Source organism: Podarcis vaucheri (genome assembly GCF_965113315.1).
Source record: "Podarcis vaucheri genome assembly, chromosome: 2".
Taxonomy (NCBI): Eukaryota; Metazoa; Chordata; class Lepidosauria; order Squamata; family Lacertidae; genus Podarcis; species Podarcis vaucheri.
The window spans coordinates 60,018,110-60,162,288 of record NC_138760.1 but is presented as its reverse complement, the minus strand read 5'-3'; the positions used below and the strand labels follow the sequence as shown (position 1 = coordinate 60,162,288).

The following is a 144,179-nucleotide window of genomic DNA, read 5'->3' as shown; positions in this document are numbered from 1 at the left end:
AGACCAAATGCTCCTGTTGTCTTTCTCCAGGTACCATGGAATACTAGAAGGTTAGAAAAATTGGCCCTGCATCGTACATTTCTAGAAAGCATACTAGCTCTTTGCAGCTTGGCAAGTCCATCCTGCTGTTAAAAAATGAGAATATTTTCTTACAGCTTCCTTTTTATCCCATAACAATTAGCACACAGCCTACATTCCCCAGTCTTCCTGGGTCAAACATAACATAAAGGGAATCCCTTGCAAAACACTTTATGACATCTTCATTAGGCACCTGTGGAGACCATATTCTCTTTGACCATTCAAGGGTGAGAACCACAAGTCAAGTCCTTCCATGCCTTCAATTAATTGGTCATAATGTCAGCTGGGAGGAGAAAAAAAGAGTGCTCTCATTTGTTTGGTGCATTCCTGTGCACCATCACAGTTCTGTGATGATCCAGTAATTTTTCTTTATGTGTTAAGCCAACTTGAGGCAACCTGTAATGGTTGTCACACACTATTTCCTTACAAAATAGCATGCAAAAAAGACCTTTGTGTGAAAATCATCACTGAGTTGAGGGTCCTCTGCTTTCAGATGATGAGAAATGAGTCTACACAACCTTACAACCACCGGGAGCATTCAAGCATTTGTATAGAAAGTCCATTTTTGTGGCAACGACATAGGCATTCTGTGGTTGCTTGGACACAGCATGGAAGGCAGAAACCACATCAAATGCTCCCTCGAAAGGTGAGTGATGTACTTGCAAAGTGACTGGGCATATCTGGCCATGCAAAGTGACTGGGCATATTTGCCAACTAGGTTGTTATCATTAATGTGTTTCAGAAGTTTCTAAAACCTCTCAGGGACAGGTGCATGGAAGGTTTCGTGGTAACCACAAATGAAGAAAGTACCTACATCTGAGGACAGCAATGGGATGCACTTTTCAATGCCGAGAGACACTTGGAAACTAGAATTCCTATTGCGTTAGAATTAATTGATGTCCTTTGAATTGAATGGAATCCAGTATATTTGTATTCCTGCAATGGAGGAACAGCCTTAGCAGGGAATGGCTGGGTTCCTTAGTAAAAGGTGAGTTGTCACTGTGTCATCATTTCTCAAAAATCAAAACTGGTATGCAAATTTTACACTCAAGGAACACATCTGAAATGGCTCAAACTATGCTAGTATTTGGGCCAATCTAGCTAAAGTTAGTCATGACTAAATTTCATTGTAACCAAGGCATTGCATACGTTGGTAATCCTATCACTTTCTATGGAAGGGCATCGCAACCCAGCTATGAGGTTTCACTGCTAGCACAGAGATAATTGGTGTAATACAGTGTTACCTCGGGTTAAGAACTTAATTTGTTCTGGAGGTCTGTTCTTAACCTGAAACTGTTCTTAACCTGAAGCACCACTTTAGCTAATGGGGCCTCCTGCTGCTGCTACGCCACCAGAGCATGATTTCTGTGCTCATCCTGAAGCAAAGTTCTTAACCCAAGGTACTATATCTGGGTTAGCGGAGTCTGTAACCTGAAGCGTATGTAACCTGAAGTGTCTGTAACCCGAGGTACCACTGTATAGAGATAAGAACATAAGTCCTGCAGGATCAAACCAAAGGCCCATCTAGTCCACCATTCTACTCCAACAGTGGCAAAGGATGCTCATGAGAAGTCCACAAGCAGGTTATGTGCACAGATTCATTGCTCAATCAACATATAGCCATCATTGCTAGTAGCCATTGATGGCCTCATCCTCAATGAATTCATCTAATGTTCTTTTAAAACCACCCAAGTTGGTGCCTGTATCTATGCACAGTGTGCAAGAGCATCTTTTATCCATCCTGAAACCTCCAATATTCAATTGTGTTGGATGACCCTGAGTTCTAATATCATGGGGCGTGGGGGGGACGGGACTTTCCTGTGCATAATTTGATAGGCCCCTGTTTTATACACTGTGATGGGACAGTGTGGGTGTATGAAACAAGTGCACCTGTCCTTACCTTCCCCATTGCTGGTAGGGCATAATGCCTGAAGTACGTGTGTGTCCCCTTCCATTAGGCAAAGTTGGACAATGGTCTCAGGTAGATGCTGAGGTCCACTACTTTAGAGCCCCTTCCCTGTGCCCTTCTGTTGGAGGACAGAACTGGCTGTTTCACATGGGCTATCCTGCACCCCCATAACCAGTGTAAGGTTAACTGCTGTAAGGCTTAGGTACCTCCAGTGCTGCTCTGATGTGGATCAGCTGTCATATCTTTGTGGAACCACCACCAATCCTATCCTTGCCCAATGGACGTAAATTGAGGATAGGATTGTATTGTGAGTTATTCATTAACACTTTTTTTATAGAGAGATGGTTAAATGTCTTCCCTGACAGAGCACTATAGCATTGCTGAGTGCAAGCAATATAATTACTGTAAAAGCAGGGATGAATGATTACATCCCTGTCAAAACCAAAGATGAAAGAAAGAAAACCATGTTCTTTTTTGTGTGTGTCACATTGTGAGGAGATTTATTTACCCTTCTGAAATACTGATATGACAGTTAGATAAAGTTAGCTTGCTTGTTTTGTGTTTTGAGACTACAAACTTTATGAATTGGAAGCTAACAATTAGAATAATGATCTTATGGGCCTGTTTGTTTTGTCCTGCAATCTTGATCATCCCTGTGGTCTTGCACATTAGATATGTAGTATATGTGCTGCCGAAGCGAACACTGCACATTAGATATGTACCCGCCACAGCACACAGATGACTACATGCTCTATATCTAGCTGTTTGAACTGGCAGCGATATTTTCAAATAACACAAGGAGGAAATTTGTGAATGGGACCCGTAGAACATTCTTTTCTCATGTGGTTGCGCAACAGTTCTGCTTTCAAGTGGGAGGTTGGATTCGTGACAGCTTTCAATGGGGCGGGGAGGGGGGGAGAGAGAAAGATTGTGCAATGTTGTGCAAGCCTTTGTGAACTCAAATGTCCTACCAAAACAAATTTCAAAGGACTGCATTCATAACAAAAATGGCTTTAGATCTAACAGGTACATTCACACTGGCTCCTGCGCTCCAGTTTACTGCCTCTCATTTCAAAGATGGGCCAACTCTGTTAATAAATCATTCAAGAACTGCAGCCGTAAGAATGTAAAGCCTGGGATATTGTGCCACACCTTCCAATGTTACCAATCTTAACACCCAAGAGGGTATGTAGGGAAGGAGGAGGTTTTGTGGGTCTTGGGGGGCTGGAGCTACTTAACCATTAATGTGAGCACCTTGAATTGGGCCCAGAAATGAACTGGTGACTGGGAAAGCTGTTTTAACACAGGGATTATAAGCGATCTAAAAGGAACCCCAGGCAGTAACCTGTCTGTTATATTTTGGATCAATTGAAGTTTCTGAGTCGTCCTCAGCTGCCCTAAATAAAAGTTCAGCATGAACTTTGCCTAAGTGTAGTATGTGAAATGGCAAGCTGCACATATAGGTACGTAGCCTGCTTGAATCCCATGGAGGCCAGCCATGAGCAGAATTACACCCTTGGTGTAGTGCAGTCAGAAAGTATCCCACTCCCACTCCGACGTGCAGGGTTAAAGTAAATGAGATGCCATTGGCACAATTAGCAATTGCATGGGTGGTTTTCCAAAAGTAAATAGCAGACACGGCCCCACCAGTGTCCTGATCAGGATTTTGTGATCCTTCTTTGCCTCTCGCGGTGGACTTGATCCAGACTGGGGATCCACACCAGCTGCTACTTGCAGACGTTAAGTGCCTGTTTGTGCCATTGACAGTTTTTCTTTCAATAGCACCACCCCACAGCAGGGGATGGACGATTTAAGCCCCCTCCCTTCCTCCAGGATCCAGATTTTGATCACACACATACACCTGCTATTAACTTTTTAAAAGCCTTTTAATTCTATTTGCTTTAATTCTATTTATTATTTATTTTACTCTGAACGTTTCTGCGCCATCTATTTCTCCGAGGAGACCCAAGGCAGCTGACAGTAATAAAAGCAGAGCCTGTAACATAAGTTAACAATATCCAATCTGTTTAACAAATTCCAGCAGCACAAAAATAACACAGAACTGAGCCAGCAAAATTACATAATTTAATTTGTTTCAATTCAATTAAAAAATAAATCGCTTGTTGTGTGAAAGGCATCTCATGGCATTTGGTTTTGGGCTTTTTAGAAACCTGAAGGGAATGAGCTGAAACCTGAAGAAAGACAACTATAGCAACGAACAAAATAGTGGAAAGGCAGCCCCAAATTCTTCCCAGAAGGGAAAAAGACAACAAAGAAAAGAAACTTAGTTTAACAGGGGCATCTACTTAAAAAATGGGGGTGGTAACTAGGGACCATTGGTGTGAATGTGATGTCACTGCTAAAGAATTTCTCTTCAGAACTGGAAAAAGAAATTCCGCTTAGAGTTACGGATGTTCCCCCCTTCATTGTTTTTGTTCTCATTCTGTTGTCGTCGTTTTCCTCCAGCGCACACATGCCTGGATCCATCTGCGTTCATTTCCATGTGCCTCCTTTTTCCTGAGTACGGTCTGCTGAGGAAGAAGTATCTAAATAATTGCTCCCACGGAGCAGGAATGAGCAAGTAGTGCCCATTTTGGATTTATTTGGTTTTCAAAACTCGCTTGCTGTTGACTCATAGCTGAGATTCTGGCAAAGTAAGGTGACACGAAGCCCACACGGACATGTCATTCACAACTGGGTTTTGCTCGTCTTCTTGTTTTGGCAGCCCGCATTGTCCTTGCTTGTTGTGTAGCAGAGATATTTATCAGACAAGAACAATTCATTACCCAATCCCTATATCCAGCTGCCGGAGATCTAGAGGAAGGAGTGCTTTATGGCCACAAACTTCCTGAATTTACTATGAATTACCTCATGCATATTTGAAACAATAAGCATGTACAGCCAAGAATATTTGGCTGGGTGCATTAGGATGTTCCAGGAGAGGAAAATGAACTTCCTGCAAGATGCCTCCTTCCCTCTTTTTAAGATTTGTGTTCCTTTGTGTTTGAAGCAATTTGTGCCACTACCCAAAGGAGCGCTTGGCAATTCTAATGCCAGAATAAGGTATCTTCAGTAGTTGGTTTTATGCAGAAGGAGAACTGAAGCAGGGCCAAATGAAAACACCTGTGTGAGGCTGCCTGTGGCAGGGATGTCAAGAGGGTTTCCTGGGCATGGCACACTTTGTGTGGCTTGGGCCCCCTGTCTCCTCTCCTCAGGCAATTTATTGACAGGAACTGCTGCTCTTATGTACATATATTAACTTAACACAGCCTGCCTCACAGGTCGGTTTCAAATATAAAGGGGAGAAAATGTATACAAGCTTGAGTTCCTGGTTGGAAAATCAAGATACAGTGGTGCCTCAGGTTACATACGCTTCTGGTTACATACGCTTCAGGTTACAAACTCTGCTAACCCAGAAATATTACCTCAGGTTAAGAATTTTGCTTCAGGATGAGAACAGAAATTGTGCTCCGGCAGCGCGGCAGCAGCGGGAGGCCCCATTAGTTAAAGTGGTGCTTCAGGTTAAGAACAGTTTCAGGTTAAGAACGGACCTCCAGAACGAATTAAGTACTTAACCCGAGGTACCACTGTACAGATATATGCCACATACTGCATAGTTAAACTATGGAATAAACTCCCACACGAGGCAGTGAGAGAAACCAAGTTGGGTGGCTTTAAAAGAGAATTGGACAAGTTCATGGAGGACCAATCTATCAATGACTAACAACCATAATGGCTATGTTCTGCCTTCATTATTAGCAGTATGCCTCTTAATACCATTTCCTGGGGATCACAGCTGAAGAGAGAGCTGTTGCACTCACATCCTGTTTGCCAGCTTCCCAAAAGCATCACTGTGAGAACGGGATGCTGGTCTAAGTGGGCCTTTGGCCTGATTCAGCCAGTCTCTTAAGCTGAAGGGACTTTAAACAGCCATTTGCAATATAGTTGGAGCCTCCTCTTCATGAAAAGCATGATAATACTTCCTGTCAGTACTGTCAGCCACAAATTCTGAAACTGAACACCACTCTGGCACCCATAGCAACTGTTCAGGTGCACACCTAACGTGACTTGAAGCTGCATCCCACACAAACACCTTTCAAGCATTTTCCAAATACCAAATATTTCCAAATACCATATAAAATCATCATAGATTTTTGCAAGGCAGATTGCTGAGGTTCCTCTTTCAAAACCCTCCAAGTTGGTGCCCATCACTACATATTCTGGGAATGGGTTCCAGAGCTTGACTATGAACTGTGAAGAAGTACTTTCATTTGTCTGTTCTGAATCTTCCAATATTCTGTTTCATTGGATGGTTCCAGGTTCTAGGATTATGGGAGAGCAATCCACTTCTTCCATACCATGCAAAAAACATAAACATGCCCCCTTTCTCATGCCCCCTTTTTCACGTCCCATGCTTTATTTTCCTAAACAAAAAATATCAACATGTTGGAATATGTTATTATGGGAGTTGCTGCACCCCCTGAACCTTGTTCATTTTGGTTGCTCTTTGTGAAACCTTTTCCAAAAGCGCAATATCCTTTCTTTAGCTGAGGGAGCCAGAACAATACAGAGTCGCACCATAAATTATGCCATTGCAAGTTCTGTTTTCAACCCCTTTCCTAATTATCCCTAACATGGAATTTCACAGCTGATCTGGGCATTTGAATTTTTTTGCCTGTGCCTGATTTGTTGTCTTATCCCCCCCCCCCATGAAATAATGTAAGGCAGAGATTTTCAACCTTTTTGAGTCCATGGCTCCCTTGACCAACTACATTCTTTCTGCGGCACTCCTGTGGGGCTCAGGAGCCCAGTTATGTCACCCCTTGTCTGCAGAGCTGGCAGCCTCTCACCCTTTTTTGAACACCCTCCCTTGTGGAATGTTCCCTCAGCTCCTCTCCCCTCCCCTCTTCCTTGGGAGTTCTCTGGGCAGCCACAGCTGCCACCCCTGGTCTCTGAGCTGCCCCTCTGCCCCAAAGAGAGGTGCCTCCTCACACTGCCCCACAGGGACCTGGGAAACACAGCCCAAGAGGACCATTTTCCTGGGAAGCTTGTAGCCAGGGCTGCTGCAATAAACAGCTGTGCAAGCCTTTGGGAGGCAGAAAGGCAAGAGGGCTTAGCGGAGGGAGGGAAGGAAAGAGGGACAGAGGCCAGTGTTGCACCCCTGACCATCATTCAAGGTACCCCAGGGTGCCAGGGCACAGTGGTTGAAAACCACCAATGTAAGGATATATTTAAAATATTGCATTGTAACCATAGGAGAACACTGATCACCTTAATGCATTTGAAGCAAAACAAACCCCCAAACAGCAAACCACGTGTCACATAACAAGGAACCGAAGATTGGATTTTAAACCTGTAATGGTGGCATATCGGTTAAGGTAAGGTTACCAGACGTCCCTGTTTCCCGGGGACAGTCTCCAGATTTATACATCAGACCTCATACAAAATCCATTGAACTTGAAAAGTGTCCCCGGATTCATTGGAAAAAATCTGGTAACCTTAGGTTAAGGATGAAACAGCTTCGGAGAGTTCATCTAGAATGTTAAAACCTGAGTTCTTGGTGAAAGAAAGGACATTGCAAGATCGCCATAGGCTGTTCTTTCTTTATAATGTCCTGGAAAAAAATAGCTACCATATTACACATCATATGGCATGTGACCGACTACATTTACACATGGCAACATGCCAACCATTATCCTTCAGAATAATAACTTAGCAAATGTAGCATTTAGACAGCGTCTCAACAATATGACAGTTGAAATCTGTCCCAACAGAAAATTGCTGTTCCAGGTTTAAATTTAAAAACAGTCCAGCATGAGTCATTCTTGTGGTGGCCAGATTCACTCCTCATTCATCTAGGCATTATCTCTTTTACAGCAAACTGAACAAAAGAATAAAACCATAAAACAAATGCATATTCTCCTCCTAACCAACAGAATGTTCCTCAGCTATTTCTCTCTCTATATATATCGCTTAATGCCAAACTAGGTTTCTAAGTGGTTTACAAGTATAAAAACCAATTATATATGCCTTAAAATATGAACATCCACAAGTAAACTGCACACTAGAACAGTGGTTCTCAAACTTTCCCCCTCCCAACCCCCTGAAAATGAGGGCCTTCGTGGATCACGGTGATTTTTCTGCCTGCTATAGCGATGGTAATGTGCTATGTTAGATGCCATATGACTTTTACTTGTATTTTTATTTCTTCTTGTATTTCTTCTATATTGTATTTTATTGTACAGTAACTTGAATTCAATGAAATACAAATTGTAATATAGTTAAATGCAATATAAGAAATAAAAGAGGTAATAAGTAACAAGAGGTAACAAGGGGTAAAATAAAAGAGGTAACAAGTAAAAATCAATATCAACATTTAATGGGGTGGATGTGCCATCTCCCATCTTCAGCCACAAATCCACAAACACACTGTGGACCCCTGAATGGAGCTTGCAGGCCACTGGTGATCTACAGATCAGAGTTTGGGAACCCTTGCAACAGAACCATCTCATTAAAATATTGTTATGCATGTGCTGGAAACTGAGGGGTACAAATCTGTGTGTGAAACAAGCAAGCAGTAAAATAGAATCAGGTCACTGAGTCTGCAACATTTCTTACCTTTCGCCTGTGTGTGAAAGTGGATAGATAAAAGTATCCATGTATTTACATTGGGTTGGAGCCAGTGAAGCTGCCCTGTTAGCACAAGGACTTCCGCCTGCTCATTGGGTCTCCCTCTCCCTCTTCTGTCCTTGTGTGCCTCCTGCATCCCTCCAAATCTCCTCCAGAACAAATTGGGAGAGGGGTGCAAGGCGAGGGAAAGGAATTCCCATTGTGCAGGCAGAAGTCCTTGTGCTAATGAGAAGACTTCATTGCACACAACCCATTTTGTCTCTGTTGCTATCACTTGATGACTGTAAAATCAAGTGATGGTGATTTGCATGTTGGAAAGAGCCACCTTCTATCACAGACAGAATTTCCATGCACAATACTTTTTCAGCGGTGTTGGCTTGATTTAATATCGGTATGCCACTGCTCCTGTCTTGCTCCCAGAAGTCTAACATACAGTATGGCACTCATAGTGTTCAACATATCTTAGTGCTGATCCACTCAGTCCCAATTCTGTGCAAATTAAAACTACAGTATGTGAAGATCTGTAGCACCTTAGAGTGGCAGAGACTGGCTGGTTGGCCCAAACTGGTACTATGAGTCTACTCTGAACAATCTCCCAGATTGACTTTCTCAGGTATCTCATGTATCTCATGTATGCCAAAGTTCACACTGCTCCAAGAGTAGCCTTATTTTTCCCTTCCTTCTTGGAAACTCTCCAGAGTCCAAGTTGGCTATGACCAGGAAGTGCTGATAGGACTTTTGGCGTTCAGTGGCTGTGGATAACCTTTGAGGAACCTTGAACTGGAAAGCATATCAGTTTGGATTGATACCTACCACAATACCCTAGGCTCAACTTGTAAATATAGAAATAATGTGCCATTTCCCATTTCTCTACAGTGGTTTATGATGTCATAAACTGGGCTCCTCCAGGGAGGGCATTCCACAGCTGCAGCACAACATCCAAGAAAAGTTTGACTCCAATCCCCCTTCAGCAGACTTCCCTGGTACTTGGGGACCTGAAGCAGAGCTTCTGCAGATGATCTCATCCAACATGATGGGCCATGTGTTATGTTTTCCCCCGTGAGCAGGCAGCATAGGACCGAGTTGGCTTTATGGCACTCAGTCCTAAAACTGGAAGGTTGTCTGCATTTCCAGGTTACAGTACTGCTCCAAGCAAAAGAAAAATTGCATTTCCTTTCTGTTCTCTTGCCTAGAGCTATTACTCAGACCAGCACTTGGCTACAAGAAGCTCTACCTGTACATTGTAACTGCAATATACCCTGAGAGACAAAAGCATTTGCAGAAGCATTAGAGTTCTCTATTTCCCCCTTTCCTCTCCGCATGTGAATAATGGATACAAACTGCTGATCGTGGGGAACATGGAAACTGTAAGCAAATATGGAAGCCATTAAGCATTATTTAGCAACATAGACCGCATGCAGCTGTTATGGTGCATTTATGCAAGCTATCGCTGGAATTAAATTAGGATTCTTAAATGGGGGGGAAGCATTATTTCCGTCTTTCTTTCCATTTTGGCGTGAATAACCACCAGATGGGAAGAACAGCATGCGTCCAGAAGTGTTCACTAATTTTATAGCAATATTTTTCCTACACTAGTTTGACACAGAAATTCTCTCAACCTCAGGGCTGTTTTGTGTTTCTTGTGCATCACCGCCCTCCCCCCAAAAAATGATTGTCTGCATTTCTGCACACCGTTGCAGTTGGGTCTGGTGAATGAAATGTCACCCATCACAGAGAGCAAAGGCCTGATTCTGAAACTCCACATAGACCACAACCTCTCTGGCTGCCTTTGAGCAAGCAACCAGCCACCTGGCTTCAGGTCTGAATGAGCCACTGGCCAATTGCCCCCCAGTGAGGCCCTTCCTGCACTGGTGGGTCCACTGTGGTTCACCCGGCTGCAGTGCTCTGCTTAGAACCAGGCACTGTTCTAATATCCCAACATGTCTCTGATGGAGTCTCACTTTAGGGGATTGTGGGAAATGCATATGATGGGGTCCTAGGAACAGCCTGGGTCATGGACTGGCTGGATCCAGAGGAGTGGTAGGAGGCATCAGCTGGGGAACCCTCAAGGGAAGAAGGCTCATGCCAGGGGATTGGTAGTAGGATGATGACAAGTAGTCAGAGGGAGAAGAGGGAGCAGACTGGGAGGAGGAGGAGGGGTTGGAAGCTGAAAGGTAACAAAGTTTGGTGACAGAAGCAGAGGCAAAAGAGGAGGATGGAGAGAAGTGAGGTGGGCAAGAGGCAGAGATACATCAGACTAGGGAGAAAGCCTGGCTGTCTCCTGCTTCTGCTCCTACCAGCTACCCTTCCCCCTGGTCTCCCAGAACCCAAAGAGGTATGAAGAGGGAGGAGCTAAGACAGACAAGGAGCCTCAGATTGCTGGGGAAGGGACCAGGGGAGCTGTGGGAATGTGGGGACCTTCAGTCCTTGCAACGGTCTCATAGGGGCAGGTTCTACCAGGAAAAGTTGCCGTGTTCTCTAGGCCTGTCCTCCTGAGCTATCTTGTTTCTTTGACTAAAGAGTTAACTTCACTGAAGCCGTGTGAGTTATTGCTGACCTGCTCCTGGCACCTGCTTCTATCAATATGTGACTAAGAGACATCAGGGCTGGTCCAAGACATTATATTACCTAAGGTGAAGGAAAGATGGCTCTCTCACCCCTTCATCTGCAGAATCTTACTTCACAGCAGAACCTTACTTCAATACTAGCAATGGGGAGATGCCTCCTGTTGCATCTGAGGGCATTAGGCTAGTTATGAGGTGGGAGGGCGGCTTAGGACAGGCCATACAATGGTATGGGGAGAGGGCTCAGGTGGAATGACTAATGGGCGCCACCCTACCCCCACCCAAGCATATGAGCCTCACTCTGCCCAACAGCAGAGCCAATCCCTTATTTCTGAACTGTTAGAAGCAGGCATCTTTCTTGCCAGCTTCTGCGAGATTTCTGTGAAGCCTTGTCAACACAATCAAAACATCAGACTGTTTCACGTGGCTGGTTCATGCGAGGGTTGCTCATTGCTCAGTAAAGGCAGCATCATGTGCCATCTTGTGCCTTTGCAGCTGGAACTCTCCCATCACCCAGCAGTCCATTCAGACATGCTGCTTTTGTTACTTCATGCAATCGTCCCGTGGCGTCCCCAGGCATTTGTCTGAACCAGTCCTAGCCTTCCACTTCTTGGGAGGAAAGAAGCCCCCCCCAAAAAAAAACCACATATGGTGTTTGTTTTCACTTGTGTTGTTTCCGCTTGGCTTCATACGTTTGCTCATCTGCTGCGCTTACATCTTCGAAGCCTAAACTTAAAACAGAGGCCGGCCTGGATTTTGTGGGGGAACATAAGGGCAGATGGAAAATAAACAGCCCAAAGAATCCCTGGCTAATAGAACTGTGTATTGTTACCAAAAAACCAGGAGATCCAATACACTGGGGAGCCGTCAGCGGGACTGGGAAAGTTGCCGCGGGGGCCTTTTCTCATCTCAGAAGGAATTGTCAAAAGGAAGAGTATGTTCATTCTCCATGATAGTGGCCCATCACAGGAAGGGTCTTGGAATGTATGTTATGACTTGTAAAAAGATAAAAGATAAAACAGGTAGGAGATGGAGTGGGGAGAGAGAAGGAATAAGCAGGTCATCAAGCTAGTAGCAGGAAGTGAGAATCCAGGAAACCTTGTCTGTGGGCTTCTCCAGACATATGGTACATTCATGATGATTTGTGCTCCTGGTGGCATTGGGGTGGTTGTACGCTCTCCGACTTTCAATACCATTTGCATCTACAAAGGTTTCAGGGCAAGTATGCTGTTTCATTTCTAATCAGTGTGTGTCCCACAACTTACTGCTGAAATCCTATAACTTTTTATACCACAAATGTCCTGGTTTGTTTTTTTTAGCCTGCTTTAGTTGCACTAGAGCACAAGAGGGCTCCTCTGGATGGCAATAATGAGATGATGCTGGAGAACATAGCAGAACAACTAGTAAAGCAAAATGATGTGCAGTCTAGTATACATTCACATTGCAGAATACACCCGCAAAAAACACAATTCTGGAGGAGGCCTATGCCATTTCCCATAGTGGACAAAATTAGTGGAAAGAGTGCATTATGATCTCAATATAATCATGGTATCTAGTCATGGCATCATAATCACTGACAGTGGGGAACAGGTCACTGTCACAACACTCTGTTGGTGGAGAAAAATCTCAGTGAACTCAGACAAAGTGGAATAATCTCCAATACATTCATATGCAATGTTGAATCAGCACTAGCTAGTCAGAATCACGTGTCCCCTTTGGTTAGGGGGTGCAAAACCTCAGTTTGCTATGTATTTTTATTGATTTAGGGGGGCAGTTGCCCCTTCCTGCCCCCCCAGCTATGCCCATGACGTGTCCCATTTCCAACCTATGCATAATAGGTTCTGTGCATAATGTGCAGTTGGGCACCAATGTGTCTGATCTGCTCATCATAGATGGCTTTCCACCAGACCCCTGGACAACATGCCAAATGATTACAAGCTGAAAGCAAACATTGCATGGTTTAATGCTTCTTTAATAATTGTCAGTGGATTACATGATCCCTCATTCTTTGCCCAGGATGGATGTCCCAGTTTCCCCATCTGAGTGACACTACTCAAATGTAGGCCCAGTTTCAATAATGTGCTTGAGGAGAAATGTGTTTGTGTTCTTGGCCAAAGGAGGTCATAGCCAGGAAAGCAAATTATGTTGTGCAATCTTACCTAATGCAAGGGGCAGACTGACTACAAAATCAGTATCCCTCTAGAAGCATGAGATAAACCATGAAACTCTTAATTTCAGGGTCATGGGTTTGAGTCCCATGTAGGGCAAAAGATACCTGCATTGCAGGTGGTTGGACTAGATGACACTCATAGTCCCTTGCAATTTTATGATTCTGTGATCCTATACATCACTCGAGACTGAACTCAGACTTAAACAGGAATGTGCATGCTGAATAGTTCAGCAGGCATGCTGGGCAATCAATTCATATGCCATTTGCTTCATTTGGCTAATTATTAATACAGAAGGATGTAAATATTTGGATTAGATTTTACTCCCTTTACCTGTTTTCCACTTATGTATCAATCATGTCCTCAGAAGCAGCATCCTCCGATTTCACCCATGATCTCACTGAGGTAGTTGGCCATGCATAGCGATCATTTCAGTGAATGAGGAATGTTTTAGCATCTGTGCACAGCAGGAGATGACTGTTGCTTGAAAACACGTCCTCAAATCTTCCCAGGAGCTTTCTTTCTTAGCCTTACACCTGGAAAACAGGGGTGTAGGGCAGTGGTTGCCAACTTCTTACCAAAGAAGGTTTGGGCAGGTGTGCCTTCGCTCATCCCAGTGATCCCATCATTGTTAGGAGAAGTCCCACCTGCAAAATATTTCCTTACCATGGAAAAAATGAACAAGGCACCAGAGAAACAGACTATGAGACAAGGTGTTGACAACCTCCTAAAGGTGTGTCAGTAGCCTGTGCAGGCAAGCAGCAGTTGGTGCCCTTGATGAGAGAAGGGTACTAGTGGCCAAGGTGGAATGCTAATGTATGTGCACCTGAAACCAGAGGGAAGCATAGGATGCCTTGAGCCAAGTGAAACCGTTGGTCCATCCAGCTAAGTCCTGTCTCCTTTGACTGGCAGCAGTGGCTCTCCAGAGTGACAGATTGGTGTCTTTACTCCCTGGAGATGCTAGAGAGCAAACAGGAGACAATAGTCTGGCCATAGGCTTGCCACATTATATATCCTCCTCCAAAAACTAGGTGCATCTTGCGGTCTGGTGCGTCTTATAGAGCGAAAAATACGGTAAGTCTCTACTCTTGACACCAAGAAATTTAGGAGATGGTGATTGTCAGGGATAAGTACATAAGAACGCCTATTCAGTCCACCTTCCTGCTCACACAACTCTCAGCCAGATACACCTGGGAAATCCACAAGCTAGATGGGAGGACAACAGCCCTCTCCCACCATTGTTCCCCCAACATCTGGTATTCAGAGTCAAAAAGTCTCTAAACTTGGAGCTTGCATATAGCTGTCATACTGGTAGTCTTGTCCTCCATGAGACAAAAACATCACAGCTAGTGACCATTGCACTATCCTGTATTGATAAACTGCCTTCCGTAAATAAGTATTAATGTTTGTCTGTCTTGAATCGGCTGTCAGTCAGCTTCACTGGATTCTTGAGAGAGGGAGACAAATAGATCTCTATCCAACTTTATCCACATAACACATATTTCTATAAACCTCTGCCGTGTTCCCCCTTACTCACATTTTTGTCTTCTAAATTTGGTATCCCCAAACACTGCAACCTTTTCTCCTTGGAGAGTGGCTCCAGCCCTCGGATCACTTCGGATGCCCTTTCGAGCATCTTCCCTGGCTCTACAAAATGCAGATATGTGTGGAGCCAAAATGCTGAGATTAATGGCACAGGGAGAGGAGAAAAGTGGCAGCCCTAAGGAGCTGGTATAAATTTACAACTGCAGCTCAGGCCGCTTGTAAAATGCCATTAACCTTTCCTCTGTTCTTCTGTTTTGTTTAGGTTTTTTTTTTTGGTGGTGGGTAGGTTGAGGGTTTTCCCCATCCCTGCCCTGGGGAAATCAAGATCCTTTAGCTTAGTTGAAGAACGCCAGACCAAACAGTCCGTGAGGCTGAGACGACAGCAGAATATTCTGATAATATTTCTTTCCCCCCAAGATTAGAAATGGAAGTCATGCCAGAGTGTGGAAATTCCTTGGAGCATTGTGACTAGGTAAAGGAAGTGGTTTAAAGCTGAGCTACTGGCTTCTTCTGTGTTACAGAACAGAAGCCAATTTTTACTTCCTGTAACTAGCTCTCACTTTTTTGTGCTGCCTGAAGTTAGTTTGGTGGGGATGCTCTATAGACACTTTTATAAGGAATAACAATAATAAACTTTTTTTAAAAAAAACCACACACAACCTAATAATAAAACAAGTTTTCAAGGAGTGTGGTGGAGTCTCCTTCTTTGGAGGTCTTTAAGCAGAGGCTTGACAACCATATGTCAGGAGTGCTCTGATGGTGTTTCCTGCTTGGCAGGGGGTTGGACTCGATGGCCCTTGTGGTCTCTTCCAACTCTATGATTCTATGATTCTATGAAATGTGTCTCTGGTTATTTTCCTGCATTGCAGGGGTTTGGACTAGATGACCCTCTGTGTCCCTTCCAACTCTCCAAGTCTATGATTCTGGATAGATAAACATAGATAGGGAGATTCTGTTTGCATGAAAAACACGACCCTCTCCATTCCTTTCCAGCTGAAGGTTTGGGGAAAGTAGCCTGAATCCCAGTAAAACAAAGCAAACATTTTTCTCATTCTAAATAGAGTTTGGTTTTGGCTGCTGCTCTGCACAGTTGGAATTTTTATAAGGAGCACTGCTAGGCTGCCGTCAACCATCACCTCCTTACATGAAGGTTTATGCAGATAGTGACATGAGATGGACGGGGCTGCTTGCTTTTTCAACTCTTATTTTAAAGCTCCATTAGGACCAAGTACCTCTGAGCCTCTGCTTGGAATGATGGTAATGAGCAACACTGGGAAACATCCCTGTTACTGCTTTTTTCCCATGATTGTTACTTCTAATCATGTGGCTCTGAGCACACATTCCAGGCTCCTTCTTACATCTGGGGCAAGGAACGAAAGAAGATGCACAGTTCCCGAACCTTAACTGTGCTTTCGGTCATGTATGTTTCCATCTTGTTTCTCTCTCTCTCTCTCTCTCTCTCTCTCTCTCTCTCTCTCTCTCTCTCTCTCTCACTGTGTGTGTGTGTGTCTTACAGGACCTGTTGTTTTACTGTTTCTTGTTGCTGTTTTTACATGGTATGGGGAGTCTACACCTCTTTGGAAGGTGAAACAGTAAAACGAGATGGACTGAATTGGTTTTTGGGGGTCCCCCTCCCACTTCTGTGATTTTATAGCTGTCAGGTGGAATTCCACACCACAAGGTGACTGCTAAAATTGTTAATGGTACTAATTTGTTAATACTGTGAGCCTTCCACATTACTCCATGTTTGAGTTACTAGAACCATGTAGAACAAAAATGACATCAGTTTTATGTGACCTTCATTTCAAGGAAACCAACCCATGGAACTAGCGGAAGGGAACCACCCCTGAAATCTCTCAGAAGTTCAGGTATGTGTAACAATATTGATCTCGTCAGCCAATATTCTCTGCTGGAAAATCCACTCTTAAGTTTCATATTCTTCTTGACTTGGCTTTAAAGAGACCCCCATCCAATGTCACTGCAAAAGGGAACGTTGTCTGCATGGGGGAATGAATGTGGATGAAACTAAAGGGAGATAGGAAGACAGAACCAGCAGGGTGGGTCTATATATTTCCTTTCACCTTATGTTCAACTTCTGTAAACAGGTAATCAAGTCTGATCTCATGTGAGTTGCCCACCTGACCTACTTACATAATGCTACCGCACCAAATATGAGAGTATCCTTGTCCAGGCATGTGGTTGCTTTTTGCCATTCAAGAAGCCTTTGCCTCAACTTCTATGGCTCTTTGGAGACTTCCTCTCGCTCCTGGCTTTTATTTCCTGCATAGACGACTGGAGATTCTCTGTGGGCTGGAGAAGCCATGCAGTGCATCTAACCACAAAGGTCAGAGGATTGCTCTGCTCTCGTTTTGGATTAACTAGTCCTTTTTTTAGAATGTGTCTGCTTGGATTTTTTAAAACCTGGTAACGAGAGCTTGCACTCTGCCCCTTAAAAGCACCATTAAAAGAAATGCATATTTGTATTTTTTTTTAATGCCCATGCCTGAACTGATATACTTACGTATGATCCTATGGCTGTGGACAACACATACATTTCGTAGTTTGTAAAGCATGCTAGGAATTGTAACTTTTTGAGGGGTATACTACAGTCCCCAAGATCTTTTGGGAGAAGGATGCAAGGTATGTACACAGCCATAATGAATGCAGGGTGTGTACATAGCCACAATAAATTCTTCTTTTGCTCTGAACTGTTTCTTCTACCCATGCTCCCTTCTACTACCAGATCTTAGGCTAGGATCCTGGAGGTACCCAAGTTGTACCACAAGTGAAACATACTGACAGATAAGTCAGGAACAATCTCATGCTCTGGGAGTCACTATTCAGTGGCTCAGTTTAGTCATTGTTGCTGGGTAGCCCTGTGGAAAGGGCTAGTGATGAGCTACTCTTGACTGGTCCAAACATTTTGATTTTTTTGCCGCCTTCTCCTTGATTATCTCTTTTGCATTTTTTCAGTGTAATCATAGATATGTTTGTTCAAGAGTACCCCCCATGGACTTCAGCAGGACTTTAGGTTTTAGCCTGTTTTTCTGGGGTTTTTTAATAATTCCCACAGCAACACTGTGAGGTATGTTAGGCTGAGAGCTGGTGACTGGCCCAAGGTCACCCAGTGAGCTTCTCAGCTAAGTGGGGATTTGAACCCTGGTCTCCCAGGTCCCAGTCCAACACTCTAACCACCACGCCACACTGTCTCTCCCTGTTTTCAAAAACAAAACAAAATCCTCATATGCACACAGTGACCACCTACTTAAAAACACTATGACATGCCTTGAGGGTCACAAGTTCAAGTTTGATTACATTGGTAAAATGGTCTAATGCATGTGTAAAGTGGTTTCTCCTTTGCCATTGTGGTGACGGCGAGAGTAGGCGGTTCTGCTTTTCCTTGAATCCGTTGCTATAGAGCTCTTTGCCGGTTGGGCCCATAGTCTGTGCTGTTCTGACTGCTCTGAGTTTTCAGTCAGTTTTCCTTTCAGAAGGTTTACAAAGGGCTGAGAATGGAGCGCTTATGCGGAGAACAGTCGTAAGGAACTGTTCTCTGTGGTTATTGATTTGTTCCCTAAGATGTGCACCCTGTTCTTCAGTGGGCAATTGGCATTCCCAGGGCAAGCACATAGGAAGCTACCTTGCACTGAGCCCAGACGACTGGTTTGGCTAGCTCAGTATTGCCAACACGGACTGGCAGTGGCTCGCCAGCATTTCAGAGACGAGTTTTTCCTTGCCCCACCTAGGGATGCTGGGGTTTGAACCTGGGCTTAATGCAAGCAAAGCACGTACTGTGCAGATGAGCTTCGGCCCTTATAAATAAAATTAGTGAGTAATGTTAACATTCAGCAATGAACCTTCAAGAATGCATAAGTGGTTTAACGGCCTTGTTTGCACTTAATGCTGATCCAATAGTTTAACTATGGTTTATTTGAACCTTGGTTTGTTTTCTGCAAAAAACAAAACCCATGATGTGAGGCCATAGTTGGTTTGGATTATAAACCACAGCTTGTTTTAACTATGGTTTAGAGTTATATCTGACACAACAGTCTTGCTTAACCAGACACTTATCAAGCTACAAATGTGCAAGGCAAGAGCAGCTGGAAAACAGATGAAGTTTTGGAGGAGAAACCTACGACTTGTTTGCTCATCTGTGAAATGACTCATGGTTTGCTGAACAAACCATGACTTAGTGCTATGCGCCAATACAGCCAAATTGTTACTTGTGATTTTTCGACCCCTTTCTATGGCACTCAGGGCGTTCAAAAATAGCTTATTGGAGTTCATTGCACGTGCAACACATAGTTGCGGATGTGGTCACAGTATAGCCATTACACCTGAGGCTGGAATCTTATCTGTTTCATAGACTTAAGTGGGATTGCACTTGTCAGCATAGGCCAAGATGAAAGACCTTCCAGTTAAGCCTCAGATGCTTTAGGAAAGTAGCAGTCTAACTGAATAAGCAGAGGTTGGATTTGACGGTGCCATGCACTTGCCTTTAGGGCAATATGAATACATAGGAAGACTTTGAAACATTGGACTCAGCTAACTACTGCACTGTCTGCTACTTAAAAGCAGATTACACTTAATAAAACTCACATAACCAGGGAACTTGCATTATTTAGAATAGACTTAGCAGTGTTTTTAGTGATTTGGAATATTTAGGGCATTCAGATATTCATAACCCCAGTTGTCCCTGGGAATGCATTTGCATGGACAATGGAGCATGTGAGTTGAGTTTCCAGCTGCAGCTTCTCAGTGGCGTTTTTTGTGGAAATGCATTTCCAGCTGTCACTGTAATGGGAGTGATTTTGGGGTAGTGGTGGAAATTGTTTTTTGACAGAATTACAAGCCTGGTAGATGAAGGGAACGCAGTGGATGTAGCCTACCTTGATTTCAGCAAGGCATTTGACAAGGTGCCCCATGATATTCTTGTAAAGAAGCTGGTAAAATGCGGTCTTGACTATGCTACCACTCAGTGGATTTGTAACTGGCTGACTGACCGAACCCAAAGGGTGCTCATCAATGGTTCCTCTTCATCCTGGAGAAGAGTGACTAGTGGGGTGCCACAGGGTTCTGTCTTGGGCCCGGTCTTATTCAACATCTTTATCAACGACTTGGATGATGGACTCAAGGGCATCCTGATCAAATTTGCAGATGACACCAAACTGGGAGGGGTGGCTAACACCCCAGAGGACAGGATCACACTTCAAAACGACATTGACAGATTAGAGAACTGGGCCAAAACAAACAAGATGAACTTTAACAGGGAGAAATGTAAAGTATTGCACTTGGGCAAAAAAAATGAGAGGCACAAATACAAGATGGGGGACACCTGGCTTGAGAGCAGTACATGTGAAAAGGATCTAGGAGTCTTGGTTGACCACAAACTTGACATGAGCCAACAGTGTGACGTGGCAGCTAAAAAAGCCAATGCAATTCTGGGCTGCATCAATAGGAGTACAGCATCTAGATCAAGGGAAGTAATAGTGCCACTGTATTCTGCTCTGGTCAGACCTCAACTGGAGTACTATGTCCAGTTCTGGGCACCACAGTTCAAGAAGGACACTGACAAACTGGAACGTGTCCAGAGGAGGGCAACCAAAATGGTCAAAGGCCTGGAAACGATGCCTTATGAGGAACGGCTAAGGGAGCTGGGCATGTTTAGCCTGGAGAAGAGAAGGTTAAGGGGTGATATGATAGCCATGTTCAAATATATAAAAGGATGTCATATAGAGGAGGGAGAAAGGTTGTTTTCTGCTGCTCCAGAGAAGCGGACACGGAGCAATGGATCCAAACTACAAGAAAGAAGATTCCACCTAAACATTAGGAAGAACTTCCTGGCAGTAAGAGTTGTTCGACAGTGGAATTTGCTGGTGGAGTCTCCTACTTTGGAGGTCTTTAAGCAGAGGCTTGACAACCATATGTCAGGAGTGCTCTGATGGTGTTTCCTGCTTGGCAGGGGGTTGGACTCGATGGCCCTTGTGGTCTATTCCAACTCTATGATTCTATGATTCTATCCGCAAATGTCTTGCAACACACACACACACACACACACACACACACACACACACACGGCTTCTCTTGGGCACACTGTGTGGAAAAGATTGGCCCACAGTGTCAGGTTGCAATCCTGTAAGATTCTTACATGAGCAAAATGAGAAACTCAATGGGCCTTTCTTCTGAGTAGCCACTGCACAATTTGTGAAGGCATCATGTGTATATAGCTCTGCGGCCTCAAGGTGGAGAGCAGAATTTAATGTTATTCTGGTTCCTTTTCACCTGAGTATTGTGTTGGTTATCCCTGTCTGGCACACACCCCATTGGGAATTCCTTCTTTCCTAGCTAACTCAGTTCAAACTATAGGGAGCTGTGCCAGCGTACAATTATGGATTTGTGGAGCTCCCTTTCATTTTTACAGGGCTTCCACAGGAGACATCAGTGATGGAAGTTGCCTGTTTCTTATGTTTATTTATTATCACCTACTGGCAATTGCAGGGCCCAATCTTATTAGATGCCCTTCAAACTGAGTTTCTGGTCCTGGATCCCTCTGACAATTCCCATTTAAATCTTCCACGTTATTGAAATGGGTTTTGTTCAGGCAGTAAGACTTTCAACAAACACAACAGTGGGGGGAACTGCAGCAGTCGCCAAGTACACAGCTTGCAAAATGTAGTGCACGTCTTCTGAAATAATCCATACATTGATTTTGGTGGGTATGTTTAACTGTTGTGGTACTATAGCCGAGTATCTCATTCTCTGACTGATGCTTTCCAGACATCATTGTATCACAGCTCCCATCATCCCTGACCATTGGCTGACTGATGTGGCTGGAAGCTGTAGTACAAAATGTTTGGAGGACACAAGGTTGGAAATGGGAAGTAGTGACCAAACTGATGGCTTAGTCATCACTCTGTGTTTCTCAACTGAATGAGCTACTTAAATCACTCAGTGATAATTTGTTTACGTTAATCATATCTCCTAGACTGGGACAGATTTGTTTTCTGGTAATGCAGGTAGGATGATATATGGCAACTATGTCACTTAACAGCTACAGCTTCTGCCGGTTAGGTGAGCGGCTTCCTGTGACTCATTCTGCTCCACCTTGTTCAGGCACTCATACTGCGGAAACCCCCACAGCCCAACCCTAGTCAAAACCAGCCATATCACAACAGGGGTGTTTTACATCTACTTTGCATCTGGGCAAGCATGTCACTCAGGCTGCAGGAGGACAAAAGAATAAATAGACCAGGCCTAGTATTCATGTGCATCTTCAAGGTGTTGTTTCGTGTGACCAGTTCCTTCTGCTTCCCCTGCACTTGTGGTATCTAGTAGCGCAATCTTTCCTGCTCTTGGGTCCACTCAAATAATCATATTTAACAACAACTCTTTGTTGTTTCAATTCCTCATAAAGCCAGTTCTTTAGAATCTAAAGAATCCTTATGCTGCCAGATGCTTGCCCTGTGACTGGGTGAGATAAAGATCCGGCCCACCAGGCCAAAAAGGTTTCCCATATCTACTTCATATATATTCCCATATATTGCCCCCTTTCCACTCATCTGATAAACAGGGAGGAGGCAATTTGCATCTCCATCAGGGTTGGGCAGAGAGGTTTGCAGCAAGGCTAACAAAGCGTCTTGTGTGGCACCGTAAAGACTTAAATTCATTATGTATACATTTTTGTGGAGTCAAACCCACTTAATCAGAGACATAGGTGCCACTTCTTGCAGTGAGTAAGGGGGTTTGAGCCCATGAAACCTTGTGCCGTGATATATATATATTTACAAGATTCTGCTGTTTTATGTTTCTTCTTTTTGCCACTGGTTCCTAAAGTGGTGGGGTCTTGCGGGGGAGGCAAGGAAAAAAATGCTTTCGGAAGAGCATGTCAGGGGTTTGCCACCCCTGCCTGAGATACCCAAAAATATCAGGATGAGATCGGATCTGAAGAGCTTAGGGGAAGCCAGAAACTGATACCATTCAGCCAACCAAAATACTTAAGGATAAATAGCAGGCGGCCCCTAGTCTATCCAACAATAAGATTTACAGGCACATTGGCTTTCGACTCATGTACTAACCACTGAAGAATGAAGCAGACATTCCGTTGTGAGATAATGACATCCTCTTCATTTCAGATCTTAAGGAGAGTTTCCTGTGCTCAGACACAGGCTGTCCATGTAACTTGGGTGGGTGTGGTTCTTCATTGGCTGACAATAGCTTCCTGCCTGGGGCAATGCTGTCTGTGTACTCAGTGGTCAGGTTGGGCTTAGTTAACATTCTTTCTTGTGTTTGTCAACCACCTCCTTTCTGTTCTCTCCTGCACATTCCAGCTGGCCTTCTACTTAGCAGTAAATTATGTTGGCAGACATTTGGAAAACATCCTCTTGATATACCCAAACCACCTACTTCCCCTATAAATGGAAAGAAGAAGACATAAATACAAAATGCATAGCTATTAAGTGGAACAAGGGGAGCTGACTTATATGGGGTTAGACTGTTGGACCATGTTTTCTAAATCCAGGGTTTCAGGGAGGGGATCTTTCTCAGCCCTACCTGGAGATTCTGGGCATTGAACCTGGATTTTCTGCATTTAAAGCAGATGTTCTACCACTGAGCTATGGGCCCTCCTGAGCGTTCCCACAACTGAGTGGATCTTGGTGCCTTTGAACCCTTCCTGGTTTTATTATGCAAGAAATAAGCACTTACTGCAGGAAATCAGGAAATCTTCCCACTATCTATCTGCCACATCAGTTGCAGAAAAAGTGCACTTTTCCAGTACTGACGCAGCAAAGTACATAATGGTCCTAGCCTGTTCCGGACCCAGTTAAAAATGCTGGTTTTGACCTTGAAAACCCTTAAAGACCTGGGAGATCTCCACCTTCTGGATATACCTGCCCAAACCTTAAGGGTCCTCTTCAGAGGCTCTGCTCCAGATGTCCCTTCCAAGTGAAATGAAGTGGATGACTACCAGGGACAGAGACTTCTCAGTGGTGGCACCCTAGCTGTGGACTGCCTTCCTCAGAGAAGCTCACCTGGCACCTTCTTTGTGGTCATTTGGCACCAGGTGAAGACATTTTTATTCTCCTTGACCTTTCAAATTTGCGATCTTAAAATCTTGAGTGTTGATCCACTGCTTTTATTGTGCATATTTTTACTTATTCCATTGACTGGTTTTCTCTCTCTTTCTGCCAAACTCTTTTATGTGGCAATTGCTGTTAACACTGGAACAATGTTAAAAATACAGTCATAAAACAGCTTAGGTGACCTGTATTTAGTTTTTATTTTATGTGGTGACTTGCACAGAGAATTATGGTATTGGGCTTCATCCATTAAAAATGCTGGGGAAATGCCATTTTCCTTCTCTCGTCTTCCATCACTGTGTGTTTATTGAACAGCAAGACAGTGATACAAACAGGAGGATCACAAGGGCACATATTGGGGGTGCCCATCACATCACTGGGTGATGGGATAATGGAGCAATATCTAGGCCAAATTCTAGTTACTGCATGCTTTCCAATGCCTAGGCAGTTGCCAAAGTGTATTTAGAGTTTATGGCACGATTGTCCAAAAAGGTCTTTGGTAGAGCAGAAATGATTGCAATAATTGGCATTGACTCTTCCATTGACATTGATTACTCCGTATAGCCAGTTCTAAGAAGCATGTTTGCTGGACTTAACTACTGTGTGAAATTAAAAGGGCAGCTGGATCCAGCTGACCAGCACTGCTGGTTCTAGAGACGTTGCCAAACAATTGATCCTAATATGATATCAATCCCGAAATATTTTTGGACAGCTTTGAAAGATTGTTTTAAAATTAACCCTAAGATTTCCATGTGCTATGAAATGCTCATAAAATTACATTGTTAGCCATACATATGCACTGCTTAAGTAGGTCAGGAAATCCAATTACGGTACATCATTCCAACATCAACACTTGTACAAATCTAAAACGTGGACAGGCATGTCAATATCTTTGAAAAATAATAAGGGAAGAGGGCCAGAGCTTTTGTTCTTAGAACATGTATGTAGGGCTGAATTTGAGTTGATTTGGAATGTGTAGAAAAATATTTGTTGAAGCAATTAGTGAAATAACAGTAGGACAGCAAAATAACCTCTTTGTCCTCTCCCTCATACACAGACTCCCACCCCTTTCTAAGGATCTGATACTGCGTAGTTGGAGTGTGTGTGTGTGTGTGTGTGTGTGTGTGTGTGTGTGTGGTGAGGGGACAACCTGCATTAGACCTTTAACTGCTGGTTGAATCCCAGTCACTAACAAGGTCTCTGCCATTATCACAGCCTGTCATCTCTCATTTAACTGTGCGTTTAAAAGTGCTAGGCATTGCCTCTTGGCTTCATGGCTGCTTCAGGCCTAAAGAACAAGGGAGGTGTTATTGGTGCTGAAAGGAGCTGCTCAAGCATGGTTAGTGAAAACATGAAATTATATCACTTACGGTTGACATTTCAGGGGTTTCAACTCTTTTATTTCCTTCAAAATATGTAATATTCAGAAGTTGTTTGAGGGGACATTGTTGCCATCATATTATTTTGACTACCAGGACGTAACAGTGCGCAAAATTCTTTCTGTATGGACAGAGGGAAATATTTATTTACATTGTGTTTACTTAAGGGATTTATACCCAGTCCTTCAACAGCTTCCTTGGAGCAGCTTGCACAAAGTTGATTGTACGATCAAATGAACTTAAACAAAAACATTAAAGCAGAAATTTGAAAACAGCACAACATCAATGAGCAGTATAAAAGCAGCCAGCAGAAATAAAGATAGCAGAAGACCAATGTATAGCCCAATGGCATTTGGAGGGCCACAGATTCCCCATCCCTGATCCAATAGCTGCATACAGCTCTCATCTAGGTTTGCTTTTTCATAAAAAATGCCATGAAATCTTGGCAGTGGCAGCACTGCCAAGCAGTGGCACTGTTGGAAGTGTCAAGAGTCCACTTGAATTCATTTCCTCACTATCTTGAAATGAAATAAAGCACAAGAGTTGGGTGGTGGGACCTCACTGTAAAGGGTTAAGCATTTGTGCTTATCTTCAGTGATGTAATGGATGATGAAACTGTTTTTCCGCAATAAACAATGGTTGAATGCTAAGCTATGACAAAGGCTACATGTCCCAAGCTCTTTAATCTTTCCTCGCATTTCATGTCCTTCCTATTGTTCAGCCCTTTGCTGTTGGAAAACTGCGCTGGGATGGAAGAACACTGTGATCTTACCCATCTGGCTGGGGAAGTTGATGCTATTTATGTGCCATGCAGTCTTTTGGCCTCCTGACTTGGTTTCCCATTTAAGGAAAGGGGAGGGAGGAAAGAACCAAGATACGGTTATTTTTCCCTTCTCCTCCTCCTCCTCCTCCTCTGCAAAAGCACTCAAGTCCCATCCTTCAGGTTTCTATTACTTGGTATGTGCGGAAAATAGCACCTCGGTGGTTTAAGGAGAGGATGTACCACTGTGGATTCCCAGTTTATAAGATGAGGCAGGAAGATCTTGATGACTCATAAGCACTGGTCTCTCTTTGTTGTTTATTATCCTTAATGCCATGGTTTTCCTTCTTTTGAGCATGTTTGTGTACTTTAGACCATGTCTTCATTTTGTCAGGACAACGTTGTGTGTGGTTCCCACACATGGGAAATGTTGTTGACTGCGTCAAGGCTGTTCTCTATTCACTCACGATGAAAATAAAATAAAATAAAGCTCTCGGTGGAAACGAGGGAGGTTTCTAACTACACCACATCCTGACACACTGACTGTGGGTCACTTTTCCATCACATGCATGACAGCATCTAAATTACCCTGCTCCTCCAGAGCTGGGCCCATGGCTGGTGTAACGGAGCCTGGCTTTGCTAACAGGCTTTTTCTAAGGCTCTAAGTCTGTGGCCAGCTTTCTTTGGGGGAAGTACAGACTATTAAAGTGGTTTAAGAGTGGGTTTCAAGACCAGGATTCAGTTCTGCTGGAGGAAAGGCAGCCTGTGGAGAATTATTGTGAAGGTGAAAACACTGGGCAGGCAAAGAATTCAGAACCCCCTTTCATCCACTGCTTAACCCTCTCTCATGCCACCACTTTGTTGGTATTTAGGTGTGACCCAAATTCAGACATGGGTCTGCTGCCATCATATGCAGCTGTTCATGTGATTTACAACAACAGCTACCCTATGAACTGGCGAGAGATTTACTTGCTATGGGAGCATTATATCATATGACAGACTCCCCCTGTGCTTCCTAAATGGCACCTCTGACAATAAACACTCATCTGTTGCTCGCTTGATCTCTCCCCCCCCCCCGCCGCCAGTTCTTCTCTTGAGGGGACACTTCATTTTCTCAACCCTCAAAAAGCCACATTTCACAGGAAGGATCTGAAACCTGTGGGACCAGAGATTCTCAGAGGACTGGAGTCAATATTTGAACTATTTGAAAAGCAATTGTAATAAACAGATTACGCTAGTAGGACTACAAGAGGTTTTGCAAGGAGGATTATGCGAAATATTGCAGAGAAGATTATGAAGAGAGTTATTAGTTAAGGACAATTAAAAGTAATAGAGAAATTAAGAAATGTAGATTAAGTGATAAATGTGGTTGATGGAAGTTCAAAACATTGTATAAGATAAGAAAGTATGTTATATGACTTTTAGAAATTATTTGTAAAAATCAATTAAATTTTTTTTTAAAAAAACAAAACTAAAAGCAGCATTTCATCATGAGAAAATGCAGCTTCTGCACCCTTGCCTGCAGTTGGCCTGCCCTGCCTGCTTCTTATAGTGATTTTGGCTGGGTGAGTGTCAAGGTCACCTTGTCCTAGTGGAAAATGTCCTATACATGGCTAGTGATGAATAGCATAACTCCATCTCCACCCCTCACCCACATGCCTACATTATTCAGTTGTGACCTTTTGCAAATGTTAACCCTCCCATATGTATTTGTGATCACAGCAAACCCGAAATAGATACTAAATATATACAGTATACCATTTTCTTATTGGCCAGTGCCCTTGCATAGTCTATATCAGGGGTGGGAATCCTGTTGCCCTCCCTGTGTGGTCAGGTTTCTTCTAGACGGTTGCTATTTTGGAGGTTGGGACCCATTCATGCACTGGTAAATTCAGGCTGTGCAGTGAAAGTGGAAGTCCTTTTCTCCAGCATGGAAGATGGAATGCACACCTCCCCTTTAAGACAAGGCACGCCCAAAGAAAACCAGTGGGAGTGCTATCCTCCTCCCCCATCTCAGAATGTAAAAGCTGTATCACGACACTAGGATCGCACTGGGGTATGTAATAAAAGGAGCCAAGTATATTGACTCAGAGACAGAAGGACAGAAGTATGGCATTGTTTGTTTATTATATTTTTAAACCACCCTTCCTCCCATAGGAGCTCAGGGCAGTTTGCAGCAGGATCAAATAAAATACCACTAATAGTTAAAATGTTTAAAAGAAGGTGCCAACATTTTTAGGTCAAATGAAATGCAGCTTCTGCATTTCCAAAATCTATCCTTACACTACTGCTTCAGACATATCTCACCCAGTGGAAATTAATTAATTAATTTCCTAACATTTATACACTGCTTGATTGTAAAAACAAACAAACAAAAAAACCCAACCTCAAACTTGTTGAGCATTGAGCAGCTTCACACAGAGCTAAGTGGAGACAACCAGTATTAAGAAAGCAACTGCTAATTCTTGTTTCCGTGCGCTGCTCTGGTTCGCCAGAAGTGGCTTAGTCATGCTGGCCACACAACCCGGAAGCTGTACACCGGCTCCCTCAGCCAATAAAGTGAGATGAGCGTCGCAACCCCAGAGTCGGTCATGACTGGTCCTAATGGTCAGGGGTCCCTTTACCTTTACCTAAGAACAATCTCATTATGATGGTCTATGAAGGTGACTATACCTGTGATTCTTCTCTGACCATGTGATGATGTTAATGCATTACTCAAAGATCACAAGCTTTAAAAGACAGTTGCTTTGAAATTCTGTTCCCAGCAGGAGCCAAACCCTAGGGGCTGAGGTGCCTTTGCCCCCCCCAATAATAAAAACAATTGAGGGGGCTGCCCCCCAAGTTGATGGGCATTGCTATTCAAATGGTGTGTGCGCGCCACATAATGTGATCTATTATGCAGGGCGGAGCTTACCTGCGCCCCCAATATTTTATTCAAGTTATCCTCTGGCTGTTTGACCCTCTCATTTTCATGCTCAAGATGTCATTGCCATCTTCTCCATATTGTCAAAAACTTTGTAGTTTGTTCACTGGAAAGGAAGGAAGGAAGGAAGGAAGGAAGGAAGGAAGTATCATGTGGCATTAGGAAGAACTCCTGCTGCCATTTATATGAGGCTAATTTGCTGTGCAAATAAAGTCTGCTCCTTTTGTTATTTATAGGCCCCCCCATGCTGATGCTTTTGTTGTCATGTGCTGGCCTCATGTTGATGCACAGTAGTTCCTTGGAATCAGTACCATTGCTGCGGTTCTGGGTCAGAAGATCTGAACAACAGCTGGATTTGGTTGCATCCCCAGGCCTACATGTCTGCAAGAGGAGTGTTAAGTACGGTCCCCTAGTTCACAAGACTCCCCCTTCAGCTTCCTGCCACAACAGGGTGTGTGGTACACAACTTCCCTGAGGTACATACTGAAGAGGTTTGTATGTGTTCAAACATCTCACTGCTCACTTACATCATTAAGAAGCAATTTTATCCAATCTTTTTTTTATAAAAAAATACATATACATAAATAGCTTATTTCCTTTCCATTGCAGCTACGCTGTTATTTATTGCCCGCTTCCTCTCAGCCAGACGGGTTGGAAGAGTTAAAAGTTGCACTTCCCATGGAATGCACAGGATCTTGGTGCTGTCAGGTTCCTGCAATTGTTTCTGTCCATGGGTTTCCGTTGGCAGTTTATGACTCACAGCCAAAATCTGATCTGAAGTGGAAGTGGCCCAGGCTTTGTCAAAGTATACCTGCTGCTTTGGGGGAACCCAACTTTCATGTGCTAATGATGTGCAGCATGTCACAACAGAGGAGGGACAAAGTATGGTAGGAGGTGGACCTCTCTCCTGGCAGTAGCCCAACACCAACGATGCAAAAAAAAATCATTGCAAGGGCCCTAACACTTGCCACCATTGAAATATAATCGAAAACATGTACTAATTTATTTATTTTTTATAAAAGGATGCGAGTGAACTCTCAGACTGGTACTGCACAGTGACAAAACCTTTCCAGTATTCTACTAATTCTGAGCATATCTGTTTCTGAGTACCAGGCTTTATATGCTAATCCTGAGATATCAAAATACTGAGGAGCTAAATGGGTGGGTATGGCAAGGGTCAGAAGTTCAACAACAACAAAAGGAAAGCACCTCAAAGAACTGGCCTGTCTTAAAGATGTACACTGGGTGTGTTCAGAAATGTGTTCAGAAATAGGAGTGTTAGCAGGAGTATTCATTGGTAGTGTCCTTTTCTTCTAATACTATTGTGAAGTTTATAGTATCTACTGCAGTCTATCAAGGAAATAGTATTCTTTGGCAATCACTTGTAGCCGAGTAAGATTGTCTTCCATGAACACAGTCTAAACAGTGAGTCTGTAAGTGACTGTGGGGGCCAATTCTGGATCCACACATCCTTCCACAGTGGGGACATAGGTTTCTGGGCAGGAGTTGATCATGGTGAGGGTTTGCCAGGCATGCCTTCCTCTTAGCACATTTCTCCCTTTTGTCCTGAGTTTGAGCATTTTCAAAGTCCATGACATCTTTGGTAAAGGCTGTTCTCCAGTTGGAGAGCTTGCAGGCCAGTATTTCCCAATTGTCAGCATTTATGCTATATTTTTAAAGATTTGCGTTGAGAGAGTCTTTAAACCTCTTTTGTTGACCACCAGCATTACACTTTCCATCTTTCAGTTCGGAATAGAGTAGTTGCTTTGGAAGACGATCATCAGGCATCCACACAACATGACCAGTCCAATGAAGTTGATGTTGAAGAATCATTGCTTTGACACTGGTGATCTTTGATTCTTCCAGTACACTGATATTAGTTTGCCTGTCTTCCCAAGTGATGTGTAAAAATAGTATAGGATGACTTGATCAACGGAAGCCAGTGATTCTGCTTACATTAACCTGAATTTGCAAAGAAGCAACTGTAAACTAAACTTTTCAACTGGCATTCCTTTTTAGAACATTCTGCCTTGACCTTTAAAACACACACACACACACACACACACACACACACACACACACACACACCACTTATGATTTACTTGTTTTACAAGAAGAAACATTTGCTTTTTAATGCAGCAATTGGTGCTTGCCTTCAGCAGTAGCTGTTGCTCCAGATTATTTGACTGAAATCTGTAAAGTTTTATGGTCCCTTTGGGGCAGGAGAGGCTTGGCAGTTCCCTGTGTCATGCAGGAGGTTATTGTCATTAGGAAGTAAAGCAAAATGCAAGGGCAATTTATCTCTAGGCAAGCCATTTGGGTGATGCTCCTGGAAGGTTGGGTTCTTTTTCTGTGTGACATATATTGGCCCTCTTGCATTGTCTGAGGGGAGGCCATCATCAGCGCCCAGCATGAAGAATGACTCTCTTCCTTACCTTCTAGCATTAACTGTGTCCCCCTCCTTCCACTCCCTGCCAGGATTCTGGCATTTGCTCTTTCGGCTATAAATTATTTACAGAGGAAATGCTGAGTCAGGAAGCTGATGTTGTAGAAAAACGTTAGTGGAGCTATGAAACTCAATCCAAGCTAATTGAAAGCTTCCTGTGCTGCAGTTTTGCCCACTCTTTTCATTCATGGGTTTGGCTTGTCATTCAGAACCTGACACACTTGGGATGGGGGTACGAAAGTGAGCAAAAGTCATCACTCACAGCGACCTTATCCGGGGAAGCTTGTTCCAGGGCAAGGCAGGCGTTGAATGCCTCACCTAGTATAAAACACAAGAGTATGAAATGCTCCCAGTTGCAAAGGGAAGCTGATTTTATTTTGCTGCTGTTGTCATTATTAACATATTTGCATTTAACATTTGACATATTAAAAATAACCATACTACATAGCCTGTAGCTTAGCTTACTTCAACATTTGCCTCCCTTTAATAGATAATGCAAGTAGTAGTAGTAGTAGTAAGCAAGCTGTTATCGAAAATGCATCATTGCTCACCACTGATAAATCATCCATTGATCCTTTACGTTTCATAATTCTCCTACACTGTACAATGACATTATGCTTCTTTGCATTCATTTTGTATATATTTCCCCTAATAATGGGTACGGATTAATTGTGCCCTGTGCCTTGTTATTCCAATGTAATATAAGCAGGTTGCATTTCTCAGCATAGTTTTTCTCCTGTTGTTTTCCTTCTCTAACCCTAAAAATATTCATCAGCTTAACCATACAGATTCTTATTATTAACCATTCTTCTGTAGTGGGGGCGGGGTCTGGCCTCTCCCATTCTTGACAGATGGCTAGTCAGTTAATGGAGTAATAATTATTTCTAGTTCTTCTTGAGGTATCAGTCCTTTACAGTATGCAAATAATACAAGCCAAGGGTCTTTTGGTCATTGGCATCCAATAATGTTTGTTTGTTTTAATTTCTGTCAAGATCTCATCCTAGTACTTAACAATCTTTGAATGGGTCCAAAAAAACCTGTGTTGCTATGCCTGCTTTATATTTTTGTTACAAGGCAATGACAAGTCTTGCAGATTCAGTTACGGCATTGGCATATATTGATTGTTCATCCTGGAAGTTGCTAAATGAAAGGGCCGCTTTGATTAAAACTAACTTAAATTAGATGCAGATGTGACCAGATGTGGTAACTTTCTAAAGCTGAGAGCTAATAAAACTTTACTGAATAAAACTTTATGAGGCTAACCTTGAAAGAGATTTTCTGCTCCTATTGATACCAGTCACAACTTATGCCACAGTTCTTGGCATATTGCAGGGGTATTTCTAAAATGAGATTATGACCTACACCTACCTGCCCCCATAAAATTTATCTTCTGCTGTGAATATGGGCCACTGGTGCATGCGGCTGGTATTTTGTCATGAATGAATCTTACATTTTAAAAAAACATTCTGGTTCATTTTTGTAAGGGGAAATGTTTCCCTCTGTTTTTCAGGGAACAAACCTCTCCACCACCAGCTTTTAAAAATATGATTGAGGCTGAGGGGAGAGAGTATTAGCATGCACATTTATTTCTTCACTCTTTTACCATCACCCTACTTTTGTGGGAAAGCTGCCTGTTAGCTTTCTACAATGCACAGTTGCAGGTTTGTTTTTAAACAAACAAACGGTTTAAACTTGGTTGAGACATTATTAGCTTAATAGCTATCTCAGGAAAGCAGCAGCAAGATTCAACTGGCAGTAGTCCAATGGCAGAAAGAAGAAAGTTCACATATTTCAAAAGTTTCTGAAACTTTAACATGAGAAACCTTCCGTGGGATTCAGGTTTACATATTTTAGCTGGCAATGTTATTTTTATACTGTACAAGCAGGAGCTCTATTCACAGCTGTCGATGAATTTCGAAATCTGATTTTGATAAATATTTTTTTTTATTTCCTAAACTGATCATTCACAATGTAACTTCTGTTTGTTTGAAGTGAATGAGTGGTTGAGGCTGCTGTCCTGCACTTAACTGGGATTAAAATCCAGTGACACGCACTGATAGACATAGGCTGGATTGCAATGTCAGGCTGAAATCCTATACACACATACTGAGGAGTAATCCCCGCTGGATGCGATGGGACTTACATACACACACGATTGCGCTGTTCACTACATGCCATCTTCCAATTTAGTGTGCAAAGGATTGCAGCCTCACCCTAGGTTTTGTAACAGAACTGAGTCACTCTCCTAATATATAAATGGCATCTCAAGACTTTCAATGGATAGGCTGGAAATTGCTGGGATGGATTTGCACATGTCCACATGGAGCAAGGCAAGGAGAGAAGCTAGGGATGGGAAGGCAGATTTTCTTATTTTTATAAATGGAAGAATCGGAGGGAGGTTTATTTCAAGCCGGTAGCTGCTGAGTGCTAATAGAGGTGTCAGTGCAGGAAGCTTTTTTCTAATGACATGGAGAAATGAGGAGAATTTTTCATTCATCTCCTGCTTAGCACATACAGATGTATTCATAATTATCCCTTGCCTGAGGGCAGCAGGCACAGGTGGGTTCCAAAAGGGCCTGTACGCCTGCCAGGTAGCAGAGCCTGAAAGAATGATATGTAGACAATCGGAATGCCATTTAGTGAGCAAAGCACAATAAAACTCCGGAGCTCTCTTCCTGTCTCCGAAACCCATAAATTATGAAAATCGCACCTGCCTCGGGCCACGTAGATATTGTTTTATTAAAGTGGGAGAATAAGAAACTCCTGGGGGGGGGGGAGAGAAAGTGGGAAAGAGGGGGCAAAGCGGCCTAGGGCTTCTCCTACGGCCCCTGTCACAAAGTTGTTGGTTTATATTAATCCCATTTGTCATGACTGTACATTTCAAACTTCTTCTTTCTAGATGAGTTTGGTGTGAGGGCATGGCCTACGGTTTTTGATATGGTAACGTGGGGGTGGGGGTGTTAGAGAGAAAGTTGGGAAGCTGGGAAGGCTGCAGAGGGGGTGGGGGTGGGAATCACCTCAGAATATACCCAGACAGTCCAGATGTTTGAGATTTTTGGGTGCCCTGCTTGGTTCCTTCACTACAAGAGAGCATCAGTTGTTCCTGCAAATAAGCCTGAATTTAATGGATGCCTCTAGCGTGATTAACATTTCTCGTTTAAGATGGTCAGTTATAGCATAGCACTGGTGGTGTGGTGGTGGTGTGAAATGCTTTGGTTCCAAGCAGCATTCAGCTGTGAGGCTTTCTGCTTAACTGGCCTGACTGGGTTGCTTGCTGTGTGAGGCTAAAATGCAGTTCAGAGCTCTCTGAGAAACAGAAGGACACCTTTGCAACATATAAATAACAGTACGGTCCATTTGTGGAGGACAAAATGTGTGGATTTGCTCTCTCATGTTGACAAGAAATGGATTTCGTCTGTGATTCTTGTTTGTTATTTTGTTCTCTGCAACATTACATGCAGATATAGAGGAACAGCCATTGAGCGGCTTACTTTAAAAGAAGTGATTTTTAAAATACTGTATCATAACTGTAATGGATAGATTGTTGGACTGGGACCTGGGAGACCACTTGGCTATGAAGCTCACTGGGTGACCAAGGTCCAGTCACCATCTCTCAGCCAAACCTACCTCCGTGTTATTGTGAGGCTAAAATGGGAAGAGGGAGAAACATGTATACCACCCATGAGCTTCTTGGATGAATAGTGAAATATTAATGTAATAATAAAAAAGAAAAAGTAAAGCATCTTGTTCTTCCAGAGTTTGAGGTGTTTTTGTTTTCAAACAGTAAAGATAAACTCATAAGAGTGTTTTCAAAAAGGTATTTTTCCTGCTGGCTTCTGTAATGTTTCTAATGATTTGTCCTTATGACTCCTTTCCTCCTGTTCTTTAGCTTCTGGCATTTTCTGTCTTACTATTTTCTCCAGAAAGGATGATGAGAATTAGATTCGGGTCAAAGGGTACCTGTCCCATGTGCATACTAGTTATTTTCTCCTCCACCCAATTTGATGTAACCCTGTTGTGCTTGCTTGGAACGTTCTTTTTTAAAGGTGTTGGAACTCTTTCGTTCACTTCAGAGGGATGCAAATGGCTCCCAAGGTGATTTCCCAGAAGCTTCTCTTAACATCCAGTAAGGCAGAATAAACTTGGGCAGGTTTAAATGGAAGAGGACGTCCTGCTACTCAGTTGATTGGAGAGATGCTGAGACCCATTTTAAAAACCCGATTGGAAATGTTTTACTCACAAAACATCCTGACCACTATCTTCAGGGATCAGTGGATGCGGCGGCTGAGCAGTTACATCAGTCTCCGAGGAAGCCGTTCACAAATATTTAATGCTCTCAAACGGGAAGGTTGCACTAGATTCAGTTTAAATCTTCCATATTCTTTAGTATTTTGGTGGTGTGTGTGGTAGGGGCAGCATGCAAGAGTAATGTGTCTTGTCTATTAAAAAAAGGCCTCATGGGACTATTTACCAACTTTTGTTTACCAGGTGGAAATGGTGGTAGCCATTTTTAAAATAAAAAAGGTGGAATTTGGAAACTGGTGTCTCAACACAACCATAACAGAGAACACGGCCATTCATTTAACTGATTCAGTAAATGAGAGATATTGCAGAAGGGTTTCTCTTCCTCTCTCCCCACATTCTCAATTATTATTACCTTAATAAAAAAAATTCTGACCAATGCTAATAAACTAGTGAGGTGGCTGATTTTGTTGAAAAGCACTGGCCACAGTACTAAAATTGCAACAGTAGTACAACTACTTTTGCAAAGGAAACAAAGACCTTGCATGGGCCCAAGCAGTTTTTTGAAAAAAGCGTTCTAACCAAATGCATGATAGAGTTCAACTTACCAGTCATTTATCTACTGTAAGCAGCCTCTTCTGATGCAATCTATGTGCTTCCCTACTGCTTTTTGGATTATGGGCTGGATTCAACTCAGTTGTTCCACTAGCAGAAACCAGCACGATGAGTCCTTCTAGCCCAATGGGGCTTTCCCTGTTCTCCCCTTGCCCCCCCATATCTGCTTGGAAGTATCAGGGGGAAAACCCCAGAACAGCACAAGGGGTGGGGAGAAACAGTTCCATCCGTCAAGCAGATATGCTTGTGCTGATGTAACAATCTCTTTCGTATGATGCTGAATTCCAGCCATCATTTATCTATGTGAACATATACAGTAGTACCTTGGGTTACATATGCTTCATGTTACATACGCTTCAGGTTATAGGCTCTGCTAACCCAGAAATAGTACCTCGGGTTAAGAACTTTGCTTCAGGATGAGAACAGAAATCGTGCTCCGGTGGCGTGGCGGCAGCAGGAGGCCCCATTAGCTAAAGTGGTGCTTCAGGTTAGGAACAGTTTCAGGTTAAGAATGGACCTCCAGAATGAATTAAGTACTTAACCCAAGGTACCACTGTACAAAGATAGTATGGCTTGTCTGGTAGGGAATATTGAACTGAAATGTTCAAGACTACCATGTAGTTTAATGGGATATTAATAGGGGCCTTTCTTGACCTATGCCAGGGGTCAGCAACCTTTTTCATCCATGGGACACCGTCCCCCAGACCATGTGGTAGGCCGGACTATATTTTTAATAAAATAAATAAATGAATTCCTATGCCCCACAAATAACCCAGAGATGCATTTTAAATAAAAGGACACATTCTACTCATGTAAAAACATGCTGATTCCTGGACCGTCCGCAGGGCGGATTGAGAAGGGATTGGGCCTCATCTGTCCCCCGGGCCTTAGTTTGCCTACCCCTGACCTATGCCATACATCTGGCTCAAGACGAGCCACTATGAGTCTTTATTGAGTGTTGTGCTCTCCTCACCCCAAACCTCAGCCATTTAACTCAGGCAGTTCTCCTGTAAGATTTCTCTTCTTGCCCATTTCTTGTGCCATTTTATTGTTAGCCTCAGATAACCAGCTCCACAGTGGCTGTACTCCAACTGAGATTGCTCAGATAGGTGGGTGATGTCAGAGCACACCCTTTGGGCTATGCCTTGTTGGGAATTCAAATCGGCGAGTACCTTTCTGCAGAGGTGCTGCTTCTTAGTTTCAAAACCAAGGTAGTTTATAAACAAAGAAGTGTTCTATGACATTAGGAATTCTGGTCCTAAGTCTCCAGGGAATATCTCTTGCCACCCATGGCCCAGTATGTGCCATTTCACCACTGGGAGTCAAAAACTGTATTTCAAGAAAGAAGTCACAGGACCTTTGTATATTTAACAATATATATTTTATATATAATTTCTAGATCAGTACATTCAGTTTAACTTGTTTTTTCTTCACAAACAGAAGAACTCTTACAATAGTAGACTTCTAAAATAAATACTATTAAAATAGAGCTTCAAAATAAATATTCTATACAAAGGAAAACGTTTGTGGCAATATTTTTTTCAGTTGATGTAAGAAGTAAAGAAGAACCTTGACTGTTTTCTGCAAAACTGAGCAAAAATAAACCTAAACATGCACAGTGCTGCAAGACAGACATTTACTAGGGTCAGAAGAGGAAATAGATATTTTACTTTGCTAAAGCAATGAGAAAGAGTTTTCAGGAAGGCAAAACAACAACAAGATCAACAACGCTTGAGTGATGGGGTCATCCCCAGGATCCAGCCTGACCTGCTGGGACAATTAAAAAGAAAGATGGTTCATTTTCTGATAAGTTTTGACCCTTGGGTGTGTGTGTGTGTGTGTGTGTGTGTGCGCGCGCGCGCAGCCAGTGCAGCATTCACTCAGTTTCAAATGTATGCAGCCATATTATCCAACCTTTTGAATACTTAGTGTTTTGATCCTGGAGGCAATGTCAAATGGTGTGTGTGTATGTGTGTACCTTAAAAGTGGAAGATGGCCTTTAAAAAAAGGAAAAGGAAGAGTGTGTTGGCTTAAGAGGGAGGGATCCTTTGCTACCACAGCAGCCAAGTCCATCTAAAAGGAACAGTGTAATGTTGTCCAGGCTTTTGGGCTGGTCTAATCCGGAAACCTTTCAATGCTCAGTATGAAACTTGTCAACTTTGTTGCTAGGCCTCGAGGAAAGAGCCGGAGAAACATGCTGACTGACTGCTACACCAGAGGGGGGCCTGGACGATACAAGGAGCTTCATTCTGCTACATTTGTGTAGGCTTTCCTTTCACAGCCTTTTAGAGCACATTGATCCACTTACATCAGATTGGCCTTGACAGGTTTAAAATGGGGGGGGGGGTAGCCCATGTAGAAATGTCAGTGGTTTAGAGCTATGTACAGTAAAAATTAAAGGCCTGGTTTCATTTTTTAAAAAACAACAACAACACAACAACATTGTATAAGAAATATAGAAATTTTCCGGGTGGGTATGTACATATATAAATTGGCAAAGTGCTGATCCACCAGTTTGCTTACTTGCTATGGACAGCCAAGCCAGCTAGAATCTGTAGTTGCCTGATCAGGGCTGTCCCACATTAACAGGAGCATAAGATACAATAAAGCATATAATTAACCGAGAGTGTTGTGTATGAGGCTGGATGCCCAGCTTGCTTATACTCTGTGAGCCTGGTTTACCATCCCTTGAAAAGCTACGGCGATTTATACATTCAACAGTATTTTGGCTAAGTTTCTCTTTCTTTCCCCCCACTCCCCCATTGCATGGTTCCCTCAAGTTTGTGCAAGAATATATATGTACAACATACTGTGCGCAACCCAACAGGAACTTATGAAACGCTCTCCATTGAAATGGATGGGAGTGGCACCAAAGCCATTCTTGATGCCTCTCCCATTCACTTCTATGGGCAGATGCTCCCAGTGGATGTGCCCAGTGTGTTCTTGGCAAGGCGAAACTATACAAATCAGTATCTTGACAACGTATGTGTAGCATCCCTTTTTCTGTGAAACACTATATACATAGCCAGCATATTATAAATATAAAAAGAAAGATTAAAAATATTTCCCAATCAATAAATATATACAGTTCTCAAAAAATGAAGTTGACCCCCAATGAGTAAAAGCAAAATGGGGGGGGGATGACGATGGTTTGCTACGGTCAGTATAGTGTGTGTTTCATTTCAAATGAGAAATCTGATTTGCTTGGAGAATGACAGTGTGATTTTGCCTACTGCTTGCCTAATTAAAACAAGGCAGTTTTCACACAATCACTCCAGTACAGGAATTCCAAGTTGAAAAATAAAACCAGCAGAGACATAAGTTCAGCTTTTTGCATGCAACAAATACCCACTCAGTTTGATTTATTATATTGGTGAACTGTTTTCTGTTTAGCACCTTGTGGTTGTCGATAGAATGGGATCAATCCACTTTAAGGGAATGGAACATTGGTCTTGAATAGAGGTGCTTCTGTTCTCTTCCCAACAGGAATTTAACAGCCCCTCGTGCAATAACCCTAACCTTGAGTGTATAGATGAGGCGGAAAACTGTTGGCTACTGAAAATCATGGGCAGTTTGTAACAAATATTAATCTCTAAGCTTCCACATGCTCCTCTAAAAGTACTTAATGCTAGAACAGACTTATTCTTTTCCTTTTTAAAAGAAATTCCTCTGTATTTACTAAGATAATGTTATTTTACAGGAGACAAAAGTTGAGCAGCAGCAATAAAAGTGAGAATTTAAATACTGAGCAAATGTCAATTGGCCAAAACCAAATCCACCTTTCATGTGAGCTTGGGGTTGCACTGATATACTATGCAGTGGCGTAGCGTGGGGGGTGCAGGGGGGGTGGCCGCACCGGGCGCAACATCTGGGGGTTAGGGGGCGCAAATCCACGGGTTAGGGGGCGCAAATTACTTGCCTTGCCCCGGGTGCTGACAACCCACGCTACGCCACTGACACTATGTGTGTCTGTGTGTGTGAACCCATCCCACATATATGCAAATGCATTGTGCTCAGTTTGCACTGGCCCTGTGAGTGCAAGGTGGAAGGGTAATGTAGGGATAAGGTGATTTCTTAGCTTAGCTTTCACCAACCTGGTGCCCTCCACATGTTGTTGGACCACAACACCCATCAATCCCAGCCAACATCTGGAAGGCGCCCGCTTGCCAAAGGCTGGTTTAGGCTCATACGCTCTAAGTACTTATGTGTAGCTCAATTAAGCTGAACATAGTTTATTTCAAGGAGAGAAGGGCTGCCACAATTTGACATGGAAGGGTTTATGATATGGGTGCCTTCAAAGTTTTGTTTGTTTGTTTGTTTGCCTTAGCAAGATACCCTGAATGTGCTGTTTGATTGGGCAAAGTAATTTATTGGTGTTAAATGTGTGCTCAGAACCAAATGCATCTGAAACACGTGGCTGAAAAGGGGCCTCGTCTCTCAAGCACTCCTGTTCCTGGAAGCTTTGCTCAGAGAAAAAGCATTTTAGCTGCCCAGCGCACTTTAAGAATCAAAACCTCAAAGAGTAGCCTTACTGAAGGCAGTGGATTATCTCCATATCAGTGATTGCAGGTCAGAGATCTTCCTGTCACTGGCAAAATCGTTCGGGGGGGGGGGGGCCGCACACACACCAATAGCATCCAACTGATGTTAAATGAGGGACAGATCCATGTCCCTAGGCAAGATGCATTCTTTGTATACACTCAATGAAGCCAAAGAAAAAGAGAGAGAGAGAGCAACAAAAATAAAATGGCCTTAAGAGGAGGAAACTGGTGGGGTTGCCCACTTTTCCATCTGTGCCTCAACTGTAGCTTGATATGCATCAGTCAGCTAAATGCAACATCCTCTCCATGCTCTAAAAAAATAGCCCATGGAGGCTGACTGAAAAGGACTCATGGAATGGATAGAAGGATCTTTTTCAATAACTGCCTTAAGTGTGTGTGTGGGGAGGGGGGGAATATTGAGGGGTTTGGCAGGGTCCCTACTAAAGTGTTGAGAACATTAACTCTTGATTGCCAATGGTCTACAGGTAATAAATAAAAGGTTGGAGTAGTGTGGGGGAGGGGGCTGAAATGGATATCACCTTCTAGGAATAAGAACCCTGTTTCAGCTGTTGATGTACCTGCCAATCCCATGTGTTAATTATTCTTGTGGTATGTAGACTTAGCAAGCAGCCAAGACTAAGAAACGAACAGAAGCAGTCTTCAGATTGCCCTATCTAGTAGATTTCTGCCTTTGCTCTGCAAAAAAATATTCAGAAAGATCCTTCAGATCCCTACTGCATAATAAGTACAGATCACCACTTCCACAACCCCCTGAATAATCCCAAAGTGCTTCAGTTCCTGGAAAGAGACATTTCCCTTCGTTTGTTGAAAGCAAAAGGCTGACACGTTACACTCACAACACAGGTTATGAAACTCCCTTTCCTGTTGTTTTTCGGCACTTCCCACCCCCACCCGCCCCTCCTCCTCACTCCAGAGATCAAAATGGCTTCCCTGGCCTGCTGCCAACTTTCCCTTCAGGTGACGCTTTGCAAATCACACTGTTTGTGTTTTTGCAGCGGCATCCAGGCCGACTCACTTGGTCGTAGCATCGCTGCGACAGCTTCACGCAGCCGGTGGCCGGCAGGTAGCACAGCAAGCAGGGCAGGACCAGAGAGAGGGCGCTCATGAAAGACCAGCGAGCGCAGCAGTTCGAATGCGAGCAGGAGCAGGGGTGGTCTGCGCAAGAGCCCTCGTCGTCCTCGTTGGTACAGTGGTAGAAGACACCCTTCACTAGACACATGCAGGTGGAGTAGTTGACCAGGTTCTGAGCAGAGCACAGGCACTCCTGGTTGCACACCCAGCAGGAGGGCAAAGTCCTGGGCAGGGCGCACTCCTTGCATTTGCATTTCCCACAGGCTTCGCACAGCAAAAAGTGCTTGTCCATCTCCTGAGAAGCAGGTCCCTTCAGGTCCAAGGGCTTGCAATTAATCGCCTTGGGCTGTATCCGGACAGCCCTCGGGGAGGACTGGTCTGCCACCGGGGCCGGAACCATGTGATCCAAAAGCCTCTGATCCGAAGATGTGCTGCTGCTACTGCTGATGGAACTGGGCCGCCCGCTGAAAGAGATCCATGGGTGGGTGATGTCCTGCTCACATCGCGGTGGGTGGGCGGCCTCGTGGTGGCCCCGGGGAGGTTTCTGAGCAGCCAGCTGGGTCAGGGTGGGGTTGTCTATGTAGTCGTTCTCCAGGTGCGTGGTCTTCATTTGGTCAATCGGCAGGATGGTCAGAGGATGCTGCAGCCTGCCGTAGGGGATGCGGCTGTCCAGGAGAGGCTGGACCACCACGGTGGAATTGGGAACCCCAGTAATGCTGTGAGGCGTCCGAGGCTCCATTGCTCAGGCTGTCCTTCAGCACTTTTAAGTGTCCTGAAAGAGATTGAGGGAAAGGGAGAAAGGAAGGAAGGAAGGGGGGGGAAGAGTTCAGACATTAGCTGTTGCTGTCACAGTTCCAACGAAGCCTAATTGCTTCAGCTGTTCCTATGCCAGCACTGGTCAAAGAGCCAGTTGCAGTGTAACTCTTTGTAGTGCCATCCCTGTGGAAGCGATGGTAACATAGACCATGTTACGTGTATTGTGGTGGCATTCCAAGCGATGCTTGCCACCACAAAGGACAAGGCCAGGCCTTCCGCTAGAGGGCGCTGCTGCGACTGCCGCCACCACCTGCCCAGCAAGGCTCTCTCCCTCCATCACTATCCTCCCTCTTTTCAAGAAGGGCCATGGAGGTCCTTTCTCAGAGCGAGGCATTCTGGGAGGGATGGCTGTGGGAGCTCAAGTGACACTCCTGTGGTTTGCTGCCGTGGCAAAAAATGGAATGTTACTGAACTTTAATGCCTATTGTTGCAACCATTTCATGTAAACCATTTTGTGAGGGCCACAGTACAGAAATATCTTAAATAAATGAATACACCTGCTTTTAGATATGCACTAGCTTATCTTTGTGAAATCTCTCCCCGCTCTCTCAAAGCAGTCATGCAAACACACCAAGGCAACCAATCCAGCAAAAAGCCTAGTGACTGTCCATAAAGAGACCACATGTTCATTCTGAACACTGTTCAGTCTTGCCCGTTGCTGGAACTGGGTTTATAAACACTAGCTTTAAAAAATACAGCATTATCTAGCCACTTCAGGGATTGAACTGCCTAACTAGTCATGGAGAAAGAGGAACACTCAGATCTGTTGGGGTTTCTTTGCACATGCCTAGAACTAGATGGTATCACACTCTTTCCCTTCTTTACCTAGAGAGCCAAATAATTTCAGACCAACAAATTAAAAGCAGATATTTAAAATATGCACACATACAAAATGGGGGGGATGACGACCTTTAATTTGTGAACTATGAAATAAAACTATTCCCTAAAAGCCTGGACAGGCTTTGCCATCTTATCATGAAATACACTCATTCTGAACATTGGGGTTAGAAAGGTTGGTTATTAATCCACTCAAGAAAGAAAACTAAGAACACACACACCACCCTAATGCTTACAGCAGCAGTTTTCAACATTTCTTCTGATATGTGGAAATCACATATGAACTCACACCCCAAATATTCACTTAAGTATAACAAATGATCAGAAGCAATAAGCAATTTTGCAACTCGTTTTTACTTCGGCTCTGGCCCATTTGTTCTTAAGAGTCAGAACGGTGCACAGATTTGGAGCAATTATATAATGGGACTTACATTCCTCAAGCATCCATTACTTTCAGATCGGTAAATTCTTGACTAGGACACAGCTGCATCTTCACGCAATATTGTCCCTCCCTTCCTCCAACACAAACATGAGGAGATTGGAAATGTCCACTCCCATTATAGATTAGCCACAATTTACTGCTATGTCCAAACCCTAAACTGAGATTAGCTTTAAGTATGCTTTGCTGAAGCAAGTTAGCTTCATAAACAATGGTTTGAAGTTGGCTTGTTTCAACAAGGCATAGCTGAGAATGCATGAAGCCTGAAAGCTAAACTATGGTAAATCTAAAATAAGAGCAAAAGCTTCTGGTCTCCTACTTGTGACTGTGCTGAAGGAGAAGCAGGGAACCGTGCATAAGGGAGTGCAAGTTTTGTAAGGTGTGATTTAGCATTATGTTTTTGAACTGCCAATGCTTTCTGCATTTTCACCTTTCTCTTCCCAGTAATAACAGTAACCAGAATACAAATTTCTTAAAAGCAGATTTCTTAGTTTCAATTTCTAAAAACATTGTTACTAGTCCCCGACGTAGGGCTAGAAAAGTAACAGAAGGCAAAAACTAACTTCAGAGAGGATGGATGAAAACAAAGTTTAGTGACCTAGCTGAAAATTGGAGTAGAGGGCATAAAATCCTTTCAAATATTCAGACTATTTTTCATCCAAACACCAAGCAGCATAGTATTTGGTTTAAATGCTGTTTACTAGCTGACCCATCTATTGCTAGTCTCTAATTTCATTGGAAGAGTGCAATTTATACTGGAGCCCATCCAGAGATTCAACTGGAGTGCAGGACATGAAACCACAGGAAGCAACTAAACTTAAATCAAAGAGCGGAAATGGCTTGGTTCAAATTTAGAGAGTACACATTGTTTTCTGGTGGAGCTGCCACTTCCTCACTGTGACCTTTATATTATTTATTAATTATATTTTTTAAAGAACAATTTAAAGAAGCAGCCGACCAAAACCATTCCTAGCTAAGGGTGATAGGAGAGGCTGTTGAAATCCGTAGAAGGACTGAGAGAGAGACAATTAGAGGAGGAAAACTACAGCTTCAGAAACCCAGAGAAAAATGTGAGGACTGGCACAGTGCACCTCATCATAAGTAACGCACAGAGAAAAAAATAACTCAAAAGACCAAATATAGACACAGACACACAGCACATTTAGAGTAACAGTGAAATCCTATATGCAATCTACTCAGAAATAAGTCCCATGCGGTTCAATGGGCCTCACATGCATCTAGGATTGCAGCCCTATGCTTTTTAAAATCTCATTTATTTTAGATAGGAAAGCATGTACTTAAACACTCTTCCCCATGAAATCAGTGGGACTTGCAGTGCTTTACTTTGGCTAGATTTTGGCTCACAGTCCATAGAGTTAAACCAGGGGTTAACAACCTTTTTTAGCTGTGGGCCGGTCCACTGTCCCTCAGACCTTGTGGGGGGCCAGACTATATTTGGGGGGGGGAATGAACGAATTCCTATGCCCCACAAATAACCCAGAGATGCATTTTAAATAAAAGGACACATTCTACTCATGTAAAAACACCCTGATTCCCAGACCATCTGTGGGCCAGATTGAGAAGGTGATTGGGCCGCATTCAGCCCCAGGACCTTAGGTTGCCTATCCCTGTTAAACAAATAAACTTTTAAAAACAGAGCTCATCTTTTTTTGCCTTGTGGAGACAGCCTTCCTCCTTTGTCCCCTTCTCCATTTCAAAATGCATTGGAGCAGATGTGCTTTTCAGCAATTATAATGTTGATCGCAGTTGTCTACCTCACCCCTTCTCCCAAAATCCTCAGCCAGGCTTTCCAGCTATTTTGTTTTTAAATTATAGTAGGATTAATTTATTTAAACATTTATTTGGCCCTTTTTATTTTATAAAAGAAAAAAGTACATTTTAAAGAGCTACCCAAAACAAGGCCCCAAGGTTGGTGGGTTTGTGAAGCTGCAAGCACTGGCCAATCAGTGCTGAGCATAATAGGTTTCTACCACAAAGTGGCAGAACCAGTTTCTCCTGAGTTTGATCCTGGATAGGGAATTTTAAGCCTCTCTACAGAATGGTGGTCATGCTGTTGCAGTAGCAGCAACAAGCACAGATGACATTCTTAGTTAATCATCAACAAGTACAACTCCTACAAATTTAGGGGCCTTCCAGACTGGTGATATGTGGAGCAAAAATAAGCCAGAACCTTTGCTGTATAAAGAGTTGCGGGATTTTAGCAGGATGCTACAGGGAACCACACCGTGGGACCACCCTGACACTTTTGAAGGTGCATCAGGAGCACAAATCCTCATGAATGTGCAATCAAAAGGACATCTGGAGGAGCCCTTTGCGACATACCGGTGTGAATAGGAGAAAAAACCCTAAGAATAAAATTAATTTTCATGACCTTCTGCGAGGAACAATAATCCTGGACAACAGCAGCATGACTTGGTGGAGTCTTCTAGACTGCAGGGTTCCTCAACTCTGAGATGGAGCCAGAGCAGAGGTTTAAAATGAAACTGAGCTGAGGAACCTCCATCCATGGCCAGGACATATCCTTCATGCCAATGTCAGATTTTAACGATATTTTGAGGAAAAGTCAAGCACCTGATATTATTATTATTATATTCCTTTAAAAAACAACAACAAGCACCCCATTTGTTGTCAATTAATCTTTTAAAGTTAGGAATTTTTGAAACCTGTAAAAAAAAATGCTAGATCTAAAAACATACACACACAACCAAAACACCTGTCAATAAGCATGGATTCAGGGAAATTTGCATTTTCTTTTTGCTTAAAAGCCCAATGTCAGCAGTATTTGCTGAAGGTTAGAATGTATTAGCCATAATACAGCTTAGCGAACTATGCTATGCAGCTTAGAAACATGATTTTTTTTCATTGAGGAGCTAGTTTTCAGCCTTGATTGTTGATGGCACAAACACTGACAGAAATATATAAAAGGAGTGAGGTTAAGCAAGCCCACCAGTTGCCCTTTATTTCGGTGTTGATAGAATCACCAGCCCAGATTTTAAAGGTTGAGCATATAACCTCAGCTGGGACAGAAAACATATATTTTATTTTATAGCTTTTGAAACAAAATGTATAGGTGAACTGCAGATAGAGCTCTGGCTAACAGTTAGATCTATTCACCACCACCTCAGCACATTGGGTTTTCAGAACAGTCATCTATAACTAAATTTCAAATATGCAGCATTCTTCATTCTAGACTATATCACTTTGGAAGGCAAGTGGGAGAATACGTATTTGAATGTTTCCCGCTAAAACATTTTTCTGTTTCACTTGGAAAGCTCAGAGTGCATTCCCCCTTGCCTTCTTCCTGACTTGCTAGCTTTCTGCACGCAGGGATCTTTTCCTGCTTTTTTAAAAGCACTGAATATTCAGACGTACAATTCTCCACCAGCACTCTGAAGAACTGAACTTCATGCTATTCTTGCACATTTGAAATGGCCCTGAACTAAGAAACATTGCAGACCTATGCACAACGAAAAAAAATAGCAAATTACTCCCTACGCAACAAATATACATCCATTTTCTTAAAATTAAGTCTTTTCATTTGCTCAGCAACTTTCAGCGTAGATCCTTGAAATTCGTCCACAAGGTGTGTCATTTCAACTCAAATTTTAAATGCAATGCATTGTTTTATGAGGCTGCATCTGAATTCCACTCAACTCTCCAAACTGACCTGAGTGGTTTTGTGGGTGAGGGGGTGTCAGTCATGTGTTCTTTTCCCATTCAAGAACATTCTGCACCAGCTTAGCTTCAAGAGATGCAACTACATCAGATACTTTCAGGACATTGAGTGCAATGATCTAGTGTTAAGATGGGCACTAACAGTTCATGCCTAATGTGGGGAAACAAAGACAGAAAGGGATGCATAAGATGGAAGACATTACAGGTCCTCCTTTAAAGATAATAAAAAAGATAAATAAAATGTTCATGTAGGTGGAATAAGCTTTTCCAATATAAAGTACAAAGTAGACATTTTCACCACCTGCATGTTGCAGCTCAGCTGGAAGCTCCCAGCTTTATTCAGGAATTCTAAATCCTGGCATACTGTAAACTGCATTATTGCTAGCTAAACATTTGTTTGCTGATCTGGTAAGTCAGAGGAAGCAGATTTAACATTGCTTGCAGGTTCTGAGTGTTTTAGGTCACCTTGCAAGGTCTGGCAGAGATCTTGGGCTCTGTGTGTGATGCGGGAGACAAAACTGTGTCCCTGCTAGGCACATAGGTCTCTGACACTGAAAGGTATAGAGCACAAGTTGAGAACTAGTGAAATGTTTTAAAAGAGTTCTTCAGCAGGGCCATACAGTGCAGTGGTATATTAAAGCCTTTATAAAGATCTATTTGTATACACACATTGCTCAAGCATCCCTTTAGACCACTGTTAAACCTAACTATGGTTTAAAGGTGAGTGTGCATGGGAGGTGCATGGGAGTAAATCACAAGCACTTCACTTCTCATCTGCTCCTGCAGCTTTAGGGATGGTATAGCTATTGCAAGGGACCACATGGCCACCTATTTTTAAATCACTAGCACTTGGATTCCGTGATTCAAACTTGCTTTGGGGGTCGTCAATGGATTGTTCGTCAGTGCAATGGGGCAAGAAAGGACAGAGTACACCAGCCGCCATTTAATCATTAGCACCTTGAGTTACTTCTCCAGACTTTGCCACTGCTATCTATACTTACTTTTTCACCTCAGGATTTCAATCAAGCACACACTCAGCTTCAGCCTGAGCTTGTCAAGTTCAACGCTTGCCCCCTTTTGAAATGTAACCCAAGATTCTAGACGTGTTTCAGACCACATCTGTCTGCCCTTAAGTATTCCAATGCAAGTCTCACTGATTTAAAATGAAACTTGATTGAAAATGGAATCCTAGTACACCTATAAGAAAGAGAAAGGATCCTGTCCCTAAGAAATGAAATCAGTACAAGTAGCACTATAAACAGGAGTCCAGAAATGATTCTATTACTTTAACTGTTTTTTGTTTTTGTTTTTAACTGTTTTAATGGCCATTTCCCCCCCTTTAAAAATAAACTTTAAAGAACAGAATTAGACCAGTTACAACAAATACAGAACAAAAACAAAATGCCTTGTGAGAATATATCCACTATGACTGGCATGCTTTTTAATTGCTTCTTTTGTTGTATAACTTAATTAAGGATGTTTTAGTGACCCGGTAGAATGGTTGTTGTGTATTTTAATTATATATTGATTTCATAGTTGTAAACTGCTTAGTTATAAAGTCATACCTTGGTTTTCAAATGTCTTAGTTCACAAACAACTTGGAAGTCGAATGTCGCAAACCCGGAAGTAGGTGTTCCGGGTTGCAAACTTTGCCTTGGAAGCTGAACATCTGGCATGACTTCCATGACTTCTGATTGGCTGCAGGACACTCCTGCAGCCAATAGGAAGCCACACCTTTGTTTCTGAATGTTTCAGAAGTTGAATGGACTTCTGGAATGCATTCTGTTTGAAAACCAAGGTACGACTGTATAAGTGGCAAATACATTTAATAATACATGTAGTTGCTATTTTTTGAACAGAGCTGCCTGTTTGGATTTCCTCCTGCAAAACCTGTAGCACTTGGAGGAGATGGGAGATCACTTCACGTAATCTCTTAACTGTTTAAAATCCTTGTTTTCCAATTTTACCCACATTTTCTTGCTGAAAAATGTGATTTGATGGCCTGAAGATTTACTGTGTCATAGGAAGGAAACAAAGCAGGATCTTTTACTATATTAGGTTTGTCAGTCGCAGATGACCTAAATCCTCTCCAAATTGCACCAAAGCCAATAATATATTCTCTGAAGAAATGAGGGATGGGGGAAGATTAGCTGTTTGTATTTTTCCTGTGTTCTATACATCCAATAAAATCCTTGGTTCAGGGGGAGCCAACAATATATTCTGATTAAAAACATGTAACTCTTCATTAGCCTATAAGGCACGGCAGGGTGGGGTGGGGTGAGAGGATAGAATCCATAGTCCTTTTCATTTTTTACCCTATACTTCCTTTAGAACAGTGTTTCCCAACCTTTTTTGGGCAAAGGCACACTTGTTTCATGAAAGAAATCTCGAGGCACACCACCATTACAGCCCCGTGACATCAGTGCTCAGCGTCACGCCGGGAGGGACATGAATTGCTAGCAAATTACATAATCACCTCCTTGAGGGCTGGCTCATCTTCTCCGAAGGCAGAACCCCATTAATTAACAGCACAGACTCACACCATAGCCAAGACGAGGGGGGGAAAACCTCAGTCATGCACAGTCATGCACATGTGGGGGCTAAATGAGGACGAAGACCGGGCAGAGAGCAGGGTTCAAATCACCCCACCTGGCCAGGACAATCCCTGGGTGCTCCCTTGGGCCACTCGCCTGACCCACCTCGTAGGGCTGTTGTTGCGAGGATAACACGGGGAGAACCACGCGCGCCCCCGGGAGCTCCTTGGAGGAGAAAGCGGGCGATGAATGCAATGCACGAAATATATGAGAGGCGACCAGGTTTTGCAGGTGAGGGGCCCCCGCCAGCCTCCGCTCCAACACCTGGCGCAACGACGCCGAAGTTTCCCCCCGGGCTCGGCTCGGGGAGCAGCGGTGCTCCCCCCCGGCTCCCCTTCGCCCTCCCGGCTCTCTCTGCCGCTGGGGACCCCCCTCACCTGCCAACTCCGGAGCGCCGGTGGAAGTTGCATGCATGCATGCTGGGCGCCGCATTGCCATTGCATTGCACTGCACTCCATGCAACGCCTGCACGCATGCATTGCCTTGCACGCCCGCCAAGGGGTCTCCCCGCGGTCCGATGCGTCCCCTCCGGCGCGGATGCAGCATTGCAAAAATAAAAAAACCCTGACGCAGCCCTACCTGGGGGGCAGCCTCCGCCTCCGCCGCTCCGCCTCCGCGGGGATCCCCGGGCTCCATCCTGCCGCCCGATCTCCGCGGGGGCGCAGGCAGGCTGCGCGGGGTCTGCGCGGAAGAGCCCCTGCCCGCCTGGCCGCCGCCGCTGCGCTCATTCCATGGCCGGGAGAAGAGCGCTTCAAACAAAACGCCCGGCCCGCCAGGCCACGCTGGGAAACGTAGTTTGCGCACCCCGCGCGGGCGCGGAGCCCAAGGGCGAGGGGACTCCGGATCCCGGCAGCCCCCGCGCCGGGGATGGAGGGGGAGAGGCTGGGTGCAGGGATGGAGGGACGGGTGGGTGAGCGAGTGAGTGAGTGGCAGCTGCCAAGCCTTGGCCGAGAGCCAGGAAGGGCCTCCCCGGAGGAGGAGGAGGAGGAGGAGGGAGGCGCAGAGCGGGAGGGAGGGAGGGAACCCCAGGGGTCATCTAGTGACGGCGCCCCAATCGAAAATTTGACTTTTAAAAAAAATCTTTTTAATTTTTTAATTTTTCCCGCGGCACACCAGGCAACATCTCGTGGCACACTAGTGTGCCGCGGAACAGTGGTTGGGAAACACTGCTTTAGAAAGACTTACATGAGGTCTCTTCCCCACCCCCATACAGGCAAGGGTCTAGTTCACACCTCCTTAGCTTCAAGAATGCTAAAGTATTTGGTGCTCCCAGGCCTATGAATGCAGGGTGCAATAAGAACAGAAGGATAGTAGTGAGTTCCACCACTACTGACATTGTCAGGCTCCTCCCTCAATTGCCACTTAGCAGCAGCCATTCTGGTCATGCTACAGGGATGCAAGAGCTCTACCAGTTCACCAGATAAACCAGCAAATTTCAGCACTTCCTCTCCTTGAGCTTTTTCTGTTCCAGCAAGTCATTCCAAGAACTTCACAAAAAAGGACTAGTCCCTAATTCTGTTTTCTCCTCCCTCTGAACCCCTTTTCCTTTTGTGACATGCCATTTCAATTGTAAGTCTGTCTTATTATTGATATTCCATAAGCCACTATGGGTCAGGTGGGGGGGGGATGCTTTAAATTTTAAAAAGTTTAAAACTACAAATGGAACGTTAGCCAAGAGTCAACGTAGCGCTAGGACACGGGAGACCTGGGTTCAGATAAGCACTCAGCCATGAATCTCACTGAGTGACCTGGGACTAGTTGTTACTTCTCAGCTGAATCTACTCCACAAGGCTATTGTGCTGATGCCTTCAGTTCCCTGAAAGAGAGATAGAAATAAATAAAAAAGCCTCTGCAGACGGCCAGTCCTCAAAAGGGGGAATAGGAAAGTTACAAAAATTATGGAACCCACCAGGCACGCTGCCCTGGAGTCTTGATTCGTTTCTGTGGGTCTTCTGCATACGTGTACTATTGAGGCACACTGAGTGTGCAACAGTGGTAGCTAGTAGGCTATGCACTGCTTTGAGATGCCTATTGAAATAAAAAGGACTGTCGTCCTGAAATGCCCAAGGCTACGGATGGCTCTGTATGTATGGAAATCTGCCTCTATGGTTGGAGGCAGCAATCCGCCTGAAAACCAGTTGCTGGAAACTATAGGAGTGGAGCCTGCTCTTGTGCTCAGGCCCAGCTAGCAGGTTTCCCATGAGCCACTGAGAACAGGGTGCTGGACTAAATGGGCCTGCAATGGCTTGATCCAGCAGGGTTAATCTTACGTTATACTACACTAGATGATCCTTGGGATCCTTTCCAACTCTAGAGTTGTATAATTCTAAGTCGTGGAAGAGAGCACCAAAGCCCAGAGATCACATGGAAATTCACCCACTCTTATGCCAGGGAAAGTACAAATGAGAACATCTCAGGCAGATCAGGCTGTGATAACATCTCAGAATGGATGGAGCACTCGATGGTCTGAGATGGATTTTTGAAATAAGAACCTTCCTCCAGGAACGCATCAGTCCACCCACTCCATGCAGTTACCTTCCGTTCAACAGCTCACCAAAATGGGACTCTGAACACCATATAAACTGTTCTGGGACTGCCCTGGATTTCTTCTTACCTTTTTTCTTCCAGGAAGGTCAAAGTACTGAAGTAAGGCTGCACTTCCTTGCACCCATACTTGGGGGGTAAATACCGTGCAACAGAATGGGATTCATCTCCAACCAGATAGTAGGAGAGCCAATTGAATGGCGGAGGACATTAGATGTATAGTCTAAAATGAGTGTACATTCACACAGAAGATTGATTTCTTTGGAAACCAGCCCTTTGACCTCTTCCAGAAGCTCAGGAGACATTATTGCATATTCATAATAAAAAGGGGTGGACTGACTTATTATTATTTACTCCATTTATATCCCACCTTTCCTCCAATAAGCTCAAGACGGCATACATGGCTCTCCCCCCCCCCACTGTGTTTAACCTTCACAACAACCCTGTGAGGTAGATTATGCAGAGACAGTGAGTGACCCAATGCGAAGGACATTGCTGGATGCAGATTTGAACCTGGGTCTTTCTAGCCCAGTGCTCTAAGCTCTGCACCACACTGGCTCATCATCCTATCTACACTTTTCCATCTTGGTCACCACTTACTGTGAACTATAGCAATAAGCTAGCATATTTTGCAGGATACTAGCCAAGAATTATATTTCGAACAACACATGCAGGCATCATCCAGCTAAGGGCTTCCAAGTCCCGTTGAGTGTGGTTGGATTGTGCCCTTGGAACAGAGTGCACTGTACCTATGAATGTAAAGCAATGTAAATCGTGGGAAGCTTGGAGAACTTGTAAGTTGTCCCCAAAAAAGAACAGGTCAAGAAAGAGCAGCAGAAGCCTTCTGAACGGAGCAAACATACAATAGCTGTGGAACTTTTAACTGCTCTTGCTGAATGTCCCAGAGAAGCCTGGCAGGAATCGAGAGGGAATAAGAAAGTATTCATTCCTCTTGAACAAAAGAACTTCTGGAAATGAGCAAGGCAACAGGGAAAGAATCCGAAGAGAAGCTCTTTGCTTTTCTAAGTAAATGCAGGGTGCAAATTGTTTGTGCGGTCATGAAAACAGAAGACAGCTTACCTGTCAAGAGGGGTCAAGCAATTGGCATGCTGCAGAGAAAAATCAAACTAGAAAGATGCTATGGAGAGTTCATTTTTTAAAAACGCACACACACAACCAAACAGGTGTCACTCCAATAAGCCACAATTCTTGATAGGGTCATGACTGTAGTCTCCCTTCTATGCCTGAGCAGGTAAACCTTCTGGAAGCAAAGCAGAAGGGCCCAGCTTAAAGGTCAGCTGGATTTCCAAGCACATCCCGTCTCCCTGCATTGCACAGCACTTTGTGTGTCCTATGAGGAACAGTTGGAGAGCTGGATCTAGTTAGCCTGGGGAAAGAGAAGATTAAGGGGAGACATGATAGCCATCTCTATATCCCTGGAGGGCTGGCATGCGGAAGATGGAGGAGACTCTGCTAACCCAGATGGCAGGACTAGAATGGAAATGGTAATAGGAAGAGATTTTGGTGAAAGCTTAGGAGAAATGTCCTCTTGCCAAGAGCTGATTGCCTCTGGTAGTGGTGGACTCTCCATTTCTGGAGGTTTTAAAGGAAGAACCTAGAAGGTCAACTGTCAGAGATGCTGTAGTTGCAGGCTGCACAGAGCAGGGGGTTGGGCTGGATGACCTTCAAGATCCCTCCCAACTCTGATGAGTTATACCGCTGCATGCAGTTATTGTTTTTCCAGTTGCCAGGGGAATGCACCTTTAAGGAGGAGATGGCCCCTGCTGAATCGGACCAAAAAGTCAACCTTTTGTGTGTGTTGTCTGGTGACGCTTCTAGCTTTACTAGTTCCAACTGTGAGGACAGGAGCTTGAAAGCTGAAACACGACTATTAAAAGGGCAGAAAACTGAACCACACAGCAGGAAAACCCTAAAGGGCATCAGAAGGATTTCCCAGCTCACCTTCCATTGGAAGGATGCAGCAGATTCTCAGGAACTGACCAGGCCAGCAGTAGGAAAGGAGCCACTGTTAACAAGACTCAAATTACATGTAAGCACTATGGGATAAGGGGAAGGGAGGCTGGGAGGAAAATAGAGCATCCACCTTCACAAAACATCCCAGAGTGTTAAAAAGACTATAAAGCTACATTAAAGCATTTCCTTTCGTTGAAACGTATCAGCAGGTGTGCATTAAAAGGTTTGCTTCCAACCCCACGTATTTTACCAGGTCTAAACAACACCCTACAGTAAAGCAAACTAGTATCAGATTTCTTCATCAACCATTTTTGCACTTTCCAAGCCCCGCTAAATCAAGGGAATCGAGTGGTCCTTGTGCCCAGCAGCCTTGGCTTCTTGGAGAGAAACTAAACAAATAAGCAAGACCAGAAGGATGAGGTCCTTGAGAAAAGGCCCCTGAGTGCTCAACACAAGACATCAAATGGTTGCTGGCGATTGTGAAATCCTGAAGTGACTGAACAACTCTCTTGGAGAATCATGGCCAACTCTGCATCACATTGGCAAACATCTCTGAGGTTTCGTTTTGTTTAAACTTTTAATTATTGAGATGCCAAAGTACAGGAGACTGCGCTAAGTACACAATCCTAAGTACGCTTACCGGGCACATTGAACTCAGTGGTTCTTACTTCTGAGTAAGTGTGTTTGGGATCAAACCTCCAGCAGCCTTTTAAGGTTTCCACAACCTCCACACTCCCATCTGTCAAAAGCGAGAGGCAAATCTAACAAGAATGTAGGCCTGGTAAATGGTGCTCTCAATACCTCTAATGAATTTTATGCTCAATTTGAGCCAGACTTCAGCAAAACTAGATATTGTAATGGGAGAAAAAAGGCTCCTTGCTGCCATTTTATGAAGCCCGATGCTAACAGGCTTCTGAAGATAACATCATCCTGCATAAACAGAGTTAGTCATTACTGAATAGAAACACTTTTGTTTTTTATGCTTTCAAAGATTAGCCACAGGTTTGGTTGTTCCTTCCAGAGAAGGAGACATTCCTTTTAAAAGGTGCTTTTATTTAACGTGGCAATATCAAACTAGGGCTCCTAGTATGAATGGGACACAGCAGGCTGTAGAAAGCAGCACATTTATCAAATGGAGACATCCTCAGAAGGGTTCCAAGAACTTGAGAACTGCCTCTCCCTCACCAGACATATATATATGTGTGTGAGTGTGTGTGTGTTTGGAAGACAAGTGGGTTGGTGAAAAGGAAGCCAGTGGTGGAGATCATGGCCATTCAGTCCACAAGCTGACACTACTTTTAAACACATCAAGGAAGCTATGTTAAATATTGAACATGCTGATTAAGGCTGAGAGGGAGAGGAAGGAGAGCTTTGAAGCCCACTTGGAAATCTCTGCAAACAGCTGGCTTTCCCTTGCGAATTATTTTCTCTGTCGAAATCCTTCGGAGATACTAAAAAGAGGCTCCCTAGCAAAATCACCTCAGAGCGGAAATCAGCTGAGCAAACCGCCCTTTATCCCCCCCCACCTCAGTTTAGCAAGAGGAGATTTTGACATTGACATTTCAGGCCCGATGGGAAGGTTGGGTTGCAGGCGCGTCAGGCTCTCCCTGGCAATGCATTGCATGCTCTCCTCTCAAGGAAAAAAAATGAGGGTGGGGAGAAGAGAGGAGAAGAGATTGATTTCCTCCCCTCTCCTCCCTCCCTGTAGCATTCATCCCGGTGATGCCCTTCTGCACGCCCACTGACAAGCTCCACAGGCCGGCTCGCCCTCCTCGCTAGCAACCAGGGCTGCTGCCTTCGAGGTCCTGGGTGGCCAGAATCTGCGAGGGGTTCTAGGCTCCTCTCGGTTTGCCAGGCGCTGTGACGCCACGGCTGCTTCCAGCACAAACGCCAGCCTCGCCTATAGATCTGTACTACGCCATAGGTGGAGAAGGCCCTGAGCAAGAGAGCCAGCCAGGCACTCTTTTATTTCTTCATACTCCTTTTCTCTCCTCCACATACACACACACACTCCGGGTTCGCTGCGCACAAGTCCAGGAAAGAGCCCCTTGGCGCACCCAACCTGCGCAGTTTTATTCCAGATCTGATCCCCCGTTTCTCTCCAAGTTCAACATCACAAGAGGGACAGAAAGGTGAAGTGAGGCTTTAAAATAGCAAAAAAATAATCGGTGGGGAGTGGGGTGGGAGGAAGAGAGGCGCAGTCGTCGTTGCAGGGCTGTTGCGTGAAATAAAACGCGAGGGAGCAAAGGTCAGGCAGCCAGGAGCCGACACTCCAGCGGCTCGCCTTTCTAAAGTGCCCTATTATGGAGAGAGAGAGAGAGAGAGAGAGAGGAGGCTCAGGAGCCACTGCGCAGCCCGGCGAGGCAGAGGCGCAGGAGGAAGGAGGCGAAGAGCGCCTTCGGCAAGGCGCTCAGGGGCAGCTGCGTTTGTCAAGCCGGGGGCGCGTGGGCTCCGCCAGCCCTTGCCCAGCGAAAGATCCCCTCGCCACCACTGTGGCACACACGAGCAAGGGACAAACTCCCCCTCAACCGGGGAAGCGGGGGCGGCTAGAAGATTTTTATTTTTATTTAATAAGAAGAGAATTCTAAGACGGATCACCACGTCCACTCATACCTTTATCTAAATGCCCAAACGCAGATGGCAACGGGAAGAGCAGGCGATGGCCAAGCCAAATTGTACAATCATCACCATCGGATCACAGATATCATTCATATACATATATATGAGATACTTGGATTTATTTTTTAAAAAGAAAAGAGAGAGAGAGAGAGAGAGAGAGAGAGAGAGAGAGAGAGAGATACGTGGGTCGATTTTGGCTGAGCGACACACGCCTTCCTCGCAGAAGGTCAGGAAAAGTCAACCAGGAAAGGGAGCAAAATGTTTCCTCTACGGGGCATTATTATTTCCCCCCTCTTTCACCCTGTGCATTTAAATCCACAAAGATGAAATTCCTTACTTACTTGAAATAATCCAGCCAAGATCATCTCTCAACAGGCGAGTTAATCCTAAATCCGAGACAGTTCGCGAGCTGTGCGTGCAAGGGGGGGCAGTTTGGCACGGAGCACCCCTGGCTTCTCCGGGAGCGACTTACAAGTGCTGCGCTGTCAGCAGCAGCAGCGGCAGCCGTCGCTTCCCCTCCGCTTCGCCTCGCTATTGCAACAACTGCTGCCTGGGAAAATGGCTATTTTATGAATGGGAGGGAAAGGCCCTCGTCTGCGCATGCCCGTCCTCTCAATTCTATGAATGGGTGGGCATTGCAGGGCCAAAGCGCATGCTCCGCTCTCATTCATGAATGGGGGGCCGGAAGGGAACTAGTTGCAAGTTAAGGATGGATGGTAGGCTGGGGCTGCCTTTTTTTTTAATGAATGAAAGGAGGCAGCTGCAGCCAGCTGCGCATGCACCACACCCCCGCCCCAGCCTTGGGCTTCAAGGTAAAGCAGAACTGCAGCAGAAAGGGGGGGGGGGAGGTGGAGTGGATGTACAGTAACCGAGCAAAAGAAAGGGAAGCTCGGGCGTGCGGGAAGGACGTGATTTCTCTCTTGGCTGCAGCCGGAGGCTCCCTGGCGCGCCTCCCGCCCCGGTGGCCAGCAAAGGAGCGGGCGCTGGTGATGCGTAAAAGCGCCAGGCTCCGTGCGCTTGAAGGCTGCTCTTTCCGAGCCCGTGCCGGCTGCTTCGGGCAGCTGCTAGGCGGGCGTGCCTCCTTTGCCAGGCTCGCTAGCCCCGGAGTTTGGGGGTGCTGCCGGCCGGGGACAACCAAGGGCGACCTCGGGGCCGCCGCGCCGGGGATGCCGCCTGAGTGCGACCGCTTAAGTGCAGCATTGCTGGCTGTTGGTTCGAAGCCCCCTCTTGGAAGGAAAGCGGGGAGAAGTCCCCATCCTGGCCCTGTTTATTTCCCCATGGTCACTGAAGTGACTGGGGTGCAGAGGGGGACCGAACTAGAATTCCCTTGTTTTATGTCATGGCTTTTTCCTGTCAGGTGCGTGTTCCGAACGTGTTTCAGCCTAACAATCCAGCGCAGTGGCTTTTCTGCATATAGGCAAAAGCCAACTGTTCGGACATTGTATTAAACACACACACACACACACACACACACACACACACACACCCAAGGCTAAAATACCATAGCTGAAAATCCATCTCGCCGTAATCAGCCTGGAGGAATTTCAGGCAGCAAAGCAATTAAGGGGTTCGTGTGTGTGTGTGTGTGTGTGTGTGTGAGAGAGAGAGAGAGAGAGAGAGAGAGAGAGAACTCAAAGGCAAAATGCATGGAAGAAAAGGAATACTGTACTGTTTCCTTAATCCCCCCACAAACCTCCCTCTCCCATTTACAGGAGGGCAGATTCGTAATAACTGCTCCCTGGTTGTAGCAAACAAAGAAGAAAGTGGATCTCTGAATTTGGGTTGCCTCTATGCCAACTGGCTGAACTCTCTCTCTTTTTTAAAAAAAATATTTGGTTTTTTGTAATACACACAAAAAAAGGAAAAACACCCATTACCCCATACCACACGGGGCTGAACTCACATATAGCGTTAACCATAGGGTGTGTGTATGTGTGTATGTGTATCCTTGTTAACTAATTTCATTGACAACTTACATTGCCCAAATGGACAGTTCCATGTAGACCAGATATAACAAGTAGACCAAACCTGAATGAAACCTAGTGGTGTAGTTGCTTCTCCTTTACCCTTATGAAGAGCACCAGCCTTCTCTGGGGAGATCTGGCTTCTGTGTCAGCCCCTGTGCCACTAATGGAAGTAGGATTTTCCCATAGCTGTTATGGGAAGGAAATACTGTTTTTACTGAGAAGCATGCGGGGTAAAGGGTGTCATGAATCTCTTTTTTAGAAAACCAAAACTTAAAAAGCAGTCTGAGGTTTACAGCCCAATCCTATGCGTGTCTGCATGGAAATTGAGTCTGACTGTGTCAAATGATGGTTACTCCTAGGAAAGTGTGCCCAGGATAGCAGCCTTAATACACTTATGGCTAATGGAGTGGGGTGTAATGTTCTGCAATTTTTAAAAAGCTGTTTTTATAATCTTTTAATTATATTTTAGTCTGCCTTTGTTATATTTTGTACATTGTCTTGGGACATATGTGGAGGGCAATGATGTTGATAATCATAATGAGGGTGATGATGATGATAAACACTCAGAAAGGGTATGTGATAGATTCCCACCCAAGAATACTGACCTTCTGGAAGTCCCCAGACATCTCCAGCAAACTGTGGCTGTTGTTGTGGCAGTCTGAACCACAGGAATTTGCGCCCGATTCAGTTTCACAATTCAGTGAGAGAAAGCCTATTGGCACACACCGTCTTCCCACTCCCAGCAGCTCTTTCTGTCATTGCCGGTTGCTTGAAAACACCGGAGGGGAGAGGGTTCTTGTGCGTGAATCCTGCTTGCAGGTTTTCTCCAGGCATCTGGTTGGCTCCTGTGGTGCTTGACTGTAGATGGGCTACTGGCTTGATCTAGCAGGCTCTTCTTATGTCCTTACCAAATGGATTCTGTCGTAAGTCAAGGTAACATACAAATTGGGAAATTCTGGATCATGGCAGCACAGTAGTAACCCCTGTGACCTTTGAGCCTGGAAATGTGCCTCTGATATGGTGTATTGTCTGAACAGCGAAGCAGAGCACTTCCTCCTCTTTATCATAATGTGTGGACCAAGCCTTGAGGGTCTCCTGGGAGGTCACAGTGTTTCAGTTTCCCACATTTAGCTTAAGACGAGTTGGTATTTGTTTCACACTCATGTACGTAGATGAAACTTGTGGGTTTTTCCTCCTGCCTCACTTAAACACCTGGTCCTTGTATCCTCCATGTATTACTCATGTCTGATACTTTTTTTTTTTGCATAACCAACATCAGCTGTGTGTTTAATTTCCTTCCTTCCCTTGGCACTTCTTTTCTTGGACTTTGCCTAGAGATAAACATGCGCTCAGTACGTTTTCCTTTATCTCATAACTCTTCATCAGAAGTTGGAATGTGAACCTTGCTGTGCCAAAATAACTCCCGGAATTGGGAAACAGACTCTTATCCACCCATCACCATGGTTTACTGGCAAGTTGAACTGCATCAGATTTCCACTATCTGCCCCATTTCCTCTCCCTCCTTCCAAAATTTGTCTCTGGCCTCTGATCCTCTCTGCAAATTGTCTTCCCCATCCTTCGGCCAAACAACACTCTGATGGGAGGAATTGCTCAACTGCTGGTTTGGCCAAGCTTTGCGAGCATTTCTCTAGCAGTAAATGTTTAAGTATTGCAGTTATATAATGGAGCGGAGGCATCTTTAGAGGGATTGCAGGGATAGGGAGCCTAGTACCCTCCAGATCTTGTTGGACTCCAACTCCCATCAGCCCCAGCCACAGAGGCCAAAGGTCAGCGATTATGGAAATTGTTGTCCAGCAACATCTGAAGGGATGCTGGTTCTCTATCCCTGATCTTATTGTGCAGACTTTCCACCATCCTGTTTTGATGGCAGCTTTGTATTGTACAGCTTTAGAGTGAATGGCTGGTTCAGTTAGGCAGAGCATGGTATACTGATGATGCCAAGGCTGCAGGTTTGATCCCTGTATGGGATCCCTCTATTCCTGCATCGCCGGGGGTTGGGGTTGGGCTAGATCAGGGGTCTGCAACCTTTAAGACACAAAGAGCCACTTGGACCCGTTTCCAAAGAAAAAAAAACTGGGAGCCGCAAAACTCGTCATTATAAAAATAACTTTTTTGTCATTTTTTTCTTATTTCTTTGTTTGACCCCTCAGAATTACTCCTCCTCATAGAAATAAACGTTAAATTAACAAGTTACCTTTTTTGTGTGTGTGTTCTTCACTCCCCTTTCAATGCAGTGACCAGCATACATGCCCCTTACAATGTGGCGGGCGGGCGGGAAGGTGATGTCGGGACGGTGCGTGACTAACGCACACACCGCCCCCATGCAACGTCGCAGCCAGTACAGCGCCCGCCACAGTGTGGAGTGTCGGGGCACACAATGCGCCTCCTCCCCTCGCTAGTATCCGCCCTGGAGCTGCGGCAAAGGTGTAAAAGAGCCACATGCGGCTCCGGAGCCGCGGGTTGCAGACCCCTGGGCTAGATGATCCTCAGGGCACCATCCAACTCTACAGTTCTGTTATTCTCTGATCAAGTACAGGCCATTACTGCTTTCTGGTCTTGAAAGGTGATATATTGCTGTTAACATACTTCTTTTAACATTTAACATAATCAGAGGAGAATGTGCCTTCATATTCAAGGCCAGCCAGCCCATGGGGCCCAGTGAGGTTGTCGTCTCAGGCAGAGGGCTCAAGATAGCTAGGAGGCGTGGCAGATCTGTGCCTGCAAGGAGAGCTCACTGCCTTCTCTGCTTGTTTCCGGATACAGTGGTACCTCTGGTTGCAAACAGGATCCATTCCGGAGGCCCATTCGCAACATGAGCAGAAAGCAACCAGCAGTGGTGCATCACGTGCGGGTTGCGATTCGCCACTTCTGCACATGCGCGTGACGTCGTTTTGCGGGTCTGCACATGCACGAGCGGCGAAACCCGGAAGTAGCCCTTTCCAGTACTTCCGGGTTGCCGCAGGACGCAACCTCAAAAAACGTATCGTGAAGCAAACGTAACATGTGGTATGACTGTACTGCCTCCTCCTCCCTCTGCAGCGTAGGACTCACATAGGTCCCTGTGCAAAAAAACAAAACAACTTGAGCACATGGAGGAGCATGCTGTGTCCCCACCCCACTCGTGCATTTCCACACCTCCACAGTGCAAGAGTCTGACTTAGGCTGTGCGCACACAACCCTTTGCTCCAGGTGCAGTGCATTCCCACTGCTGGTGTTTCGAGCAGAGTACACATGACCCACATGACCTTAGCCACAATCCCTATGTATCCTGAAATACTGCATTTCCCCTCGAGCCAGCTGCCATTTGATTTGAAAATGTAAGCCACGGTTAAGTTGAGGGGTGTACTTGAGACATCTGGTGCACATGTGACGATGCCAGCTTTGTGCAATAGAAATGGTGTGGGTGTGTGACAGCTGGGGAAAAACAAACTGGGCAATGTGCATTGGGTTAAAAACACTTATGCCCTCTCTCTGTTGGAAACAGCAACATAAAAATGCAACTTGAAAAGCAGGAGGGGGAAACAGCCTCACTGTGTTTTAAGCCATTAATGTGTACATAGCCTTACATTTCTACACTTCATTCAAGTGCTGCATTGGTTTATAAACTGCATTATATTATTTTCTGTTATTTGTATGCATCACAGGGAGGTTAAAGGTGCTATTAGGGTTGCCATACGTATGGAATTTTCCAGACATAGCAGTGTCTGGGTGGAAATGTCCGGGGAAACCCAGACGCATGGCAACCCATGTTGACAGTGCCGTTTTTGGCGATTTCCCTTAAAAAAAGCTCAAAGGTTTCATTTTTATGTGTGTGTTTTTGTGTCTGGATTTTCACTTTTTGAAATATGGCAACCCTAGGTTCCATAGACCCTCTACTCCCTCGCCTCCCCACTTGCCAATTGAAAAAAATCCAGATTCTGTCAACAGAATAAATTAAGCAGATATTTGCAAACTTCGCCATTTGCTTTCCATAACAGTGTTTCCAAGGCATGGGCTTCCTAATTTCCCTCTGTGTGTCATGAAACTGGAAACAGGCAGTCCTGGTGGTGGTGGTATTAATTTAATTAACAAATTTATATGCCACTTTATACAAAAATGGGCTCAACAGGAAAATTCAGACAAATGCACGTCATACAATCACAAAATTAAAAATGAATTAACACAATCCCAGTGAGAACTATTTTGTTAGCCGAACAATGATAAATGTTTGATAGACAATCTAATGCCTTCTGATATATGTATTTTCATACCAATATGCAGTGCTTTTTTGTTGTTGTTAAAAATAAGGTACTGGTACCCATATTTTGATAAAAGCAGAAAACAGCAGACTTGGGCAGCAAAAAAAGAGGAGCCAGCACTCGGTACTGGTTTGAGTACTGTCAGGCACTGCCAGTATGTCTCATGTCTCCGTCTCAAAATAAAAATTTAAAAAATCATTCCTTGGAGTACAGCTGAGACTAATATCTAGTGGACTGAGATTGTTTGTTAGAATACACACACACACACTGATTTGCAGACACAGATTTGTTAGATCAGACCTTTGTGCAGAGGTGGAAATTCCATGGGCTCAATTCCACAATGCAATTACTCTGATGTATTTCCTTTGCATCTAATGAGAGAGGAAGGTAGTCCAGTGCTGACTGAGGAATATGTTGATAGCAATCTAAACAATGTAGTAGATGTTTTCTGTGTAGATAGCAGTACCACCAGTTCAGCCTCCTAAATCAGTAATTTTTTACTTCTGACTCCTCCTGAGTCATCTAGGACCACTGTTATCTTAATGGAGGCACCCTTACTTTGAATGAGTGGCCTTCGACGTAATAAATCCGGCTGGTAAAATGACCCAGATGAGACGGTGGCTCCTTCACGTCTGACTTGCACTTGGCAATTATACTCAGCTCTCCTGGGCCGTCACGAGATGGGAAAGGGTCCCATCCATTACAACCCTACAGCAAGAATTTGTGTCTCTGAGAACTATCCAGTGGGAAAGCCCATCCTTTTATATTAGCTTATCTAGTTCCCACAACATATTGTGTTACCTGTTCTATTTAGCACTCTCTTCTACTGAATTAAAAGGTCTCAAAGCAAAATAATTTTTGCTGCCATTATCCATAAACCTCTTGAGCTGGTAAATTTGGAAGCATTGGCTTGAGGAGCATCCACATGACATACATGATGGAGATGAAAAGTGTTCATGTAATCCGTCTAGCAAGACATTTATATGCACCGGGACTTCTCTTTGAGCCAGTCCTATTGGCACACGTCTGAAAGGAGTGACTGCAAGATCAACTTGCACACTTCTCATTGGCATCTGTGGGAACAGGCTGCTGGACTAGATAGATATTTGGTCTGAGTCAGCCAGCCTCTTATGTTCTCAAATGTGTGGCAGTGCAATCTGCTGTTGCCATGGGGTCCTACCATCCAAGACACATAGTTTGCCGAGCGACATTTCTGGTGCTTTGGACTATCATTTCCAGATAGGAGCAAGGGCATCTCCCTGGCAGACGCACCTATGGATGCAGTCCTACTACATAGTACTTTGGTTCTCAAACGTCTTGGTACTCAAGCAACTTGGAACCCAAGCACTGCAGACCCAGAAGTATGTAAATAAGTTTGCAAACTTTTTTCAGAAGCCAAACTTGCTCTGTTTTGAGTGTTACACTCCCGATTTGAGTGCCTCACTTCCGTTTTGAGTACCACACTTCCTATTTGAGTGTTAAGCTGAGGTCTGTCTGTTTCTGCTATTTATTTTGCGTTGTTGAGGCAATTTTTTGTTGTTTTTGTGACTGTGTGGAACCCATTTCAGCTACGGATTGATTGATTTGTGACTGCACTACATTGTTTATTGCTTTCATTTTATGGCTCAATGGTCTCGTTAGATAGTAAAATTCTTGTTAAATTGCTGTTTAAGGTTGTTTTTAAAAGTTTGGAATGGATTAATCCATTTTGCATTACTTTCTATAGGAAACTGCGCCTTGGTTTTGGAATGCTTTGGTTTTGGAAGGGACTTCCGGAACGGATTAAGTTTGAGAACCAAGGTACCACTGTATGCACATTGGTCTGGGAGTAAGTTCCATTGAACTCAATGGGACTTACATTCTGAGTACATGTGCGTGGGATCACACTAAGTCTTAATGGCCACAAGGTGTAAAAACAAAACTGATTTTAAATCGGCTTGAGCAATTTGAGTGGTGCATAAGCCACACAATGTGTGGGTTCTATAGGGTGGGGAGTAGGGAACCTCAATCCCTGCTGCAAAATGTGGTCTTCCAAGCCTCTTAATCTGGCCCTTAGGACTCTGGTCCAAGCCACAGCCCTTTCCCTAATCCACACCCCTTAGCAGTCCTGCTCTATCTCAACCCTAAGTGCTTTTGCTGAGCTGGAAAGTGTCCTTGATCTGTGATGATGCTTCTCGTTCGCCTGGATGGAGTTGTATATGTGTAGAAACCTCTGTACAAATGAGTCACAACCATTGTTCCTCTCACATTTGCCTATAGCTCTGTCTACCACTGGGATGTGGCCTACAAAATGTTACCCCCACAAGAATGTAACCCTTGGACAAAAGAAAAAGAGGTTCCCTTCCATCATGCAGGATGTAAATTTGTAGGACCAGGGTCCTGTTATATTACATGTAAAGAAAGTTGCTGCTCTTATTCTGCAGAACAGAACTCAACACCTGGAACAAGTCGGCTGTTTCTAATGAGTTCTTAAGATTCCTGTGAGAGATAATTATCTCTTTTCACTGGAGTTTTCAGGAGCTAGTATAAAACAATGGAAAGGCAGGAATAAGTTTCAGTCAATTATCATTCCTTAGTAAACACTTAAACACAATTGAGGAAGTGGAATCTTTTGCATGTATAAGTAAGGGGGGGGAGGTAAAGCTTCTGGAAAGCAACAATCAATATTGCTACTAGTGAAGAGGGCCTGCAAGATATATATAGCCACATCTAGCTGGCCTCTGGGTGTTGGATAAGCCAATCACATGGATTTCTGGGCAAATACACATTATTTTGAATACTTCCTCCTTTTCTACCATTGATTTTTGAACTAAGGCTGCAAAACCAGAAACTGTAAGTGTACTGGTGAAGGGCCACAAACTGCAGCCAGCCCAGCCATGGTCACAACCACAGCATACATTTAAGTCCCCCTTATGGACCATTTGACAGTCATGGCATCCCTCCAAAGAATATTGGGAATGGATACTGGGAATTATAGCTCTGCTAGACATAAACTACAGTATTCCCAGTGTAGTTGCAACATAGATTTACATCATCATCATTCTTATTCTTAACTGAATCTATATACCTCCCTATATCCTGTTTATTGACAGTTTTATTTTTGATACCAGCTCTAGATGATGCATAACATCTGCAAGATTCACACCAGGCAGGCAAGTCACCAGGAAGCCCTGTAGAACCAGTCACCCACTACTAGAAATACCCTTGGCATGGGAGGATATTTTTTCATTCCCTTCTAAGGGATCGTTTCCCTTTTCTGCAAAGTGATCCATTCCTTCCCTGAAATCCTAATTCTCCATGACATGAGGGAGTTGTCACCCTGGGAGCGAGACATCCCTATCACACCTATGAAGATTTCATCCTCTACCCTGACTCACCCTGCTTCTCCAGTTCAGCTCCTTTGGCCTCAAGAGCAATTACACATTTTTTGTAAGCTGCTCTTACAAAAAAAAAAGTTCAATGCTTCTTTGGTTATAAATGTAATAGGCTCTTTGGATCCCAGCTATTGATAATCTCTTTCGCAGATATTAGAGATCTGATAATAGAGAATACTCAGCTTTTCATGATGTCTAAAATATTCCCCAAGGGGCAGACTTTTATTTTTTGGAAGTGCCAACCTGGCTTAACCCTGGCCATTAAGAATCTGCACGACTAAGAGATAGAAATATAGTAGGTTCAAAACTTGCATGGGGGTTACATTCCAGGGATCCATGTGCAGAGGCAATATCATGTAAAGTCAGGAAGATCTCTGGAACCGCTCCCCAAGACCCCTACCTGATTGAAGCCAGCACACTGAGTGAATGAGATCTTGGGAGTCTTGCACGACCTTCCTAAAGACTGCTAAGCAAGGCATAGCACTAAAAAGTTCTTTCTGCACCAGGTTTTCCAGCTGCAGAAAGAGCTTTTAAATCCCTTTGCCTTTCTTACCAGAAGAAGTACCCCACTTTCTCTACCCTGAATCTACCACCAGTCAATTTCAGTGGGTGAACTCTTAGTATGATGAGGCGAGGAAGAAAAAGTTCAGTCCAAGGGTAACATTTCAACTTGGGACTCGTATTCTTTAATTTTCCTATTGCATTTTGCTTTTTTTGCTCTTGCATGTTACCACTGAGTCCTTTAGGTTGGAAAACACAGAAGCAGAAGGGAACAGGTTTAACTACAAAGCAACTACTTATAGTACATTTGATGCTAAGACTTTATAATTCGGCCATTTTATTGGAAATACTTGTCTATGATTTGCAATTAGTCAGGTGGGTATGCAGATGTAAAAAGGTCTTTTAAAAAGTACTGTTTTTTTAAAAAATATGATAAAGAAATCTGATATAGTGCAGTCTGAATCCATTGCAGTTAACAGAGTTTCCCCCTTTCTTTATTTTTTTTCATATATATTTTATTCAGGATTTTCTTGTTTTACAAGAGTTTCCCCCTTTCGAGTTGTAAAACTCTGCTGGATTTTTCTGACATTTTAAAAATAGATTAAGGCTGGGAGTAAGAATGGAAAACGAGATATTGTATTCCAAAGTAAATGTGGTTAGGATTGGGCAGTAAAGTTGCTATCCAGAGAACACTCACTTGGTAGTAAACTCCACAAAATCAATGAGGTCTTCTTTCAAGTAACTATGCTTAGGATCAAGGTTAATCAGGAGGATAATATATAATTCAGTCTGACCTTAGGCAACCTGGAAAATAAGTTTGCCTGACTGGAGGTTTTTGAAAAAGATGGCAGTATTTGAAGGGTTGTCACACATATTTAAAGGGGGAGTCACACATTGATTAGGGTTAACTGGAAGGTAATGCCTCATTTGAAATGAGGATTCATGTTTACAGATGGGAATACTCCAATATTTAGCCATGTTTACTCCAAATTAAGGTCCACTGAGTTCAAGAGAATTTACCTGAATTCAGCAATGCAGTGACTGATCAAAACGCATTTATTTGTACACAAAGCAGATGCATAGTCAGGATGTTAAAAAATACAAAGGTAGCCAATTTGGCCCATGGGGGGGGGACTTGGTGTGTGTTGGGGGGGGTACCCTCCAAAGCTGGGCAATGCATTTATCAGGACAATGCAAAAAGCCACAAAAATGAGCTTTTGGATTCTCCGGAGCTTTTCCTCAAGCAACATGTTGCATGAGTTAAAAGGGGGGTGGTTGGATCCAGATGAAAGATGATAGTATCCCGATCCATTTCGGGTGGCGTTCACTTCCTACTAAAACTGCATAGGACCAGCCTGAGGAACTAGCCAGAGACCAGAAGGAAACTGCTCTGTTTGAATTTAAGCTCCCTCTCCACATTTTTCAGTCCTGTTTTGTTTAATGAAGAGATTCCACTCGGGGTCTCCTGAGCTCCATTTTTTCGCTTTGCAGCCCTATGCAGCTTTAACTGCGGCAGGCCTTACTTCCTGGGTAAATATCCTGGGGACTCCTCATCTCCATAACCAAGCAGAGCGCTAATCCCCCTAATGGCATGCTTCCTTAGAGAAAGTCCGGAGGGAACATCCTCTCTAGCAAGCATCCATAGGGCTGCAGGCGAAAGAGCCCTGGGCCTAGCGCACTCGGGGAGACCTTTCCACGACTCCCGACTCGACCAGGCCCTGTAGGCGCGCGTCCGGGGAGGCGGAGGTTTCCCAGGTCCCCCTGGGCGGGGCCCCCGAGCAACGGGGGACTTGGCTGCCCCAGCGCCCCGCTCCCCGCGTCCTCGGCAGGTGTGCCGGGGGAGGGAAGGAAGCCCGCGATCGGAGCGAGATTTCGGTGTTATTCTGCAGCGCCCAAGGCGGGCCGGTGCTTTGGCTGCCGCCGCTGCGATTGCTTTAAGGGAGCGAGGCCATCCGTCTGGCAGACGCCTTTGAGCCTCACAAAAGAACAGGATGTTGTTGATTTGTAACCAAACCACAGAGAGGAAATGATTGTAAATTTCCTCTAAACATCCCCACTGTCTGCCTCCCTCGCTTCCGCCTCCTCCTCCTCCTCTTCCACCCCCGCAGCAAAGGAGCTGCTGCAGTTTCCATAAGGGGGAATCTTTCCTGCGCAAATGGCTTTCCACCTCGGATTCTCTTTCTTCCTCCTTCTTTTTCACCCGATCATTTCAGCATCACGATTTCTCTCCTCCACCACCACCCCTTTCCCCATCTGCCTTTTGTCTTTTCAATTTAAGCAGAGTTTACTTAGCAGTCCGCAGCTCCCGCTTGCTTGGCCGGGTGAGAATTGGTTTACAGCTGTAACACCTACGCTGCAAATCCAGAACAACCCGTCCCGGGGTGGGGGGCTGGGAGGAGGGGAGAGAGAGGGGGGAAGGCGCGCCATGAGTTCATTGTGTAACTTTCTCTCCCCTTCGCGAATGAGCTGCATTATTTACCCGTCATATTTGCTCATCCTTAATCCGTTTGCGAGCCGGCAAGACTGCAGGAAATCGCGCGGGAGTCCAAACCAACCCCTTCCGCTCCGAATTCTTTAAAAAACAAATCTGACCCTATAGAGTTCTTATTATTAGAGACCTCTCTCTGTGCTTAATTGCAGCTTTCTAAACGGCACACCGCGGTCGCCTACCAGATGTCCCTATATTTTAAGGGGCTGTTCTCTTAGCTTCTCGTTGCCACGGGTTATGGCTTTCTCTGTGACAAATGAGACACAGCAAGCAACTATGTCTCTGGAATATGGATGGATTGATAGGTTGAACTATTCCCTAATTCACATCTGGATGTGGTCGGTACTCTCAGATCCTTATGTTATATACAGCCTGATCCAGTTAAAGTTGGGAGTATGTGGAGTCAAGCTCCTCCTCCTCTCTCTCTCTCTCTCTCTCTCTCTCTCTCTCTCTCACACACACACACACACAGACACTTGCCAATGATTGTAGGTTTAACTTTAGGAGTAAGCCCACTTGATACCATTACAACTGATTTACATAGAAGTGTGCTTAAACCACAGCATTGCTGACAAATCCCCTGCAAATCAGAATGAAGTCTATATTTCTTCATTCAGGTGGCCTGCTGTGCATCTGTAAAAATACAACTAAAAATCATACAGCATGTAGCACAGACAGTACAGTACAATCGCAACAACAGGCAGAAAAATCAAGTGGTTCCCAAGACCCTCAGCAATTTTCAAGTGGGCCACAGGGTAATTTTTTTGGTAGCCACTTTTTGTTGTTGGCATGTGTTTTATCTCAAGAGACAATGGTGTGTGCCTCCAGGTGTGAAGTCAAACCTCTGCATTAGTAGCACCAAAGTGACCTTTCCAGGGCGCAAGCCTGGTTCGTGTGTATGGAGGTCCTGGGATACAAGACCAATGGTAAAAATGGCCTGCCTAGCTAACCTACAAAGGGATATTTTGCTTTATCTTAACACGGCTAACATATGTACTTTTCGAATCAATAATATGAAACACTCACTATAGTGTGAAAATTGTCAAATGGGAGGGTCGGGGAAAAATGAGAAGAAGGAAAAGGATATAAATCATATGCCTACTTTGTCATAAAAAACCAAACAAACGCACCAGAAACACAGTGATATTTTCAGCATGAATTGAAACGTGCCATTTGCAGAACAGGAAATATTCCTGAAAGCTTCTTCTTGTCCCCATTAAAAATAGTTGCAAACAGTTGAATCAACGTGGGCGATGCTGGCATCAAACTTCCCAAAGCAGAATATGAGAAAGAGGAAATCCCTACACTGGACAGGAAATGAGAAATGATGAGCTATAGCTGCGCTGCGGACCAATTTGGAGAAGACGTGATCTCTGGTGTATTGTCAAGCCCATTGCCTGTGCTGTCACAGGACTCCTTTCTTTATTGCTAACTAAGCCCAGGGGCTGCTCTGATTACAGATATACTGTAAGCAGCTGCTTAAGACGATAGCTATGGGAGAAGACAATGTTGATGAATCTTTAGGGGAACCGCTGCTGAGCAGTGACATTCGCTCACCTTCGGAAGGTTTGTGCATAATCTTTAGCTAAGATAAGGTCTGTAGTCATAGACTTGAAGCCCCAAGGTTGAAAGGTCCTCCTTGATCGCTGTGCATCCCAACGTCTCCCTCTCAAATAATGCTGCGCACTCATAATTTGCTGTGGACGAAAGAAAAACCCTCACGATGTCTGTTGTCTGATTTGTAGCCAGAGGAGAGGTTTTGGGATTACATTCAGTGGTTCTGTTAGGGCTAGATTTCAGAGCCCGGGTCCAGGAGCCCCCCCCCTCCCCAAATGAGCAGCAACAGATGATGGGGCCCGTAGCGGCAGGAAACAGGTGTGGTGTCCACTTCCTAGCATCACACAAACCATATGGGGTCCAGAGACACTCTGAGGATATGAAAGTGGCAGGCACTAGGGAATTCACTGCACAACCCACTAAATCTGTTTGCTTTTTTTTTTTTAAGTGAATGCTTCCCGCCCCCACCTGGCAAAGTGGGCAGGGTGGAGGGCAGCAGAGTAATCGGGAAAGGAGAAAGCAGAGCAGCCAGAGCAATATGCAGGAGGCAGCCAGGAGGCTTCTCCCCCTCCTCCCCGCCATCTTACTAAGCGTTTCCCCTAACTTGCCAGGGCCAGTGATGGAATATGTCAACGTCACTTGAAATAAAGAAAAGCTTATCTTTCTTAAATGTTTACAATGGTGGAGTCCTCAGAGGACGGTGAGTGAAAGCATTTTGTGCCTTACCATAAAACACTTTTCTTTTGAATCTTATAAGGGCATAGAAGTGGCTGTATAGCTATGCAGATGCTCTACAGAGACAATACAGGCAAGCAGTGGCAGTCAGGGTTAGGCATGCATCTCCCCCATTTTTGAACATTTTCAGAGGTCAGACAATAGATTGCCTTCCTAGAACTGTGCTGCTTGCAAAATATTTGATCCAGAAACATTTACTGATGGTTAACTTAATAAATCTGTCAATGGAACTGGTAAAATTGCACTGCCTGAAACCTTCCTGAGGGATCGTGGTGCTTGCAGGTGGCAGGAACGTACAAACACTTTCCTCTCTTTTCCAACAGCCCAGTTGGGTGTGAAAATTAGGCCAGAAGCGCTTTGTGCACCTAATTATAATGTTGTTGATTGATGGTGTTGGGGTGAGGATGGAGCAATAGAGCACCTGTTTTCCACAGGCCTTTAAGTTGCTTTTACTTATCCTCTATTGGTGCTTTATCATCTGTAGGGCATGTAGTTCTCCCCAGCCGCCACACTTACAATTTAGTCTGCCTCTGCACAGACCAAGATAAAGTGCACACATATGCCTGTCTGTTCAAAAGTAAGCTTACAGAGTTCAAAATGTAGGCACTTACTATCGGGATGCATGGTTTAACATTGCCATCCAAGGCTGCGTACACACCATATGTTTAAAGCACATTATTTCCCCCAAATAATCCTGAGAACCATGGTGTACCTTCACAGGGCTCCAGTCCCCAGTGCTTCACAAACTGCAGTTCCCAGGATTCTGTGTGAAAAACAATTTGCTTACAATGTAAAGGTAAAGGTACCCCTGCCCGTACAGGCCAATCTTGACAGACTCTAGGGTTGTGCACTCATCTCACTCTATAGGCCGGGAGCCAGCGCTGTCCGCAGACACTTCCGGGTCACATGGCCAGCGTGACAAAGCTGCATCTGGCGAGCCAGCGCAGCATGCGGAACGCCGTTTACCTTTCCATTGGTAAGCGATCCCTATTTATCTACTTGCATCCGGGGGTGCTTTTGAACTGCTAGGTTGGCAGGCACTGGGACCGAACGACGGGAGCGCACCCCGCCACAGGGATTCGAACCACCGACCATGTGATTGGCAAGTCCTAGGTGCTGAGGTTTTACCCACAGCGCCACCCGCGTTGTGTGTCTATTTATGAAGCTCGAGCCAAGATGCCTCCTTTGAAATGGTGCACTCATACTTCTTTCTAAAAAGAATTGAGCCCCTCCAGTGATAAACGGTATGTGAATGTAAACTTCACATGTTACCTGTGCCCTATGGGTGATATGTGGGAGCCTCTGCATTGAGAGCACAGAGGTGTGGACCTTGCAATCAACTTTTACAATGCTTTTAATATCACAAAATTGCAGATGGCAGGTACCTCTTAGAAAAGCCATGCCCCTTTCTCTCACAGGAAGAAATGCCTCCCCCTACCCTCAGCCACAAATAATGCTGGTTATGACATGTGCCCATATTATTTGAAAGCAAAGTGTGCTTTTCCCCCAAAGAGAGCATTCTTAATTAACATAAAAGCATATGCAGACTGAGTAATCAAGGTTTCTTTAATTGATGGCAGCCCTAATAAGACACCTATAAGTAAAATTAAACCCAAATCTCTTGAGCTGCAGAATTCAGATTCAAGCATCTTTTAAAGAATCTAGACTCCAAAGTCAATGTAAAGTTGTTTCTACCTTGAGTAAGACTATTCATCTATTGCTGTGCTGTAGTCCCTAGGAAATCACAGCCCTTATCTTCAGGGCTGCAGATACTACTACATAGCAAAAGTTATTAGCCTGCAATCTTGTGTACGTTTACCTGAGAGTAAGTCTCGTTGAACTAAGTGGGACTTACTTCATAGGACTGTGCTGTAATTCCAGGGGATTGAACTAGGGCCGAATCAGCACTAAGCAAGGAAGCTGCATTTCTGAGTTGCTCAAAAAAGACTGAGCCAGCCAAACAGTCTCCAGCATCTCCCTGGTACTCCTAGGTGACCTCACAGCTGATTCGGAGCCAAGGAAAATAATGAGCAATTGAAACAAATTGCACAGAAGGGTGACATAGGAAATTGCCTCCTGAAGGCAAATGAACAATATAGGATATATAGAAATGAAATAGCATAGATGACACTGTAGGTTTTTTCAGGTACAGTGTGCGAATATTTGGATTCTGTTTATTCTTTCAAAGTGGCACAACTCACTGTTTTTCTTCTTCAATAATTCAGTTTATTTTCCCTTTCTTGCAAATTAATGTAGGCATTTTCAAGTACTGTACTACACGTTTAATCTAAAAGCTATACACTAATCAGTTCCTGGTGTAATTTTCTAGGTAGAAACAGCAGGATGTTGAAAAAGAAAATCGGGCAAGTTTTAGGTAAGCAGTTTTGCACCTTTGATTGCCTTAGGAACACCTGGAATTTTTCCAGGCACTTAAAATTTTTCATATTAGTTATAATACAGCTATTCCACAAAATTGCTGGTTGCAATCCGGCCATGGAATGCACAGAATAGCTGTTGCCCTGCCCTCAGCCAAGTCCTATCTAGGCAAATAACAGCACCACCAGTGTTATTTTATTTAATTTTATGAATTTATATACTGCCCTATACCCAGAGGTCTCACAGTGTTAGGAGGGCAGCTCTATGGATCACCTGCCCCATGAGTCGCCACTGTTTGGCTCCTCTGCCATGGTTTACACAATGAACTACCTCCTAGTGATAAGGCTGAGAGATAATGTAGATGGGCAATGCTCGCTGAGGAATCTATGCCTCTGTACACGTACTGACACAGGTCTCCATCAGACTGACATTGATGGCACACTGGCTAGGTGGCATGGTGGATGCACAGGTCAACATCTAGCAGGTGGGCTAGTCTCCATGTTCTCAGTAGCACCTTCACAAATACAGTATTTACAAAAAAACCTTTTGAGTGTAGGAATAAAGTCCTGACAACAATTTTTGTGATCATGCTGTCCTATTGTGCTTCTAGGATGTAGGTGGATGTTGAGGATGAGCAACACTGCCCATTCTGGTGTGTGTGTGTGTGTGTGTGTGTCCTTCCATTTCTCATCCAGTGGTTCTAGTATAATCTAGGTTATTGAGTGAGGACATGTAGTCCCATGTAGGCTGTTGCATTCAACGGGGATGAATGGGAGTGTGCAGCTGAGATCCTCTTCTTGCCTCAACTGGAAAAGGAAGACCTTGCATTTTATCACTTTATCACAGCTGTTTCTATCAGTCAGCACTAGGCAAAGAAACTGCCTTAGGCAGTGGGTGTTAATTGGCAATCTACGTCCTTCCTGTCATGAAGTGTTACTTTGAGGTATTACCAGCTTCTGCTAACACTTGAGTCCTTGAATAAAGGAAGCAAATATGCAAGAGGGTGTGTGTGGGGGGGCAATTGCTTGACTCAACTGAGTTGTGTGTGTGTTTTCAATATAAGTAGTCGCCTCTGTTGTGCTTGGGGTTAATTTTGGAAGTGGGATTAAGGAGGCTTGTCTGCCTGACCACAAACTGCAATTGCTAGTAACTGTGCTGTTCCTATCAAAGTTGCTGCACTAAGATTGCCAGAAGGACCTTTAAAAATATTTCATCATGCACCTGCAGCATGAGAACAAGTAATTCAGTAAAGTTTCTCCATGCAGCTTTACAGTCTAAAGGAGCCTTCCACAACCTGGTTCCCTTCAGAGGATTTGGACTGTAACTCCCACTTTGTGATAGGAAGCACTCTGGCTGGGACTGAAAGGAGTTGTAGTCTAAGCATCTGCAAAGGCAGCAGGCTGGGGATCACCAGTCTAAAGCATGTTAAGTAAAGGTAAAGGGACCCCTGACCCTTAGGTCCAGTTGTGACCGACTCTGGGGTTGCGGCGCTCACCTCGCTTTATTGGCAGAGGGAGCCGGCGTACAGCTTCCGGATCATGTGACCAGCATGACAAAGCCGCTTCTGGCGAACCAGAGCAGCGCACCGAAACGCCGTTTACCTTCCCACCGGAGTGGTACCTATTTATCTACTTGCACTCTGGTGTGCTTTCCAACTGCGAGGTTGGCAGGAGCAGGGACCAAGCAACGGGAGCTCCCCCCGTTGCGGGGATTCAAACTGCCGACCTTCTGATTGGCAAGTCCTAGGCTCTGTGGTTTAACCCGCAGCCCCACCCGTGTCCCCTAAAGCATGTTACATGAAGAAAATAAGGGAGAGAAGGTGAAGAGGAATTAAAGTAGGAAACAAGGGGCTGAGCCCAAGAGAGAGAGAGAAAAGAAAGTTTGATTATAATTGTTTTCTGTAATTCTCTCCGGAAATAATTCTTACATCTATGTAGATCTGAGCCTAATGCCCAACTTTGTAAATAACCTCAGATACAGAGTGGCAGGAATCTAGAAATCTTTTGGCATAGTTATTGTTTTGCTTTTTGGTGTTTGCCACTGGGGCTCCTTTGGGAGAAAGAGCAGGATAAAAATGGAATAAATAAAATGAAATTAAAACTTTGGTTACCAAAACTTCTTCTTCCATGGTGTAGACAAGCCATGGAGCTTAGAGAAGGAATTCCATATTTTGTCTGTGTTTCTGTACCAGAGTCCTTTAGAGGAACTTTTTTTTAAAACCAGCAAGAGGATAAAACCATGGGTAGGCAAACTAAGGCCCAGGGGCCGGATCGCCCGCGGATGGTCCAGGAACCAGCATGTTTTTACATGAGTAGAATGTGTCTATTTATTTAAAATGCATCTCTGGGTTATTTGTGGGGCACAGGAATTCATTCCCTCCCTGCAAATATAGTCCAGCCTCCCACAAGGTCTGAGGGACAGTGGATAGGCCCCCTGCTGAAAAAGTTTGCTGACCCCTGGATAAAACTATAGATGTGGTGACCATTTGGAACAAATTTTGAACGCTGTGAGGATGGCTAGTTTTGGTCCTGTTCAGGGTCTGCATATGAATGGAATGCCTGTCTGAGCAGGAGGGGAAGGGGATTCTTTAAAGCCACTTCTCTGAAACTACTCAAAAGCCATTTTTGAACTGGATTAAGGTTTTTAATGAATGCTTTGAGGTTTACTCTCTGCAGGGAGCATCAAAGAGTACAAGAGGGTTCTTTGGTGGTTTACTGTTTCTTTATATAGGATCTCTTTCCGGGGCTAGCTTTTCTTCCCTTTACAAAAAATATGACCACAAGTTACATAAAGCATGGATTACGGAGTCAACTAGTTACATGACTTTTCATTTTCTTCTTTCTAAAGTATAGTCTTGGGAGGTTACATATGACCCACCTAGTCTGGATTCATGTCCATGCTGGTAGCGAAGAGAAACCAGCCTTTCTACAGCAATAAGTCGTAAGATAGTCTTCATGCATTGAATAACATCCAGTCCCTAGAATTTGGAGAATAGATTGACAGACCACGAGTCATTCATGTTTACTACCCTTCCTTAAAATCCTTACTTTTAGCTTTCTTTGGCAAATGTATTGATATCCAATCCACCTTTGACTCTCACTACATCCTTGGCTTCGCTTGCATCCTGTGGCAGTGAGGCCGCAGTCCAAATATCTGCGGTGTAATAAACATTTGTGCCGAGCACAAATTAATGCTATTGATCTTGGAGAGGGCTGGAGCTTGCTTCTGGTCTTTTCTCACTCTGGGACCTCTTGTTCTTCCTTCAGTTTTCAATTTAATTCCTCTTGTGTGGCTCTTGACCCCGCATAATCCGGAGTCCTTGGTTCTTGCCTGGATGTGGCTACAATTCCCCTACCCAAGACTCCTCTAGCCAAGCAACATATGCTATTTCTACAAAGCACATTCATCACTGAATTAGCATAGCTAATATGCAGAGGTTGCAACAGGTGCTCTAGTTCTGTCTTAGGTGCTGCAAGCAATGAGGCAGTTTGAAATCACTATCAAAGAGGAGACTTTTCCCACCAAGCGAACTGTCTTCTCTCAGAGTACAGTAATGTATGCAAGAAATTAGTGATAATGACTGCATGCTGGACTCTATGCTCCAGACAACCAACATGCTCTGAACATGATGTTGGAAATAAACATGTTTACTCAGAAGTAAACAGCAACCTTGCTCTAATCATAAAACCATAGCATTGCAGGAGGCTTTGTAGATCTCCAGAACCAATCTGTAAAGTTTTACATGAAATGTACCTATTTTACCTTTAAAATTGTCAGTCTTATTCCTTCCTTCCTTCCTTCCTTCCTTCCTTCCTTCCTTCCTTCCTTCCTTCCTTCCCTCTTTCTTTCTTTCTTTCTTTCTTTCTTTCTTTCTTTCTTTCTTTCTTTCTTTCTTTCTTTCTTTCAATTTGCACTCAAGTTCCTTGGGAACAGGGATTGATTGTTAAACTAATTGTACCCCTGTGAGGAGAAGTGGGGTCTCCTAACAACTCTCAGCATCCTTAAACTACAGTTCCTGTGATTCTTGGAGGGAAACCATGATTGTTCAATGTGGGATGACAGTGCTTTAAACATATAGTGCACATGGGGCCTCACAAAGTGACTTTTCCTCCTAACATGGGCCTACCTAGTAAAGTTGATCCTTGGTATATCTTAAACTTGGTATTTTGTCCATAGTTTGCCCTGTTGCTGTAATTATTTAAATTTACCACACAGTGGTGCCTTTAGAAGAAAACATCACTGTGTGAGAATAACTTGGAAGTGGCAGCTCTGTAAACCAGATTACATTTGACTTATGTGGCTCCACAGGTGGAAAAGTTCAAGAAAACGGGCTGTGCGGTAATAATTGTAATCACATGAATGGCATGGAAGTCTGAATCCAACCTGAGCAGAATCTGAAACCTGATCCACTGTTCTGGCATGAGCTGGTCCATGGCTAATAGCAAAGCATTAATGGAAAAACTTTAATACAACATTTTAGAAGTGGGCATGATTGCAGAGGGCAACTATTTTGTCACGATGAAGTGGTTTGTTTTTAGTTCATTCCAGGAGCGCCTCACAATGTTTTAATACTATAATTGCCAGTTTTCTCCTTTTCCACCTGCTAACAATGGAACAGTCCATTGTTGAGGAAGCCTTTGTTCTCCAGCATTAAATCTGTTCTCTGCTGAAAATTAGAGGGCAAATGGTGAACTGGTGTGGAACGCTGTGATACTTTTAAAAGGTGCTTATTACAAGGAATTACTCGGTATCGATAAGCACATTCTGTCACCGTTTGGATACCTGATGGTTGCATTCAAAGGATCACCTGAAAAAAGCTGGTTTCTCCCCCTACACACAAAAAAGAGAGAGAATTATCCATACTTGGAATTAATTCTCACGGGAGCTTGGTAAGATGTGAAAACAAGCCCTTTTGAATGGCTTGACATAAATGAAAGTGTAAACGAAAAGCATTTTATTCAGTTTTCGAGGCAGTCTTTTGGGAGTCAGTGTGCCACGTGGTCTGGAACCAAATGTTATGGATAGCAGATCAGAACAAGGAGCACTGTGAATGCTGAACAAAAAAGGAAAGGAAAGGGAAAGAATGGCCCAGCCTAAGCTGGAACAGCTGAAAAGCAAGGAAACAACGAGTCTTCTCATGAAAAGCAAATAGCCAGGGAGAAGCCACCTTCAAAAACAATGTTGCCTGAGCTGCATATAACTCTCTTTTTCTTTAATTGCACACTTTACTTATCTAGTCCTCTTGCTTCTCGATCTTGATGGCAATGCCTTCGTTTTTACCCACCTGTTTTCTGCATATTCTAAAATAATTTAACTTTGCTGATGTGATGAAGGCTGAGGGGCGGGTGATGTGTTGCTCTCAGGCTGCTGCCTGCTTGGTCGCCTGCCAAGAGAGCGCAGTGGGGCTTGCTTCAGTAGCATTTCGTTTCAAGCAGAGAAAAGTTGCCTTTGCTCTCAGACAAAGCAGAAGGGAATCCGTAAAAGGACTGCGCATAGGCAAGGGATATGAGAGGGAGAGGGAGATTTCTTCTTCAGCTGCTCATTTAATTTGACACTGTCCTCGGACATAAGGTCATTTTATTGCCGGCCTGATGCCTGCCAAACTGAGGAAGTCACCTTTTAAGGAAAGAGCTGGACCGTACTGTCTAGTTGTAAATGCTATATTGAATGAAGGCCATAGCTTGGAATATCTAGAGAGTAGTTCTTTGTGCCACAGTTTTCACTCTGCCAAAGCACTTTCCATAATCAGACCTAAGGCATGTTTACATTCCTGTTGTCTTTGGTACTGGGCACATTCTCTCGCTCTATGCTCCCTCTCTGTGCAGGACACATCCATCTTTCAAGCATGCATATCTGTGGTGCTCAGGCTAACTCTCTGTCTAATAATAATAATAATAATAATAATAATTATTATTATTATTATTATTATTATTATTATTATTATTATTATTATTATTTATTTGTACCCCGTCCATCTGACTGGGTTGCCCCAGCCACTGTGGGCGGTTTCCAACATATATAAAAACATAATAAAACATTGATCATTTTTTTAAAAAAACCTTCCCTATACATGGCTGCCTTCAGATATCTCCTAAAGGTTGCTATAGTTACATATCTCATTGACCTCTGATGGGGTGGGCCAATGAAGAGGTGGACATCACCGTTTCTACAGTGTTCTTTGGTGGCCCTGTGTTCTACTTGACAGTGGACAGGGCTCTATTTTGAGGGCTGCCAGGGGACAGCTGTTATTGAAGGGTTGTCTGGTTGAAAGCTAGTTTAAAAAGAAAGAACCCCAAGGAGGGACAGCAGGAGTTGGCCGTCGGTCGCTTTCACCTGAAGAGATGACTGAGCAGGCACACAGGTCACAGTTCCCCCCGCAACAGTGGGATAGAATGGGTGGAATTCAACATTGCACTCTTCCACTCGTTCCATCTATGCAAGCTTTCCAGCTTGCCAGAAGGAAATATTCCCCCCACTCCTCTCCCTTACCCATGCGCTGTTCCAGGATTCTCCTGCCCCCTCCCAGAGCCAATGGAGTTTGCATAAATGTGTACATTAGTCAAAACTGCATTCAGAAATATGCTTATTGGGATAAATTCACACTAAAATGCTGAATAATTTTAACAAGGTTTTTAAAGATTCACAAATTGCTGCACGAATATTGAGAACTGAATTTAAGACAGGAAAAGTGAGAAACTAAGAAGGCTGAAATCAACAGAGCCTTCCACCCCTGGCGAGGATTGTAATTGTATTTAGAACTGTATCCTTGAAGAAGAATATTCTTTGATGCATGATCAGACTTTTCTTTCAGTAGAATATTTCAGTCTTTGGTGCTTTCCATACAAGATGCTACAGTAAGTGCTCAAGTTCACAAAAGAAAAGAGTGTATTCAAGGTTTATGTGATGTCAAACATAAGCTAATGAGATAATTTGCCTGGGAAATGCTCAGGAGCCTTGTAGAAATTTCCAAATACTTGGTCACAGCAGCCTTGTGTGAGAGGAACGGTATCTCACAAGAAGCATCAAGGTTCTTGGTCCCTCTTCTGTCAGTTTATTTCCTTCATTCATCTGGGAAATGTTTTGGTATCACGTTGTTAATATCGGCCTTGATTTAAAAAATGTTGTGTAAAAGACAAGTGGGCCCCGTTAGACAAAGGGTGGGTAATACTTTCCCCCCTCAGGTCTGGGTGGGGCCAGATCCAAACATGAGCAGAGCAAGAGAAATATGGGAGAAGGGTGGGAGTCATCCCATACTCTTTCCTCCTTATTCACACACAGTCCATACAACTATTCACACACACACAAGCATGCACCCCTGTCCCCCATTCATTCTCTCTTTCTCACATACCTTTCACCCTCATTGTTTCATTCACACACAGTATTCCATCACTATCCACCCACCTCCCCCCCACAAAGACATACATACACTTTTTAAAGTTTAGGCTAGTGTCCTGTTTCTAACAACAGCCACTTCAACCCTTTCAGGGCTATTTGCATAGCAGGAATTCATTTGTTGTGGATGATGTGGAAGAAGGTCCACTATTCTGCATTTTCCTTTTTATTTGGTGCATTAAACACACACACATACACACACACAGCAGAGACATATTTGTGGTGTCCTGGATGAGTCATCATTCCTCTCTATAGCGTAGTTTATTAGAGTTCTTAAACTCCTATGTCTCAAAGCGACTCAAGGCATCTTACAGCAGATTAAAACAGACAAAAGTTAAAACAAGGCAGCAGTACACAACAGTATCAACAACGTCTTAGTATCACAACCAGACAAAACAACAGAGATAATCTGTGCTCAAAAGAGGCATAAAAGCAGCCGTCTGATCCCAACAAACCGCCTGTGAGTAGAGGAACATCTTGACCTAGTGCCGAAAAGATGTCTGAGGTGGTTGTTTACTTGGATAAGAATTTAGGATGATCCCTGCTGGATCAGAACAAAATCTTACCTAGTCCAGCATTCTGTTCCCACAGCTGCCAATCAGATGCCTGTGGGAAACCTGCAAGCAAGACCTGAGCGCAACTCTGATCTTCCCAGTTGCAGTCTATAGCAACTGGTATTCTGAGTCCTACTACCTTGGACAAGGGACGGCATGGCTAGTAATGATAGCCTTATCCTCCATGGATTTTTCTAATCCTCTTTTAAAGCTCTCCATGTTGGTGGCCATGGATGTTGTGGGAGTAAATTCCATAGTTTAACTATGTGCTGTGTGAAGTATTTTGTCTGTCCTGAATCCTTCATCTTCACTGGATGACCCTGAGTTCTAGTATTATGAGAGAGAAAGAAAAATGCCTCCTTTGCCACTTTCTCCAAACCTTGCATAATTTTGGACACCTTATCTCCCCCCCCCCCCGCACCAGTGCCTTTTATTTAAACATCCCTTCACTGAGGCTATCTCCTAAAACCCCAGCCCTATGGGTGATTTCTTGGAAACATGTCAGTGTGTTCAGTGAGGCTTCCTGCCACATGAGGGCCAAGCTACACGATGCAAGAGCATTTTTTTTTGGGGGGGGGTAGCTTAATAGAATCATAGAGTTGGAGGGTCATCTAGTCCAACCCTCTGCACTGCAGGAATCTCAACTAAGGCATCTATGACAGATGGCCATCCAGCCTCTGCTTAAAAACCTGCAAGGAGGGAGAGTCTACCACCTCCCAAGGGAGTCCATTTCATTGTCAAACAGCTCTGACTGACTGTCAGAAAGTTCTTCCTGAAGTTTTGTTGGAATCTCCTTGTAACTTGAATTCCTTGATTCCAGAACAGCAGAAAACAAGCTTGCTCCATCTTCGATGTGACAGCCCTTTAGATACTGGAAGATGGCTATCGTATCTCTTCACAGTCTCCTCTTTGCCAGGCTAAATGTTCCCAACTCTCTCAGCCGTTTCTCATACGGTTTGGTTTCCAGACCCTTGATCATCTTGGTTGCCCTCTTCTGCACACGTTCCAGCTTGTCAATATCCTTCTTAAATTGTGGTGCCCAGAATGGGATGCAGCACACCAGGTGTGGTCTAACCAAGGCGGAATAGGGTGGTACTATTACTTCCCTTGATCTGGAATTATAAATCTGTGATGCAGCCTAGAATAGCATTAGCTTTTTTTTTTTTTGCTTGCCGAACAGAAGGTTGGCGGTTCGAATCCCCACGACGGGGTGAGCTCCCATTGCTTGGTCCCTGTTCCTGCCAACCTAGCAGTTCAAAAGCACGTCAAAGTGCAAGTAGATAAATAGGTACCGCTCCGGCGGGAAGGTAAAGAGTGTTTCCGTGTGCTGCTCTGGTTTGCCAGAAGCGGCTTAGTCATGCTGGCCACATGACCCAGAAGCTGTACGCTGGCTCCCTTGGCCAATAAAGCAAGATGAGCGCCGCAACCCCAGAGTCATTCGTGACTGGACCTAATGGTCAGGAGTCCCTTTACCTAATTGAGAGTAGAGACACAACAACCAGGAAGGGTTAAGCATCCCCTCCCCAAGCTGATATCTTAATTCCAAACTCTACCCCTGCCAAACAGTAAGCTTTTATTCCATGGGTATATATTACCATGTGCATTTTTGGCCCTAGTGTACATCGGAGTTCAGCCTTGGTACAGAGGTTGCCGTTTAGTTAATCAATCTCCGCCGGCATCCTTCTCCTGCCTGCGAAAGAGCACTGGGTGCTGTTTCTTTAAAACACTACTGATTACATCTGACCCTTGAAGCAGCGCTGACACAGTTTTCTCAAGGTTTTGTACACAGAGCTACAGGAGTGTTGTTTCAGGCTGACAGATATATGTATTTTTACTCGCAGCTCTTTGCTCAGGAGTCCCAGATGTTTGTGCCACTTTTAACTTGACCTAAGGTCCTTTTGTGGCGCGTTCACCTTCTGAAGACTAACCCAGATCCCAGCTTGGCCCATATGGCTGCATTTGTACAGCTGACAGACTCCAGAGCGGTTTTTGCCTGCACCTGGCTATCATCGCTACGGACGATGGGTGCGGAGAGGTGGAGCAGGGAGGGGGGAGTGAAGCAAAAGCAGGATGACTAATTCTCAGGGTGTTAAATGAAACAGCTGCACAAAGTGCAAAAGGGAAGGGGGGGGGCAGGATTCCAAAGAGCAACTTGCTTTGCTTTCCTGTCCACCATGTGGTTTTTCCCTGTTCATGCTGTGTGCTCAGCAGTATGCTGGGGGAAGAGGCTTCCAATAAATTCAGCCTTACCAAATGTCAGAGTTTGATCCAGGCAGTTTGAGCTGGTGCCGTTTTTCTCACTAGCAAAGAAAAACGGGCCGAAGACTGGATGAAGGGCACTGGGCTAGTGACAAACTGGCAACTCAAAGGGAAATGTCTCAGGCCTTGCATCTGTAGACACAGGCAGGGGAGTCTGCAGTAGTTTGAGGCTGGCTGGATTAGTGCTGTGAGAAACTATGGTGGAAAAGTAGCAGCTGGACCAGCACTGAAAACTTTTGCCGGGCTTGCAACCAAGGAAATCCATCCTATAATTATAAAGTTCCTGGTACTATTTTCAGCTATGTAGAATTGGATTACCCTTTCGCTTGCTGTGTGTGTTGAACATCGACTCTTGTTGGTACATTCTGTTCAATATAGGGTTTGTCAGATTTATTTATTATAATTTTTTTTTTTAAAGAGGGAATTCAAACTATTAATTTTAAAGATGGACATAGTTGTTTTGCCAAAGCATGAGTGAAGTGACATTCTTTCCGGAATCAGAGTTTTGTGATGTTTTTGGCCTTGCCTTAGTTTCTACTTGAGGACCATTATTGATATTTATTTCTTCAGTAATAAGCATTTCTTTCCTTTAGCTCATTTTGAGGGAAGCCTGCTTTTGTTTCTTGCTGCATGGAGTTTTTGTTTCTTGGCAAGGAATTCCACAGGGCAAGGTCTGCCACACTAAAGGCCAGCCGAGTCCAAAATGCCCGATCAGGAAATCTCAGTAATCTTTGTGAAGACTACAGCTCAGGAGGGAAGAATGAATCCTGCCATTCACTGCAATCTCCATGAAGATCAACCGCCACCCTGCCTAGGCCTGCAATTATATTTGAGAGAAGCTCCAGTTATTATTTTTCAATTCTGATAGCTTTGTGTTTGTGTGTACACACACACACATGTATGAACGGAGATGTATGTGTGTATGACAGCGTGAGTGGCCTTGCCCCCTTTTTTATATAGCTCCGTTGGATGAGGGACTGGGGACCTCAGCCTGCAAAATGTCTCCTGTCCTTGACTTAGAGCATTATGAACTCTTGTGAAACTGGTTTGGCCAGAGCTGGTGGTGAGACCCCAAAAATGTGCATAAGGATTCTGCTGGTGACGACAACCCTGCAGTATGGCTTCCTGTTCTTTTTGAGCGTCACTGTACAACGAAAAAAATGGAAGGTTTTTTTTTTTTAAAAAAAGACAAGAGTGGCCTATTTTTAAAATGGGCCACAGTCACTGACTTGTCCTAATTGCATCAGCACATTCTTGAGGCTGACTCTCTCTGCTCTGTGAAGCGCTTGCATCTAGTTCCTCCACTGAATGCTAAACTTGCTAGACTAATTTCCTCGGTCAATTCTGGCCTTCATACCAGTGGAGGCCATGACCAAGATGACAATTTCCTCAATGGGGATCATCTCTCCATGCAGGAAAAAAATGTGTTCTTTGTCTTCCCCTGTGTCTACTTCCAAGTCATTATGCTTGCAAATAATAATAATAATAAAAATTCAGGCTGCAGTGCAAGAGATTTCAGAGCACATTCCCCCCCCCTTTCTACATGGAGATTGATATTTTGGTATGAAATCATAATGACGGAAGTGGCTCTGAGACAGGTTATTATTTTGTAAAATAACTTCAGTGTTATGCTATGACAAATGTTCAGTCTGGGCAAGCTTATCACCTTGCCAATCGGAAAGATCCCCCCCCCCCCAATGTACTGTTCCTGATGCCACCCAGAGCCAATTTTGGGAGAAACAGGGAGAGCGCAATGTGCGCAGTCGGGGAGGGGGGAGCTTCATTCTTGTCATCAGTAGCTTTTTAAAATTTTTGGTGAGAGCCTTATTTACTTTTGCCCATTTCACTGGGGAAGCAGTGAGATTTTGGAAGTTTTGCCACTGGATTTCTTCCATTGTTATTATTTTTGAAAAGTGGACTACCCATTGGTAGATTCGGTGGTGTAAAACGTACATGTCGCCATGACTCTGGGCTACAGTGTTGTGGGAGCATTTTGTGTTTCCAAGCCCTACTCCTAGGTCGATTGAATGGGGAGCTTGTAGTGAATGCACAAGAGCCAGAGTGCAAGAACCTGCTAGGTAGGAACTTCCCAATTCCTCTCCACCAATCCATGAAGGAGACAGACTGGGGATGATGTTGAGCTCCCATCCTGCTGGGGACCTGGCAAGGCAATCTTCTGGCTTTTTTCCAAGGCCCTGTCTTGAAGGTTCATGGAGGATAGTTCTACTTCTCTACTGTGGGCTCTGCTGGCTGAGACTCTCCTTGTTCCAAGTGGCTTTTCATACTGAGCAGAGGATAGAAAACCTTTCCAGTATGCCTTTAGCTTTTAGCGAACACCAATGATGTGCTGTTTTGTTCAATTTATTATTATTATAATTATAATTATAATTATAATTATAATTATTATTATTATTATTATTATTATTTCAGACATCTGCTTCTTGGCCACAATGAAAATGTACCAGGAGATTTTAAAGGGATGGGGTGCAGTGAGCTTGCATGCCTCTGGAGAGCATAGAATGAAGAAAATTAAATTACGCATGCGCACTGGTGTTACTGACGTTGATTCAAGGAAGAAAGTATGAATTGTGCATTCCTTACACTGCACAGTCTTATCATTCCTTCATTGGATGGGCTTCAAAGCTGGGCTTAGAGTTTTAATGGAAAGATTTGTATTCCTGCCCCCCTCTCTCAAGAAAATGAAGGAAGGCTCTTAAATAAAGCCTTGTCTTGTTCCATGTTTGGCAGCCAGGCACATTCGCAGTCGTAACAGCCGGGGGTGGGGGGTGGGATGAGATGGGAGAGTAACCAAACCCCCATCTACTGATCACAGGAACTGGCTAGCTGATCCTTTGATATCAGGCTACAAGAGGACAAAACAGTGTGACATGGGACACTTCCTGTCCCGAATGGGGGCAGTGATACTGGACACCTGAAACAACAAGTGCACAAAAGGTTCATAGTCCTGGTCCAGGAATGTCCTATCTGGGCTGAAGTTCTTTCTCCCGGAACCTGCATCAAGGAATCAATTCCTGCACATAGATGTGGGAGAGAGGAATTTTTTCCCTAAGCAAAATGAATTGAGGTGGACCTGACTGGAATTTTTGCATCACAATCAGAAGATTGCTGAAGGCAAGGGTAGGGAGGCCGGATTTTTGGCTTGTAGGAGCAGAGTGACATTTTTGTCTTTCCAAAAGGAAAGGAAATGGAAGGAAAACCAGACAAAGGATAAGAGTTTTGACTTCTTGTATCTGATAGATAATAGAATAGATAATAGAATTATAGAGTGAAGAGACTTTTTAAAAACTGCTGGCTTGTTTCAAGAAGTTTGTCACTTTTGATTGAATTAAAAAATGCATTGAAAAGCACCAACAATGATTTTTGCCCTTATTTGTAGATGTGGAACAGAGACATATGCTGACAGCTTCTCCAAAATGAGGGCCTTGAAATGTAATACGGACGCGGGTGGCGCTGTGGTCTAAACCACTGAGCCCAGGGCTTGCCAATCGGAAGGTCCGCGGTTAGAATCCCTGCGACGGCGTGAGCTCCCGTTGCTCGGTCCCTGCTCCTGCCAACCTAGCAGTTCAAAAGCACACCAAAAAGTGCAAGTAGATAAATAGGTACCACTCCGGTGGGAAGGTAAACGGCGTTTCCATGTGCTGCTCTGGTTCGCCAGAAGCGGCTTAGTCATGCTGGCCACATGACCCAGAAGCTCTACACCGGCTCCCTCGGTCAATAAAGTGAGATGAGCACCGCAACCTCAGAGTCATCCGCAGCTGGACCTAATGGTCAGGGGTCCCTTTACCTTTTACCTTTAAGCACAATTGCTCCAGAGTAGGTCCTATTGAAATTAAGTGGAGAGTTCTGAAGAAACATGGATAAAAATGGGATGTACAAGTAATTCATTAAAGTTTACATTCCTAATTATTTTACTTGTTTATGAATGTTTATAACCTGCTTTCCATTTGACATCTTCAAAGTGGTTTGCAACAATGGACAGTGGACTGAGCAGGCACACACAGTCTACCTAGTCACAGGTTCGATCTAGACACCTCAAAGAAGCGTTTCAGTTAAACTCATTTTAAACTTTGTATGAGAAATCGGGTTAGCAAAAACGGAGCTCCACAGCGCCATCTGGTGTCACAGTATTAGAATGCATAAACAACGCATATACAAAGCGCTTTTTCTTTGCCAGTGTAGCTGAGTCCACAGTCTCCCCACCATGGTGAGATGCATTACTATTTCAGTAGTGACTATTTCTAAATTTCCATCTATACAGGGAAGAATTCAACACCATGCTCTTCTGATCATCCCATCAGCGCAAGCATTTCTGCTTACCAGAGGGGAAAGCTCTTATGCTGGCTTCCTCTAGAGTGCCAGTGAATTGGACCCAGGCCATAAATTGGCCTATGCAAATTTTATGCAGATCTAGGTTCTCTCTCTCTCTCTCTCTCTCTCTCTCTCTCTCTCTCTCTCTCTGTGTGTGTGTGTGTTGTGTAAGTGATCAACCCTAGCAAATCTGCATAGGAATACAGTGGTACCTCGGGTTGCATACGCTTCAAGTTACATATGCTTCAGGTTACAGACTCCGCTAACCCAGAAATAGTGCTTCGGGTTAAGAACTTTGCTTCAGGATGAGAACAGAAATTGTGCTCCGGCGGCGCGGCGGCAGTGGGAGGCCCCATTAGCTAAAGTGGTGCTTCAGATTAAGAACAGTTTCAGGTTAAGAACAGACCTCCAGAACGAATTAAGTTCTTAACCCGAGGTACCACTGTAGTGGCAACTCCAGTTTTTCAGTAGCTGGAAGAACATAAACAACAGAGAAAATTCTTTTAACCTCTAGAAGTGGGATGATTACCTCTCCCCCCTCCCTCTCTCCATAGATCTGTTCTCCCTTGAACTGCAGTGACTTCAAGAAATACAATAGGATGAGGATAGGAGACGAAGATGGTATGCCGGTTTCCCCCCTCCCTGTTGACATCCAAAGGCATCTGAGGAGCATGAGGTCTTTCCTGTTTCTAAGAAAACAGTTTCCCAGGAGGACACCTGAAACAACAACCGCCTTCTTCTCTTCTCTCTGTATCTTTGGTGAGAGTCACAAATCACCTCCCCCTCCTTTTATATCCCTCTCATTTATCAAGTCAGTTTTGTGTTTTGCTTTGTTTTCATTCCTCTGTGCCAGAACAAATCTCTGTGAGAGGCAGGTGCCAGGAAGTGCAGTAATCAGAGGAATGTGTTTCTAACTTTAGTTCTTTCAACTGCAGTGACAATTACTGTGTTATTTTATTTAAATAAACACAAGTCTTTTACTGGAAATGTGAATTAGCTTCTGTATCAGGAGCTGCGCGGTGGAAAGAGGTGTGTCGGTAGACACTTGCTGCTGAATGGTGGAACTGTGGCAGAGAGTGTCAACACTCCCCTTCAATTGTGGATGGCCCAAATGCCACAAGGAGAAGATCGCACCATTGTTCTCTTGTCAATGACACTGGGGACACAATAAGTTCTCCTGGGTGAGCCCCATTGGGTCAAATACAGTTGTGGCTATGGAGGAGCAATTAAGCAATTTTAAATAAATGCACAACTAGAATTTAGCAATTCTGGATATGTAATCATAGTTTTTATTAACGAGTTTCATTTCCCTAACAGGAAGGAATGGGGGAGACCTAGAAAATGATGTGGATTATGTGCTTGGTGAGATAATTAGCATCCTTCGGTGCAAATGTTCAAGGTCTGCCCATGTATTAAGAATTGCTGTAGAGTCAAGTCCCTTCCCCAAGTCCTTTAGCAAAGGTATGTCATGCATTCAAAAAGGAAAGGGACTTTTCTGTGGTGGTATACCCAACTTTGGAATGTCCTCACTAGAGAGACATATGTAGCACCAACATTACAGAGCCAGGTGAAGAGCCAGACATTTTAGATTATTTGTGCAGTTGAAATCACCTTACTATTTAGTTTTAAATCTTTTTTTAGTCTGTCTCTTATCTTGACGTGTGTTTTATGTTTGTTGTTGGTGTTTGCTTGTTGGTGTACATGGTTTTTATATGGTGTTGTGACTAACTTTATTCACACTTTTGCACACTATCCTGGAATCTTTAGATAAAGAGTAGGTATGAAATACTTCCACCAGGCTCTTTTGATTTTGATTTCTCATTCTGCCTGGTCAAGAAGTTCAGAAGCAGCCTTTGATATTTAGGGCTGAACCAAGGCATTTTGCTACTTTTGACGACATGCAGAAGGCATCCGGCCATACTGGCAGCTGCATCAGCATTGGGGCAGCACCCTTCACCACACACAGGACAGCAGGCTAATTTAGGGGGCCGTGTGACACACAGAGCTCTGTCCTCTATCATCTTGTCACTGCTCCACTTGGTGCCTGCTCAGTATCTGCTTAAACAAACACCACTGTGTAGTGGTTGGCAGCACCAGCATGCATTGGGTGAGCAGAGCAACACATTCACAAACAAGATGGCTGCTGGAGTGTGAGGCCCAGACAGCCCTCTTTGCCTGTTCAATGAGTCAGGGGCCTTTCCCAGTGGCACCATAAGTGATGTGTTGGAAGAAGAAGAGGGACAACCAGACAGCCAAGGCCAGCAAGCAAGCTTATTGGCCTGGGTGCTGATTCCCTCAGCATCTACAGTGATACCTTGGTTCTTGAACAGCTTGGCTCTCGAACAAATTGGCTCCCGAACACTGCAAACCTGGAAGTGAGTGTTTGCGAACATTTTTCGGAAGCCGAACGTCTGGCGCGGCTTCTGTGGCTTCCAATTGAGTGCAGGAAGCTCCTGCAGCCAATCGGAAGCCGCGCCTTTTGTTTTCGAACCATTTTGGGAGTCAAACGGATTAAGTTCGAGAGCCAAGGTACCACTGTACTGGCTCCTTCTGCCTAGTGGTAAGGCTGGCTTTGGATTGCTAGTTGATTATGAAATTGTTTCCTTTCCCTGCCCTGTCAGCCGCATGTTGACAGGTAGAAATCCAGCCTTTCTTCTCAGCAGGAAGATGAAGTGCTTGTACTGGGAAAGTGCTTCTGGTAATTTCTGCCTGTTGTAAGAGGTTAAAGGCACAGGCTCTTTGCCAAAAGAGAACAGCAAACTCTATTTGGAAATGTTGTCTAATTAGACCCTTGTGTGTCATGGGAAGACTGCCCTATCTGGAGCATCAGACAGGAAGCATGATTAGATGGGAGTGTGAGCCTGTACTGCTATTGACTTCATCACTGTGGTGTTTAGGATTGCAATTTTTCTTTCTTTCTGTTTTTTTTTTTTAAAGAATTCTGGCAGGGTTCCTGTGCCATTTAACAGCTGCATAACCATCAGAGATTCGGCAGCTGAATGAAGCTTTTCCTGACTTGGAGATGCAGTCATGGGAAAAGCGTTGGCTGCTGAATTTATACTTGCCATGCAGCTGTTAAAGGTACAGGAGCCTTGCCAGAAATAAAAGTGGCAACTTTAATTGCATTTGGTCTTTATAAAATATGGAGGGTGGTCTGCAGTTAGTATGGTTACACATTTCACTTAAGCGCTATGGGCTGCTTTTATGCATATCACATAATATAGAGACCAAGTCCTTCAGGGTGCAAGTTTCTTTTCAGTCTCTATGCACACGTACTTGTAAAACTTGTTGAACTCTGTGGGCTTGCTTCTGAGTAAACAAGCGTAGGAATGGACTCCAAAAATGAAGATGAAGGTCAATGACTTTAATGGAAAAGTCATTGGAAACCCAGCCAAATGGGCGGGGTATAAATAATAAAATTCTTCTTATTATTAATGGTTCTAACCAAGAACAGGATTACCTATTCTCCCCTGATCAGATGGCATGGTTAACTTTGTGACAGGCCTAACATTTGGGCCAGACACAATGGGGATGGTTTCGTGCCCACGCCACCCAGGTATGTTTCACCCATTCATAATGCTAGTCGACCCCACCAGCATTCTTCATCTTCTTCGGTTGCTAGGAAACGAGACAATGTGAAATGCTCAGTCATTACAGATGGGGAAGCTTTCCTGTAATTATTATATAATTTCCCACCTGGCTACTGCATCCTTTTCACCAGGCATGCTGTTGCCACTTCCTCCTCATGATTATTTTATCTATTACTTCTATTCCACCTTTTATTGTGCTTGGCAACCAAGGAGGGAAGTTAAAATGTATGGGGGAAGAAGCCCCACTGTGAGATGCTTTCAATCTAAATTAGACTGACAGTAGTACGCTGAAAGCCATAGCTCAGTGACAGATGGGGAGGTGGGTGGGTTTGGGAAGGCACGGACAGAAAACAATGAAAAAGGGATATTGGTCTCAGTTAAGCTTGGTTTAGACTCTGAAAAGCAGTTCTATGTTTCACAGTAGCTAAAAAGGAAACAGACTCATTGTAAGCAGAAAAGGAATTGTATGTCGCTAGGAAGAAATTGGGACGCGGGTGGCGCTGTGGGCTAAAGCCTCAACGCCTAGGGCTTGCCGATCGAAAGGTCGGCGGTTCGAATCCCCGCGGCGGGGTGCGCTCCCGCTGCTCGGTCCCAGCGCCTGCCCACCTAGCAGTTCGAAAGCACCCCCGGGGGCAAGTAGATAAATAGGTACCGCTTACCAGCGGGAAGGTAAACGGCGTTCCGTGTGCGGCTCTGGCTCGCCAGAGCAGCGTTGTCACGCTGGCCACGTGACCCGGAAGTGTCTTCGGACAGCGCTGGCCCCCGGCCAATAGATGTGAGATGGGCGCACAAACCCCAGAGTCTGTCAAGACTGGCCCGTTCGGGCAGGGGTACCTTTACCTTTACCCTTTAGGAAGAAATTAAAAGTTTCCTTGTTCTCAGCTAAAAGTAAGGGCTCCCAATTAATGCTCTCTGCTTTGTTAAACTAGATTTATGAGTTGTGTCAGAGTATTGAATGATGGTACATTTTTTTGTTTTACACTGTAACCTGCCTTGATAACATTAGGCTGTTTAAGCAGGGTATGTGCAGTGTGAGTATTCCTATTCAAGATTTATATGCAGACCTTCAGTGGAGTTTCGAGGGTAAGTTTACAAAAACACGATAAAATAGAAAAATAAAACAGATTAACATGTTAAGTGTGTGTGTGTGTGTGTGTGTGTGTGTGTGTGTGTGTGTAACATGCCCACATGCCCACACTACCCTAAGTAAGAGATGGGGTGGAGCTTCTGGGTGCTTGATGATGTGATGTTGTTTGGTGCTCTCATGCTTATGAGTGACTCTGAATCTTCATTTTGCTAATTGATACTATCATTGATCTTTTCCTGCTCAAGGAAGGGGCAGGCTGGGCAGAGTAGGTCTGACCTAGATTTGCCCCTCAGAGTACTCCATGCAGCATCAACGTGGGCTGGGGACACAGGGCAAGGGCAAGGGTGGTTCATAGGACGACAATCTTACTCACCTGGAAGCACCTTTGTCTTGGGGATGGGCCTGGAAGCAACTGCATATGTTGCTGGGACATTGAATGGGGATGATGTTGGTGTACTACTCTCCTTACTGTCCAACTGCTCAGTGTATAGAGCACGGCATACCACTGGTTTGGTCTTTGTAGCTTGGGAGGACTCTTAGCTGCATCACTCACTGAAGGCAGTGCTTTCCCCCAGCTTTGGCTTGTATGACAGATGTGTACGTTTCTGAACAAGGATAGCTTGGCCACAGTGGTACAACCTTTGGTAACCCAGCTCTTTGCCAATTCCAGGCGCTGACCAGGTCAGCACTTCCTCTGCCTCACCCGAATCCTAGAAGAGAGTTAGAGGTGGGTGTTGTCAACATCCTGATGATATTTCGCCCCACATCCTTGAATGACCTCTCTTAGCAGCTTCGTGTAAATGTTAAAGGCATGGGGCACAAGATATATCTGTGCACAAATACCATAGCACAAATACCATGTGTTGAACAGGAGTTCCAAAAAGGCACAGGAAAATGAGCCCCTACCCACCTTTACTGCTCATAGGACCCAGATGTAAATCTTGAAAAAGTTGCTAGTGTTCATGATTTTTCAGAACATCTTGTATCTAGGATGTCAGTGCTTCATAAATTAAAGGACAAAAGGAAAGGAAAAAAACCCAACAACTCTGATGTCATCCAAAAGTATAATTATTTTTTAATATCAGGCTTTCAATTTAGCTCATACTTTTATAAATCTGATTTATAACATGGAGTTGAAGGTACATGAACTTTTGATTACCCCAGTTATCTAGCAGAATAAATCATGAGCTTTTAAAATTGTTCTCTGGTTTTGCTGCTGTTGTTCCAGAGTTTCCCACTCCAGTCATAAAATAAAAGATAGAAAGGGTGTTTCTATACTCAAGAGTAGACCCATGGAATCAATAGGCTGAGACTGAGGAGAAGGCTTTGACAGGCAGTGCTTTGGACTGGGTATACACAACAGTTAAAGGTCCAAGAATTCATCTTCTGGTCCCTGAATGTGCAAACACTGGGAAAACACATAAACATTTCTCAAGCATTTTAACCTGCATAACATCTGCCACTTATTGCTGGGCTGGCTAATGTGCACCAGTTTTCTCTGTGTACCAATTACCAACATAATACAGTCATGCTAGTGAACAACACATTTCTTTAAGTAACTGCATGTGGCAAATATTTAAGCCCTACCTCCAGAATTTAATAAATTAAAGACTCTATGAAATGGTGTGCTCCAGACTAGAGTATGCAGAATAGCTCCCCCACCTGCTTCTTCTCTTTTAAAAGCTGGGTCAAAACTGAATGTCAGGCAAGAAAGTTTAAGAAATGAAGTTTTCCCACTCAAACTACCATCTCCATGCTGGAGAAAGCTTCACTGGCTGAATTTCTACCTGTTCTGAAGGCAATGGAAATTCTAAACACATGAACAGTACCAGTCAAACTGGTTATCCTAGAATAGCCATATTCTGGTAGGATATTTATTTATTGCATTCATATCCCACCTTTCCTTCAAGAGGCTCAAGCTGGTGATGTTTTTCCCCTTGGTCATTTAATCCCCACAACAACACAGTTAAGTAGGTTAGGTTGAGAGAGAGTGACTGGCCCAAGGGAACCCTGTGAGTTTCATGGCTGAGTGGGGAGATTTGAACCCTGTTCTTTCACATCTTAGACCCATATTCTAACCACTATACCATACTGGCTCTTTGGACCAAAGAAAATGTGACAGTGGGATATCGGGTCCTCCCTTAAAGAGGGCACGTATTGTGGTGAGACCTGGACAACCAACACCCTGTGTTGTGGGTGGGTACATTCGGTAAGCCACAACACCTGATTGGTAGGTCCCTCAAAGCTGGGTACAACCTGGCCAATGGGAAGCAGTCCAAACGGTTTGAGGGACCTATTTATGTCCATTCAAGTGACCCAGAGCTTCCTCTTTTGGAGCGTGCATTCGGAACACCCGCCCACCTCTCCCTACTTTTGTTGCGCTTGACTTTGCTATGCCATCGTGTGTCGTCTGTCGTTGGGACAGGGGCATGGCAGGAATTTCCCATACTTGGCTGATTGGCTGTTGCCATTTGGGTTTCGCCTGCCGCGTAGCAAATTGTCACAACTTGTAAGGATGCGGATAGGCTCTGGTTCAGGTGACAGGGATGGGAGAATGCTCTCGCCATCCCTATGTGAAGGATATTCCATTACAGGAACCCAGGGACTCGATGGTTTGGTCAACCGCTGTGAGGGGGTTGTGCCCGGGCCTGAGTCCAGGGGGATATTTGGGTGGCGGAGTGAGCCCATGCCCGGCTTTCCGCTTATCCAGGTGTTCACCCTTGGCTGACCTATGCTGGTGCCCTGGGTCAGCCCTACCTGCATGGCAGCGAGCTAGTCGAACCAGAGCCTATGCAACCAGTCACTTTCTGTAATCAGTAAAGTTGTGGCCTAAATTCTGCCAAAAACCAAACCAAAATTTGAGTCAAGTGAGAATTTATTTAGGGGGGAGGTTGCTGGGTCTGAACACACAAATATATATCATTGGATTAATTTCAAAAACTTAATTGCAGCTGTGGTGTGTGTGTGTGGGTGGGTGGATGAAAGGAGAGCAAATCCAGTTGGGTCATGGTACAGAAAGAGAGATCAAGCCTTCCCACACTAAAGTTTACTGATAAAAATTAAACCCCCTTTCTCTAGTGCTGTGATTCTGATAATATTTCCTCTTCTTGCCCTCCTGTCATTAAACTTCTTTAAAAGACAGCAAGAGATCCAGTTACCGCTCTTACTGTCACATGCAGTTATTTCATATGTCATCATGTTAGTAATCTCCCACATCCACCCACCTGCTTCAGAGAAACATTTTCAATCCTATATGTTAGGTCCTACACATTTTTAGGTCCTATGTGTTGAGCTTCTGAGCAGAGCTTAGTGGTGATTAAATGCATGTTTTGTGTGAAAGGTCCTAGGTTTAATCTCCAATTAAAAGGATCTTATGTAAGGCTGGGGAGGCCCTCTGCTTGAGACCTCGGAGGGTGAAGGCAATAGTGGACTGTCACGGCCCGATTTATCATAAGATAACTTTTGTGATCAGAAAAAGGTTGTGCAAATTCTGTTCCCCCAAAAGCTGGAGAGAGAGAAAATAAGGGTTGTAAGCTCCTTATTGACAAATACGGTGGTCAAGATTTTTATTATTATTGTTTTTGTCCTTTTTCTTCCCCTTCTGTTGGTATCAGCTTTCAGCTCTTCTGGTTTTCACATCCTGTTGAGGTTGCAGTTCATATGAAATAGCAAGATCATCAAAGGGAAGATCATGAATTTAAAAACTGTTTTATGACATGTCTTCAAAGTGCCTTTTTAAAAGTTCAAAGGACATTAAGAAAGGAGGGGATGAAAAAAAATCAAAGGAAGATGGGGAGGAAGAAAAGAAAATTAAAGCCTCAAAGGATCTTGATGGTGTGTTTTCTGTAACACTTTCAATGCCAAAAATCAAAAGTGTTCACAGCAAAGGGCTTTCTGTTCATGTATAATCAATGCAAGGAAAACAGGGTTGCTTTCTCTCTCTCGTCCTCCCACCCCAAATGGTTTTTTGGTTTTTTTTGCATGTAGAGCTTTCAATACAGGGGGGCAGGCAAGCCATCTCCATGATGTTTCGGCTAACTAGCAACAGGCATAGGCGTAGCCAATGGGAGGAGGCAGTGGGGCAGCTACCCCCTCCATCAAGTAAAACCATAGAAATACTTAACTAACTGATCCATTTATAAGATATGGGAGAGACTGTGAAGGTCCCAGAACTTGATTTACACGGGAGGGAGATAGTGAACATAAAATTTACTTAATACATTTCTATTCTGCCTTTGGCAGGTCAGCTGATAATCTGCAGTATTACTTATTCATTTATTTCCAGCCTTTTTCCAAATAAGCCTTATCAGTGTGAGCCCTGCATAACACAACAAAACATTTTCTTCTTTCTTCCCCCCTGCATGCCCCCACACACCCATGAAATTGGCTTTGCAGGGTTACACAGCTTCATCAACCCTCCAGATGTTTGGGACTGCAATTCCTATCAGTCCTAGACAGCACAGATGTGGAGGGCATGAGAGTGACAAAGGCTACAATTAAACAAACATTAGTTTCCTTAATCATTTGAGTTTTTAGCCAATTAATTTACTGCATCTGCCTATTAAATTTGCATAAACTTGCACATGGGAAAGAAGATTATGCACACATGCTATACAGCAGGCACCCACCTCCTGAGTGTGAAAGGATAATGTCTCTTTCAAGGTGACCATTGCCACCTGCAGTTTTAATTTTTTTAATACAAAACAATCATTTATTGAAAAATGGGACTTGTTTAAATTTAAAAAATGCTTTTAATATATAAGCTTATAAAAACTGCAGGTTTAAAGAATCTGCTGCCCAATTAATCAGAGCACCTTTTTAGTCATTTAATAGTGCAATCCTATATATGTTTGCTTAGAAGTAAGCCTCATGGCATTTCATGGAATGTACTGCCATGTGAGTGTGTATATAGGACTGCAGCCAAGAACAACTTTAATTGATCAGCCTTACTAATTAATATTTTTTTCTTTGCTTATTGCATATATTAGTTGTTTCGCCATTCCTTTTGTTGCTTAGACATGTCTGTGATCTGAGGCACAGCTTTTGCTATAGAGCCAAAATATGTAATTCTTCCCCTCACCTTGCTCTACCATCCCCCACAATACTAAACATACATACAGCCAGATGGGCTGGGTATAAATATTATTATTATTATTATTATTATTATTATTATTATTATTATTATTATTATACATACATACATACATACATACATAATTTTACTTGTATACCACCTCCACAGTTTAAACCATGTTCAAGGTGAAAAAATACATAATTACAACATAGCAAAAGTAGTCATAAACAATAAATAAAACACCAAGAGAATACACAACCAAAATGAACAATTTCCACGTAAATCATAAGATCTGTTTTTTAAAAGCAAACAAAAATCAATAACAAAAATAACACCCTCCCCAAAAATAAAACAACACCCCTTAAACAGTATTCCAGCCAAAGAGTCTATTCAGCAGCCTCAGCTTTTGTAGCTGGAGTCAGTCAGGGCCCATCATCCCAGGTGTCCCCTACCATTTCATAGAATTACCTATAGAGTTGGAAGGGACCCCAAGGGTCATCTAGTCCAACCCCCTGCGATGCAGGAATCTCAGCTAAAGCATCCAACATCCTTCTTTAATTGTGGTGCCCAGCACTGGATGCAGTATTCCAGGTGTTGTCTGAGGAAGACAGAATAGGGTGGTACTATTATGTCCCTTGATCTGGACACTATACTTTTGTTGATTTGTAATCAAATTGCCCCATAGGAATAGGGTAGTTTTGAGCAGGACTACACCAAATGTCCTCTGGTTTCAGCTCCCACCCACCCAACCCTCCAGCATTTTGCTTTTGAATTCATTTCTAAAATACTGTATAATTTAAACAACAAAACATTGGACTTGGATATGTACCTTTATGCCACCCCCCTCCCACAAAAGGCCTCTATATTTTTTAACCTTCTAACAATGCTTACCTACTTCTGGTACACAGATAGGAGATTATTAGTTGTGGGTTTGGGTTTTTTCTGCTTAATTAAAAAAAAAAAGTCCTTAGGAGGATTGATCCAACAATTCACAGGTGCTTAAAGCATTAAGTAAAGAAAATGCAATATATTAAGGTCAGGGAGTCCTTTTCCTTGCAAGTAAAGGATGTAGTTTCCCCAACAGAGGATATATCACCTACTTAAACTAATAATATCTGGCTTGCTCAGACGCTTGGTCAGGTTTTACCACTCATCCCTAATATAAATGTGGAAATCACTTGGCTGTCAAGATTACCAATAAATGCAGAAGAATAAAATATCCTGGAGTCTTACTAACTCAGCAGTTTCCAACAATGTGTTCTGAGCGAAATGATTTCTAATTATAGAAAATTATTTTTGCAAACATGTTCCTCGGAAGGGATTTCTTTTTTTGCAGTCCAAGAACAGGAATGGAGTAGGATGCTGAGAGGTCTTGGGGGACACAAATCCTAATAAACTGCAAATAAACTTACTCCCAGTATAGAACGTTAGCCAAAAGTCTGTTTGAAATAAAGGATTGATTACAGTAATTCATTTAAAAAGTAAAATTGAGTACTGGTACCACAGACTTTACTGGAATCTCTAAGTGGCAGATTTGTCTACCCTTCTTAATATCATTGCTACAAGTGAAACACATCTTTCTGAAAAGAATAAGAATGCCACCAACTTACATCTATTATAATCATTGAAGTAATAAATTTCCTGTTAAGAAACATATAGCTCAATAATAATGAGCTTTAATGTTTTCCTATTCAGTTTATAATCTCTTCCATAACAATAATCTAGATTAAGATTTTAAATTTTAGAATCTATGAACTCTTCCAGTCAAAGTTAACTCTTGCATTCTTACATGTGTCCCACTGAAATCAATGAGTGATATCCAACATTAGTCATGTCCAGACTGAAGTCAATTGGTTTCGTCTGATCTGCTCTGAGTATGAGTAACATTGCATATCACCCAAAAGAATTAAAAGTATGTAACTTTGCCTGGATTCTGAACACAAATCCGCAACCGTCACTTTTCTAACCAATAAAAGAGAAGGTTGTTTCGGGTTTTGATATTTGTGGATTGGCTCCAATGGGATGCCACACTCCCTGAGCGAGCCCTTCATGGTTCCCCAGCCCTGTTATTAGCCCAAGCTATAGCGTGGCTTACAAAGATAATAACAATAAATAAAGCAGTAAATATCAAAAACAGAACAAAAAGCAGAGCACATTAAATTCAAAACAAAAAACCACTAAATGAATTGGTGGAAATGTTGTAGCAATGCACTTCAGGTACAGAGTCTATGAGAATGATCCACAAAAGCCATCCGCTGTTTTTATGTTCCCCTCCTCTCTATTTTGCAGCCATGCAATCTCTATCAAACTCCAGGAAGACCTGGGAGCCCAATAATTGCATGGTTCATTGGTTGTCCTGTCCTGTTCCTGGACAGCAAATTTTGTGACGGTGATTAAAAATTTGTTGTAGGTCGTACCATGAATTTTAATTAAGTCTTCTGCCCGTATCTTAACTTTTCTAACACCCGTGATTTAGTTTGCTGTGTTATCTCTATGTAAGCTTTAGTACATCGGTTAAGAACTAATGAGAGGCTCCTATTTCTTTCCTTCTTATTTTTTTAAAAAAGAAATAAAGTTACTTCAGCTAATTATACAGCCATCCATTTAGCCGATCAAACATGTACCGTTTCAGCAGATAGGGGACCCTGCCACAGCAGAGCCGTTCAATAGTCCAGCAATATCACATGACTCAGATTGTATAAAGAGTACGAATGATTTCCGCTCACAGATATATAATGGAGGTATCTCTTTACAAAGCCCCTACTTCAGGCCAGCTGAATGCCTTAACAGTGCCTCAGAAACCCTGCAGCCCTAATCCCTTTAGCAACAAAGATCTGTTTCTTTGCTTAGCATGAAGTAGGCCTCAGAGGCCTGTGTGTGCCTTGGCCTCTAGGCCAAAAGCCTCCTGTTTACAATTTCCCTATTCCTGTTTTTAATGTTGTTCTGAGAGGAGCCACAAAGGGCTAGTTTTGTCCATGAGGAACAAGGGAGCTATTAGAGAGGGCCGGAGGAAGGAAGGAAGGGAGATCCAAAAGGAGCAGCCCAGGAGGGATTAGCATACACAGCTGTTCCCTTAGGGAGTGCAGCTTTATGCATTTTATAATTTCCCGCTCATTTACATTTTATTATCTTCCTGGTTTTCCTATCTCATCCATTTTTTTACAGTATCATCTGCCCGTTTTACTGGATTGGATTGCTAAACTTTAAAAATTAGTATGCTAACCCTTGCGATTATTATCAGTTAAATTCTCAGGGTGCTTGAGCTGCCCTGGTTATTATAGAAATTATACAGGTTTTGGTGTTTCTCTCCTTCTTCTTCACGTTGGCCATCAATCTCCACCTATCAGGACCTGTCACTTAAACACGCATACATGCACATACAAGTCTGCACATAACACTCCACATTTACCAAGACTTGATGAATTTAGATCAATTAGTATGCAATAATGCCAGTTAGATAGTAAACAAAAACAGATGTTGGCTCCTGCATTGCTATACTTTGTTTTGGTCTGTTCAAGGAAAAGCAATCATTTAAAACTTTAAATATTGGCATATCATATATATATGTTACATTACATTACATTATATTATCAATTTTTCATAGCAATAAAGTTTTCTTTAGTAATACGGTACTGGATTTTACATTACTGCTCTGCTATCAAAACATTTCTGGGGAACAGAAACTGTCCTATGGTGGTAGGAGAAATTACGGTAAGTGTTCAAACAGCACTAGTTCTACTATGTCACAAGAGACTGTACAATCTTACCATGATTTTGAGATCTTCTTTTAAGCGAAGAGCACGATTTTTGAAATTATAACATGAACCAGATGTAAGCAAGATTTCACCAGCTATGAAGAGGAGAATAAATGAGCAAGCCTCTTTTAGATGTAATGCTAAACCATGGCAAGCCTTGGGATTGCACTTTTTTCATGTGCAAAGGGGGAAATGAGATGCTTCTGGCTTGCAACAAACCACTTTCCTGTTTTGCCTGAATATGTGGAATTGTGACTTGTACAAACTCTTGTTTTTGTCACAGGGTATCAAACCAGGATCAGATCCTATTTTGTGAACAAACTCTGCTTTCATATCAACTGACTCATTCTGATTTGATACCCTGGTTTGAGAGCTAATAGCTTCACTTATTCAAACAAAGCAGCACTACACACTGACAGAAACATCTCATCTCTCCCCTCCACACACAAAGGTGAAAGTAATGGAAAGAGGGAGTGCACAACACCAAGGTTCATTGCAGCTCAAGTCATGAAAACACAGTGGCAATCTGTGGTTGGCCATTACATCTGAACTAAGCCTAAATGCCTTCAGAAAGGAGGCCAGTTAGCTGGCTTTGTTGCTATCAACTTATTTCCCCTGTTTCTCAGGTAGAAGGGAGATGGTTTCTTGGAGTGCATGACTGGCAGTAAAGGTAAAGATAAAGGGACCCTGGAGCATTAGGTCCAGTCGCGGACGACTCTGGGGTTACAGCGCTCATCTCGCTTTATTGGCTGAGGGAACTGGCGTACAGCTTCCGGGTCATGTGGCCAGCATGACTAAGCCGCTTCTGGCGAACCAGAGCAGCGCATGGAAACGCCATTTACCTTCCCGCCGGAGTAGTACCTATTTATCTACTTGCACTTTGATGTGCTTTCAAACTGCTAGGTTGGCAGGAGCAGGGACTGAGGAACGGGAGCTCACCCCATCGCGGGGATTCGAACCGCCGACCTTCTGATCGGCAAGTCCTAGGCTCTGTGGTTTAACCCACGGTGCCACCCCCATCCCCATGACTGGCAATACTAACACTGTTTTGCCATGATTAACAAGGATCACAATCTATGAACTATAAAGTCAGCTTTTTAGCATCAGGCAGGGAAGGAAAATAGATTTCCCTTAGCTGTTATTATCACAACCTTGGAGATGGAACAGATCTTCAGAGTTTGCTGTCATATTGTTGGAGACATACCGTATTCCTCAGGGAAATCAGGATGATCCTATGTTTCTGGGCTCGGGGTGCTTCCAGGTGGTCCTTAATATTGCAGACAGGTTGCAGATTAAGTGAGAAATATGGGCTGAAGAACGTGGACACTGCATAAACACTTGAATGCATGAGGACCAACCAAACCCACAATAAACAGCGGTCAGAAAGTAGCATTACCTAATGGCTGTGATTTGGAAATAATACCTTTGGACCTAGGTCTTCACTCTGCACCTGTGCTAGTATGCTGTTTTTACACAGGGCTCCCCAAGTGCTACTATTGTAACTGGTACTTGGCCTTTGTTTAATGCAACACAAAACTCTGAATTGTACATGACATGGAGGAAAGCAGTTACATTTTGAACATATTCTGTGTTCTAGTGTTTGTATTTACTTTGTAAAGCTATATCAGGACCACTCAACATTTTGCTTTTGCAGAGTAGCTTCTGCATCTCCATAATGTGTGTGAAGCAGTCAGGAAGTATAATCTGTCTTTGCAAGAGCTGTCTCTCACCCTTCAGGATATTTCAATATAACAAATTAAACTTTATTTTAAAGGAATTTAGCAGAATGAATCTCTTCCCTTGCCCGCAAAACATTTAAAATACTTTAAAACATATCTGAAATAAACGTGTCATTCTTCTAAGGAAATATTCTTAAACATTCTCATGGAATTTGAGTGTTTCCTATAGGAAGCCATTGTAAACTGGTCTTGAGTAACAGAGAAATGTCTGTGATTAACATTCTCCTGATTTACCCTGGGACATCAAGTCTAAACCCTTCCTTCCTGCCCAAAGTGGAATTATCATTAACTGGTAACTAGTTTTCAAGAGGAACATTTTTTTGTAGTCTGTGGAATTCTTCCAGGTATATACTTTTTTTTTCAATTTTTATAAATTAAAATGGGGAGTTGAAGCCAGATGCCAACAAAAATGCACTTACTATATACCAGCTAGCCAAGGCAGCAAACCACAAGTTAAGCAACACAACCTCTAAAATATCCTTTCTAGCACTGGCTGGTAAAAACACTTTCTAAAGCCACAGTTGCAGTTAATCTTATTACTCATAATATCCTTTATGGAGAGGAACTTAAATGATACTTTAGGGAGCATAAGCTTCAACAACCCCAGGCAAACCTTGGTTTTTGGTTCTGCAGCAAAGTTTTCTTTTACAGTATTATAGACTACAAGCAATGATTGCAATGTTGACAATCATGTCTGCTCTTTAAATCACTATCTGCCTGTGTGGAAAAACCTGCGGTGCCTTTCTCTTCTTTACGTATTTAGGAGAGTTGCATGGCAGATTTTTCTTGCCTAGAGGTGTTGTCAAAGAGATATTGGGAAGGATATGGTCCTGAGTGTCATTTTCAAAATGGGAGCGCAGTTGGGAAAAAGTTGTCACTCAACAGTGTTCTGTTATGGACATTTTACCCAACATTTTTTTTATTTCTTACCCTCCCTGTAAAGGCTTTTAAAATACTTATTTAGAACTACAGTATGTGAAGTAGTATGAGAGAGACTGAGGGTGCTTTTACATGGCAGTTTTATTGTTGACTTGGTGCATCTCATGCACAGCCGCCACCAAAACGCCGTTCCAAATTATTTTCCCATTTAATCTGGGGGGAATATTTCCAAGGAAAATCCACTAAGTAACAACACAAAAAACCTGTAGTAATGGCAAATCAGGATGAAATGGGAGAGAAAGTGGGATGACATTTGATGAGGATGACATTGTGAGGATGCTGTGAAAAACTTGCATGCATGAGCAGCACTGAGTACTGTACACAGTAAATTTCTGAGTGGAAGTGACTGGACACTTTGTGTCATGGAAAGTTTAGAGGACACATCAGTCAGGGTTAGTGCTTTTTTTCTAGAAAAATAGGTGCCAGTACTCCCCATGAAGTTGTTACAATAAGTGCTACACTTTTTAACAACAACAAAAAGAGGTGCCGGTACTGTGTATCCTTGAGTACCCCCCTCCCCGAATAAAAGCACCGGTCAGAAAAAAGCACAAAGTCAGAACTTTGTTGCCTGTTAAACAAGAGCAGAGCAACAACAGAAAAATTCCTGCCTCCTAAGTTCAGTGCCACCCAGGAACTAAGCTATAAAACCATCCCCATACGCAGTGACCTTGATGGCTCAGCAAGGACTTGTGCTGTCAGTTGAGAATTTATTGTAGAATCAGTATCGTTACATACCTGCATTTTTCATAGCATCCACATATCGTAATAAAAATTCTGCATTAAAAAATGTGTGCATTAGGAGAGTTTGCACTAAAATGCCAATGAATTTTCCTAAGGATTTTTTGGGGGAAATGCTGCAGAAATGCAGAGAACAAAATTTAAGGTTGAAAAATTGAACAAGTTAGAGAACCAAAATGGATAAATCCTTCCATCACTACTCCCAGGTAACTGTATAGGATTGTAGCCCAAAGCTAATAACGCTTGGTCTTGCACTCTTGCACATTCCTAGTAATTTTTGTGTGGTTTTTTAAAAGGTGCACACAAACAAGAAATATCTGCACACTTACTCAGAGCAGGAAAAGGTAGTGGAAGGTGGATGAGGAATGAAGAATGGGAGGTGGAGGTGGGAATAGTGCAGACACATTTTGTCAAGCTACACCTCCTGGTTGTGAACTGTCCTGTGATCCTCAGATGATATATATGCACAACCCTAATACTTCAAGGCATTAGCACCAGCTTTTGCCCACAATTGAGGGGGCTGATGTCATGTGACGTCCCACACATGATGTTGCACAGTGCCATGACATCACCACTGGATATTTAGGGGGCTCAGCCCTCTTCTTAAAAACTGGGGGGGGGGGCAAAGTGCCGCTGCCTCAAGGACTGCCTCTCCCCCCATGAACCCACACATACCCTGTGTTCATCATCTGAGGAAATTCTCTGTGTGCCCCTTTCCGAGGGAGGTGTGGAAGGTCTTCTCAGTGGTGGCTCCCCATTTACGGAATGCTAATTTTAGGTGTCATGCAAAAACACTTTTATTTACTTAGGCCTTGGACCTTAATTTACACATGTTGTTAGTAGGGTTGGGGTAGAGTTATAACTGCTCTATTATGCATATTATTATGAACATTTTAGGTTGTTTTTATTATTATTTTATATTCACTTTAAAGTTTATTTTTGTATGTTGCTTTGATTTCAGGCAAGAAAACACACGCACAACAATATAAGACCAGTAAAGCAATAAAGAAACTCACTTATCACAATTCTTAGCATTGGAACAGCTAGAGTGAAACAGCATAAGGAAATTTTCCCTAACTATATAATATAAGTTAAACATGGCATTTACATCATATTCAGAAAAAATATAGGCACCTGTATTTGATTGGAATTTGATCAGAAGCTTGAAGGACTTCCAGACAGGAAATAAATGGGAACCACAGTGCCAAAATGTATTTTAAAAATACATACATTATTTCTGGCTTCATCAAATAAGTTGACGGATATTAAAAGCCACTGAAATTGAATAAGAGGTGAGAAATTAACATATTTTGATTTATTGTTAGGTCCACTTCATACAGCATTGCGGCAGCCAACTCAACTCAGAAACTAGGCCAGATTAATAAACGTGAAGTCAATCTAATCAAAGGAAGACGTACCCACCAAATGTCCAGAAAAAATGGGACATCCTGTTTTGTTGCTCAATATCATGGTGGCCATTTTGGGTGCTGCAATCTCACCCACAATCTCATCCCAAAAAAGGGTTTTATCAGGGCGAGATTGTGGTGCAGGTCACGTGACTCACATGGGAGCACGTCCCAGAAGACACATATCCTGTTTTTTTATCTGCGAAAGTTGGACAATATGAGGAATATCTGCAATGCTCTCAAATCTTTACCCACATTTTCGCCAGTTTCTCAACTGGGATTTGTTGGCTGCTTCAAAATAATATGAGCTTCCTGCAAACAGGACCAGTGTTGTGGGGCACAGTCCTATAGACCAGGCTTCCTCAGCCTTGGCCCTCCAGATGTTTTTTGGCCTACAACTCCCATGATCCCAAGTTAGCAGGACCAGTGGTCAAGGATGATGGGAATTGTAGTCTCAAAACATCTGGAGGGCCGAGGTTGAGGAAGCCTGCTATAGACCCTTATCTTGGGAGCAAGTTCCATTGAACTCAACGGGGCTTTACTTCCTAGCAGACACATATAAGATTGCATTTTTGGGTTAAAACAACAACACTGGGCTTCACAGTCTACTTTGTAATGCTAGGATGACAGAACTGATAAGAAATGAAGATATATTGGCATGTAACCCAGCACACAATACCATTTTGGGGATTTCCAAAATGTAATAAGAAAGAAGGCATGGCAGTAGACAGTGGGAATTTCTGCTTCCTTTTTCAAGATACCCATGTTTTTCTCGCATGCTGCTCCATTGCTTGGAAAGAAAATCCTCCCCCCCCCCCCAAGTCTCCTATTTTGCTAGCTTGCTTTTCTTTTATTCCTCTTGTCACCAGGCACCTCCCGGTTCAGATTTGCCACCTTATAAAGATCTGGCTTTGCTGAGATGTTCTAGTCCTTACCAATGAACGGCAGGATATTGAAGGATTTGGGTTGCAATCACCAAGCTGCAGCAAGACTGCCTCTTTAATCCAACTCATTTCCATGCGAGATATAACTCATTCAGCTCTTGATTTCCTAGAGTTAATACTCTATTTCCGAGAGTTCATGTTGCTAGTCACTAAATCTTTGAGGAGATATATATATATATATATATGAATGAATCTGGTGCTTGTGAATGAAGGTGAAGGTGGGATTTTTTTAGTCATATTCCTGCAGATCAGCAAAAAGGTTCAGACAGATTGCTCTCTTGGTGTAGACCTTACAGATAACCCATATGTATTGTCAAACTGCACAAAGGAACACTTGGAAGAGGAGCAGGCAACCTCCCCCCCCCCCGTTAAGAGTTGCAGCCTCTTTGAGCAGTCAGTGGGAGCTGCATGCTGGCAGTGGCCAAAACCAAAACTGGACAGGGGCATCCCCTTATCTATGTCATTCTGCAGATAACTTCCTCCAAAAAACAAAAATAAACCTTGGGAACTGTAAAGGTAAAGGTAAAGGTAAAGGGACCCCTGACCATTAGGTCCAGTCGTAACCGACTCTGGGGTTGTGGCGCTCATCTCGCTTTATTGGCTGAAGGAGCCGGCGTACAGCTTCTGGGTCATGTGGCCAGCATGACTAAGCCGCTTCTGGTGAACCAGAGCAGCTATTTGCTATTTGCACTTTGACGTGCTTTCGAACTGCTACGTTGACAGGAGCAGGGACCGAGCAACGGGAGCTCACCCCATCGCGGGGATTTGAACCGCCCACCTTCTGATCAGCAAGTCCTAGGCTCTGTGGTTTAACCCACAGCGCCACCCACATCCCACCCTTGGGAACTGTAGTAGAGACTAAATTCCTAGCACCCTTTACAAACTGCAGTCCCCAGGATTCTTTGGGTAAAGTCATGTGCATTGGACATACTTTTAATGTATAGAATGATTGTCTCTCCCTCCCAACCTTTCTACCCAGCATGCTGCCAGAGATTTGATCTTGCTAGAGATTTGAACTGATGGCTTGCAGAGGTCTTTTGAAATTAGGCCAAGTTTACCCACTCCTGCTTGATGCCATTCCCTGTTTTCTCTCTTGCACTAGTGGAGATCAGGCAAAGGAGCTTCAGGAAGTCTGCTGCTGTAGGCCTGCGACTTCTCTCCCCAGAATTAGCCAGTGGTGCCCATTTCCAATTCCAGCTGGATCTCTTGACATCAAGCAGATCCTCTGCCGCCTTTCCTTCCTCTTCTTCCATCCAGTAGCTTTATCCTCTTGGAAATGTTCCCCCTGGTAGCTGAACAAACCACTTGGCTGGATCGTCTCCCTCCTGGGCTGTAGCTTAGGCAGGCAAGTCTGGAACAGGAACTTAAGAAAGAAATTTTCACTCACTGTAAAATGTGCCTCGTGCAAACATTTCTTCTCAGAATTAAAAAAAGAAAAGAATACCCAGCAGCGATGATGGCTTTTGCATATTCTAAGCATGTGCTGTTGGCAATGCTGACTTAACTGAAATGTGAGGAGAAGCAAAGAGCAAGAAACATCTATCAGACAAAGGTTAGAAACTTTTAAAAAAATGTACAAAAACTCCTTCTGAAGCTTAGGAGCTGTTGGTAGATGTATGGACTATTAGTCCATCTGGGTTGGCACTTCTGTTATGACTAACTGCAACTTTCAAGGTTCTCAGGCAGAGGATTTCAGTCTGAACCTCTCAGATCCTTTAAGGAGAAATGCCAAGATGTATTTGGGACTGAATATATGGAAAGTGTGTGTCCTTCTGGCCACTGAACTATCCACCCACCCTTCCCCCATAAAACTAGCCGTGCCTTGTTCTGGAGCCAGCGTGGTGTAGTGGTTAAGAGTGGTAGACTCGTAATCTGGTGAACCGGGTTCGATTCCCTGCTCCTCCACATGCAGCTGCTGGGTGACCTTGGGCCAGTCACACTTCTTTGAAGTCTCTCAGCCCCACTCACCTCACAGAGTGTTTGTTGTGGGGGAGGAAGGGAAAGGAGAATGTTAGCCGCTTTGAGACTCCTTAGGGTAGTGATAAAGCGGGATATCAAATCCAAACTCTTCTTCTTCTCTTCTTCTTCATCTAAGCTACTTATTTATTTTATTTCCTAACATTTATACACCACTTGATTGTAAGAAAAAGCCCTCGAAGCTATGACATCAAAGCCATGATGAGTCCTGCAAACCCTGTCTTCAACTGGGACTCTTACTATGAGGCTCCTTTCACCTATATGAATATAAAGCATTTCCAAACCTACACAGTGAAGAGCAGTGTCAGCTGTTTGCTGGCTTTCCCATCACTCATTCCACATTTGAGAGAAGCCTCTTTAGACATATGGCTAATTGCACAGGAAATGCAGAGTCCTTTACAGGAAGAGCCAAACTGGAGGCTGCCGCCACTCAAACTGCAAATTGCTGTCACCTGGAAAATAAGATTCCCCCCTCTCTGCTAGCAGTACCACACAAGGAGTGCTATACAGACAGCAGCTCTGTGTGTTGGGCAGTGTGTGTCAAAAGCAGGTATTGGCTACTGCCAGTGATATCACTGGTCCCCAGTAACACTTGCAGATGCCATTTTGATTCATTATTGTATTGTTCTGATCTTATCATTTGCATTGTTTTGCATTTATTTATTTAGTTTTGAAATTTATGCACTGCTTAGTAGAACTTCAAGTGAAAAAGTGATCTACGAATGAGAAAGGATATTTTGTTTTTGTTCGTTTCTCTCTCTCTCTCTCTCTCTCTCTCTCTCTCTCTCTCTCTCTCTCTCTCTTTGAGGCCAGCTTCTGACCAGTAGAGTATTCCAGCAAAAACACTACACGGTTTAAAAATGAAAACACAGCTCTTTAAATTGGGAGTGAGGGGAGAGGGGAACCAGCTGATCTCCTTTGAGTACAGTGGTACCTCAGGTTACAGACGCTTCAGGTTATAGACTCCGCTAACCCAGAAATAGTACCTCGGGTTAAGAACTTTGCTTCAGGTTGAGAACAGAAATTGCACGGTGGCAGCGGGAGGCGCCATTAGCTAAAGTGGTGCTTCAGGTTAAGAACAGTTTCAGGTTAAGAACGGACCTCCAGAGCAAATTAAGTTCTTAACCTGAGGTACCACTGTACAGCAGTCCTCCCCACACATTCACACCCAGCATGAAAGAGCTGGCCTGTGCTTACCTAGGTCTGCCTTAGCTCTGTCTTTATCGCTGACAGACTTTTGCCCTCTTCCATCATCTGGAAGAGTCCCAGGGAATTTGGAGAAGAGGTGTCCCACATTTGCGTGGAACTATGCATAAAATGACCTTTTTGTTTGTTTGTTATATACATAACTGGACACACATCTGCAATCCCAGGCTGTGCCTCTGCTGAAAGCTACACACAAAGAACGGCTCAAACCAGAGGAGACACTTTAAAGTGCCACATGTATTCTCAGCACCTAATTTGCCTTGTCCTTTGGTAATTTGTCTGCGTTCTTTCCTCCTCTGCTGCTTCCTGCCTCGTAAAATGATAGCCAGCTGCCTCTTCAAGGGAATGATGGAAATCCCCTGGGAACAACTTAGAGGGAGGGAGCGTTGAAGAAAACATGCACACACACACACAATCCCCAAATGGATGATCACCTAAATGCTACCTTGAGCTGTTCATCAGTCCATATGGCTGATTGGCCACCAGGGCTGTGGAGAAAAAAATGGCAGACATATTCTTTAAAAGAAAAAGTGGGGGGATTAGCAATTTTTCCTTTTGTGGCAAACAGTTAAAACATCTTAGTATGTTTTTCATATACCTTCCAAGTTACTGACACCTATCCACCCTTCTAGGAATATAGGAAATTGCCTTACACTGATTCATTTTTTTTTAATAATAATTTTTATTACATTTTTTCCAAATTACAGATAAAACAGAAAAAAGAAAGAACATAGAAAGCAGAAAGAAAGAAAAAAACAGAAAATCACAACCATTTCAACAACTTATTTCAGATTTCTATCGGACTTCCCCACATCTCCCACCTAATGCATTCTTGACAATACACTGATTCAGACGGTTAGTTCATCCAGCTCAGAATTGTTGACACTGACTTGCAGCCCAGGGTCTTCAGACAGGGTCTTTCCCAGTTCTATCTGGGGATTGGGGGGGTGGTGTGTGTGGCCTTGAACTTGCAACCTTCTGCATTCAAAGCATGTGTTCTACATGTGACAGACCTTTCCTCTTTTTTTGAAAAAAACACCTTAATGTTGCATTTATTGAACATGAATGGTATAGCAGTGTCCTTTCAGACAAGAAAAGGTATCTGCTGTGACCCAACATATGTCATGGAAGAAACTTTATGCTATACAAACAACACATCAGATTTATACCAATTTAATTGCCATGGATTCTTCAGTGCTGCAAACCCAGTGTTCCTTTCACAGATTTCTGGAATAGGAATGTCCATTAACCTGCTTAACCTGTTTGTGATGCAGAAATAGCTCAACTTTTTGCCTCAAGGCAGAATATTTTAAAGCATCTCCAAATGTAAGGCTCTGGCCATTCCTTCAAAGCTTGCAAGAATGAAGAGTCACTCTAAAGCTGAACAGGTTTCAGAATTATGAAGCTTTCCAAATTTTGAAGCTGTTATTATGTCTCAGCGGGTCTGGTGAATATTTAAAATGGGCGAAATTCAACATTGCACTCATCCAGTTGTTCTGTCTGCGCATGCATTGCAGCCTACTGGATGGAATAATCTGCCTTCTCCTCTGTGCGTGGTCTTGGTGGTTCTCCTGAAACCCCACCCCCGAGCCAGTTTTGGTGGGTGGGGGGAGGAGAGGAGAGGGGGGAGGAGGAAAACCCTGCTGCACGAATTCATGCTGCTGGGGAGGGGGGACTGGGCAGGTGAATCCTACCCAAAATATATGTCCCACCTGATCATTAAAACACCCAAGGGAGCTAACACAAATTGTAAAATCCTCAATGAAAATTAGAACAATTCTAAAATGAAACAAAAACAATGCAAACAAAACATAGCAGTTAAACATAAGACGCTAACAGAGCCATTATTTCTGTCAAATACCTCTCAAAGATCTCTGGGATAAAATGGCTTTTGCCTGGTGTCTGCTGTCTAACAGACAACAATGATGGAGCAGAGTGAACTTCCCTGGAGAATGGACTCCATAATCCCAGTGCTGCTACTGAGACAGTCCTATCGACTGAGTAAAAACCTTGTTTAATTCAGATGGTGGGGAAACACAGTGCAGGGACCCTGAAGAACACCTGAATGTATTAATAGGTTCATATGAGATGTATCCTGAGCCTAGATCATTTAGGCTTTAAAGTTCAAAACCAGAGCTTTGAGTTAGGTCTAGAAACCTACTGAAGCCTGTGGTGTGCGGTCCGTGGACTAGGGGGACTAGGCTAGTCCTCTGAATGCTCCCCATAAAATAGAGTATTAAAGTATTAAAGCCTTCCCTGGGAAGCCTGGGAAGCTTTTGCCCAGCTTAGGGAGGGAGGCACGGTGCTCATGAGTGCAACGTCGAGACATCGAGATGTCACACGTGCAACATCATTCCTGCAATTGCCCTCGCAAGCTGGCACCTCTGGCCCTAACTGTTCCCCTATGAAAAATTTCACCGCACGTCACTGACTGAAGCCAATGGAGAAAGCCAGCATGAAGTCTATTGTATTTAACAATGTAGGTTGCCTCATTCTGGACCACTTGTAATTGATCTCTGTTTCCTTCTTGCTTTTAAGTATTTTAAATGGCAACCACATCTGTCCTTAGTCATCTCTTCTTCCCTTTTCAACTTAGCCAACTGTGAAATTTCATCTCAATGGCAACAGCATCCTTACAGATCTTTTCTGAGTTAGTTTCATTTTGATACATCCTCCATGGTTTGTGCTATCCAAAACTGGATGGAGGGCGTACCAAAGAAGATTTTACCAGCACTCAGGTAGAGCTGTGTTACTTTTTTATGGGTCTTGGACACAATGCTCTTGATAAACCTAACACTGCCACGTGCCGGACGCTAGCACTTTAGTTCCTGGAGAGGAACAAGCACTCCAGACAAGCTCCACAATATATATAAGGCATCCATTCCTGGAACTGCAAGGTGTGTAAGCACATGTCAATTGGTGGGTGGAAGTGGGAATAGAACAGCTATCTCAGCAATGTGCTTGCTGAACTGCCTGACGCATGCCACTCCTTGTAATATGCTGGACTATGCTTGCAAATGGTTTTAAAACTTGTTTCATATGGGATGCTGAAGAGCCCAAAGGAAACACAGACTCTAGCCAAACCCAAATTTATGTCTGTGGCTTTCAAGCTCATGAGATCAATTTTTGTTCAGTTAAAGAAAAAAAATTCAAAGCTTTAGTTTCTTTTTGAGTTTCTGGGCAATGTACTGTGGCTCATAGGAAGTGTTGCTGCAGACCCATGGCTCTACATTTGTTGGATTGCGTGCTGAATGAGGCCTGGCTGAAATAGGGGCCTGTGGGGCCTCCAGAGGGTCAAGTGGGACTCGGAATGCCTTACAGGGCACTCTTGGTCACTGCTTCCAAAGCACGAGGAGGTATTGATATAATGTCAACAAAGGGGAAAACCAAAGGGAGAGTGGCCTCCCCTGGGATTAGTATACAGCCCTTGGATATACGGTGTAATCTATCTTCCAAGGGAAATTTACTCTTTGAGCTTCTAACATCATTTCTGAATAATCCCTTATTTGATGTCAGTCTCAAGGCATGCTTTACAATCTGTGCCTAAGCATGTTTACTTGTAAGTCCCACTGACTCCAGCGAGAGTAACTTTTTCATAAATATGGTTAGGTCTGCAACTGTTAAACTAATGACACTGTTGGCCTGTTTCTTGTTATGAGGAGCATTATGTGCCGTTCACTCCCCCATGTTCATAACAGGAACCCTGTGAGGTAGACTGAACAGAGAAAGAATGACAGGCCAAGGGAACTTCATAACTGAGTGGGGATTTGAACCCTGCCTTCCCCAGTCCAATGTGGTGTCCCCTGAGCCATGCTGACTCTGTAATTTAGGCTGCAATCTGTAATTTAGACAAAAATAAGTTAGGCCTCAATCCTATACATGTTTATTAAGAGTAAGTACCACTGCACACCAGACTTCATCTCCTCTCCCATGTGCCTGTCAAACCATAGGCGCCGACTCCATGGGGCTTGAGGGGGCCCGAGCCCCCTCAAAAATTCGTTTGGGGGGGCTCTGCCCCCCAATAATCTCCGGCGCCCCTCCAGCAGAGCGCCATCGCCACCCCTCCCCCAGCCCAAAATGCGCAAGGTCGGGCTGCATGCCTCCTGCCCTCCCTCCCGAGCAAAAGCTCCACCCAATTTCCGCTCCGGAGCTGATTAATAGGCGCAGCACGCTCTCCCCTATTCGCTCACGAGGAGGCAGCGCCACTTTATTTGCATATTCATGAGCTTATTTATTATTCATGAGCTTTCCCGCCCCCCCCCAATATTTTTTATAAGTCCGCGTCCCTGTGTCAAACCCTCTGGAGCACAGGAAGGAGGGAGGCACAGGAAGCATGCAGCAAGATGAGAGGGAAGGCGCTCTTGTGTTCAAATCCTGCTTATGGGTTTCTTATAGGCATCTGGTTAGCCTTTGTGGGAACAGGGTGCTGGACTTGATGGGGCTTTGGCCTGATCCAGAAGGCTCTTCCTAGGTTATTAAGATTCTGAGAGATGTTTTAGGCATGTACTCAGTTCATGTAGGCCAGGACTTCTTGGGCTTCGCAGTTGCTCTGTGTGGATTGAGAGTGTGCCTGGGAAAACCCCCCAACACTCTTGCTCAGGGATGCACTGCAATGGAAAAGATCAGCAGTCTTGCAGAGAATCTAGGATGAGGTTACCAGACAGCCCCATTTCCTGGGGACAGTCCCTGGATTTACAAATCAGTCCTCATACAAAATCCATTGAAGTTGAAAAGTGTCCCCGGATTCATTGAAAAAAAATCTGTTAACCTTAATCTAGGATCATAGGAAGCTGCCATCTAGCTTAGTATTATCTATGTAGTAGTATATATCTATCAGCCATCTGTCTAAGTATTATCTATGACTGGCAGTGGCCTTCCAGGGTTTCTGACTGAGGCCTTCCCCAGTCCTGCACGAAGGTGCCAGGGGAACCTTCTGCATGCGACGTGGATGTGCTATCAGCAGCCTGTGGTCGTTCCTCTAATCTAGTCCACCATTACTGAGCTTGTCCCAGAGAAATTGCTGATATGCTTCCAAGGAACTTTAGGATTTTCCATGAGTTGTTTGAAAAACACTACCTGAATGGATTCCAAGCTACTTTTCCATTGAAGAATTATAAAAAGACAATCCGGATTGAAGAATTCAGCAGATAACAAAACTCAGAAGCTAGTAGACTGCCTCATGCATTTGATTCATCTATTTTATTCTTGCATAGGCCAAAGAAGCCAGTACGTTTTTTTTAAGTCAGAAACACGCAACAATAGTTGATATATTTAGGGTTTATCCCAATGGGATGTAACAGCCTGGAAAGAAATGCATATTAACATCCTTCAGGATAAAGTGTATTGGAAGATAAACATGTGGGATAAATAAAGTGCAGAGCAGGAAGCAATGGTTTATAAAGCAGTGGCCAAGAACAACACAGGTGATGTCAGAGCCTAAATCCCCCAGTCCACCTCCTCCCCTTTTTGAAACCATTCATATCACTCAATAAGGACCTCCAAGATGAACTGTTAGTTTCTTTTGGAATTTCCCCAACTCAGATCTTGGTAGTTGGGGAAGTGGAGACTAGTATTTTAACATTCATTGCCAAGGCCAACCTTAGCATAGAGCAGCGGTGGGTAACTGGGACCCTCCAGATTTTGTTAGATAACATGGATTCCCAACTAACTCTCATCAGCCCCAGCCAGCCTGACCAAAGGTCAGGGACGATGGGAGTTGCATTGCTTTATTTCCTTACATTTATAATTCCACTTTTTTTCAGTCAAGGAACCTGAAGTAGTGTACATGTGATTCTCAGATGGTCCCCTATTCAGGCACCAGATCCAAATCTGCTTAGCTTCAGCAAGGTGTTGCTTCATGTGCCTTCAAACCATACCCTGGGACCATCAGGAGCATGTCAGGTTTCTCCATCCCTGTCAGTGGCTTTCCACGGTTTCAGATAAGAGTCTTTCAGAGCCCTATCTGGAGACGCCAGGGACTGAACCTGAGACCTTACGCATGCAAAGTGGATGCTCTACTACAGAGCAATGACCCTTCAATACTGTAATGCGTTGCTTTTTAACAATTCATTATTTTCTACTTTGGATACAATGGGACCATTTTAAAGGATTACTTTTCAAATGTGGTCTTTTTGCTAGTGACAGTGAGCCTGTGCACGTGGATGTGGACATGATGGCAAGTGCATTTCCCCTTCTGATCACCGTATTTTTCGCTCTATAAGACGCACCAGACCACAAGATGCACCTAGTTTTTGTTTTTTTTATAATAATTTTTATTGCATCTTTTTCCACATTACAGATATAACAGAAAAAATAAAGAAAAAGAAGAAAAAAAAAAACAAAAAATCAGAACCGTTTCAACAACTTATTTCAAATTTCTAACGGACTTCCCCACATCTCCCCCATAATGCATTCTTAACAATAAAATTTTCAGCAAGTTATAACCTTGTTTCATGTGTTTTTTTTATACTTTCAATTGCAGTTTAAGTTTAAATCTCTTATTTTCCAGTTACTCTACAAATATAACATAATATTTTTTTTAACCCATTTAAACTTTGATTCTTTCATAAATATTATCCACTTTCATATGCATTCCACTTATGTTGCTGGGGCTGACATTCCAAATCATACGGCATCTTAAGATTCATATAATTTATAATACTTTTGCAAATAGTCCTTAAATTTTTTCCAGTCCTCCTCCATTGCTTCTTCTCCCAAATCTCGGATCCTTGCAGTCATCTCAGCTAATTCCATGTAGTTCATCAGTTGCGTCTGCCAGTCTTCCAGTGTGGGCAAATCTTGAGTCTTCCAATGCTTGGCGATGATGATTCTTGCTGCTGTTGTAGCATACATAAAAAAGGTTCTATCCTTTTTTAACACCTTCTGGCCGACAATGCCCAGAAGAAAGGCCTCCGGTTTCTTGGGAAAGGTGTATTTAAACACCTTTTTTAACTCGTTATAGATCATTTCCCAGAAAGCCTTCACTCTTGGGCAGGTCCACCAAAGATGAAAAAATGTCCCTTCAGCCTCCTTACATTTCCAACATTTATTATCGGACAAATGGTAAATCTTAGCAAGCTTGACTGGGGTCATGTACCACCTGTATACCATTTTCATAATGTTTTCTTTCAAGGCATTACATGCCGTAAACTTCATACCGGTGGTCCATAACCTTTCCCAGTCCTCAGACATAATGTTATAACCAATGTCCTGAGCCCATTTTATCATGGCTGATTTAACTGTCTCATCCTGAGTGTTCCATTTAAGCAGCAAGTTATACATTCTCGATAATAGCTTGGTCTTTGGTTCTAACAACTCTGTCTCAAGTTTCGATTTTTCCACCTGGAATCCTATTTTTTTGTCTAACTTAAAAACCTCATTAATTTGGGCATAGTGTAGCCAATCTTGCACCTTACCTTTTAATTTTTCAAAGCTCTGCAACCTCCAATTACCTCCAATGTTTTCTATTATTTCCCAATACTTCGGCCAGTAGGCCTCCATATTGGGTTTTTTCCGAGCTTTGGCCTCTATTGGTGATATCCACCTCGGAGTTTTACTTTCCAATAAGTCCTTATATTTTTTCCAGACCATAAATATTGCTTTTCTGACAATATGGTTTTTAAACATTCCAAATGTTTTTGCCTTGTCATACCACAAGTACGCATGCCAACCTAGCGAATTATTAAAGCCTTCCAGATCTAGGACATCAGTGTTTTCTAACAGAATCCAATCTTTCATCCAGCAGAAGGCCGCAGCTTCATAGTATAACCTTAAGTCCGGCAGGGCAAACCCCCCTCTCTCCTTTGCATCAGTTAGTATTTAAAACTTTATTCGGGGCTTTTTGCCCTGCCAGACAAATTTAGAGATATCCTTCTGCCACTTTCCAAAACAATCCACTCTGTCCACAATCTGCAAGGCTTGGAACAAAAACAACATTTTTGGCAAAACGTTCATTTTTATAGCTGCAATTCGGCCTAACAAGGATAATTTCAATCTTGACCAAATTTCTAGATCTTTTTTCACTTCTGACCAACATTTCTCATAATTATCTTTAAATAAATTCAAGTTCTTGGAAGAAAGATTGACCCCCAGGTATTTCACTTTTTTAACAATATTTAGTTCTGTTTCCTTCTGAAACCCCTCTGCTTCATTAACTGTCAGATTTTTCCCTAACACCTTAGTTTTTTGTTTATTCAACTTAAAACCCGCCACCCGACCAAATTTCTGAATCAATTCCAAAACTCTTTTTGTACTAGATTCTGGCTCCTGTAATGTTAAACCAAGTCATCTGCAAATGCTTTCAGTTTATATTGTTTCGCTCCGACCCGGATTCCTTGCACCAGCCGATCCTTCCTTATCATGTTCAGCAAAACCTCCAGGACCGAAATAAACAATAAAGGGGAAAGGGGGCACCCCTGACGTGTTCCTTTTTCAATATGAAGTTCTTCTGTCACCACATTGTTCACTATCAACTTAGCTTTTTGTTCTGAATAGATTGCTTCTATTCCATTCTCAAACCCCCTTCCCACTCCCATCCCTTCCAAATTTTTCTTCATAAATTTCCAAGAAATATTATCAAAGGCCTTCTCCGCATCAATAAAAATTAAAACTGCTTTGGTGTTAATATTTGTTTGTAAAAGTTCCAGAATATCGATAATATTCCTAGTGTTATCAAACAAATGTCTACCTGGGAGAAAGCCAGCTTGGTCCTTATGTATTACTTCGTTTAGAACTTTTTTAAATCTATTAGCCAACATATCTGCAAATATTTTATAATCCACATTTAGGAGTGAGATGGGACGATAGTTCTTGAGTTGGGTCTTTTCAGTTTCCACTTTGGGTATCAATGTGATGAATGCTTCTTTCCACGTATCTGGTGCCTTCCCTCCCCCCATAATCTGATTGCAAACCTCCATTAATGGTTGTATCAAGAAATCTTTTAACGTCCTGTAATATTTGGAGGTGAGTCCATCCGGGCCTGGAGATTTGCCTAGCTGCATGTTCTGAATGGCATCCTCAATTTCCTGTTGTGTTATTTTACAATTCAAGATTGACCTCTTCTCTTGTGATAGTTCTGGTAGGCCATTGTCTTTCAGGAATTGTTCTATCTCAATTGCTTCCTCGGGTCCTTGTGTATAGAGTTTTTTAAAATATTTCTGGAAACACTTTCTAATTTCTCCCGGTTTCTGAAAATTTTTCCCTTCAACTTCTAGATTGGTAACATAGTTTAATTTTTGTCTCTTTTTCAACTGCCAAGCTAGCAGTTTCCCACATTTGTTCGCAGATTCAAAAGATCTTTGTTTCATTTGTTTAATTTTCCATTCCACTTCTTGGTTAATCAATTTCGAATATTGTGATTGGTGGAATTTGATTTCTCTTAGAGTCTCTTTTGATTTTGGATTCAATCTTAGTTTTTTCTCTCCTTCTCTTATCTTCTCTAATATCTTATCCTTTTTCCCATTCCAGAATTTTTTCTTAATCGTATTCTGTTGTATCAGAAACCCTCTCATAACAGCTTTGCTTGCGTCCCAGATTATTCTTTTTTCCACCGAGGTATTCAAGTTAATTTCAAAATAGTCCTTTAAAGCTTTTTGGGCCTTCCTTACAATCTCTTGATCTCTTAACAGGTTGTCATTCATTTTCCATCTGAAGGAGTCGGCAGTAGTAAATCTCATTTCCATTTTCAGAGCGTTGTGGTCGGAGCAAGTCTTTGGGCAGATTTCTACTTTTGTGGTCTTAGGTGCCAGCCCTCTAGTTGTCCAAATTTGGTCGATTCTTGTCCATGACAGGTGGGCCTCAGAGAAGAAAGTTCCTTCTTTACCTAGGGGGTTTCTCGTCCTCCATAAATCAATTAAATCCATATTGTCAGTTAGTTCGAAGAAAGTTTTTGGTAGTCTTCCATCTTTGGTCAAATTCTGGTTCTGTGACTTATCCATAAGGGTAGAGACGACCCCATTCATGTCTCCCATCATAATGATGTTAGAATAGTCCAGATAGTCCAGTAGTGTCTCATGTAGCTTCTTGTAAAATTCTGATTTCCCCTCATTCGGTGCATAGATTCCTAATATCAAAACTTTTTCTCCTTGAGTCTGTATTTCAATAGCCAGGATTCTTCCTTGTTCATCTTTGAACAAAAATTTTGGTGATAAATTCTCCTTAGCGTAGATCACCACGCCTCTCTTTTTAACTCTGTCTGATGAAATAAATTCTTGGCCTAGTCTTTTGTTTATTAACACCTTCCTGTGGAGCCTGGTCACATGTGTTTCTTGCAAACAAATTATGTCCAAATTTTCTTTCTTTAAAATATGAAAAATCCTTTTGCGTTTTTCCGGGGAATTTGCGCCATTAATGTTCCAACTGTACAGCTGTAGAGACATCCTGTATCAATCTGTTGTTGCTCTTTATGGGGCGTCTTCTTTTTTATCCAAATCCGAGGGTGCTGGCTCTTTTCCAAGCTCTGGTGGAGGCCAAAGAGCTGCTGCTCCTTTCTGCAAATCTTCTCCGTGGTCGTGTAGAAACTTCTGACTGTCCTCTTTCGTTTTGATTTTAATCTTCTTTCCTTTGTAGTTGAATGATAAGCCTTGTGGAAACTCCCACCTGTACGGTATTCCGTTGCCTCTCAAAAGTCCAGCTAGGTCAGTGTAGTTAGATCTGAGATCCAATAGTTGTTTAGGGATATCCTTGTAAATTTGTGCTCTTCTGTCCTGGATCTCAAGTGCTTTGTTAAAATGTAGGTCAAGTAGCTTGTCTCTCTCCTGCTTAGTCCTTAAAATAATCAAACAGTCTCTAGGCCTGTCTTTCCTGGTAACTCTTCCCAGTCTGAATGCAGTTGTTATTTTAAAGTCTGTATCTTCCTTTATACCCCAGAATTTAGAAAATTCTGCTGTCAAGAAGCCGGTCAAATCCTCTTTCTCAATCTCTGGGATAGAGCGTAATCTTAAATTATTTTCCCTGTTTCTCAGTTCCACCAAAGACAGGTAGGCCTGCTGGTCGCTGATATGTTTATGGAGCGGCCTTACCTCTCCTTTCAATTCATCCACTTTCTGAATTGCTTGACCTGCTTTTTCATTCGCAGCCTTGGCCAGTTTCTGATTTTCAGATGTAGCGTCCTTTAGATTCCCAATGTCTTGTGCATGCTTAGCCACCTGTTCAGAAAGTTTGGTAATTGAAAATGTGGCTAAGTCAATTTTAGCCGTTTGGTCATCCACTTTTTTATTCAAAATTGCAAATTGTTGTAACATTTCCTCTAAAAGAGTGCTAGAACCCCCAGCTGCCATATCCTCAGTTGTTGACTGTTCAGCTTCCTTAGATGGGGTTGTTGTTGATGGTACAACTCCCTGTAAAACAGCACCTAGTTTTTGGAGGAGGAAAACAAGAAAAAAAATATTCTGAATCTCAGAAGCCAGAACAGCAAGAGGGATCGCTGCGCAGTGAAAGCAGCAATCGCTCTTGCTGTTCTGGCTTCTGGGATAGCTGCGCAGCCTGCATTCGCTCCATAAGACGCACACACATTTCTCCTTACTTTTTAGGAGGGAAAAAGTGAGTCTTATAGAGCAAAAAAAATACGGTAATCTCCTTTGAAAATACCATTTGGATTGTTTACATGGCATTGACAACACGGAGTCTGCCTTTTGCAGAGCACAGATAACAACAAAGAGGCTTGTTAACCTTTCAGATGTTGTGCTCTGGATACAGCAATAAACCCCTTTCTGAATCACAGCCCCCTCAAAGCATTTGTAAGAGTGGAGTATTCTTGAATCCATAATGCCAATGCATAACGCAGGCATTTAAAACAGGGACCAGCTACCTTCCTTTAAAAGAAGAAGAAGAAAGAATGAGACAGATGTTCTATATACTTTCTGTCAATCCTAACATTAGGCAGTGAGATGACTGCCTCAGGTCATATGGACACCATACATTTAAAGCATTCTTATACCACTTTAACAGTCATGGCTTCCCCCAAAGAATCATGGGAATTGTAGTTGAGAATTGTTAGGAGACCCCTAACAGACCTACAGTTTCCAGGACCCTTAACAAATTGCAGTTTCCAGGATTCTTTTGGAGAGCCAAGATTTTAAAGTTGTATAAGAGTGGTTTATATGTATCAGGCAGGTGATTTGGGATGCCTTAAAAGGCATCAAATTGTTATTGAGACTCCAGTCCTATACATACTTACCTGCGAGCCCCTGTGCTGAACTGCACTGTTAATTTATTATTATTGTGGGGGGTTTTTCCTGCCAGGAAGAGAGAGGTTCTTGCGGGAATTTCTGCCTTAGGTGCCAAAATAACTGGACTGGTTGTGGGTGCTATGCACCTTGGTTTGGGACATGTGGAGGAGCATTGTTTGCTGCTCTGCTTCAGGCTACAAAATTCCTTGGGCCAGCCTTGCTATTTCTATTCTTGCCAATAAGGGCGCCCCCACCAAATGAGTTGCAGTGAGTAGCTATTCCCTGGTTATGGAATGCCCTCCTCAGAGAGATTCATCTGGCATCTATGATCTGGTTTCTTTAAAGCCACACCAGGTAAAGATCTTTTTTTATTTTCCCAAGCTGCTTTAAGCATTTCTGCCTTGAGCATTTTTTATGACTCTATAAGATTTTGGGATCCTTAAGATCTGTGAGAAACAAAGCCTTAAATCCCTTGATAGGGAAAAAAAGATGGAATATGTACATATAATAAGATACATAAATAAAAATGTTATATGTTGAGATAGTTATACTGTTGACAGGATGGTGAACGGGCTTAGATGTCAGTTTGAAGTTAATTTGGGGATAAGGTCCCTGGGATATGAGATTACAAGAAGGATGAATCTACGAGCGATGACAGTTTTGTATAGATTATACAACCTTGCAGACTAACATCAGGAGAAGACAAAGAAAAGTGGAGATGAAAGGCAAAGAAGTCTTTCAGTGTTCTAAAGAAAAAGGAGAATCATACAGGAAATGTTGTAGGGAAGGATATGTCATATATTAGAGGAAGAAAATTCAAAAGCCAAAGAGTGAGTTATATATCTAGCGAAAGATGCTAGTAACAATAAGGGAGCCCTACTCATATGTCAGAAAGAAAAGAAAGGAAGAGGCAATTGCAGGATTGACAGTCAGTTGGGTGGTTGCATTACTCGCAGAGCACACAATGAAAATAATTGTTTGGTGATTTTGTCTGCATTGGTTGTGAATTGAAAGAAAGAATGGGAAGCCATTGGAAGTGAACTGGGGAAAGAATATTGGTTCCTCTCAATCAATTCAAGCCCACATGATCTGATACTGAGTACTGTTAGGAATTTATGGAAAGTTTTCCTTACCAAGTAATAATAATCAACCTGAAGAACTGGACAAATGTTAACTGCCTATGTTTTAGTGGAGAAGCAGAATCCAGGGCAGGCGAGTAACAACGTGGCCTGCAAGCTGATTCTGATCTTCCAAACCATTTTATCTAACCTCTGGTAGCTCTACCAAATGTTAATGAAGAGGTAATAGAAATTTTACTCAGAAGGAAAGTAAGTCTTGTATAGCACGAAACCTTTCTCTTTGCTGCTTTTATATAACACCACTGCTATGCCTGAATGTAGGTGATCTGTCATGGTGAAACTCTCATTGCTGGATGGAACAAAGATTATTATAAAGCAGCCTTTTTCTCAAGCCTGGGTTCCCAGATGTTGTTAGACTAAAACTCTCATCATCCATAGCCAGCAAGGGCAGCAGTCATGGATGCTGGGAAATTAGTAGTCCCTCTCCAGAACACTGCCTAAAAAAAGAAAAAGTAAAAAGTTGGAGATCCCAGATATAAGGATCTGGCAATCCTTAAAGAAATTAAATGATGTTACAGTTTTTGCAGATCCAAAGCAAACTCAAGAGATGAGTAGTGGATATTTTTAAGCTAGTTAAAAATCCATAATATAAAAACAAACAGATCTGGCATTGAGTTAAAAATATTTTATGTATCTATTGGCCTTACTTAGGAGTTAGATGCATTGGATAAGTAGAAGAGGTTGAAATCTTTGAAAGCTGCCTGGGGTGGAGAGAACAGTATTCTATTATCCTGATGGTTGCTGCAAATCATTGTACAGAGAGAAGGTGGAGAAGGAAAGGACATCTATTAAGTGAACATAGAAGTGAGCATGAGTGGAGGAAGAAGTTATTATCTGAACTAATAATAAAAGTCATCCTGCCTGTCATAAAAAGTGTAATTTCCTCTTTGTGTGAGTAGTCCACATGACAAAGGATATAAAGAAAAGCCCCCACCCTGTAGTCATTTTGAAGGAGATCTGAGCAAGGTGTGTGTTTTCCCTTGGTGTGCATACAGTCACGTTGCAGGAAACTTGCAACTCTGAAGGCCTCTGATTCAGCAAAAGGCAGCTAGCAAGCTTATTCCTTGAAGACTGAAGATATTGTTTCCATATGGATCACATAATGTGGCAATGGAGGGGATCTGAAAGCTACCTTGCACCCAGACATCTAAACCTAGGCAAGACCATCAGCACCAAAACCATTAAGCCAAATAACAGGATAATGCCTATGACTGTCATGCAGAGTGTAGTGTTCAGGTCATGCAATGGGAGCAGGGATGTTCAAGGTGTAGTGTCAGAAATGCCTATTGTGCAAATAATCCATCTATTCACTAAAAGCAAACCCAGATGTCTCAAGCCGTTTTCTGTAGTGGTGATGAATATAGGAAGTGAAATGTATAAGCAATTGGTTAGGCAGCCAGGGTGCAAAAGAGTTAAATATTTGTGTGCTGGTTTGTGTATGTGTTTGTCTTATCCTTCCAGATAAATGCAGTTGGACATCTCAGTGGAAAGACATGATTCCAAAAAGCTTGATATGCAAGAGCCCGACTTCTGTTGACAGAAAGGCAGGGTGGGGAAGAAGCTAGATAACCACTTCAGAGCTTCCATCATCTCTACAGTTCTCTTGCTTCCATCACACCCTGTTAAGACATTTGGGGTAATGGTTCAAAGGGTGGGAAGAGAAGGCACAGGGTGGTCATGTGTGGAGCTCCTTTTGCAGAGGGACGTCCTCTATTTGAAAGGCCCTCAGAGGACCCTCTTCTATTTGACGGCATCCTCTATAATATGAAGGGTGGTCCACCTGATCTTCTGTTGCTCAAAAAGAAAGAAAAACAAGAAGGGAGAGTTGGGGGTGAGGAGCTTGAAGCTGCCCATCCACAACCTAAGAAAAGAAGAGAGCGAGCATATTTAAATGTTCAGTCCTTATTTCTCTGAATGTCCCTGTTGAAGGACCAGTAGAGTCTGAAATGTGTTAGAATAATCAATATCCCTTTTGTCTACCCCACTGCTTTTTGTTCCTACTTCCAGTTCCTTTGGAGGGTCTCAGTTTTTGTGGCATTTCATCCACAGTTAGCAGACTAGGGGGAGGTCCATAGGTCACCTGCTCCCAGTCTTTCCTGCTGTGGTGAGATGGATTTTATTTCTATTTCAGTTACAACAATTATTTCTAAATTTGCACCTATACATATCAATTGATACCTGCAGATTTTATGCCCATCTGCATCCATTTTGGGTGGTGGTGCTCTTCCTCTTTTATTGGCAATGCGTAAATGGCCGTCGCAAGAGCACACTTGAATGTAATGAATGGCCCTGTGCAACAAATTACGCCTTGTGTCATGTAGCCGTTCGTTCTTAGTGACCCGCGTATGTTACAGATGGCTGTCTGCCCAAGCAAGGTAAAGAACAGGAGATGGCAACTCCAAATGTAAAGTCCTTGGAGGGCAGATGAACAGAACCCACAAGGCCTCAACACCTGAAAAATACTGACTGTTGCTTTTGAAAAATAAACTAATATTCCAAATTCCTTGCGAGAGTCAGCTCCTAAGCCTCAGATGTCCAGGACAGAGGAAGCGAGGAGCGAGTCTCTTGCCAGCAGCCTCAGTGCATTGAAAACATATTTTTAATAATATCCAGATGGATCCACAGAAATTGTTAGCTCCCCCCCCAACCCTAAATCAGTTGCAGGATAAATGAGATTCAAGTGGTTTAGGAAGGGCAAATTGGAGGAGAGCTCTAGTGCTGTGATCCCCAAGAGACCTAGGATATGTCTGAAATACAAAACGCTGTGGTGGGAGTAGTGCTTCCTATGAAAACTTGGAAGGGAAGCAGTGCAGAGGCCCGGCCGGCTGTTGCACTGGGGAATGACAGCTTGCATGCACTAGGAGCGATTTGACAGAGCCACTACCTCTTAGGTTTGCACAGAGCTCACTAATTTGATCTGGATTTGAAATCCTGTTTTATTTATGAGCCTGCTTTTAGAAGCGGCCTCCCCCTTACACTGCTTGGGTATCTGGGGATATATGACTTCCCCCTCCCCCTAACCCGCAAAAGAAAGGAAATGGGACGAACTTTGCTAGTCTGAAAATGCTGAGTTTTCTGCGCTGTAAATCAAAATGGGAGAAAGGCAGGAGGAGGGGAGAGGAAAGGGGACTTGTGAGGCCTGGAGGCCTGAATTCAAAAAGTATATTGGCACAGCTTGTTCCTCTTGGTGCATTTAGCAGAGTTTGGCAAATCTACAGTCTACTTCAATGCTGGGTGATGGTGAGGCCTAAGAATCTGCCCTCCTGGACGTGTCCACCACAAGGTTGAGGGAGCTCCTCCACAGACCTGGGGGTGTTTGGAGAATTCCCTGATGGTAGACGGACTGAAAACCATTTGCTTTTAAGGCATAGGAGTGATCCAACCAGAATCAAATGCATCCAAAGGCAATTACAGTTATTTATGTTCTGGTTACATTTAGGGCTGACTATTGTTAACACTTTGTACATAGCTGAGCAGTGTTTAGAAAACGCAGTTAGTTCAAACTTCAGCCACAGGACTTGCTTACAGGAACTAGTTGGGGGAAACATACCTCATTGGTATTTAAATAATTTCACTGGCTTCTAGTCTGTTTCCAAAGCTAATTTAAAGCACTAGTTCTTGGCTTTAAAGCCCTATACCATAAGCCACCTGAGAGCTCCCATACCAACCTGCCCTCTTTGAGGTTCTCAAGTGCCACACCATTTGAGGTTAGTGGCAAGCAGAGAGAGTGAGAGTGTGTGCTTTCTCAGTAGTGGTACCCCATTTGCAGAATTCTGTCCCCAGAGAGATCTGCCGGGCACCAGCATTGCTATCCTTTCAGCACTATAAATATGCTTTGAACACAAAGCACCGTATTTTTCTGTCTATAAGACGCCCCCATGTATAAGACACCCCCTATTTTTGTGGACTCCGATTTAAGAAAAGGGGGGAAGTATCCATGTATAAGACGCCCCCTAATTTTTGACATTATTTTTTAGGAAAAAAACCCTAGTCTTATACACGGAAAAATACGGTATATAAGTATGTAAGAAAAGCCTGCTGTATCAGGCTAGTAGCCCATCTAGTCCAGCACCCTGTTCTCTCACTGCCCAACCAGATGCTAGTGGGAAGCCCACAGGCAGGACCTGAGAGTAGCAGCATTCTCTCTCACACACAACCCTGGTGATTTCGAGCAACTGGTACTCAGAGGCATTTTGCCTCTTGACAGTGGAGGTAGAACATAGGCTTCAGGATTAGTAAGCACTGAAAGCCTTCCCCTTCCCAGATTTGTCCAATCCTTTAATTTATTTCTAAAAATATGCTGCCATTGATTGTATTTCGTCTATGCATTTTATCTTTTTGGTGTGCTGCCCTGGAAGCTTTGCAGAAGGGCGTTATATAAAGCTTACAAATAAAATATGTTTTAATAATAACCATAGTACATAACAAAAGGAGCCAGACAAGAAAAGGCTGGCTGGGTTTTTGGAACTAGTTCCGATTTTCTGCATCCAATTTTCAGTGCTGGCTTAAAAGGATGGATGTCTGCAAGCAAGGCAAGCAGGGCTGCAAGCTTTTATCAGTTCAATCGATAGATGAGTCACCTAAAGCTTGGGGGCATTTTTAATTGGAGAGCATGCATGTTAAAGGTCCCCTTGCTTATTTTTGAGGCTAATGTTGCTCTTGCGTGTTCAGAAAACATGGAAGTAAGGTTTAAAATCGTAATAATGACTTTTCCTCCTAAAAATGAGTGGTAGATTTTGTTTATTAAATGATAAAGTTATATTTTTCTAAAATCTCAAAAAGTCACCCGTGCTGAAGTTTTGGTAATATACACATTTAATTAAAGTTAATTGATGGATGAATTAATCAGTTTAAAGGCAGATGGCTGATCAGCTAAAAATTCATTGATTCATTGACACCAAATCCTTCCTGTGTTACATTTTTTAGACACAAGAGTGTCTTTCAAGCATGGCTGTAACTCAGTGACTATGAGATTGTGCTATAAATCAGGAGGTTCCCAGTTGAGATATTGCATGCATCTGTTTTGATCTCACCTGGTGACCGTAGGCCAACTGCTTTCTCTCAATCTCAGCATGCTATTCCCTCCATCAGCCAATAATACTTAAAAAGTTAATACAACCTTACACAATTGTTTTAAGGATTTCAACATGTAATGTATATGAAGCATTTCTTCAAATTGCCCCAGGTTCGGGGGTGTACGGATTCACCATTATATTATTCTTTTTGAGCTAGATGCTCCCTATGTTCTGGTGGTTTCCCCCCAGGTGTAAGTTTTGGAGCTATTCAGTGGGGCAGGGCATGGGGAGGGAAACAATAGGAGAGTGTTATTGTCTTCACGTCCCAAGAGCATGGATCTGGACTTTGGTCTGATCCAGTTGAGCTCTCCATATGCCTTCTAAATATTATATAAATATGGATAATTTAAAACTGTATTTTTAAAATGGGGCTTAAGGCAAGTATGTGCAAAGAATGCCAATGTGGATTGCTTCCTTGGACGGCGATGGGCATGGGATGTCTACAGAGAAGCCAGGGTGAGGGGACTAAAGAAGGTCAATGCCCTGTTCCCAGAGGACCAGTTGCATAGATTCCCCAATCAGGAAACACAGTCAGAGAGGATGTGGCAATCAGAAGATTCATATCCTTGGAAATTCCAGTGTATAATGCTTGGGGTGTTTGGTACCATATAAGTGTGTGCATGTATGTCTTATTTGTGTGTGTGTGTGTATATATATATATATATATATATATATATATATATATATATATATCCCAACTAATACGGAAAACAGGATTTCCTGTCACAAGCTGTGTTACCAAAAACCCCTAAGCAGTGAGAGCCGCAGGAATGGTCATTAAGCCATAAGCAGGTAAACTCACTATATAAAGCCATCCCACCCTGTTGGGATTACGTGGGCAGTTGCTCTCTCTTGCTTTACCCCCAAGTTGCTTTTGAGGAGAGTAATGGCTGTGACTGGCAGTTCGTCTGCTTGTATGGAATCTCACCTGAGGGTTGGAAAGGCCAGATGAACATGTAGTCATCACAGGATTCTTCCTCCTCGCACCCTGAACAATTAGAACCAATACAGAAGTGTTATCATTTATGCCAGTGCTTCTCAAACTATCTGATGTGGTGGCCCAGCAATTCACTCTCCCCAATGTGCCAGGGAACAGAACCATATTTGGTCTCGGTGGAGTTGCTGTGGACTCACAGCTGATGGCTTGTGGACCAGCACCTTTGTCCTTGGACCTCCACTTTGAGTAGCACTGATTTTTACTAGATGTCTCTCTAGTGCATACTGTACAAAAACACAAGCCAGCCATTTAGGCTGAGTTTAACCATAACATTAAATCAAAATTTCTGCTATGGGAACAGGCCTGGGTGAACCTTGGTCTTGCATGCTCCTCATACCATCTCTTTTTCCAGCACAGCTGTCAGAAGGAAATTGAAAGCATCTACTTCTGTTTTCAACTACCTGCAGTTTGTAATTATTTCCAACTAGGTTTTATTGAGAGTAGAAACGTTGAAATGAATGAACATGACTAATTTCAGTCGGTATGTTGTGAGTAAAACGTAGCTGAATACCACCCCAGGGACCTTAGTTTGTTTTAATGATAATTTACCCAAACAAACCAGGACTGTAAATCATGGTTTGACATTGGACCACAGTTTTTAAAACTATCTACAGTCTGTCCCAAGTTAGTTTTGGGGAGCAAATGCCTCTAGATTCCTCTGCAACTGTGCTGGAGAGAGGGGAAGGGAGCATGCATAAACCCAAGGCTCATTCAGTCTCATTCCCATAATGCTAAACTATGGTTTTGTGTTTGGTTTGAATGAGGCCTTCCTCTCTTTAGCCACACATTTTAATATTCCAGGTGGAGTGGGACATTCCTTTGCCAGTGACATTTGTTAGAGAAAACATCCAAAGTCCAACAGACTCCTGAGAGATTTGGTGCTATATATTTCTCACAGAGTCCAGTGCTACACAGATGTAATGCGATGTCTGCCTCATATCTCAGGTCTTAGCAACTTGAGGTTTGACATTTATTTTCTCTCCCTGGTATGTAGCTGCATTCAAATAAATCAAATTCAGCTGAAAACAAGTTTTGCAAAATTTTACATCTGTAATTATCAATCATAGCTGGAATGACACTCCTGTGAGACTCTCATTGTGTTGAATAATATCCTGAATAGTGTAACTAAGGATTACCAAAATTGGAAATGTTTGGGATTGAAGACATTCAGGAAAACTTTGACCTGTGGAGTTTAAGACAGATAATATCTAGCTACGAACAGAAAAGGTATTATAGGAAGATTTGCTGTAGACCACGAGGCACAATTGAAATGTCCTATTAAAATAAAAGAGAATATAAGCTGGTGGTGTTTCTGAATTAGACATTCACAGCAGAATCTTACGTGTGGCTACTGAGAAGCAATACTTCGCTGAATTCGGTGGGGCTTTTTCACAGCTGTGTATGGGATTGCAGCCTAACTGAGATATTCATAGGGATCAGGATCCCGCCCCTCAAAAAATGTTGTTTTAGATGTGTTATGTCATTCTCCAATCCTGGCCAATGAAGAACAGCTAATTAATGGAACAAACAAGGAAATAAATACGTTGTTCACTGAGAACTGGATATGTTTTATTTTTATTTTATTTATTTGTTGGGAAACCCTTTTATTTACATGAGAGACACAACTCTTCCCAAAACCCCTTACTTCAGAGGAATGAACCGAGAGGAGTAGGTGGCCCCAATTCCAGGTCGGCCGTGCTTAACGGGCTTGTAAGTGATGGAGAACTCTCCCAAATAGTGGCCAATCATTTCAGGCTTGAGTTCCACCTGCCTGAAGGTCTTCCCATTGTACACGCCAACCATGCTGCCCACCATTTCCGGAAGGATAATCATGTCTCGCAGGTGGGTCTTGACCACCTCAGGCTTCTCCATGGGCAGCGCCTCTTTCTTGGCCTTGCGCAGCCGCTTGAGGAGGGAGTGCTGCTTGAGGCACAGGCCGCGGTTGAGCCACCAGTGCTGGCGGGCGCTGTACAGCTGCATCAGCTTCTCATAGGACATGTCGAGGAGCTGATCCAGGTCAACACCCCGATAGGTGAACTTCCAGAAAGTATGCTTCTTCTTCTGCTCCACTTCTGCCATCTTGGCCGCAGTCTCCTCCAGGAAAAGCAACTGGATATGTTTTGTGAAAAAATGATGTGTAGGAGAAGGGGGCAAATCAGCTGGGCCAATGACACATTTTGACGTGTGTCTCTGTGTTTGAGTGTGCATGTGCCCCCAACCTTCTAAGTTGTGGGGGCATATCTATTAAGTTCAGAAGTCTACCCACCCTCTTGCTGAAATGAAGCAGATAGTTTTTAAGAGCTGACAGCTGATTAATTATAACTGACTAACCATCTACATTACTGGCACATGGGTGGCGCTGTGGTCTAAACCACAGAGCCTTGGGCTTGCCGATCAGAAGGTTGGCAGCTTTAATCCCCACAAGGGGGTGAGTTCCCATTGTTCAGTCCTAGCTCCTGCCAACCTAGCAGTTCAAAAGCATGTAAAAGTGCAAATAGATAAATAGGTACCACTCCGGCAGGAAGGTAAACGGCGTTTCTGTGCGCTACTCTGGTTTCACCAGAAGCAGCTTAGTCATGCTGGCCACATGACCCAGAAAAACTTTCTGCGAACAAATGCCAGCTCCCTTGGCTAGTGAAGCGAGATGAGCACCACAACCCCAGAGCCATTTGCAACTGGACTTAACTGTCAGGGGTCCTTTACCTTTTTAACCATCTACGTTAATTTGCATTTAAATAAATTTGCCCATTCCCGCAGGAAAACATCCTTAGGCTATACTCCTATAACCGCTTACATGGGAGTAATTCTCATTGTACTCATGCTTTTGAAGACTCGCATAAGTTTGTGCTGTTATTGAAAGAAGTGTGAAAGGGCATATAAACAAAGGTTTAGCACTCCGAGGCAGAACATATGCTTTAAATCATAGACTCATAGAATTGAAAGGGACCCTGAGGATCATCTAGTGTAACCCCATACAATGCAGGAATATGCAGTTGTCCCTTACGGAGCTTGAACCTGCAACCTGAGCACAAGAGCACTCTGCCCATCTGTGATTCCCAGCAACTGGGATTCAGTGGCATGATGCCTCTGACAGTGGCAGTAGAACACTTGGCATCTCCAGGTAGGCCTGGGAACATCCCCTGCCTGAAACTTTGGAGAAACCCATTGCCAGTCAATGTAGAGCCTACAGCAGCACTGAGCAAGCTAGACTGGGCACAAAGCTGGTTCCTGTGCTCCACTCATTGTGAGCTCTCCTCTAAAACTCTAAAAAATCCCCCCTTCCATTTCATCCGCTGAAGCAACTGATCAATATAGCTATGCAGATGTACTTGGGATTAAGCCACTGAGAGGCCCTCACAGTCCTGACAAAACAGTGTGTGTCAATAAGAAGTCCCAGAGAAACAAGGTTTCTGCTGTGTCAGAGTAGGGTATGCATCTTGCCGTTGTCCCTATCCTTACAGAAGCACAGTGGACTGGGAAGAAGGGGCAGATTTGACTGGGACTACTGAAGTATAATGCTGCAGTCATTTCTGGGCTCAGCGTTTGGGAAACGGGAGAACATGCTGTTTTTGAATTAGTGTGCAACATGCCTTTGATTTGCTCCAGTGTATTGATTTGCTGCTGGTGGCAGAGAGGAAACTCTGTTCTCTGCAACGCTACCAGCTTTTCATCCTTCTCATCCCTATCTGGGAAATGTCTTGTGGTTCCTGACCATTGGCTGTGCTGGCTGGGGCAGATGGGAATTGCCACAACATCTGGAACCTGTTGTGGCGGCTGGTCTAGTGGGGCAAATGAGGCACTGCCCCAACTGTGTGCCCAGCCAGCCCCCACCTACCTGCTTCTTACCTTCTTCTTCTTCTTCTTCTTCCTCCTCCTCCTCCTCCTCCTCCTCCTCCTCCTCCGTCTCATGGTTGCCCCTAACTCAGAATTATGGGTAGAGTTTTTCTACTCTGTCTTCCACTGGCACTGACTCCCGCTTCTGTTTTACACTCCCCCCCCCCGCTTAGGTGTCCCCCATCTGCTTTCTTTGTCCATTTCCAGTAACTGTCACCTAGCATCTTTTGATTGCGATGGCATCCCATGCTGGCTATTTTTAAACGTGGCTTTTCTTGTGATTTGTTTGCATCCAGGCCACAGCAAAAGCTGTCACAGCAAATGTAAGTACATGTGTCATTTCCTCTTCCAGTTCTCCCGGGCTGCCGTCTTTGCAGTCCAAATCGGATGGGAGAACTGTTTAGCTTCCTTGCTGGTGAGATTTGCTTAGTGGATTTGCTGTTTGCCTGGGGGCGTGGAGCATTTCCTTTAGAAAGGGTGTTGAGAAGGAAGCCTTCTATTTATGTACCAGCTAGCTGTACTGCAGGTGGTAAACCTTACAGCGTATAAATTTTCCCCTGCTGTAACATCTTAGAGGTCGGCAGCACCCTCTTCTGGGCTTAATCCAAAGGCTTCTGACTTACTGAGATGTTAAGCATGACAGTACCAAAAAATAAAATAAAAAAATCTAAATATCTTTTTCAAGGCTGGTGACTGCCTCTGTACTGCCCCCTTCTGGATCTTCCTCCTTGCTTTACTTCAAAAATATAAATTATTTTCCACTCCAGCAAATGCTAGGAAGCTACCGTGACTCTGTGTCCCTTTGCACCTTATAACATAATGGTGGGCCTTTAAAATGTTTCATGTGTACATGTAAAAATGTACATTACCACCATGATTGATGTGTGCTTAAAGGTAAAGGTAAAGGGACCCCTGAGCATTAGGTCCAGTTGCGGACAACTCTGGGGTTGTGACGCTCATCTCGCTTTACTGGCCAAGGGAGCTGGCGTACAGCTTCCGGGTCATGTAGCTAGCATGACTAAACCGCTTCTGGCAAACCGGAGCAGCTCATGGAAAAGCCATTTACCTTCCCGCCGTTTACCTATTTATCTACTTGCACTTTGACGTGCTTTTAAACTGCTAGGTTGGCAGGAACTGGGACCGTACAATGGGAGCTCATCCCGTTGCGGGGATTCGAACCGCCGACCTTCTGATCGGCAAGCCCTAGGCTTACAGATATGTTATTTGGATGCACTTGAAGTTGGGAGCAGTTCCCATTGCCCGAAAAAGGGCTTATGCATCAATATACTGTGGGAATTCATCCTAATGGTAGTAATTGAGCCTCTGGCTATGTTGCCCTAGGGCGATTCCAGGGCAGAATCCATTTAGTGCTGCTGAGACATTGCTTTTCTCCATTTAGCTGGAAGCGGAATGAAAAAAGCGGATGTCCTGCACATGACTTAATAGCACACCGCAATGTCCTTCCCCCATGGGCACGTCTTTCAGTAAGGTCTGCTCATACGTTAGTCCAGTTCAGCCAATGTCCTTCTTAATGCCAAGCCTCCTGTTTGTAAATCCAGCTGCTGCTTAGTACTTTCTTCTTTTTTGTGTGGATCCAGCTGGGGAAATAGTGAGGAATTCCCCACCCCCACCCCAGTTTGGCCCTTGAATGGCCTCTCTAAATTGCCCCGTGTCATTTTCTCTTCCTGTGTTGCTGAGTGGGTGGGGGGGAAGCTTTATCTACTGACTTTAGCTTCATTGTTTGTTCTCTCCCCCCCCTTGTTTTAATGGCAAAATTTCACTCTAGCAATAGCAAAATAGTACTTTCAAAAGAAAAAGAGGACATCAATAATGAACCCCCCCCATCCATCCCCATCCCACCAGGAAAGGAACTGCAGCACCTGGTTCCATGGCTCAAATAAATTGAGGAACAGCTACTGTGGTTAGGTAAAAGGTAAAGGGTAAAGGGACCCCTGACCATTAAGTCCAGTCGTGGCCGACTCTGGGGTTGCGGCACTCATATCGCTTTATTGGCTGAGGGAGCCGGCGTACAGCTTCCGGGTCATGTGGCCAGCATGACTAAGCCACTTCTGGTGAACCAGAGCAGTGCACGGAAACGCCGTTTACCTTCCCACCAGAGCGGTACCTATTTATCTACTTGCACTCTGACGTGCTTTCGAACTGCTAGGTTGGCAGGAGCAGGGACTGAGCAACAGGAGCTCACCCCGTCACGGGGATTTGAACCGCCAACCTTCTGATCGGCAAGTCCTAGGCTCTGTGGTTTAACCCACAGTGCCACCCGCGTCCCTCTGTGGTTAGGTAGGAAGCTGCAATTCTGGCATTCCCCAAAAAGCACCAGAGCAGGGATAGTCAAAGTAGTGTCCTCCAGATGCCATTGGAGCACAGTTCCTATCATCCCTGGACATTACCCATGCTGTCTGGGGCTGATGGGAGTTGGAGTCCATCCACACCCAGAGAACACTGCTTTGGCTATGCCTGCCTCAGAGCAATGCTACGTCATGGGATTGTGGCACATCAAAATGCTCTGCAGCTCACAGGGTCCTGGATTGTGAATTGTGGGTCTGCCAGGGTTTTGCTACAAACCCACTCAGACTTGAGAATTGGGGGGCAGGGGACAGGACCCACCATTCTAAGAAGTTAGTAGGCCAGAGAAAGTGGGAAGTGTGGGAAGGAAGAGAACTTGATCAGAAGAATGAAAGGGAGAAATGAAGGTCAAGAGTTAGATGTCTGAGAGGGGGAGGAAAAGTGCATGAAGGGCATATAGAGTTAGGAACGGCAGAGTTGAAGTGGGATAGTCACATGCTGAGCTGAAATAAGCTGTTTTTTCTGTGGGACTCTAGTAAAATATAATATGCAATGATGATGATGTTTCTAATGCACAAAATGCATGCATTTGACTGCAGGCCTCTTGTAAAGTGATAATTATACTATAGAAAATAGAGTCCTTACAAAGAGAGCATATCAGATATTAATGTATGTTAACACTATCTCGATCAATGATATCATGTTGCATTATGAAATATACACAGCCAGAACTACATGGTCAAACACCAACAGCTTCGTTTCATTCAGAAAAGCTGTTTGCATTTGCAGCGCAGGACTCTGGATGCGTGTTAGAGACTCGTTTTGCCATCTTATCTTTTGGAAATCTTCTGTTGTTGAGCTGGTGATCAAGTGAGCGATTGAAGTGTGCATGCACACGAAAGCTTATACCCAGAACAAACTTAGTTGGTCTCTAAGGTGCTACTGGACCAAATAATAATAATATTAATTATTTACAAGTCCAGACATTCTTAACTGGCATTGATATCTGGATTAGTTTTAATCTGGCTTTAGGTCTGAGACCAGCGCTGAAACCACCTTGGTCACTTTACACTAGGAGGATAGGAGGGAGTGCAACCCTGTTAATTCTCCTGAATCTCTCAGCGCCTTTCTTCACCACTGACCATCCTTCTGGGCCACTGGCCTGGAATGGGAACTGGAAGCACTGTGCTCTGGCAGCTGGCCCCAAAAGGTACTGCTTAGGGACTGCCGCTCTGTGTCTTAACCTTTGTGCCATGGAGTTTGTGCAGGGTCCTATTTTCTTCCCTTGAAACTGCTGGATGAGGTCATGGGGATTTGGGCTAAGGTACCATGAGTATGCTGTTAACATCCCATTTCATTTATCATGCTCATTGGAGATGGTGCTAGGCATCCCACATCACTCCAGTTATGCAAACTGTGAGAGAAGGGTAAGATCTCACAAGAAAAGCCACACCAGTACTAGTACCAGATTTTCTTCTTCATCTGGTGCCGAAGTGACTTCAAAGCAATCCATTACAATCTATTGCAGCCTAACAGGGTGTCCCTAACTGGGGAGGGGGAGAGAGAAGACCTGAAAGCCAGGACAAAACTGTTAACAACACAGGACGTAGCATTCTACATTGAAATACAAGACAATCCTGCATTATACAGAACACATGGCAACCTTAGAGTCTTCTGTTTCTTCTTCCCTTGGGGAGGTCCAAACCTACTTTCTCCTCAGCTTTTGGAGAACCTTCTTTCTGAGCTGCCTACAAACCAATTTCCTGCCTAATCTGGTCATAGAGTTTATTTCCTGTTTATCACCGTATTTCTGGAAGTATAGAGGCAGACGGGGGTGGGGGTGGGGAGGCATAGCTTTGCATGCAGAAGGTTCAGTCTCTGGTGTCTCTAGGCAGGACTAGGAAGAAACCCCTTTCTCAAATCCTGGAGAGCAGCTGCCAAGTCAGAGCAGACAATTCTGAGCTAGATAGACCAAGGTGGTACAAGGTAGCTTCCTAGGATTCCTCTATTTCCTAATATTCTGAACTACAAAGCCAAAGAACATACAACACATGCACACAAGCAACACACAGCTTGGTCTACTCTAGCTTTATCTGTTTAATATTTAGATCTCCCTTTGCCCCCCATTGCTGCGTATGGGATTCCCAGCAAGGCGAGCCGTGAAGAAAGCATAATGACTAGAAAGAGAAAGGCAGCTTCCTGCTTTGGTTTGCCGGAACCATTTGAGATAATCAATTGCAGGATCACAGGCTTCTTCCTCTGCGATAGGAAGGAGCGGTGTCACTCCCATGCCCTTGTCAGACTGACACAGGCCCATCAGCCGGCTTTGTTAAGTAGCATCCTGCTTGCATTCCTGCCCTGCCTCCCAGTGTTCTCATTTGAGAGGAAGCAATTCTTCCCTCCCTTGCGCTTAATAGGCCCTTTCCTGCCCCTGATGGCAGCCTCAGGCAGCAGCAGCAGCTTCCTAAATCACTTTGAATTGATTTCAAGCCCAGGCACTGAGGGTGGGCTTCAGGGCCCCCTAATCCTGCTGAGCAGGAAGGCTTTAATAGGAAAATGTTGTTTGGCTGAAAGTTAGAAGGTCAAATAAACCCAGTCCAGAGACAATCATACTATTTTATCTGCTGAACAAACTACTTTCCTTTCCTCCCCCCCCTCCCCCCACTTACCACCAGCTTCTTGCAACATTTGCTTTGCTTTTGACAAGGGTCTTATGTTTTGTTAGGGGGTTTATGATGATGAGGGATTTGAATGTGTCTCCGGGGTGTTGTTGTTGTTGCATGGAGTCCTTTTGCCAGCAGACGCCAGTCCAGTTTTAATGCTGTGATGGGTCTGTGTTTCAGCTCTCCCCACCCCACTAAGAATCAAAGGAGACAAGCTGCTTCAGGCACTCAGCTACACACACACACACACAGAGAGAGAGAGAGAGAGAGAGAGAGAGAGAGTTGGGTGGTTACAGGTTGCTAAATTTCATGGCTTTTTACTTGTCATAATGAAATCATCAGCATCAACCAAGAGTGGCTGGGGCAACCCAGTCAGATGGGCAGTGTACAAATAATAAAATTATGATGATGACGATGATGTCCGCAACACTCCCCTGACCACTTTCCATGCAGCACAGAGAAGCTAATATGGAGGGACTGCAAAATCTATCAGTTCAGCTTTGTAGGTCGAATCCTGGGAGACCTTCATCTACCCACAACAAGGGATGCATTTGTTAGAGCAACGTTGTGGCATCCAGGGATTGCTCCCTTTGCAGAAACCATGTCATGTGAATCCAAAGAAGTTGATCTGCAGTCTACTATTCAACATGCCATTCCCTGTATATCGGTAACATGGGCACATGGAAGCTATTATCTCCAATTTTACATTCTTCTCTAAGTAGCAGCAGCATTTGTGTAAAAACACACGTGCACATATGCACACACATACACATATTGGAGAGTGTTGCGTGTCAAAACCCCTCCCCCAGAAAGAAAGACACAGGACACAATGTTTAAGTTTAATGGGCATGAAATGGCCACAACTTTATTGATTAGAGAATTGAAGGTATTGGCCCTAGGCATTGGCTCCTATCCGCTACCCGGCATGATGTCCGGGAAGGGTTAACACTAACCGTGGGAGGCCCCCGTTGGAGTACGCCAACTAGGATCCCACGGGTGTCACCGCTTGGGGCGTGCCGGGGGCCCTTACCTAGGTAGGTTTCGGACAAGACAACGCCCCTCGGAGTCCTGTACCGGACTACCCCATTTCCTGGGGGAAGGTGATGGCGTTCCTTCCCCCCCATCCATTTGCATAACAATTGAACCCCAGCCAATGCCTAACCGCCAATACAGGGAAAGTTGTGACGGTTTGCTACGAGGTAGGCGAAAAAACCAAATGGCGGAAGATCGCCAACTTGGAAAAATTCCTACCAGGCCCCTTGCGGCGACCAACCGAAGTCCATAGCAAGGTCATGACTACCTACGGCTACCTAAACGTCTAAGGGTGGGTGGGATGGGAAAACCTCTCAGCTGGTCGGGAGTGAAGAGGGCGGACCCTGGGCGTGCCCGGCTTAAAATACCTTAAGCCACGCCTCCCCCCGGCCCGCCGATAGGCGGGCGGGGTCGCGAGCACGCCCAGGGATTCCCCCAACTCTCGCGGGGGCCAAGGTTAGCCCCCGCGCTTGGGGAGGAGGGGCTAGACCGCAACACCCTCTCCTCCCCATAGTCGGAAATGGCTTTGCGTGTCAAAACCCCTCCCCCAGAAAGAAAGACACAGGACACAATGTTTAAGTTTAATGGGCATGAAATGGCCACAACTTTATTGATTAGAGAATTGAAGGTATTGGCCCTAGGCATTGGCTCCTATCCGCTACCCGGCATGATGTCCGGGAAGGGTTAACACTAACCGTGGGAGGCCCCCGTTGGAGTACGCCAACTAGGATCCCACGGGTGTCACCGCTTGGGGCGTGCCGGGGGCCCTTACCTAGGTAGGTTTCGGACAAGACAACGCCCCTCGGAGTCCTGTACCGGACTACCCCATTTCCTGGGGGAAGGTGATGGCGTTCCTTCCCCCCCATCCATTTGCATAACAATTGAACCCCAGCCAATGCCTAACCGCCACTCGAGCAAAGCTCGCCGCCAATACCTTCAAACCTGTAACCAACTCCTACACCCTGCTATGGAAACCCCTGAACCCAGGACCTAATCCCCGCTATGATATCACCCAACCATAGGTCGTTCCCTGCATCTGACAGATGCACGCCATCCCTTCTGTAGAGGGCCTCGTTGCTGAACTGGATGCCCGGGTGTCTGATGACGAACCCGCCCAGAGCTGCCACTCTACGTTCCACCGCTCGTTCTAAAACCTTTCTCGCCTTGTTGACTCCTACTGGGCTCACGCAATCTCTCCATGTCCTCCTCTCAAGCAACGAGGACCAAATTATTGTGATATGTGGGTATGCAATTACCAACTCGGTCAGATCATCAAAAATGTGCCACCTCAGATCGATCGCCTTGCGATAAGCGAGATCGTTTTCTCCCAATTGAATCACTAGGGCGTCAGGCGGACCCTCGGCCGCAGCCCTGGCCATCACGGCTGGTTTGAATTCACTCCAGCGCATCCCTCTACGCGCTATCCAAACCAGTTCCACTCTGGGATGTAAACTCAGGTTGCCGCCCAGACCGCTTCTCAAGGCATGAAACTTGGCCCAGTGCACGATGCTGTGGCCCACCAACCAAATGCGCAATCTCGTGGGTTCTGAAAGGCAAATAGAAAAGTGGGCGGAGGTCAGGGGTGTACCACGCAGTCACAAGTTGCTTCTCACATAGGCCTTGTACGCGTTAGATTTCCACCTCCCCAAGTCTTTAATCTTCTCCGTGGGGAGCCCCATATGTACTGCAGTGGTGGCTGCGCCAATACGGAAGGAGTGAGCAGCAAATTCTGATGCCGGGAAACCACAAGCCGACAATGCCGACCGCATAACCCTAGTGAACTGGTGTCTAGTAAGGCGGGATCCGTCCGCATGTATCAGAAGCGGACCGGGTCCGCTAGGCCTTAGGTAAAGAAAACGCCTTGTGTCCCGAACCGGACAAGGGCCCTTCCCGAGAGCTGCTGGCAGCCGGAGCAGGGCCCCCTTGCCCTGCTGATCTGTCTTTGAGCTCCGCACCCGCACTATGAGATCGGTTCTAGAAAGGGTCAGGTCGCTCATCAAAATTCCCCTATGAGACTGGGTGGCATCCCCTTCACATACTACCTCGCCTACACGTAGGGCGCCGAAGAAAGCTATGGAAAACGCTGCTGAGAATAAACGCGCTTCGTGCTTTGACCAGCAAATTTCACGAAGAACTTTGTGAATCTTAAACAGAATTTCAAAAGTTACGGGCCGCCTCCTGTCCGCACATGGGGGTTGCTGTCTGCGCCATCCCTCCAGAGTTTTGCGCACAATGAAGGCTGCGCAGGGGTCTTTCTCGAAAAATGTTTTACAAAAATACGAGATCCCTGCTGAGTGAATATTGAGTGTCTTAGGCGCCCGGCCTAACTCCCTCATGTGTGCCAAGTAGCGGAGGACCTCCCTGGTTGAGGGAGTGGTGTGACTACTAGAGCCAGGGATGCGTGCGCGAAATTTTAAAAAATCGACCCAAGCCTTCTTATACGATCTCATTGTGGACGGGGCCACTGCGCCGAATACTCCCTTCATTATGTCTCGCTCCCAATCCTCCAGAGATGCTCCGGGAAAGGCATCGATGATTGGTCCGCTTCTGGCGCTAACGAGCGGAAGCGCTCCATCTGAAAACGAGATAGAGCGTCCGCGATGTCATTATTAATGCCAGGCACGAATTTGGCCGAAAAGTAAATATTCTGTTCTAAACACAGAAGGACAAAAGCGCGCAATAGGTTACCCACTCTGGTGGACCGTGCAGATTGCCTAGCAAGGACCGCTACCACTGCTTGATTGTCGGTGTTAAAACAAACCCTGCGATTACGAAATTGCTCCGCCCACAAATGCACCGCTACGACAATCGGGAAGAACTCCAAGAAGGTAAGATCCCTGGTGATGGGCTGCCCTTGCCACTCCGCGGGCCACCTTTTGGCACACCACTGACCGCGAAAATAAACACCGAAACCTGAGGACCCGGCTGCATCTGATTGAACTTGGAGGTCAGCATTAAGGAGCAGGGTATCCTGCCATAATGAAACCCCATTGTATTTTTCTAGGAATTGCAACCAAACCCCCAGGTCAGCTTTTACCTGCTTGGAGAGGCGTACCCTGTGTTGAGGGGCTCTGAGTCCCGCCGCCAAACGAGCCAGACGGCCGCAAAATGGCCGCCCTGGGGCAATCACCCTGCAAGCGAAATTCAAATGGCCTAGCAAGGATTGGATCTGTCTCAATGTTATTTTCTTTAGAGGCAAGAGCTGTTGTATGATTGTCTTGAGCGCCACCAATT

General features: G+C 43.9%; 1 protein-coding gene, 2 long non-coding RNA genes and 1 pseudogene across 7 annotated transcripts; 1 reads left to right on the top strand and 3 right to left on the bottom strand.

Annotated features, from left to right (window-relative positions):
- Positions 1-38,756: 38,756 nt before the first annotated feature.
- Positions 38,757-42,708, bottom strand: SPRY4 (sprouty RTK signaling antagonist 4; the record flags this gene model as incomplete). Of its 3 annotated transcripts, none has more annotated exons than XM_082213515.1 (2): positions 38,757-40,139; positions 40,274-42,708. In XM_082213515.1, one exon carries the CDS (start codon positions 42,706-42,708, stop codon positions 41,815-41,817), a length of 894 nt encoding a protein of 297 aa, XP_082069641.1. In that variant the 3' UTR covers positions 38,757-40,139; positions 40,274-41,814. The 3 variants fall into 3 exon arrangements, with proteins under 3 accessions (XP_082069641.1, XP_082069640.1, XP_082069642.1); XM_082213514.1 differs by having other exon boundaries at positions 38,757-40,147; positions 40,286-42,708; XM_082213516.1 differs by having other exon boundaries at positions 40,286-42,708.
- Positions 42,619-90,203, top strand: LOC309527042. 2 transcript variants are annotated; one of them, XR_014217061.1, is made up of 4 exons: positions 42,619-42,736; positions 57,812-58,300; positions 74,699-74,743; positions 89,834-90,203. It is a non-coding gene; the product is annotated as an uncharacterized lncRNA (long non-coding RNA). The 2 variants fall into 2 exon arrangements; XR_014217060.1 differs by lacking the exon at positions 74,699-74,743.
- A 42,469-nt stretch (positions 90,204-132,672) lies between these two features.
- LOC309526290 (small ribosomal subunit protein uS19 pseudogene) lies at positions 132,673-133,231 on the bottom strand (annotated as a pseudogene). The gene has a single exon. The product of its transcript is annotated as a small ribosomal subunit protein uS19 pseudogene (transcript).
- Positions 133,232-140,745: 7,514 nt separating this feature from the next.
- LOC309526143 lies at positions 140,746-142,831 on the bottom strand. The gene is made up of 2 exons (XR_014216688.1): positions 141,936-142,831; positions 140,746-141,900 (listed from the first exon to the last, which is right to left on the bottom strand). It is a non-coding gene; the product is annotated as an uncharacterized lncRNA (long non-coding RNA).
- Between the last annotated feature and the right edge of the window lie 1,348 nt (positions 142,832-144,179).